Here is a 101491-nt window from a genome sequence, read left to right as displayed (position 1 = left end):
AAGGCTGCGGTATAGATGAAGTGAATTCAGGGACTTCCCTGGTGGTACAGTGGTTAAGAATCTGCCTTGCAATGCAGGGGATGTGGGTTCGATCCCTGGTCAGGGGACTAAAATCCCACTTGTCCTGGGACAACTAAGGCCCACACGCCTCAACTAGAAAGAAGACCGTGTATCACAGCTAAGACCGGATGCAGCCAAAAATAAATTTTTTAAAAAGGAGTTGATGCAAATCCAGGACTTAGAACGTTCTATGTGATTCGGACAGAGTAAGTTCTATGTGATCTACCTTCTTCGTTTGCGTTCCCTACAAGTAGATCATGGGACAAGGTTTGGCTTCAAGTAGTTTACTTGGGAAGTGGCTCCAAGAAGCACTGGTAAGAAGCGAGGGAAGCACAGGGAAGAAGAGGAAACCAAGGCAGAGAGTATTCACAAGCAGGTGATTGCTGTGGGCGGCTGGGGCTCCACTCCACGCAGAATCCTGGGAACCTGGGTGGCTTAGAGTTGCCCTCCTGAGGGGCAAGGGATCTGGGATATATAATCCTCAAATCTCCCTAAACCCAGAGGTGCTAGCTCCCCCCCCACACGTGGTGCAGAAGCCTGCAGAGTGCACAGGGATGTGAGTGGAGGGTGGACAAGGCACGGTCAGCATCTGTGCCCGTGTACCTCCATCACACTTATGATGTGCAGGGGACATGGCAGCAGAGGGGGCCCTGCCCACCTGCGGGAAAGGGAGTCCAGACTGGAGGAGACAATTTCCGGGAGAGCTCTGAAGCATGAGGAGGAGTTTTCCAGGCAGAGGAGGAGGCAGGCCTCGTGTGGGGTGGGTGCACAATAAATGTTTAAATGATGCCAAATAAGTGGAGAGCGATTCAAATGCTTAAACTTGTGGGATTAACTAGATGCTGGAGGGCTGTGGGCAGCCAGAGAAGGAGGTGATGCAGTCAGGTCTGTGGGCATCAGGAAAGGCTGGATCAAGGCTTGAGGCTCTGGGCTGATTTCTGGTCACCAGATGAAAAGGAGAGAGAGTAGACCAGGTGGAATAACCTTGAGAGCTAAAGCAAAGAAGTGAGGATGATCAAGGGTAGAAAAGAGCATTAAAGAGAAGGATGGTAGTGGAAAGGAAGGGAGGGAAAGGGAAGAGAGAGGAAAGGGAGAGAAGGCAAGGAAAGGAAAAGGAAGGGAAAATAGCAGAGAGGAAGAAAGTGAAAGTGAAAGTCACTCTGTCTGACTCTTTGCAACCCCTTGGACTATACAGTCCATGGAATTCTCTAGGCCAGAATACTGGAGTGGGTAGCCTTTCCCTTCTCCAGGGGATCGTCCCAACCCAGGGATCAAATCCAGGTCTCCTGCCTTGCAGACAGATTCTTTACCAGCTGAGTCACAAGGGAAGCCCAGAGGGGAAGACGATGAGTCAAACTTGGGAGACAAGGAAAAGAAAAATAGAAACTTCAATCACAGGTGTCTAGGGAGAACCACAGAGGCTTGCATCACAAAGGTCAATTCAATAGAGAGCACACAGTTCTGAAGAGCTGAGTCCCACCCAGAGTGAAGGTATGAGCCATCCCAGAAGACTTCCCAGAGGAGGTGAGTCCCTAAACCAGTTAGAAGCTGCTGTCAGCCTAAGAACATGGGTTTCACGGGAAGAAAGCTGCAGGGGCCCTGAGAGTGAGAGTGAGCTGAGGGTAAGGCACTGCCAGGAAGTCAGGAGAAAGAGTGGTTCTAGTGGTTATTACTGGAGCTGCACAAATATTGTTGTTTTGACTGGTAGTGAGAATCGGGTTTATTTTTTCACAGGAACCACAAGTGTGATGCGCAGGTTCCTTTTAGAACATGACACCACGGAAAGAGCAACAATCTCTGGCCTCGACATTCCCGCTTTTCCTGGTGAGACACACATGTGCACAACGGGTCCTAAAAAATAACCCAAAGCACAGATGTTTAATCCACCAACACCAAAGGTCTGCTAGAAATATCTCACTTTCTACAATGGTAAGAACATCGCACTTTTTAAAATAAGTAAAGAAAAAAAGAAAAGAAAAAAACTCCTTGAATGTCTTTACTATTATTTGGAGGCTGAATAGCTCAGCAGCTACGAGCATGGACACAGCCGCCACGTCATTTGTGTTCAGAGATCAGCTTCACTGCTTATTGGCTGTGAGACCGCGGGCAACATGCTTAACCTTTCTGTGCTTTCATTTCGCCATCTAACACAGGGTTAATAATAGTGCCTTGCTCACGGAATCCAGTACTCTTGCCTGGAAAATCCCATGGACCGAGGAGCCTGGTAGGCTGCAGTCCATGGGGTCGCTAAGAGTCGGACACGACTGAGCGACTTCCCTTTCACTTTTCACTTTCACGCATTGGAGAAGGAAATGGCAACCCACTCCAGTGTTCTTGCCTGGAGAATCCTAGGGACTGGGGGGGGCCTGGTGGGCTTCCGTCTATGGGGTCGCACAGAGTCGGACACGACTGAAGCGACTTAGCAGCAGTAGCTTAGTAGCACGGAATTGTGAGGATTAAATGAGTTCATGCACATGAATAGATTAGAAAATGGCCTGGCTCAGAGTAAATGCTACAGATGTGATAGTCGTAAAAAGACCATCATCATCACCTTCTGCCCTGGAGGGAACCAGAAATGACCAAAGTCCCTGAAGCTTTCACCATAGATTCCCATTCCCCTCCTCCCTGCTGAAAACCAGCCGTACCTTGGACAGTAGTGCCCAAGGACTTAGAGAGAGGGAGAGACAGACAGAGAGACAGAGAGGACACTTGTGATCTCATTCATAGAGTATACGTCAGATACCTAAAGACGACCCCAAGGTGGTGTAAACTTCCCCTCTTCACCCCAAAACTTCATCCAGGGGCTGAGCCACAGCTACTTCCCTCTCCATCACCCCTTTTATGAGTCTCCTGGGGAGAAGACAAAGCCATCTCCCCACCCCAAGTTGACTCTGCCTGCACCAATTAAGTCAAGTTCCAGTCCTGGGGCTGGTAGGTGAACTGCAGCCTGGAGCTGGTCAGGGTTGAATCTTTCTTGGTGGTTGGGTTTGTCTGGAGAGGGAGGAGGTGAGGATCCCTGCACACCATTTTCAGGTTTGCCTTGGAGCAATCGGAAACCACTTGGAAAATTCTCAGCATTGAGTTTACATCCCTTTTGCCAAGAAGGCTAGACAGGTTGCTGGCCCCACCTCCTGAGTATGTGACTTCTAGGACAATTTGCTTTTCCAAGTTCTTAGGCTGAGGCTGCTGGTCCAGCAAGCACACTTTAAGAACCAAGCATAGGTTTAGGAGCTTGAGTCTAGACAGACATGTGTCTGAATCCTAGTTCCACTCCTAGGGCCTGTGTGACCTTGGCCAGGTTACAACTTCTTGGGCTGCGGTCTTCCCACTTCTAAAACTGGGACTCTAATGCCTAGTCTCAGGATGACTGTGAGGTTCCATAAGGACTTGGAGGCAAAGCCACCAGCACAACATCTGGCCCCACTAAGTAGACTGTGTGTTGACTATTATTATTCCTCCAGTGGGTGGGACGGGTGAGTTGCCTCCAGGATCTTCTCTTCCTCAAGGATGCACCTCCAGTCATTAACTAAGCACAGGGCTGCCCAGAATAAAAACCACATTTTCCAGGCTCCCTTGAAACAGAGTGGCTTTGTGATAAGTGTGTCTAATGGACATTAAAGGGATATTGATTTGCTACTGAAATAAGAGATGCAAAATAGTGGTGAATAATGGTAAATATATGGTAAAAATAGTGGTAAATAATGGAGGAATGTATTTATTTCTCATATAAATACCTGGTATGTGGTCTATGGGCTAGAGAATTGAGAATTAACTATACTGCTAGCCCCTGGAGAAGGAAATGGCAACCCACTCCCCCCACTCCAGTATTCTTGCCTGGAGAATCCCCTGGACAGAGGAGCCTGGCGGGCTACAGTCCATGGGGTTGCAAGAGTTGGACACGACTTAGCGACTAAAGAGAGAGGTGGTCTATGGCCCTTCCATCTTATTATTCTATCATTCTCAATAGAAGACCTTCATCTCATCATATAGGATGGCTCCTGCCATCACATCCACATCCCAGTCAGTGGAAAGGGGAGAAAAGGGAAAGGGAGATCAAACTTCTTCCCTTTAAGGTGACAGCTAGTCGGTGTATCATTTCTACTCACAGTCTATTGGCCAGAAATTAGTCACATGCGCACATCTACCTGCGTGGGAGGCTGGGAAATGTTGTCTTCAGGGAAGCAGCTGAAGGATCCATCAAGAATGCTATTACTATGTAAGGAGGGGAGAATGGCTTCTGTGTTTGCAACAGGATAGAGTCAGAAATTGTGTGTACAACTGTCCTTGAAAAAGGGGAGTATTCCCTTTCTCAGCCTTCTTTCTTTCTGTTTTGGAAGGTAGCACTTCCAACAGCCCTCTTAGACTGTGAGGTAAAAAAGCTGCATTAAGGTAGGAAATTCACTTTATAGGAAGGTGTTGACTAAAAAATATAATCACAACCTGAAAATATTTTATTTTGTTTTAAAATTTTATTTTATTTTAAAATAAAAATATTTTATTTTAATAAAAGAGTTATTTTATTTAGTGGGAATGTTTAAGACCCCAAGCCCAGGAGACAGCTTCTCAGTAGCTCTGAGAAAACCGCTCCAAGGGGGCAGGAGGGGGGAGTCAGACTATATATAAGTTTGCAACAAAGGGAGCAGGTAGTCTGAACACCAAAGATTATTGTGAGGTACGAGAAACCAGATATCAAGTTAAGGAGTTTAGCCTTCTATGTATGGGAAGATGCAAGTCTCTGGACCTGCTGAATTCATTAATTTCATATGCACCTCAGCTCGCCGGGGTCAGATCTTGTTTGCTTGTTCATCTTAAGGTGTGGTTCATGTGGCAGATGGCGGCTTCTTGCTGGACTGTAAATGCTCTGTTCCATTTTGGGAGCCCTCATTCCCATTTGGAGGCCAGAAATAGCTGATGGCTGTGACATTTCTTGTTTATTGACATTGTAGGAGATATTTCATTTCACAAGGTCATGTGTTCCTATCAATTGAAGTGCTGTCATACCAGCCTTGATCTGCTTCCCGCTAGATTTTTTTTACATGAGAGAAGTATCCACCTCATTCAGCACACTGTTACTTGGGATTTCTGCCACTGGCAAGCTGAACCTACTCTTAACTGATAGTGTTCTTCCTGGCTAACTGAATTATCTCCCTAGCTCTTGCAGTGTGTCATGCTCAGTTGCTCCATCATGTCTGACTCTTTGTGACCCTACGGATTGTAGCCCGCCAGGCTCCTCTGTTCATGAAATTCTCCAGGCAAAAATACCGGAATGGGTTGCCATTTTCTCCTCCAGGGGATCTGCCAGACCCAAGGATCAAAGCTGTGTCTCGTGGATCTCCGGCATTGGCAGGTAGATTCTTTATCATTGGGCCGCCTGGGAAACCCCCTAGCTCAGAGTCCCCTGGCTATCAGTGATCACATGGTTGGTGAAATGGGAGGGAAGGGGGAACTCTGAGAAGTTCTAATGTTTTACAGAGCTTTTAGCTGTGTTCCCCTGGCCCTGTGTTGCTTGCTGTATGACCTAGAAAATACTCCAAACTCTTCATTTCGTCCCTGTCATGTGACTTCACAGAGACTTCTATGGACTATGAACAGCATAATGGAGTTACTTATGTCACAGGCTTTGTTTTTTTCTTTTTCTTTAGTTGCCCAACCAGGGACTGAACCCACAGCCTTGGCAATGAAAGCCTAACCCCAGACTGCCAGAAAATTGCTTTACAGAATCTAAAATGAAGCCAGGGCACCATTGAGAAAGTAGAACTTACACCTGTTCACTCTTGAATGCAAAATAAACTTTCAACCCAATGATCCTGAGACCGCCTGGAACTTGTCCTCTTTACTGCCTAGAGAACGCAGTTCAGCAACGAATCTGCTCCCCACAAGTGACCAGATGCCTGTAGGCACCAACCCTTAGTTCTGCAAAGATAACATATATAACTTCTCTGGAATGCCTTTGTGTATGACCTTTATAAACCCCTGCCATATCTATTTTCCTCAGAGCACATTTTAGTTGCTACTTGAATCAATGCCTCCCACATTGCTAAGAGCCAAAATCAACTCTTTTTCTTCTTTGCCACTTTCTGCATCCCTTTGTCCATAACTTATGACTATACACGTTTGGTCATCTGACTTTCTTTGGCCAATGGAATGTTAGTGAATGAGATACCAGTTCACTTCAGTTCAGTCACTCAGTCGTGTCCGACTCTTTCTGACCCCATGAATCACAGCACGCCAGGCCTCCTTGTCCATCACCAACTGCCGGAGTCTACCCAAACCCATGTCCGTTGAGTCGGTGATGCCATCCAACCATCTCATCCTCTGTCATCCCCTTCTCCTCCTGCCCTCAATCTTTCCCAGCATCAGGGTCTTTTCAAATGAGTCAGCTCTTTGCATCAGGTGGCCAAAGAATTGGAGTTTCAGCTTCAATATCAGTCCTTCCAATGAACACCCAGGATTGATCTGCTTTAGGATGGACTGGTTGGATCTCCTTGCAGTCCAAGGGACTTACAAGAGTCTTCTCCAACACCACAGTTCAAAAGCATCAATTCTTCAGCACTCAGCTTTCTTTATAGTCCAACTCACACATCCATACATGACCACTGGAAAAACCAAAGCCTTGACTAGACAGACCTTTGTGGACAAAGTAGTCTCTGCTTTTGAATACACTGTCTAGGTTAGTCATAACTTTCCTTCCAAGGAGTAAGCATCTTTCAATTTCGTGGCTGCAATCACCATCTGCAGTGATTTTGGAGCCCCCCAAAATAAAGTCAGCCAGTGTTTCTACTGTTTCCCCATCTATTTGCCATGAAGTGATGAGACCAGATGCCATGATCTTAGTTTTGTGAATGTTGAGCTTTAAGCCAACTTTTCACTCTCTTCTTTCACTTTCATCACGAGGCTCTTTAGCTCTTCTTCGCTTTCTGCCCTAAGGGTGCTGTCATCTGCATATCTGAGGTTATTGATATTTCTCCTGGCAATCTTGATTCCAGCTTGTGTTTCTTCCAGCCCAGCATTTCTCATGATGTACTCTGCATATAAGTTAAATAAGCAGGGTGACAATATACAGCCTTGATGTGCTCCTTTCCCTATTTGGAACCAGTCTGTTGTTCCATGTCCAATTCTAACTGTTGCTTCCTGTCCTGTATACAGGTTTCTCAAGAGGCAGGTCAGGTGGTCTGGTATTCCCATCTCCTTCAGAATTTTCCACCAACTAAGGCTCAAAAGTGCTTATGAGTTGACTTGTTCTCTCTCTGTCTCTCTTCCTCATGTTTTCCATGAGAACATTTCTGTACTAACCTGCTGGAGGAAGAAGAGACATACACAGAGACAGGCATTTCATTTCAGAAACAATAACCAAGCTCAGAGACCGTGAACTGCCCGTGGGCACTCTTAGCAGAAAATGAGGAGGGGCTTTCCTGGTGGTCCAGTGGTTAAGACTCTGCCTTGCAATGCAGGGGACACAGTTCAACCCCTGATCAAAGAACTAAGATCCCATATGCTGCAGGGCAACTAAGGCCATGGCTGCAGCTAGAGAGCCCACACAAGGAAGAGAAAGATCCCACATGATGCAATGAAGCTCTTGTGTGCCACAACTAAGGCCTGACTCAGCCTAAATAAATATTTTTAGAAAAGAAAATGGGGAAAGAAATGAAACTACAGCTTCCTCGCCGCTTACTATGTGTTGATGTATTCATTCATTCTGTGAGGTGGTACTGCTGGGGCTAGGGTTCAAACCAGCCTTCAGCCTGACTTCAAGACCCTGGTGTTCACACCACCCCACACTACCTCCAAAGACACACCCTGACTGAGCTTCCTCACTTGGCCGCATCCTTCCCCCAACTCCAGTGAAGAATCAGACCCCAGAGTGTCTCTCTGTGAGGATGGATGTCCATGTTATTAAGTCCAGGTGTCTCTGGCAGCTATATATATTTAAAAAAAAATATGCCATGGACTGGTGACTTATAAATGACAGAAATTAATTTCTCACAATTCTGAAGGCTAGAAAGTCTGAGATGAGCTTTTAGTGTCTGGTGGGTGCCCACTTCCTGGTTCCTATCTAGCCACCTTCTGTGTCCTCATAGGGTGGAAGGGGAGAGGGAGCGTTCTCCCTGATAAGGGCACTAATCCCATTCAGATGGGCTCTACCCTCATAACTATGCACCTCCCAAAACCCTCACCACCTAAGCCCATCACTTTGGGGATTAAGATTTCAACCCCCCTTCAATATAAATTTTGAAGGGACCCAGACTTTTTCCACGGCACCAGCTACATTGTCCAGTCTTATCTGACTTGCCCATCTCAGAGACTCGGCATTTGTGTCCCTGCACTTTCTCCTGGATGCCCACCTGGCTGCATCTTTCAGATGTAGCAGGATGGTCTGTCTGTCTGTATTTTTTTCCTTCTTTTATTCTTTCCTTCCTTCTTTCTTTTCTGAAATGGAGGACAACTGACCTTCTCTGTGAGACAAAGGGTCAGTCCTGGAGAACACTTAGTTACTCAAAAGTAGAACAGTTGGGCATCCATTGTTCTGGGTTTAAGGGAGCAGGTGGGTCAATTTGTGTAAGTTCTTAGATATTTTCAGGAAGAGGAATGTGTTGCACCAGTTCACAGCAGTGGCCTGTGGCCATGAGATTTATGGGCAGATCAGACTAAAAGGCTACAGTTCTCTCCCAGGCAATGCTTTAGCCTCAGGACTTAGCCTACTGGGACCTCGAGAGTCTGGTTAATATGGGCATTCCAGAGGGAGACAATGGAGTTGCAATAGCAGAGCTGGTGGAGACTGAAGCCTTTAACCAGAGTCAGGTCTGCCACTCCATGACCATCTGTAAACCTGAAACTGTGTACCCATGAAACAAGGACTCTCTACCCTCTCCTCCCCCGTAGCCCCTGGCAACCACCCTCCTACTTTCTATCTCCATGATTGGACTACTCTAGTGAAATTAGACTTTTCACTTTCATGCATTGGAGAAGGAAATGGCAAGCCACTCCAGTATTCTTGCCTGGAGAATCCCAGGGACGGGGAAGCCTGGTGGGCTGCCGTCTATGGGGTCCCACAGAGTTGGACACGACTGAAGCAACTTAGCAGTAGCAGCAGTGAAATTAGAAGGCAATGGCACCCCACTCCAGTACTCTTTCCTGGAAAATGCCATGGATGGAGGAGCCTGGTGGGCTGCAGTCCATGGGGTCGCTAAGGGTCGGACACAACTGAGCGACTTCACTTTCACTTTTCACCTTCATGCATTGGAGAAGGAAATGGCAACCCACTCCAGTGTTCTTGCCTGGAGAATCCCAGGGATGGGGGAGCCTGGTGGGCTGCCGTCTATGGGGTCGCACAGAGTCAGACACGATTGAAGTGACTTAGCAGCAGCAGTGAAATTATACAGTATTTGTCTTTTTGTGACTGGCTTATTTCAGTTAGCATAATGTCCTCAAGTTTATCCATATAGTAGCAATATTGCAGAGTTTCCTTCCTTCTGAAAGCTGAAAGATATTCCATGGTATGTATTTACTACATGTTGCTTATCCAGTCATCCTTCAATGGACACTTGGGTCACTTCCACATTTTAGCTATTGTGAATAATGCTGTTATGAACACGGGTGTACAAACATCTCTTTGAGACCTTGCTTTCAATTATTTGGGGTATGTATCCAGAAGTGGAATTGCTAGATCACATGGCAATTCTATTTTTAATTTTTAAAGGGACCATCACAGGTTTTCACAATGACTGCATCATTTTATATTCCCATCAACAGGGCACAAGGGTTCCAATTTCTCCACATCCTTATCAACTCTGTTGTTTCCTGGGGTTTAGACAGTAGTCATCCTAATGGGTGTGAGGTGATATCTCATTCTTGTTTTCACTTGCATTTCCCTAATGACAAAGGCCCTTGGACTGCAAGGAGATCCAGCCAGTCCATTCTAAAGATCAGTCCTGCGTGTTCTTTGGAAGGAATGATGCTAAAGCTGAAACTCCAATACTTTGGTTGCCTCATGCGAAGAGTTGACTCATTGGAAAAGACTCTGATGCTGGGAGGGATTGGGGGCAGGAGGAGAAGGGGACGACAGAGGATGAGATGGCTGGGTGGCATCACCGGCTCAATGGATGTGAGTTTGAGTGGACTCCGGGAGTTGGTGATGGACAGGGAGGCCTGGAGTGCTGCAATTCATGGGGTCACAAAGAGTCGGATACGACTGAGCGACTGAACTGGAATGACAAGTAATGTTGCCCATCTTTTCATGTACCTCTTGGCCTACCTAGAAAAATATCTATTTGGGCCCTTTGCCAATTTTTCGATTGGGTTATTTGTCTCTTTGTTATTACGTGGTATGAGTAGATCCTAAGATTTCTCATCACAAGGAAAAACACTGTTTTTCTTTTTTTGGAAGGGCAGGGAGTAGCTATGTAAGATGATGGATGTTAACTTATCTTGGTAATCATTTCACAATATATGTACGTCATTGTGCTGTAAGCCTCAAACTTACTACCCAGTGTTGTAGGTTCATTATATCTCAAAAAAGTGAAATAAATTTAAAAAATTTTTTATTTATTTATATTTGTCTGCTCTGGGTCTTCAGTGCTGTGCATGGGCTTTCTCCAGTTGTGGTGAATGGAGGCTACTCTAGTCATGATGCATGGGCTTCTCGTCCCATGGCTCTTTTGTTGTGGAGCATGGGCTCTGGGGGGCTTCCCAGGTGGTGTGAATGGTAAAGAACCCACCTGCCAATGCAGGAGATGTTAAGAGACGTGAGTTCAATCCCTGGGTCGGAAAGACTCCCCTGGACATAGGGGAGCAGGAAGCAGCAGCTCCCTGGCTCTCATAGCTCCTCCTCCTAGGGGTTTGCCCAGGCTCTGGCAGGCAGCACCCCCATAGCATCTGCCAGGAGCTGCCATGTCCCATGTGGGTTCCTACCAAGTGGTCAGGCCCAGGGGCGTGACAAGGCCTCCTGGGACCAGACATGGTAGATACCACCACTGTCCATGGATTCATCAACATCCTTAGTCCAAGTGTGTGATCCTTCTTCAGCCTCTTCAGGGAGCAGAGCCAAGCAGCTCTCCAGGAGGAGGAACCGCAGTGCCCTGCATCCAGGGCCGCAGCTCCCTGACACTTCCCCGACCCTGCTTGCACCCTCAGGGGGCCAAGAGACCCCTGACCTCCAACTGTGACACCTGGGTAGTGGGAGGCAGGAAGGATGGAGCAGCTTCTTGCACAGCTGAAGCTGGGTGGTAAGTCTGCACTGGGACTAAGTCTGAGGCTGCCTGAGCCCCTGCGCCACTTGCTCTGGGCTCCCACCGCTGTCCTCAAGGGGCCCAGGGCTGCAAAGCCAAAGGATAAATGGGCCCCCAAGTCTCCTGCAACATCCATTTGACTTCAAAGAACATGAGGAAGATAACGGACATTTTGTATTAAAGACAGCTGTGATGGAATAGAATGTAACATTTACCTGTGGGTTTTAGATAGAAGACTTGAGATCCTGCCAAGGCATTGAGGGGGCTATTTTGAGCCAAAGCCCTGGGGCGGAGGAGGAGATCTGGCCCTTTGGGGTGTCATTTTGGCAGGAAAGTTTGAGAAGGATCAACGTTGTCTAACACCCACGACCCCAAGGACAGGCTCTGCCACCCGTAGCTGCTGGGGTCACCTGGGTGAGCTGCTGCCAGGGCCGACAACAGGGATGGTGGAAATGCTGGCTGACATTCGTCTCCTGGGGCCAGCCGGTGACCAGCAAGCCATTCCCACTATGGACGTGACACCAGCCATTTCTCTGTGACCCAAGGCTCCTACTGAGGACGGAGCCAGAGGCACCCAGAGTGCCTTCACTCAGCCGTCAGCAGGAGGGGTGAGAGGCAGACACCCAGACCTCACCCCGTCAGCCTGGACTCTGGTGTCACCACACTGCCCAAGTGTGCCACCTTTGCTCTCTGGTCAATGAATAGCAGAGTGGCTCTCGAATGGAACAGGGGACCAAAGGGCAGGGTGGGGGCGGAAATGTTGCGGTCTGAGTGGGAGAAGGGAAAGGAGAGAGGAGGCAGGAACGCAGGAGAGAGACGAGAGATTTCATGTCTGGGCATTTTCCTCTGATGTGAGAAGAATCCCGGGAGAGGACACCAAATACCTAGTCTGTTCCAAACAGTGGGTCCAACTATACCTCTGAGAGGGCACCCAGTGACCCGCGGCTACAGGGCATTGGTACAGAAAATGAGAGCTGGACGCTCCTCTTGGGAAGACCCTGATGGAAGGGGGAGATACGGCCTCAGGGAGCCCCAGTCTGAGGGGAGACACAGCCCTGCCTCAGGGAGCCCCCAGTCTGAGGGGAGATAGAGCCTTGTCTCCAGGAAGCCAGGGTCTGACAGGGAGACCCTGACTGTGCCCTCGGAGACCCCAGTCCAAGAGGGGTATCTCCTTAGAGCCCGGAGGCCCTTGCCCACCTCACCACAGGTATGTCTGTGGCATGCCTCTCAATTTCTGTAAACAGAATTGGGAAATCCCAGAAACTACAACACGTTTAATCACCCTTGTTTATTGCTCTTCCCAGCGTGACTCAGCAGTAGGAAAATCACTGCTAAGTGAACCCGGAATGAAATCCGAAAGGGAGAGTGATGAGAGAGGCTGCCGGGAGCTCAGCTCCTGCAGCTCCCGCCTCCTCCACGCTGGGCCTGCTCTCAGCTGGTCCCCAGCAGCCCCTGAAGCTACCAACAGGGCCAACTGGGGGGCTGAGAGGAGGACGGCCAGCCCCTGGGGAGCCCCCATAGCAGGGCTGAGCCCTGGGTCAGGGCAGGGCCAAGTATACAAGCAGGGGCAGTCCAGGGGGTCTAGGGGAAGAGGTCACTTGTAGCCCAGGGCTTCTGACTTCTGCCATTTCAGACACACATCAAGTCCCCTCAGCTGGAATACTTGCCCCTTCCCCTCAGGGTGCCACATCCTGCTCTCCTTCAGCCCCTCCTAGGCCCTCAGACCTCCCACAACACATTCTGTCTGGGTACCCTTGCTGTCTGTCACCTGGCTAATATGGGGTAGGTGGGCGTTTGCATCTTTTCTTTCTTTTTTTTTTAACTTTTATTTTTTTTGCTGTAGACCATTTTTGAAGTCTTTATTGAATCTGTTACAATATCCCGTCTGTTTTACATTTTGATTTTTTGGGCATGAGGCGTGTGGGATCTTAGCTCTCTGACCAGGGACTGAAGCTGCACACGTTGCATTGGAGATGAAGTCTTCACCTCTGGACTGCCAGGGAAGTCCCCCTTTTCTTCTTATCTTAGATCCTCAAGCCTTGAGAAGAGGTGTTTTATCTGCAGCAGGATGGGCTCAGTCCTTAGGAAAACATGAACAAATAAACAAATGACAGAAACTAGAACTCAGACTGTTTTCATGGCAGAGTAAGAGTTCAGAGAGTGCCCAGCCCCCCCTGCCTTTCCTTGGGAAGGGAGGAGGGAGACATCTCCCTGAACTGATGGGACCTTGGAAATTTCCTGAAACTGAGGTCCTGCAAGGGGAAGGGCACCAGGATCCACTGTCTCTCTCCCTCTGCCTGACTTTCCAGCCTTGTCCTGGTCCCGGGGCTCTGGGCCAGGCTGACACCCAGAGGGAGACACACTGTTCCGTTCTCACTCCGGTGGGTAGGGCGGTGTATGCATGGCAGTGGCTGACAGGCTCCACCCAGGGTTGGTACATTTCATCACCTAGAAAGCCTGGCCAAGTCTTACAGTTTCTGAGGCCCAGAGAATGATTTACTTTGTACACACCAAGCCACTTGGTCCCCATCCCAGATTTTATGCAAGCACCCAGGACATTCCAGCCCCAGCCGGCAGCAAGGGCAGGGCTGCCCGGGTGCTCCTCACCTGCCAAGGCAGCCTTTGGACTCACTCTAGGCTGGGGGTCCTGGTGTAGGCTGCTCTGAAGGACCCCTGCCCAGTTTTTCCTCCTGACCCCCAAAGGCAACAGTGGAGATGATCATAAAAATTGCCATTCTAATATTGAAGTAATATTGGAGTTAACATAGTGATGCAGGTTAATTATATTTCAAAATAAGCTCATAGAATTCTCTGGAGGTCCAGAGGTCAGGACTCCAGGCTTTCACTGCAGAGGGCATGGGTTTGAGAACTAAGATCCTGCAAGCCCGTGGCACAGCCAAAAAAAAAACTCATAGAAAACGAGATCCAGTGAAGGGAGGAGAAGTGGGCTGAGGGCAGTCAAAATTTACAGGCTTCCAGTTATAAGATAAATAAGTACGTGTACGTAATGTACAACATGATGAATATACTTAACACTAGTAGGAGTAGGAGTAGTCACTCAGTCATGTCCAGCTCTTTGCAACCCCATGGATTGTAGCCCACTAGTACTCTTGCCTGGCAAATCCCATGGACGGAGGAGCCTGGAAGGCTGCAGTCCATGGGGTCTGCTAAGAGTCGGACACGACTGAGCGACTTCACTTTCACTTTTCACTTTCATGCTTTGGAGAAGGAAATGGCAGCCCACTCCAGTGTTCTTGCCTGGAGAATCCCAGTCTATGGGGTTGCACAGAGTCGGACACAACTGAAGTGACTTAGCAGTAGCAGGCTCCTCTATCTTTGCATGGAATTCTCCAGGCAAGAATACTGGAGTGGGTAGCTATTCCCATCTCCAGTGGATCTTTCTGACCCAAGGATCAAACCTGGGTCTCCTAAGTTGCAGACAGATTCTTTACCATCTGAGCCACCAGGGAAGCCCTGTAATTGACGCTTCTATATGTTATGTATGAAAGTTGTTAAGAGAGAAAATCCTAAGAGTTTTCATCAGAATAAAAAATTGTTTTCTATTTCTTTAATCTTGTATCTGTATGAGGTGGATGTTCATTAAACACTGCAATAAGTACACCTTAAACTTAAATGATGCTGTTGTGTATGTCAATTATACCAGGAAGAAGTTCTCAATAAATCTGGAAGAAGAAAAAAAAATGACTAGTCTAATTTACTCTGCCCATCCTGTGACATATATTTCCTCACCTAAGTCTCTTTAGCAGTTCAGTGAGGGGACTCCCCTGGTGGTCCAGTGGCTGAGACTCCACACTCCCAGTGCAGGGGGCCTGGGTTTGATCCCTGGTCAGGGAACTAGATTCTACGTGTTGCCATGAAGATTGAAGATCCCACATGCCACAGCTAAGACCCAGCCCAGCCAAATAAATTAATACATATTTTTTAAAAACTCAATGAGGTAGCAATCTTATTATGTTATTACCTCTACTTTATAGGACGAGAGCACTGGGGTTACAAGAGACATAGTTACATGTCCAGGTGGCATAGCTAGCCGGTAAGTGGTTGAGCTGGGAATGCCAGTTCCAAATACTTTCTTTAAAAAAAAAAAATTGTATTTATTCTATTGATTTATTTTTGACTGTGCGGGGTGTTCATCGTTGCCAGGGCTTTTCTCTGGTTGCAGTGCTCAGGCTTGTCTTTGCAGTGGCTTCTTTTGTTTTAGAGCACAGGCTGTAGGGCGCACAGGCTCCAGTAACTGGGGCACGTGGGCTCAGTAGTCTCAGCGCCTAGGCTCCAGAGCGCAAGCTCAGTAGTTGCTGTGCCCAGGCTTAGTTGTTACACTTAGCATTTACTCTTAACAACTTTCATATATAACATACAGTAGCATCAATTATAGGGCTTCCCTTGTGGTTCAACTGGTAACAAATCTGCCTGCAATGCGGGAGACCAGGGTTCGATCCCTGGGTGGGGAAGATCCCCTGGAGAAGGGAAAGGCTACCGACTCTAGTATTCAGGCCTGGAGAATTCCATGGACTATACAGTCTATGGGGCTGCAAAGGGTCAGACAGGACTGAGTGACTTTTTCTTTAGTTGTTACACAACGTTTGGGATCTTCCCTGATCAGGGATCAAACGCTTGTGTCCTGCACTGGCAGGCAGATTCTTTACCACTGAGCCACCAGGGAAGCCTCAAATTCTTGCTCTTTATCAGCATGCTGCCAGTGACCCAGCTTCTGCAGCACCCTTGCAAACCTCTCAAACTTCTCCCTAGGAGAAGGGCACCCAGAACCCTGAGAGAAGGAAATAGACTCTGTGGATAAATTACAAAGTGGCTGCTGGTGCTGGGGAAGTGTGTGTGTGTGTGTGTGGCGGGGGGCGGGGGGGGGGGGCGGGGGGGTGGCCCTCTGCCTTGCCATCAGAGAGGTGTGTGCTGTGTGTACTGGAAACCAATTTGCACTGTCCCCTTTGCCCACCTCCACCTGCTAAGAAGGTGGAAGCAGGAACAAGCCTTGGAGATCAGTGAAGTACCAGCCCTGGGTCAGGCACTTGTCAGATGATATTTGCAATATCATCTTGATACTTGTAAGGTGATATTTGGCCCAGGGCAGTGCAGGTAATTTCAAAATTCTTTGGTGTTTGAACCAACTGTACTTGTAGGACTGGTGCCCTGAGGATGACAGCCGCTATAGAAGGGGTCCAGGGCTCTGCCCTTAGATCTTCCTGCCTGGTGCTGTCATTAGACCCTGCCCACCGCCCACCTGCTGAGTTTCTAGAGAGGGTCATGGAAGGGGGAGGAGGTAGTTGCTAATGAATATTGTGGAAAACAGAATTCAGAGGGCATTCTTATTACCAGAAGCTTGGCTTCTCTGTATACTGGTGCCAAATCAAATCCTGGAGGCAGATTTTCGGGGGAAGTAGTAAAGGATAGCTTTATTGTTTTGCCAGGTGAAGGGACACACACCAATCTTCAAAAAACTGTGGCTCGACCCCAAAGGATCTGGTGAGGGTTTTCATAAGAATGGGCTTCCCTGGTGGCTCAGATGGTAAAGAATCCACTTGCAATGCAGGAGACCTGGGTTTGATCCCAGGGTTGGGAAGATCTCCTGGAGATGGGAATGGGTACCCACTCCAGTGTTCTTGCCTAGAGAATTCCATGGACAGAGGAGCCTGGTGGGCTACAGCCCATGGGGTCCCAAAGAGTTAGACACGACTGAACGACTAACATTTTCACTTTTATAACAGTGAGTCAAATGTGAGGTCTCTGCAGGATTTGCAGTCCTTAGTCTCAGCTGGTCCAGTAGTTTCTCTGGTCCCTTTAATCTTGCCTCAGATGGTTAGTAGTAATGAACAGATGTGAGAGGTGGACCATAAAGAAGGCTTGATCACTGAAGAACTGATGCTTTCCAATTGTGGTGCTAGAGAAGACTCTTGAGAGTCCCTTGGGCTGCAAGGAGATCAAACCAGTCAATCCTAAAGGAAATCAACCCTGAATATTCATTGGAAGGACTGCTGCTGAAGCTGAAGCTCCAATACTTAGAGCACCTGATGCGAAGAGTCAACTCATGGAAAAGATCCTAATGCTGGGAACGATTGAAGGTAGAAGGAGAAGATAATGGTGACCTCCTTCAAAAGGTCCCATGCATACATTGTCACACTCAGTGCCCCCGACTCTGCAGCAGGCCATCACCAACCCAGGCCTCTGCCAGAGACTCCTGGACACTCACAGGCAAGTCTGGGTCAGTCTCTTGTGGGGTCATTGCTCCTTTCTCCTGGATTCCGGTGCACACAAGGTTTTGTTTGTGCCCTCTGGAGTCTGTTTACCCAGTTCTGTGTAAGTTCTGTAATCAGATCCCACTGGCCTCCAAAGTCAAATTCCCTGGGAGTTCTTAGTCCCTTTGCCAGATCCCTAGGTTGGGAAATCTGTTGTAAGTCCTAGGACTTTCTTCACAGTGTGAGAATTTCTGTGGTATAATTGTTCTGCAGTTTGTGGGTCATCTGCTCGGCAGCTCTATGGTGAGGTTAATGGTGACCTCCTCCAAGATGGCTTATGCCACAGGCTGTGTGACCAGGTCTCCTGAACCCAGAGCCCCTGCCCCTGCAGCAGGCCACTGCTGACCCGTACTTCCTCAGGAGACACTCAAACACAGTTTTGGCTCAGTCTCTGTGGGGTCTCTGGGGCCTGGTGTGCACAAGATTTTGTTTGAACCCTTCAAGCATCTCTGGCAGGTATGGGGTTTGATTCTAAACACAATTTTGCCCCTCCTACCATCTTTCTAGGACTTCTCCTTTGCCCTTGGACTTGGGGTATCTTTTTTTGATGGGATCCAACATTCTCCTGTCAATGGTTGTTCAGCAGTGAGTTGTAATTTTGGAGTTCTTGAAGGAGAAGAGGACCATACATCCTTCTACCCCACCATCTTGAGATCAAATATATGGTTGGATGGCACCACCAACTCTATGGACATGAGTCTGAGTAAACTCCAGGAGTTGGTGATGGACAAAGAAGCCTGGTGTGCTGCAGTCCATGGGGTCACAAAGAGTCAGACATGACTGAGTGACTGAACTGAAGTGAGAAGGAGAAGGGGGCGGCAGAGGATGGATAGTTGGATAGCATCATCGACTCAATGGACGTGAGTTTGAGCAAACTCAGGGACATAGTGAAGGACAGGAAGCCTGGTGTGCTGCAGTGCATGGCGTCCCAAAGAGTCAGGCATAACTGAACAACAGCAGGTGTTCTCTTGGCTGCCCCACCCTTGATTAGCAGCTGTTGGAATCCACCCTTTGGAACGCACGGAAGGTCATGACGGAGGCTGGAGTCTTGCCTACAAGATATGGGGGAAAGAAAGACATCCACATCTGGGATCCCCACAGGGCCCTGCTCAGTTTCAGTCTCCCCCGTGAATGATGACTTGGTGTCATTCAATTTTCTAGAACAGCCACTAGAGACTGTGTGCAAAGCCCTAAGGAACCAAAGGGACAATGAGGGATCACTGCCCTTGGTGCAGGTAGGGGATTGAGTGGAGTGACAGGAGCCAATGCCAGACTCAGAGGCTGCCCAGCCCCCCACTCCCATCTCCATGGAATGATTAGCCTGGGGGTGGGGGTGGGGAGAAGGGTTTTCTGGGGATGGGCTTATCTGAACTCAACTTTGAAAGGCAAATCAGAAAATAGGGCTTCCTGCCCAGATAGGATTAGTGTGACAATCAAAAGATATAATGGATGGGGAATAACCACAGGATTAGTGTGAAAATAAAACAAGACAATGGAGGGGGAAAGTATCTTGTGACCTGATTTTTAAAAAGACAGTTTCGAGGTCCTGTTATGACAAGTGAGGAAACAGGCTCCAGGAGGGCATGACTTGCTCATGGTGAGCCAATAATTTAAAGGCCAACACAAGACTTGAATCCAGATCTTCTGATTCTAGAATTAGGTTTTGGGTCTTCTACACTGACTTCTGCTTCACTGACTATGCTAAAGCCACAACAAATTGTGGGAAATTCTTAAAGAGATGGGAGTACCAGACTACCTTACCTGTCTCCTGAGAAACCTGTATGCAGGTCAAGAAGCAAGTGTTAGAACCAGACATGGAACAACAGACCGGTTCAAATTTTGGAAAGGAGTATGACAAGGCTGTATATTGTTACCTTGCTTATTTAATTTCTATGCAGAGTACATCATGTGAAATGTTGGACTGGATGAAGCACAAGCTGGAATCAAGATTGCAGGAAGAAATAGCAACAACCTCAGATATGTAGATGATATCATTCTGATATAACTCAGAAAGTGAATAGGAACTAAACAGCCTCTTGATGAGAGTGAAAGAAGAGCATGAAAAAGCTGGCTTGAAACTCAACATTCAAAAAACTAAGATCATGGTATCCAGTCACATGACTTCACGGCAAATAGAAGGGGGAAAAGTTAGAAGCAGTGACAGATTTATCTTCTTGGGCTCCAAAAATCACTGTGGACAGTGATTGCAGCCATGAAGTTAAAAGACACTTGCTCCTTGGAAGGAAAGCTTCCTTTCCAATGACAAACCTAGATAGCATTTAAAAAACAGAGACAGCACTTTGCTGACAGACTTCTGTATAGTCATTTTCCCAGTAGTCATGTACAGATGTGAGAGTTGGACCATAAAGAAGTCTGAGCACTGAAGAATTGATGCTTTTGAATCATGATTCTGGAGATGACTCTTGAAAGTCTCTCGGACCAAAAGGATATCAAACCAGTAAATCCTAAAGGAAATCAAGCCTGTATATTCATTGGAAGGACTGAAGCTGAAGCTGAAGCTGAAGCTTCAATACTATGGCCAGGATGCGAAGAGTCAACTCATTGGAAAAGACTCTGATGCTGGGAAAGACCGAAGGCAAAAAGAGAAGGGGGCAGCAGAGGATGAGATAGTTAGATAGCATCACCAACTCAATGGGCATGATTTGAGTAAACTCCAGGAGATAGTGGAGGACAGAGGAGCCTGGCATGCTGCAGTCTGTGGGGTTGCAGTCAGACACAACTTAGAAACTGTACAACAACAACATACTGACTTCTCCAGAGAGTGAATTCCATTGTAAAATTGCTTTTCTTAGAATCTTGTTTTACGAACTCTAATACATAGTAGGAGTCTTTTACACTATAGTAAAAATTAGTGGTCAGCACACTTTGCAAAGAGATAGCAAAGAATAGGACAGTGAAGGAAATGTAAAAGTGGAGAGGGAGATTGGGAATGAAAAGGGACAATTTGGGAATATGTAAGGCTTGGGTCCAGGAGGGTTTTAAAGAGCCTAGACAGGGAAGGACAAGAAAGTATGTCTAGAAGTAAAGAGATAACTCAGGAAAGAGAGTGAGAATGCCAAACACACACTTTGTCAGGTTATCAAAGGGCTTGGTGCCCAGGCTCTTCCTCTTCAGAATGACAAGCTGAGCCTGGTATTAGATTGTAGAGATCTCTCTCCATAGATCCTCTCTGAGCCTCTGACTCATCGCAGAGCTGCTCTAGGGACAATCAGGACCTCCGCTTCCACTTCCCTTCCTTGTGTCAAAGGGAAGAATAAATGAGAATCTGAGATGATCATTCAGGCTTCCTGGAGCATCCTTACTCCCATCCCGAATGGGGTGTAAAGAGCTTGGGTGGATTTCTTTCACTTGTTTGCTACAAACCATAAGCTGACAGTAGATTCTCGGTCATGCCGTGAAAATGCTGAGTCTAGAACCTCATCTTCAAGTTAAGTAGATCCTGAGGATAATACATTTTTTAAAACTCCTTGTTGACGTCCACCCTCCACTACCTACACCCTCCATCTACCTACATCAGCACCATCTGTGGAGAACAAATTCAGAAGAAACAAAAAAGTATAAAAAATAAAATTAAAATCACCCATGATCCCACTCCCTAAGTGAAAAAACAATGGTTGACACTTACGTATTTCCTTGCAGTCTTTTTAAAAATTATTTATTTTTTAATTGAAGGATAATTGCTTTACAGAATCCTTTCAGTCTTTACTTCATATGTACATGTGGAGTATTCCACAGAGCCCCAGACCACATAAAGGCCTTCTTTATATGCAACCTCCTGCCTCCTAGGAGGAAAAACCAACAGTCTCCATTTTTTTGTTGTTGTTCTTTTTTTTTTTTTTAAGGCACCAACGTTCTTTTTTATTTTACTTTATGGTTTATTTTTTGGCCACAGCCCCTGGCATGTGGGAACAGTCTCCTTTCTAAAAAGCCCTGGGTACCCACAGAAATGTAGATCTGTGAATCTTCCTGGTGGATCCAGCTACCAAGTCATTTGTATGTATTGATCCTTCAGGCTGATGTACATGAGCATCCCTGGGACATTGACTAAACCCTAATCCTGTAAATACAGAGGTTATTCCATCTCCCATACTCCACACCAAGCTCTGCCTTTGGCTGGAAACTTGAAGATTCCCACTGCACTTCACTCTTCCAGTTTGTCCCTGGCTCCCAAGGAGCTTGGCTCAGCTCATGTCCGTGTTTGCTGTGGCCTCAAAGTTTGAATGCTCTCTTATTCTCAAAATGAATGGTCTCTGTCTCGACTTAGGTTTCCCACGTGGTGCTAGTGGTAAAGAACCTGCCTGCCAATGCAGATGTGGGTTCTATCCTCGAGTTGGGAAGATCCCCTGGAGGAGGGTATGGCAACCCACTCTAGTATTCTTGCCTGGAGAATTCCATGGGCAGAAAAGTCTATGGTCCATAGGGTCACAGAGAATTGGACATGGCTGAAGTGACTTGGCACTGGCATTGTCTTGACTTGGTCCTTGCAAAGCAGTTAGGCCACTCACGACCTTGTGGCATTCATGCCTATCAACTCCATCTTTGAAAAGGCTTTGATGGGCAGGACTCCCCTGGCAGTCTAATAGTTAAGACTCTGCAATTCCACTGCAGGAAGCACTGGTTTTGATCCCGAGTCAGGGACTAAGATCCCACACACTGAGTGGCATGGCCAAATAGTAAAAAAAGGTTTTGATGGGCATTAGTTGATGATAATAGTAGCTGCCACTCCATGCTAGGCTAAACACTGTGGTGGGCTCTTTATATTGTGATCTGATCTAATCCCCACAGTCCCCATAACCAGACATTCCTAGATCCCACTTTACTGATGGGGAAACTGAGTCTCAGAGAGGTAGGATGATTCGCCTGAGGATACCTGGTGCGACAGTCCAAAGCCATTGACCTTCCCACTGCTCTCCTCTGCTCCCATTATGCCCAGTGAAAAACATGTTTATATACAGGTGCCAATGGGAATTATTGCTTACCCAAGATAAGCCGATGTTGCCACACCGCTCTGATATCATTCCCACCAAAAGCAAAAAGTTTGGGTCCTTTTGTGAACCTGAGTGGCCTTGTTTCCTCTAAAAGCATAGATTTCAGGAGAACATTTAAACTGTGGAAACAGCTCTGCCACCTTCATGACTACCTACAGGGTGCCAAGGCCAGCATATCTAGTCACTGGACTCCCACCAGGCGTTCAGACCCTTGGGGATCGCCTCACCGTTCAGTCAGTCCTTGTGATTTATGCCAGGCACTAGGTCCAAGACGGGGCGTGAGTTCTCCCAGGGGCATCAGTTTTTTGCTTTGTAATCTGGATGCACCTGCTCATCAGGTCAGGTTCACCAGGAAGCAGCTGCTGAGATGAAGATAGGCATGGGAAAGGGTCCCTGGGGAGTCACTGCCGTGAAAGGAAACAGGATTGGGCAGATCTGCCAATTCTCCACAAGCCTGATGTGCAACTCCCAAGCAAAGATAGCCAGCCCATGGGAGGAGCCAGGCCTGAGCTGGGCAGAGATGACTGGGACCTAGGACCACAGCTGTGCTCAGCCCCCATTGGCCCTCAAGTGCCAGGATGAGAGAGAGGTGAGCGAGGTGCACAAAATAAAAGGAGGTGTTTGGATGACCCTGGGAGCCAGCTCCACCTCACATTGTGTGTGCTGGGCACCTCGCTCTCCTCAGCCTAGTCCCAGCCCTGGGGACCAGGGAGAGGCTAAGAACTGGACCCGTCAGCTCACCACACTCCTGGCAGCAAATAGCAAGTCCTTTCTTGGAGGGAGGTCTGCAAACACACCTCCATGTCTGCTGTATTCTTCTTCTCAACAAATATTTACTGATTGCCAGGCTTTGGGGCTCTTCAATGAGACCAGACTCTGCCTTGGAGACCTTCCAGTCTAGCCCATCTCTCTGCACAAACCTGAGTATGTACCCTGATATCTTGTATCAAGGTCAGGGTGACCACCTGCCCGCATCAGAGTGTACCTACAGCTTAGCACCCAAGAGGTATAGGCACCGATGCACAATCAAGGGGTTCCAGAAGGGTGGGGAAGATTTTCAAAGAAGCTGCATCTTGGGGAGAAAGGTGAAGGAAGCCAAGAGGAAGGAAGGGGCTGCTGGGCAAGAGGCCTGACAGATGAGCAGAAAATCCTGGGTGGGAGAAAGGGAAATTGAGTCAAAAGCCAGGCCCCATGGTGGGACTTCCCTGGTGGCTCAGATGGTAAAGCATCTGTCCACAATGCGGGAGACCCGGGTTCAATCCCTGGGTTGGGAAGATCCCCTGAAGAAGGAAATGGCAATCCACTCCAGTACTATTGCCTAGAAAATCCCATGGAGGGAGGAGCCTGGTAGGCTACAGTCCATGGGGTTGCAAAGAGTCGGACACGGACACGACCGAGCGACTTCACTTCTATGGCAGGTGGGGCATTTCCCTGCAGGAATGAGTAAGGAGCAGGTGACTCGGAGAGGGACTCATGCAATCCTTGGCTGAAAGCTGGGCTCAGGGCCAGAAAGGAAAAATTTTTGCTTCCTTAAGAGCTGGAGGGTGGAGGGAGGGAAAAGGAGCCTGAAAGATATCCACAGACTAAGAACCAGGTCTGAGCCCTTGAGAGCCAGCAGAGCCTGCGGCCAGGCCACTTGTCATTTCTATCAGTCATCACTGAAGAGGAGCCACAGGCAAACAGTACATTTGAATAAGTGGAAGTAACACTTGAGTGTGTGTTGGTTGCTATAGCCCACCAGGCTCCTCTGCCCATGGAATTCTCCAAGCCAGAATACTGACATGAGTTGCCATTCCCTTTTCCAGGGGATCTTCCTGGGATTGAACCCGGTCGCCTGCATTGCAAGCATATGCTTTTAGTCTGAGCCACCAGGCAGGCCCGGTGTAGCATTTACATAACACTTGTGTAGCATCTACATAATGTCCCTCTCCCCATATTGAGCCTGTTTTCCAGGCCAGAGACCTGGGAGTCATGCTATGCTCTTCTCTCTCCTTCACCCATCCTTGGTCCCCAAGACCAGTCTCCCTTTATTTATTTATTTGGTCATACCAACTAGCTTATGGGATCTTAGTTCCCTGACCAGGGACCAAACCCATGTCCCCTGCAGTGGAAGACTAAGTCCTAACCACTGGATCGCCAGGGAAGTCCAGTCTCCCTTCAGAAGACTCTGTGAGTCCTGCTGTTTCCTGCCCCCATGGCCTCTGCCCTCGCCTAGACCACCCTCCGCTCCATCACCTGGTGTTAACAGTCTCTTACCTGCCTGGCTCCCCTCTCCCTGCCTTCTCAGATCTGTTCATTTTGCCACAAAATTTATCACAGCATTGTCCTGCCTGAACTCCACTGTCCTTAAAACAAAGCCCCACATTCTTTTTTTTTTAACCGTTTATTTTATATTGTAATGCAGCCAATTAATAATGTTGTGATAGTTTCAGATGAACAGCGAAGGGACTCAGCCATACATATACTTGTGTCCATTCTCCCCCAAACTCCCTTCCCTTCCAGGCCGCCCCATGACATTATGATATGAGCAGAGTTCCCTGTCAAAGCCACATATTCTTAATTTGGCCTTCAAGTATGATCCCTACTCTGCAGCCATCCCTGCTCCCCTTTTACAACTCTACCTCGTAGCTCTGTCCTCTTCAAACTCACTCCTGCCCCCAAGCCATGCACAAACACCTCCCCCCAACCCCAGCCAGGGCTCTCTTTCCTCTGGGCCTCTCCAGTGTTGTTTCCTCTGCCTGGAACAAACCTGCCCTGACTAGCCCCTACCATGTACTGCTCACTCCAGGAAGCCTTCCTCCCCACCCACCCCAAGGTAAGGTGTTTTGGCCCCCATCCCCTGCTGTGGCACTTGCCAAGATTGCTGGTTAACTATAATGATTCAAGACGGTCAATCCCCATCTTGCCTATGTTATATCGCAGGTACAGCACAGTACCCTTGTCATCAACACATCATCAATGCATATTTTTGGGGCATCTACCTAATGTCATGTACCAACCATGAACCCTGGGGAAATGATGGGGAATTAGCAAAGTTCTTGTTTTTACGGAGCTCACACTCTCAGTTTTTGCATATTTCAAAGTTATTTTAGGGAAGGTTATTTTAAGTTATTTTAGGTACTGGTTTTCTAAAGGCAGAAGAAAAAGTGAAAAAACAAAGCGAGGAGGGGAGAGAGGGAGGGAGAGGGTCAGGAAGGAAGGGAGAAAAAGAAAGAAAGGAAGGAAGGAAGGAAGGGAAAGTTTGACTCCCAAGTGAGATAAACCAAGCTGGTCACAGTTCGGGGTCCTGTCCTGCCCATTTCTTGCCTCACTTCCTTTCCCTTCCCTGCATAAACTTTTTGCTCCAGAGAAAATGCAGTTGCCCAAAGCTCATGGGCTTTCCCAACCCTGATCCTCTGACTCTGCTGGCCCTCCGCTGGCCCTGGGGCTCCTGTTCCTTCTCCTGTGTCAGCTCCTCAGCCTGAGAGATGCCTCCTCCTCAGGGCTCCTGTGGCACGGGCCCACACCTCCCTCCCTGGTGGCTCTCACTGTGTTGCACTCAAGCTGTTCATCCAGACGCCACATTTTCCTCCCACCAAACTGCGAGCCCCGTGAGAGCTGAGAGCAGGTCTCACTCCTCTCGTATCCTAGAGAACCAACCCAGGCTGTGTAAAAGTCTTTGGACTCAATTCCTGAATTTGATTTAGCAAGCACATTAGCCTTCCCAGCCCTGCTCCAGCCAACAGGCTGCTCAGGCCAGTTTGTGGGGCTGATCGTCCAGCTCACTCGGTCCCTGTGGGGCTCCCCACGCTTCTCATACATGATGACTTCCCTCCGCCAGTTTGTCCCTCATCCCCATTTTCATGTTGTTCTTCTACCTTGGGGCACCACAGGCCCTGGACAGGCCCAGGGGGGATTCAGGATTTTGAGCCCAGGAGAACACAGACAACACTTCAGAAACCCCCATCACCGCTTTCTCTCCCTTCATTGGTCACCATAACCTGACACCAAGCACTGTAGATTCATGGTTGTTGCATTACATCTTTGCACAAAGAGTTCCATATGCCCCTTGTGAATCTGGCTTTCTCAGCACATTCCTGGGACACACCCAGTCATGGGTTCATTTTCATCACTGTTTGCTAGCTCATTAGAGAGACATTTTGTAACTTATTTATCCATTCTGCCTTCCATGAGTTGTTGGATGTTTCCAATGGTTGACTCTTAGACCTGATGCTGTGATGAACATTTTTGAATAGTCTCATGGTGAGCAGAGGCATGCATCTCTGTCAGAAAGAAACCTAGAAAAGAAACTGTTTGGTTATAGGATATGCCAGTGGTCAGTTTTCAAGATACCGCCAAACAGTTTTCAAAAGTGGTTGCACAACCTTTATTTTTTAAATACAAGAGAAAGTCTAAGCTCATATAACCAGCTGCATTCTCACCACCACCATTTCCTACATTGTGTGGTGGGAGGAAGGTGCTGGCAATAGTGTTTGAGGGGAAGGAGGGGAACTGGGTGTTTGGAGGACAGGGCTGAGGGAGACAGATGTCACTCAGCACTCCTTACACCCAGTGGTAAAGAACTTGCCTGCCAATGCAGGAGATGTAAGAGGCGTGGGTTTGATCCCTGGGTCAGGAAGATCCCCTGGAGGAGTGCATGGCGACCCACTCCAGTGTTCTTGCCTGGAGAATCCCATGCACAGAGGAACCTGGCAGGCAGGGAAGGAGATGGGGGGCAGCTCCCCACAGTCCACATATATTCACCACTGCCTCCCTCCATGTGCTTTTGGGTGGTACTTCCCTTCTTCCCTTCCCTTCTGTCACCCTGCCCTTCCCACCCTTCCTAACTAACAAGTCTTTTCCACATAATCTCCAGGGAATCTGGAATGTGATTTAATCTGCGTTTGTTCCTTCGCTCCTGTTCTGTCTCCTCTGATCCCTCCAAGGCTCTGTATTCCCTGCTCCCCATGTCGTGCTGGGGGCTCCTTCCTGGTGGGACTGGTGCCTCCCTCCTCAGACTAGGGGCTCTCTGCTCCCTGATAACTGTTGGCATTTAGGTAAAAGCTAAGAGCAGAGTGTTGTGTGGGGAGTGTCACTCTCAGACAGGGATCTAAGTTGAGCAGAAAGAAAGGGCTGTTAAAAAACCCTGAGAAGGTGTCTGTAGAGCACGTGGGCTTCCCACTTCTCTTTTAATGAAGAAGAGTGGTTCTCGATTACACTTTACTTGCGTGCTAAGCTGCTTCAGTCCTGTCCGACTCTTTGCGACCCCATGGACAGTAGCCCGCCAGGTTCCTCTGTCCATGGAATTCTCCAGGCGAGAATACTGGAGTGGGTTGCCATTCCCTTCTCCAGGGGATCTTCCTGACCCAGGGATCAAACCCAGGTTTCCTGCATTGCAGGCAGATTCTTTACCATCTGAGCCACCAGGGAAGCCCATTGTATAGTAGATTATTTAAATCAGAACTATGTTTAGTGGGTCACTATATCATGCCCCCTTTAATATAAATAAGGGTCGTGGTCCCGACACGGGTTGGAAAAGAATTTTCAGACGTGAGAGCCCTGCTTTTCGGGGCCCAGGCTCGCTGGGAGGCTGACGTTGTTCTGCAGAACTTGTGACTAAAGATGGTCCCCTGGCTCGATGTGATTTTAGACGTGGCGGGAAGATCCCCTCCCACAAGCGGGTCTTTTGCCTGAGCTGGCCTCAAACCTCACAGTTATTGAAGCTTAACTGTAGATCCGCAGTGGGTTGTGGGACCGGAAGCCCCAGTGTGGGAGGGAGCTCTCTCAGAAAGAGAATTCAAAAGACAATTTTTACAAAAATATGCGACCCTGGGGACACCACGCCGGGGTCCATCGCAGTCTGGGAAGGACCTGTTGTAAACCGGGGCAGATGCTGAAGCCGCAGCTTCTTGAGCTTTGCGGTAAACCCAGCTCACTGCTTCTTAGAAATGCAGAAATGAACGAAAGCGCTGATCCTCCAGATGAGGCTCTTAGGAAGGCGCTGGGCACTGAGGAACTGCTTTCTAACAGGTCAGGAGAGGGCCCGGGAGGGGCGTGGCCTCGAGAAGATGGCAGGAAGGGGCGGTGCCTGAGGCTCCCGCCACACCTGGCTGACCTTCCCTCCCCCGCCCTCTCCCGCACCCCCACGGGCTCAGCGCTCAAAGAATCTGCCTCTGCCCTTGTAGCTAGAGGCAGCCTCTCTTCCCCTTTCCCAGCAGTCAGGGAGGCTTGCTCTATGCAGAAATACGGCCCAGTTTGAGCTTACCCTCACCAGGGGGTGCCTTGAGAAGAGAAAGCAGTGCCCCCTGAGGGAAAGCGGGTGGGCTGGTTCTACACCAACCCTGACTGGACTTTTCCCTCTCTGGGTCTCAGCCTTCACGCTGATTCAATGAAGAGATTGGGATAAATCCGTTTGTACCAACCAAAGGCTTGTGAGAGCCCAAGGTCTCCCAGAGTCTTCTTTGTTGCTGTCGTTCAGTGTCTTAGTCTTGTCCGACTCTTTGTGACCCCCATGGACTGCAGCACAACCAGGCTTCCCTGTCCTTCATTATCTCCCAGAGTGACGTCTTCCTAGCCGGGGACTTTTAAAGGAGATGATGGTGTCTAGTCCCATTCTATTTCATGCAGTTTTACTAAATTAAATAATCATTTTCCTCACCCTTTCTAATTAGAAGGCCTTTCTAATTAGGACACAAACCCAGAAGTCGTAAAAATAGAAGCTTGATAAATTCCACTCCAAAAAAATATACATATATATTTCAAAATTTTCTGCATGACAGAAACTATGATAACAAAACTAAAGGATAAACAACAAACTTGAAAAAGTATTTGTGGTTAATGTCATAAACATACAGCTAATTTTCCCTCATAAATAGTTGGTTGCTCAGTCGTGTCTGACTCTTTGTGATCCCACAGACTGTAGCCTGCCAGGCTCCTCCATCCATGGTATTTTCCAGGCAAGAATACTGAAGTGGGTTGCCATTTTCTTCTCCAGATCATAAATAAGGAGCTCTTCCAAATCAATTAAAAAAAAAAAAAAAAAACACCAAAATCTACAAACCTCAATAGAAAAAAATGAACGAGGGATATCAACAGACAATCTGCAGGCAGAAAAAAATTCAAATGACTCAAACATTTGCAAAGATGCCAATCTCACCTGCAATAAGAGAACTGCATATTTAAACTAGCACTAACATACCACTTTCACCTATCAGATTAGCCAAGATCAAACATTCATCAGTACCCTGAGTTGGCAAAGATGTGTAGAAACAGCACTCAGATCTTTCTGCTGAGCATGTAAATTGGAACAAACCCTCTGGAGAACAGTCTGGCAGCAGCTATTGAAATTATAAATGCATGTTGAATTCAACCCCGTAATTCCACTTTGCTGTTGTAGTTTTTACATTTAAAACCAGCTAACCCTATTAACTGCTTAAAAATAAATTAGAACAAATTAAAAAGCTTCCCCCAGAGCAATGGGAGTACTTACGGAGTGAGCAAGTAGTTCTTGTGACTGGCCTCTCCAGGGCACAGCTTCTTACTCAGCAGCACATGATAGTCGATGTGTATTTTTTGACCATTAAACAACTTTAAATAGTTTTTCAATACCGTCATTTATCATTTTATGTCTAACCACAATGGCTGGTTGGTTAGTAAGGAGAAAGAGAAAAAATATTGATGCTGAAGCATAGCAACTTCACGAGGAATCTTGCAATTTGCCTCAAAGTGTTCATCGCCAGGTTTATAATTTGCATTCATCTTTGATTGAAATTATTGGGTTGGCCAAAAAGGTTGTTCGGTTCTAAGTGAAAATACAAGACGTATTTTTCATTCTCACCAAGAACTTTATTGAGCAACATGTTCACCAACGAAAAAGAACTTTTTGGCCAACCCAGTATTTAAAACACAACAAGACATCTTGGGTTCTTCCAAAAAAAAGCAAATGCTGATTTCTTCCAATTTGGCTTTGCTTTTATTGGAAATGGAGACTGTATAGTGTTAAATACGGAGACATGCTTAGAAAAACCAGCCTGAAAGTTTCTCTCCCACTGAGTAGAAACCATGCTTAAAATGTATGGCAGGGAACCTGCTGATTATTCATGATGGAAAATGCAAGAATTCCATGCACCACATCCTGAAATTGTTGATGTTCTAACATATAAAATGGTATCAATCCATTTTTAAATACATTCAATCCCTACCTAAACATGATATAACTTATCATTTTGAAGTTATCCAACAAATCATGTTCTTGCTTAGATAGTAAGTGGCAGTTACACTGGAAAAACTCAGCATTAGTCTTTATACATTATGTGGCTCAAACAGTAAAGAATCTGCCTGCAATGTGGGAGACCTGGGTTTGATCCCAGGGTTGGGAAGATCCCCTGGAGAAGAGAATGGATACCCACTCCAGCATTCTTGCCTGGAAAATTCCATGGACAGAGGAGCCTGGTGAGCTACAATCCATTGGGTTCACAAAGAGTTGGACATGACAGAGTGACTAACACACACACTTTAGTTAAAATGAACTCTACTATAAAACTTTAATAATACATCTCTAATATATACATATATATATTACTGAAAAACACTTAAATTTTAAAAAGTGCTGAAATGCCCTTTAAAACTTTTCTTTTGGCAATTCTCAATACATATTAGTGTTGAAAATGTCAGAAACTTTTAAATAAGTAAGAAATGCTATCCAACTTATGACATTCTTGGCTTCTAGGACTTCACCGCTGGACATATGATTCCTTAGCATTTGGTACCACAGCTACACAAATGCTGATAAAAGAAGTCAAGTGAGAGTTAAACTTTTTTTTTCTCGTGGATCATTCCTATTTTCAGCAACTTAAAAATACTCATGATCTTGCTTCAGATTCGCAAAACTTCTGTGTGTTAGTCGCTCAGTCATATTGAGACAAACAAAAAAACTTCTAGTATCTATGTATCTAGGTTTTTGCACTTTATAGATGAGGACACTGAGACCCAGAGAGATTGACATCACTTGCCTAAGATGTGGAAAGCCAGATCTCCAGCTCCTTGACCTGTCACTCAGATGTGGCTGTGACTATAACAACCCCAGCCTCCCCGCCTCCCTGCCCTGGCCTTCTCCTCCCATTCTCCTTGTAATCTGGAGACAAGCCTGGTGCTTTGGTGATAAAGTAACTCGGAACAATGGTGCCTGGGGTCTGGGAGGTAGGCCAAGGCTGAAGGGCTGTCGAGTGGCAAGGGCCTTAGTGGGGACCTTTGTAGGGTGTGGGGGGCATTAAGTCAGCATCAGCAATTCTGCTCCGTGGACCGCTCAGTGACGCTCAGTGCTCAGCAGTGCCTGACGGGGCCAAAGCCCCTGGAAAACTGCCTGACCAGGCTTTGGTAAATGTTTAAGCACTGGGGGTGGGGTGGTGGTGGTAAGCAGTAAGACTTGGGACTGAGGGGGTAAGGGGAGGGTGTTCAAGTGCAAGAAGCACAGAAACAGAGACTGTACCCCCAGGGGTGGTTGCCCTCACCTCCATCCTGCTCCTCCAAGGCCAGGAAGGGCCAGGAAAGGGCGGCAGGGTCAGCTGGCAAGGCCCCAGCTCAGAAGTCCTGCTCTGAGCCGTTCCTAGCAAGGAACTCATTTTCCCACTCATGTCCCAATCAAGATCGGCTAAGCTGGGACCGGGCACTGCATTAGAGTTTGGCTGATTCTTTTCTGGGGTCAGATTCTTTGGGGGTATGCAGCTATCTGGCTTCTCTACTCCCATCCCTTTGCCATCTCCTGACTGGGCCAGTTCATGGGCCTCTGCCTTCCCAGGACCTTAGACTTCTCCCAGGCACGGAGCCACTGACCCATGAAAGTCCCCTGGCCCAGGCAAGTGGAAAATAGTAAGAGTTAGTGTAGCTGAGTCATAGAAGAGAGAATGCGAGCTGGACCGGTGAACAAGGCCTGCTCTCCTTTGGCAGAGGCCACTGGGCTTCCCCAGTGGACTTGCCGCCAGCCAGGAGCACTTGCCTTAAACAGCCAACTCTTCTCCTTCACCATCAGGTTGGTCATCACCACCATTCGACGACTAGGCAGAGTATTTATTGCACAACTGGAGTTTCATTCCACATATTGCGTCTGCCCTGGATTGGAATGAGTTCCTTTGGGGCCAGAAGATCACTTAGGCCTGTGTTGAGGCTGTTGGTTCCCATTTCTCCTAAATGGGCCAGGGTTCCCCTAAATCGTCCATTTGGTGTTTGTAGTTTCTTTATAAAACACAACCACTGCAAATAAAGAAAAGTGGCTGTTTATACAAACATGTCCTAGCTCCTTCCTAAGGCCTAGAAGTAATGACACCCCAGTAACAGCAGCCCAGGAAGCCCCCAGATCACAGTTTCTAAACACCACCCTCCACTAAAACAAACCAGGGCTCCTGTAGCAATGGCTGATTCCAGGGCCAGAGCAGGGAAAGTACAAATGAGCTTGGGACATTTGCTTGTGCCAGAATATAACAAAATGCTCAGAGAATTATGTGTGTGTGTGTGTGTAAGTCACTCAGTCATATCTGACTCTTTACAACACCATGGACTATAGCCCATCAGCCTCCTCTGTCCATGGAATTCTCCAGGCAAGAATACTGGAGTGGGTGGCCATTTCCTTCTCCAGGGGATCTTCCTGACCCAGGGATCGAACCTGGGTCTCCTGAATTGCAGGCGGATGCTTTACCGTCTGGGCTATTAAAGTCTGTCGTAAATATATGGTTAAACAAATAATGCTTTAATTGTTAATAAATTTTATTTACTTATTTATTTTTGGCTGTACTGGGTCTTCATTGCTGCAAGGGATTTTCTCTAGTTGTGGCGAGCAGGGGCTACTCACTAGTACACGAGCTTCTCGTTTTGGTGGCTTCTCTTGTTGCAGAGTACAGGTTCTCGGGCACTCAGGCTTCAGTAGGTGTGGCATGTCAGCTCAGCAGTTGCTTCTCACGGGCTCGAGACACAGAGTTCAGTAGGTGTGGTGCACAGGCCCTGCAGTACGTGGAGTCTTCCGGGATCAGGGATTTAAACTGTGTCTCCTGCATTGGCAGGCAGATTCCTTACCAGTGAGCCAACAGGGAAGCCCTAATGGGTGTCTATTAAAAGACAGGTGGGACTTCCCTGATGATACGGGGGTTAAGAATCTGCTTTCCACAGCAGGAGACAGGGGTTCGATCCCTGGTCAGGAAACTAAGATCCCACATGCAACAGAGCAACTGAGTTTTGCACACTGCAACTATTGGGCCCACAGGAAAAGATCCCACATGATGCAAATAAGACCTAGATGCAGCCAAATAAATAATTAAATTAAATATGTTAAAAAGAGAGAAGGTGACAAAGCAAATGTGGAGAAATGTTGAAGAATCTGGATAAAAGGGACAAGGGCGTTCTTAGCACTGTCCTTGCAGAGTTTCTGTAAAGTTGAAATGATCTTGAAATATTTAAGATATGTAAAAATGAAGTGTATCCAAATGCTTTGCAAACTGCAGGGAAGCTAAGGAGGGGACTATTGTTATGTAACACGTTAGAATGTGTGATTATTCTCAGGAGGTATGCTGTGCGTGTAAGAGGGTGGGTGGCAGTGTTGCCAAGGAGTGTGTGCTTATTTATTTTACATCCCCCAGATTAACCCCTTCTCTTCTAGGGCAACAGGTGATGCAATCCGAGCTGTGGCAAGAGAAGGACCACACCTGAGCAAACATGGAGCCCGGGCTCAGCTGGGATGAAGGTTGTGCCAAAGTGTTTATGACTCTTCATGCCTTATCATCCCTTCCTGTCACAACGGAGTGTTTCCCTGCCATCTGTTTATACAGACATGTGTAAAACAACATGGCCTCCTGCCTTGCTTGCTCAGAACCTTGGGAATATCGATACAGTGATGCTGGCTCAAAAAACTTGCTTCCTGCTTCCTGGGCTGAGTTTTCCCACCCCATGTAGTCTTCTGTCTCCGATTGGAGAGGGGACCCAGAACAAGGAGTAGGGAATTTCCACCTTCGAGTCACTCAGCAAGATCAGGTGGGGTGGGGTCAACTGCGATTCAATGCACTCGATGTTTTGTGGTTGTTGTTGTTTAGTCAGTAAGTTGTGTCTGAGTCTTTGTGACCCCCATGGACTGTATGTAGCCTGCCAGGCTCCTCTGTCCATGGGATTTCCCAGGCGAGAACACTGGAGTGGGTTGCCCTCCAGGGGATCTTCCCAACCCAGGGATCAAACCTGCATCTCCTGCCTTGGCAGGTGGATTCTTTACCGCTGAGCCACCAGGGAAGCCCTGCTGTAGATGTTTACTCTGAGCCTAAAATGGACAAGGCCTAACTTCAGGCAGTGAACAGGCATTTCTTTAAACTGTTCAATCAGGCAGAGAGAGGCACAAGGAAGGAAAGACACCATTATCACCACTACCATCACCATCCTCATCTTCTCCAAAAACGTTGAAACCCTGCTACTCAGAATGTGACCTTACTTGGAAATAGAGTCTTTACAGATGGTCAGAGAAGATGAGGTCATTAGGGTGGGCCCTAATGCAATGTGACTGGTGTCTTTATAAAAAGGGGGAATTTGGACATAGACACACACACTAGGAGAACGCCATATGAAAGCAGAGATCGGGGTAAGGGGTCTTCAAGTCAAAGAATGCCAACGCTTGCCATCCAGCCTAGGAGAGAGGCACAGAACAGATGCTCCCTCACACTCTCAGGAGGGACCACTCCTGCCAACACCTTGACCTCAGACTTGCATGTGCTGTGCGACAGTAAAGAACAGTGAGACAGGGAATTCCCTGTCGGTCCAGTGGTTAGAACTCCAAGCTTCTTGCCATTCTGAGCACTTTACTTCTCTAATCCTTACTACAGCCCTATGAGGTGGGTCCTATATTACTATCCCCACTTTCCAGAGAATATGCAACTGAAGCTCAGAGAGGTTAAATCATCTTCCCAAGGCCACACAGCCAGAAGGCGTCTGTGCATTGGCCTCAACGTTCCTCCGGGACTACTCCTTTCCTCTCGCTCGTACATATGGCACTCTGTGCATGCTCAATCGTGTCCAACTCTTTGCAACCACATGGGCTGTACCCCCCCAGATCTCCATGGAATGTCCCAGGCAAGAATGCTGGAACAAGTTGCCATTTCCTTCTCCAGAGGATCCTCCTCACTCAGGGATGTAACCTGCATCTCTTCTGTCTCTTGCACTGGCTCGTGTGTTTTTTTGTTTTTTTAACCAGCTGAGCCACCAGGGACAGCCGTCTTTCTCCCCAGCTGTCAGCTGGTGTGTCTATGCTCCAAGCCCATCATCTCCTCCCAGAAGCCTGCTTTAATCAAGCAAATGCTTCAGCCTCATTCCCATGCTTCTCCAGAACCTAGGGACACAGGAGCATGCAGGGATCATGTACTGGGGTGATGCCTTGCGTGGAGTCCTGGCCCCAGTCCTGGTCCATTCTTTGCCCTTAGATTACCTGTGTTCCCACAGGCAAGGTTGTCCCAGCCCCAGTGCCAGCAGCCATTGGCAGAGGTGTCAATCACCTTTGCATCCAGTATTCAAGTGGATTGTGATATGCTTTTATTGCTCTAGTTGGTAACCAGGGCATTAGCCAGGTACACAGTAATCATGACTCAGAAGGAAACCAGGCTGCGTGCAGGTATTCCCAAGGGCTATCAGGAAGGGCCCAGGGGGCGTCTGAATTTCCAAGATCAGTGAGAGCACATAGCTCTCCACATTTCTCACTGTACCTGGCACTGTTCTCAGCACAACCAAATGTTTGTTGAATTATGTGGGCACATTTTCAACCCAACCAGAGCCCCTAACTGTTTTTTATCAAATTTACTTGCCCTTCTCCCATCCTTTCCCATCTTTATTCTGATAAGTATTTCCTGTTTAAAGGGATGATCAGTTTCAAAAGCTCTAATAGCGTTCTCGGGTTTGCGCCTGTGATTGATACTTTTAGCCTATTGTCTAACTGTTTGCAGAACCTATAGCTGTTTGCAGAATCTGCAGGCACTTGTAGACTGCAGATGTTCACAGAGCTTGTCTCCTTTTGCAAAGCCTGTAGCTCTTCACACATCTCACAGCTGGCACAGCTGTTTGCGGCGCCTACCCCTATTTGCAGAGCCTCTGGTCTATAAATTTTTCACTGATTTTTTTGTTTGTTTGTTTGGTTTGGTGGGGAGGGGCCTGCACTGGGTCTTCACTGCTGCGCGTGGGCTTTCTCTAGTTGTAGTGAGTGGGAACTTCTCTCTGGTTACCGTGCGCGGGCTTCTCGTTGCGCTGGCTTCTCTCGTTGCAGAGCACAGGCTCTAGGCGCACAGGTCTCAGTAGTTGCAGCAGGTGGGCTCAGTGGTTCTGGAGCACACACTTAGTTTCTTCAAGACATGTGGGATCTTCCCAGACTGGGGATTGAACCCATGTGCACTGCATTGGCAGGCAGATTCTTAACCACTGGACCACAAGGGAAATCCTGTTAAGTGTTTTTTCAATTTCAAATCACAGTTTTGAAGAGTAATTGCTTTGAAATGTATAGCTGTCTGCTGAACTTGAAGGTGTCTGCAGAGCCTAGCGCTGCAGAGCCTGGAGACTACAGCTGTTGGTGGAGCTCTTTCTTATACGCAGATGCTATGAAAAGTGAAAGTTAAGTTGCTCAGTTGTGTCTGAGTCTTTGCGACCCTGTGGACTGTAGCCCACCAGGCTCCTCCGTCCATGGGATTCTCCCCAGGGGATCTTCCCCACCCAGGGATCGAACCCAGGTCTCCCGCGTTAGAGGCAGACATTAACCTCTGAACCACCAGGGAATATAGGATGTTTGTTAAAGACATTATAAGCTTAGAGTGAATAGGTGTGTGCAAAATCTGTTGAAAGTGATTACTATACATTCTGGATGCTTGGTTTCTGGCTGGGCTTTTCTCTTCCAGCTAACAATGGGCCCTTCTTAGGAAAGAGACTGTCCGGTGTGATGCCAAGAGATTCAGAGTTCACTGTCAGTATAAGGAAAGGCTGCTGGAAGAAGAGGCTTTCTATAATGTTGAGGAACAATCATGGACCATTCGTGGACCACTCAGAACAGTCCACAAAGGCACAGGAAGGAGGTGAGCTACTCAGAGGATCAGCTCTACTGGTCCCCACACACATCTGGAATAGCACAGTTGCACTTCCTGCAGACCCCGCCCCGCCTCATGCCCACAGCTGTCAAGCCGCACCACCCAACCCTCTCCCACTCCATGCATTACAACAAATTGCACGACGACCTCTGTCCTTTCCTTCTCCCTCGTTAATATTCCTTTCTCTCAGAGTGCTGGTCCTAGCAACCCCTCCAGGAGAAAAGAGAACTGAGAAGTAAATTCGCAACAAGTTCTTAGCCTCTGGGATGTGCTACCCTAATGGGACATTTGCATTTTGAAATAAGATCTTTGGAGGCTGTCATGCCTTCTCCCCAGTGGCACACCCCCTGATGGTGAGATCGGGGCACGGTGACAGACAGCAGGCCTGAACAGGGTACGAGGCAACCTGGCTGCCCAAGGAGAAGGCTTGTCCTGCAGGCACACCCCACTTTTTGGCCACAGCTGTAGTCGAATTGAATCTTGGTTAATCGAATCCTCTTTTCCCAGTGACTCATAGGCCCATTTCAGAGCAAGGACGTGCTAGGAATGAGAAGTGGTTCCCGTCCGGGCATGAGCTGAAAGACAATTCAGTTGATCTTAGGTAGTGGTTGTTACTGAGTAGAAAGAGCTGCCTCTCCATGTCCCTGTGTGCTTGTTTTCTTAAACTTCAGCTTGGACTCTGACTCAGTACATGTAATTGATGGCTGTTTTGGTTCTGGTCCTCAGTTCAGAGGCTGAACCAGTTCTCCCCAGTTTCTGTCTCACCCCTGGGATCAGTTTGCATCCTTGTCTCAGTGAAGCGTCCTCTTCCTCTCCAAGAGCTCTGAAGCAAGCCTCAGCTGCCAACATTTTGGTTTTCCAGCCCGAGATCAGGAGCGGGGCAGTTTGATCCACTGGGGAGAAGGCAGTTGCCAACAAACACCATCTGGGTGCTGTGACCCCCGAATCTGGTTCTTCAGATTCCTGAACTCCTGGTCTTTCATCCTCACTGCTATCTGGGCCTCTTCTTCCAGGTGTGCCAAGAGCATCTTACCTGTAAAAAGCCCAAGGTCAGCTCATTATCTCTCCCCCTCCACTGGACTCTCTCTGCAATCTCTGCAGTTGTCCAGGCTAAATGAATTCCTTCTCTCTCAGTCCTGAGAGTCCTACCTCTAAGAGGTCCCATATTCTCCAACTTCAGCAGACCGTGCATCATTCCCCTCTCATCCTTATCCAGGCAAAACAACAGCCTCCTTCCTGCTGTCAGCGGCTCCGATCTCTAATCCAGACCCCAAGGATCAGCATTTGGTCAGTCAGTAATAATGACTGAGCACCTGAAGGAAATGGCAACCCGCTCCAATATTCTTGCCTGGAAAATCCCATGAGGAGCCTGGTGGGCTACAGTCCGTGTGGTTGCAAAGAGTTGGACATGACTGAAGTGACTAAACCACAACAATATGCCCATTGCAAGGGATATCACAGAGAACAAGACAGAAACAGTCATGCTTCAAGGAGTTTGTAGACAATAGAGTTTTTCTTTTAGCACTATCTGGAAAAAATGTTTCTCTGCTGTTTGGTTTTTATATTTTTAAGACACAAGACACAGGTGGTCATTGAGATAGATTTTGAAAATGCACTTAAGTATAACCAGGAAACTAAATATCACTCTCTTTTTTTGTTGTTGAGACAGTTGACGTATAACACTGAGCAAGTCTAAGGTAAACAACACATTGATTTAATACGTTTGTGTATTGCAATGTAATTACCACCATAGCGTTAGCTAACAGCCTCCCTCAATCACATAATTATCATTACTTTTTTTGTGGTGAGGACATTTAGCTTAAGATCTAGTTTCTTAGCAACTTCGTAAAATTCACTCTTCAACTTACCACTCTTTCTAAACTCCTACTATCCTCCCCTAACCCCCTCCCCACCCCCTAAAAATATGGTTAGCCTTTTGGTGTATTTCTCTTCAGACATTTTTCTTTCTCTTATTTGATGGGTTTAAAACACCACTGGTATCCCTTCCCACCTCGGATGTATTTATCTACTCAGCAAATGTTTATTACTAAGCATCCAGCACAGGACTGGGTGCCTGGATCACAGAGACAGACAGCCTAGTGGGGGAGACAACAAAGAAGCACACGATTGGACTTCCCTGGTGGTCCAGCAGTTAAGCATTCACCTGACAATGTAGGGGACATGGGTTCAATCCCTGGTCCAGGGAGATTCCACACGCTGCGGGGCAACTCAGCCCTCACATCGCAACTACTGGGCCCTCGCTCTAGAGCCTGTGCTCCACAAGAAGGGAAGCCACCGCGATGAAAAGCCCGCGCACGGCAAACAAGAGTAACCCCTGCTCTCAGCAAGTAGGAAAGCCTGTGAGCTGCAACAAAGACCCAGCGCAACCAAAAAATAAAAGAACAGCGCGCATTAATACATGATTCTCTAACTGTGATGCTGCTCGTGAAGCCAGGGGGTGGGGAAGCAAGAGTACGTGTGATGGGGCCGTGAGCTCATCATGAGGACTTGGGGTGGTCAGAGAAGTCTTCTCCAATGAACAGTGAAAGTGAAGTCGCTCAGTCGTGTCCGACTCTTTGCGACCCCATGGACAGTAGCCTGCACCAGGCTCCTCCGTCCATGGGATTTTCTAGGCAAGAGTACTGGAGTGGGTTGCCATTTCCTTCTCCAGGGAATCTTCCCGACCCAGGGATCGAACCCAGGTGTCCCGCATTGTAGGCAGACGCTTTACCATCTGAGCCACCAGGGAAGTCCATGGAAGGCCAGCAAGGAAGAGTAGGGCTCACCAAGATGGAAGTGGTGGGGGAAGAATGTTTGGGGAGGTAGAGACTGAATTTGTGAAAAGGCTGATAGCCATCATGGATACGCTGTCAGGGACCCACCACACTGAAAGGAGCTCATGCAAATATTTTAATTTCTTTTAAAATCAGAAGAAAAGAAATGGACTTTGGGTTGAAGAAAACGTTTTAAGTGTAAATATTCATGCATTGTTCTTCATATTAATACATTTATAAAATGTAATGTATGGAAGAAGGGGCCCCAACAAAGACAGAAATGCCCTTGAAACTCACCATGTGGTCCTGGCATGAAGGCCGCATGGCTGAGTCAGAGACAGTGGCCCGAGATGGTGGTGGGAGAGATGACCAGAGGGGCAGGCAGGGGATGGATCCAGAGGTCATGGTAGGTATGCAGGACTTTATCCTCAAGCAACAGAAAACCAGAGAAGTGACAAGATTCTTTGAATGTTTGATTTAATCTCTAAAACGAAAAATTTCTTTTTTTTTTTTTTTTTAAGGCCAAGCTGCATGTGGGATCTTAGTTCACAGACCAGGGATGGAACCCACCCCCCTGCAACAGAAGTGTGGAGTCTTTACCACTGGGCTGCCAGGGAAGTCCAAGAATGTCTTTTTCTAAAACCACAATGCCAACAGTTCAGTTCAGTTCAGTCGCTCAGTCCTGTCTGACTCTTTGCGATCCCATGAATCACAGCCCGCCAGGCCTCCCTGTCCATCACCAACTCCAGGAGTTCACTCAGACTCATGTCCATCGAGTCGGTGATGCCATCCAGCCATCTCATCCTCTGTCGTCCCCTTCTCCTCCTGCCCCCAATCCCTCCCAGCATCAGGGTCTTTTCCAATGAGTCAACTCTTCTCATGAGGTGGCCAAAGTACTGGAGTTTCAGCTTTAGCATCATTCCTTCCAAAGATATCCCAGGGCTGATCTCCTTTAGAATGGACTGGTTGGATCTCCTTGTAGTCCAAGGGACTCTCAAGAGTCTTCTCCAACACCACAGTTCAAAAGCATCAATTCTTCACCACCATGCTTTCTTCATAGTCCAACTCTCACATCCATGCATGACTACTGGAAAAACCATAGCCTCGACTAGACGGACCTTTGTTGGCAAAGTAATGTCTCTGCTTTTGAATATGCTATCTAGGTTGGTCATAACTTTCCTTCCAAGAAGTAAGCGTCTTTTAATTTCATGGCCACAGTCACCATCTACAGTGATTTTAGAGCCCCAAAAATAAAGTCTGACTCTGTTTCCGCTCTTTCCCCATCTATTTGCAATGAAGTGATGGGACCAGATGCCATGATCTTAGTTTTCTGAATGTTGAGCTTTAAGCCAACTTTTTCACTCTCCACTTTCACTTTCCTCAAGAGGCTTTTTACTTCCTCTTCACTTTCTGCCATAAGGGTGGTGTCATCTGCATATCTGAGGTTATTGATATTTCTCCCGGTAATCTTGATTCCATCTTGTGCTTCTTCCAGCCCAGCGTTTCTCATGATGTACTCTGCATATAAGTTAAATAAACAGGGTGACAATATACAGCCTTGACGTACTCCTTTTCCTATTTGGAAACAGTCTGTTGTTCCATGTCCAGTTCTAACTGTTGCTTCCTGACCTGCATATAGATTTCTCAAGAGGCAGGTCAGGTGGTCTGGTATTCCCATCTCCTTCAGAATTTTGCTCAGTTTATTGTGATCCACACAGTCAAAGGCTCTGGCATAGTCAATGAAGCAGAAATAGATGTTTTTCTGGAACTCTCTTGCTTTTTCCATGATCCAGCGGATGTTGGCAATTTGATCTCTGGTTCCTCTGCCTTTTCTAAAACCAGCTTGAACATCAGGAAATTTATGGTTCACGTATTGCTGAAGCCTGGCTTGGAGAATTTTGAGCATTACTTTACTAGCGTGTGAGATGAGTGCAATTGTGTGGTAGTTTGAGCATTCTTTGGCATTGCCTTTCTTTGGGATTGGAATGAAAACTGACCTTTTCTAGTCCTGTGGCCACTGCTGAGTTTTCCAAATTTGCTGGCATATTGAGTGCAGCACTTTCACAGCATCATCTTTCAGGATTTGAAATAGCTCAACTGGGATTGCATCACCTCCACTAGCTTTGTTTGTAGTGTTGCTTTCTAAGGCCCACTTGACTTCACATTCCAGGATGTCTGGCTCCAGGTGAGCGATCACATCATCGTGATTATCTGGGTCGTGAAGATCTTTTTTGTACAGTTCTGTGTATTCTTGCCATCTCTTCTTAATATCCTCTGCTTCTGTGAGGTCCATATCATTTCTGTCCTTTATCGAGCCACCTTTGTATGAAATGTTCCCTTGGTATCTCTAATTTTCTTGAAGAGATCTCTAGTCTTTCCCATTCTGTTGTTTTCCTCTATTTCTTTGCAGATTGCTGAGGAAGGCTTTCTTTATCTCTTCTTGCTATTCTTTGGAACTCTGCATTCAGATGCTTATATCTTTCCTTTTCTCCTTTGGTTTTCGCTTCTCTTCTTTTCACAGCTATTTGTAAGGCCTCCCCAGACAGCCATTTTGCTTTTTTGCATTTCTTTTCCATGGGGATGGTCTTGATCCCTGTCTCCTGTACAATGTCACGAACCTCCTTCCATAGTTCATCAGGCACTCTATCTATCAGATCTAATCCCCTAAATCTATTTCTCACTTCCACTGTATAATCATAAGGGATTTTATCTGGGAATGAATAGGGTGATGGTCTAATAACATTGGGAATGTACTTAAGACCACTGAATTATAAGCTTAAATATGATTAAAGTAGTAAATTTTGTTACTATATTTTGTCACAATAAAAAAAAAAAAATAGGTATCAGATGGCCAGTGGTCCAGCAAAAAATTAACCAAAATTCCTTAATATCATCAAAAGTCCATTTGATGATGTTCACTTTCCCAATTGTCTCTTTAAAAAAAAAAATTTTTTAATTGAAGTATAGTTGATGTACAATATTATGTTAGTTACAGGTGTATGGTATAGTGATTCACAATTTTTAAAGGTTATACTCCACTTATAGTTGTTACAAACTTTTGGCTATAATTCCTGTGTTATACAATACATCCTTGTAGCTTATTTTATACAGAATAGCTCTAATTATTTCTTAAAAGTTAGAAATTGGTAAGCTCTTTTATTTTTATTACTGTTAGAGTCAAGAACCAAATGAAGTCTCTACATGTAATTGCTCTCTTTAAAGTCCCTTGAAATCTGTAGATCTCTGCTGAATCTTTCTCCCTGCCTCTCTGTTTTTCTTTTTTTTCCCCCTGTGACTTATTTGTTAAAGAAAGCAAGTCATTTGACTTGGATTTTATCAATTAAACCCCTGTGGTTTAGTTTAACACATTCCTCTGTCCCCTGTAGTCCCTAGGAATGTAGTTGTAGCTAGAGACTTCATCAGATTCAAGTTCAGTTTAGGGCAAGTCTATTTCAGGGTGGTGTTGGGTACTTCCCATGGGGGTACCACTTTGTCTCCCTTCTGGGGAGGTTGACAGCCACTGACACTCACTGCCTAGGACACCAGTCCTTCAGGAATGGCCCCCTGGCGTCAGGCAGGGAGGGGAGAGCAGGTTGGAGGCCGAGGTGGCTTGCAGTCTCTCCCTGTCCCTCTGGGAAGGGCTTGCTGGAAAGAAGGGGCAGCTGTGGTCCCTGGACATTTTTGTCTCCACTACCTCTGAGCACCAATAATTTTCACCCTAGGTAGGGAAGCTTTCCTGTGTAGGTACCGCCTCTTGGCAAATGAAGAGACCCTCAGCTGGGCTTTCCTTGTGCCTTAGGTGTTCAGCTTCGAAATCAGTAGCAGGGCCAGCACTGCTGTGCCCCAGTAGGTAAAACTCTGACTTTGCAGGGATATGGGACTGGATGCTGGAGGCACAAAACTCACTAGTGTCCCACCTTGTCTAAGTACTCAGAGGTCTCTGCCACCAGACCAACCTGGGTCCCCATCCTGACTTCCTCACCCACCAGACTGGGTGAGTTACTTCCCCTCCCTGAATCACAGTTTCCTCGCAGGTAAAAGGCAAATAATTACCAGGCTCACCTTAGAGGGTCTTTGCGAGGTTAGACGCAGTGACGTGTTTCAGCGCTGATCTGATTGCAGTGCCTGACATGTGAGAAGCACTCAGTGCCCGTGACTCCTATCACAGCGTGGCTTAGACTAGCCCCCTCTGTCCCCTGACAGTACGGTGGTAAAGAGTAAAGGGGCTGGACTGTGCACCCAACATGTTCACCTTCAGTAAGGTTCCAACCAAAGGCTTTTCCAGATCAGGTCAGCTTGGGTCGCCGACACAAGGATAGGAGAAGGTTTGGGTAGCTGGTTTGAGGACTGAGGTGCTTTGTGACCAGGGCAGAGATTCCAGCCCCTTACGATATTAAATGAATAGCCCCTTATGTGTTATGAATCCCATAATAAGGTGTGGGGCTCTGAGCCTCTGCAGCCCCAGTGCCTGGTGAGCCATCGCCCAGATACTCAAGTCTCAGGTCCCCAAGGCCAAAGTCCTGTGTGCAGCTAAGTTCTGGTTATTGCCCGGCTTGCTCTTGGGTGTTGGCTCAGGAGGCAGAAATTCCAGGAATCCCAATTCCTCCTTCCCCTTGGCATCGTCCTCCTCCACCTCCCCCTCCCCTCCCCTCCCCGCCCCCTTCTCCACCAATCCCCAGGCACCTCTCCCATCTGGGGGACAAGTGGCCAATTGTCTCTGAGATCTTTATGTCTCTTGGGTACAGCGGTGGTGGGGCCAGATGGGGCTGTCGCAGGCATGAGACAGTAGGTTTGAAGGAAGGCTTCCAGGGTGGCTTAGAGCAGCCAGGGGGTGAGGGAGGCAGGGAAGAGGCTCCTGTGTGAGCCAAGGACTCGGGCAGTGGGGGATGGGAGGCAGTATATCCTGGGTGCCAGACTCCAGAACATTCTACTGTTCTTCCACTCCCCACTGTCTCCCCTCTGGACTGTGGCCATCCCCTCCTAAAGGACACGGCTGCCTGGGTGAGCTCTTGAATATACTACAGGGATCAGGACATTTGCTGCTTAAAGCACTCCCAGGCACAGTGCTTAAACTTACTTTTGTTTCGTACACTCCTCTGTCTGGTGAAGCCCGTGGACTTCTTCCTAGTAAAATGTTTTTCAATGCCTAAAATAAAATGTGCCGTGTCCCAAAGGCAACCAATTATATCAAAACGCCATTATCAAAATAGTTCTTAAAAATAAAGTTTGTGTATAGTAATATATATGGTTTTGAAATAACATGTAGTATTACAAGGCATATCAGTGGGTCTAATAACTGACATCTTTTTGTTTGTGACAATGTTTTGAAATATCTGCCACTCTCTCCTTGTGATAGCCAAAGAACCATGCTGTCTGTGGGTGACCAAGTCTCAGGGGCTGTTAGCACGACTGCAGTTTGCCCTTGAAGAGGATGCTAAAGTTCAGGTAGAGGTTAGTTCAAATAAAGGTATAAAATGTTTTTGCGTTCAAGTTCGTGGCGTCCAACTTGTGTCTTTGCCTTCTGCGTTCATGATTGATTTTCTTCCCCGCCCAGTGCACCTAGCGAACTCTTACCTAGAGTCCAAAGTGAATGTCAAGGCCACCCTCTCTTTGAAGTTACTTGACTCTACCAGATAGAATTGACCCTCTCCTTTATGCTTCCTACTCCCAACCCTGGATAGACTTTTCCTGCTGCTTTGTCTCCTGGTCATGTGAAGGCCCTCTGGGACAAGGGCAGTGCCATACTGTGCTATATTCCCCGTGTCGGGTACAGAGTCAGGCATGAAGTAGTTGCTCAAAAACAAACAAATAAACAAAAAAAATCAAAGGAATGAATGAGTGAATACATGAATGTATGAATATGAAGCACTGCGAGCAGTCACCTGACCACTCTGGTAGGGTCAATATGGTACCATCATCCTACAGGCAAAGAGCAATTCTTCCATTGACCATCCACTCTTCTTATCTCTAAAGCTCCTATCTGTGTTAAGTGTGACCCAAAGGGAGCAGGCTGGAAGGGACCAGTGGGGACAGGCCACCATCTCCAAAAGAGGAAGGCTACAGAGGAAGTTGCTCACTGAAAGACAGAGACAACAGAGGTATCCCCACAGGGCCGCCAGGCCCTCCCGTCATTCTCGGTCAGCCCCACAGTGCATAGGGGACCTGAGCCAGCAGGGTGAGGATTTTCAGCCCAGAAGGAAAAACCAGGAGGCTGCAGGGAAGGTGAAGGAGGCCATGGGACAGCAGGTGGTGACAGCACCTGCCTAGGTCGCAAGGAAAGCCACACCCTGTGGGCTCAGACCACCCTGAGCAAGGAACCTGGACAAAGTTACTTCACTTCCCTGAACCTCAGCGTCCCTCACATGTAAGATGGGCCAATAATCCCCATGGTGTCACTGCAACCATCAAATGAGTAAATAATGACTAAGTGCTTTATTGATCTGTATTATCTCATTGAGTGTTTATTGCATTTCTAGTACATAGTGAACACTTAAAAGCACCTAATTGGTATTGCTACAGGCAAATTTAAAAACACAAATTGGCTCCCTGGGCCCACCATCCTCTCCACTCACCTTTTCTTCTTCTTTTTTTCACTTGCCAGTTTTATTCATTTACTTTTTCATTGGAGTATACTTGCTTTACAATGTTGTGTCAGCTTCTGCTGTACAGCAATGTGAATCAGCCATGTGTATACACATTTCTCCTCCCTCTTGAGCCTCCCTCCTAGCCCCATTCAGTCACCCCAGGGTTCCCTGCCCAAGGTGCTTACAGAGTCACCCAGCCAGGAACAACTTTGGCGGGTGGTCAGGGTAGGGTGTTCCTGTGAACCATCAGAATTTGTAAAAAATTTTTCAGTTTTTGCATGAGTGCATTTTTTTTCTGAGAAAATGTCCATAAATGCTCAAAGCAAACAGACAAAAAAAAGGCTAAGATGCACAGAGTCTTAATGCCCTACTCCTTCCCTGAGTTTCAAAAGAGATCTTAGAGGGAAGGACAATGTTTAACACAAAGGGATGACTCTCAAATGGTAGAATTTCAAGGGTCAATGATAGTTGGAGAGAAAAGTTTGGAGGTAGGTCCCATAACTCACGCCCTGCTGTGTTACTCTAAAAATGACCCCATCTAAGGAAAAGCTTCAGGTGATGTCTAAACTGGTTGGAGTGGGGGCCTCTCTTGTTACGGAGTTGTTTTGGGGGCAGTAGAAATTTCAGATGTTGCCACACAGCAATGAAATTCTAATATTATCATGTTCCCTTTCAAAGGAAAAGACATTGGGAATTCCCTGGTGGTCCAGTGTTTAGGACTCTGTGCTTTCACTGCCAAGGCTCTGGGTTTAATCCCTGGTTGGGGAACTAAGATCCCACACGCCAAATATCGTAGCAATACATATAAATATACACATATACATAAAAGAAGATACATTAAAAGGGCGATGGAGACCTATCAGAAATCTTCAAATATAAATAATTCAAAATCCATGCTCAAGCTCAACCCTTAATTTATGAGGACTCGTTTCTCCATAGCTTAACTGGCTCTCAGCAAAGGACAAGTAGCTTTGGTGTATATTTGGCAAAACTAATACAATTTGTAAAGCTTAAAAATAAAATAAAATTAAAAACAAACAAACAAACAAAAAAAAAAGAGTGATGGAAACCCTGATAAGGCAACACTTATGTTATTTTATTATGATTACTTAGCCATATCTCTTTTCTCAATGCCCAGCTAATTCTTGTCCCTTCAAACAGCTAACACTGGATTTACAAGTCTAATTTTCACTACTTTTTTTAAAACTGTGTTTTTACCTTGAGCTATACATAACATAAAATTTTTCATCTTAACCCCTTTGAGGTGGACAGCACAGTAGAGTTAACCATATGTATCTCATTAGACATCAGATCTCTAAACTTCTTTCTCTCACAAAACTGAAACTCTATATGCGCAGTGAATAATTCTTTTCTCCCTCTCCTCAGCCCTGGAAATGACTGTTTCAATTTCTGTTCCCAAGAGTTTGACCAATTTGGATACCTCATGTAAGTGGAAGCCTGCAGTACCTGTCTTTTATGAAACTGGATTATTTCAGTTACCATTATGTCCTCAAGATTCATCCATGTTGTAGCATATGACAAGTCTTCCTTCTCTTTTAAGGCCAAATAATATTCTATTATCTGTGTATACCATTTTCACTACTTTTTTTTATTGGTACAACTATATTGCTCTGAAATTTCATTTTGTGCTGTGATTTTATTTTGTGTTTCCTGGTATAAAACATAAAGATAGTCTTATCATGTACCTTGAATTTACTACTCAGAAACCTTTCTAATTGAATAAACAGAGGCTTTGTAGATGTGAAAATTTAACAGATACTTTCCCCAGGTTTCCAAATGATCCATTAGAAACAAAGCAAGTTTATAAATTAACTGATAGTCTTTCACAGTGCAAGCTATTTTATAAGCATTTGTAACTGTCTCTCTTCCAAGTAATATGACAAGAACAAAAATAAAAATAAAACCTTTTGAGTTGAGAGCTATAGTTTTTTGTTTGTTTGTTTAAGGATACAAGGTCTTCAGGTGATGTTGAACAACTTTTTATTCTTTCAATGGTGTTTTATATGCCTCTTTAGATCAGTCATGAATTTCAGAGGAGGATTATTCCCTCTGAAATTCCTAAACAAAATACAAACAGAAATAATCCTAAGCAGAAATAAAACAGTAAATATCTTAACATTATTAAAGGATCATCAAACCATTCATTCACCAAGAGGATAAACCCTTCATCTAATTGAACCGAGGAAGAAATGACAAAGGTGAGTTGGGATCATCTTGCGGCCAGGGTTTGGGAGCATGGCCTTGGAGAAAACAACTCATCTGCTCTACCAGTTTCTGCTGGGACCCAGCTGACTCGAGTGAAGGGCTAGTCTAGTACCAAAGTGAAATTCAATCATTCTCAAAGCTGATTGCCTTGCAAAGAATAGCAATCCAAAGCAATTACCACCCATAAGCATAATAATAACGCCATTGGAATGTATTTTTATTAGTGGTATAAGAAAATACACCTCCTCCCCCCATATACCTACTTTTTCCTTTTCTGTCCCTGAGGCTCCAGCCGTCCAGACATTCACAGGTTTCAGTACAGTTTCTATTTCCCAAAGCCCCACTGTCTGTTGTGCAGAGAATGGGCACAGCTCCTGATCTCCATCAGAAATTGCTGATCCAAATGTGTGGATGGGGCCAGGGAGAGGGCGGAGGAGGGGAGGAGAGCGTTCAACGTAGGATGGAGCCAAAGGAAAGAGGGAGAGGCTGGAGCAGGGAGAACGGAGGGCTGGGTTAAGGGGGTTGGGGAAATGCAGGAAGGTAAGGAAGGGGGCCCGCAGGAAGAGAGGGTGAGGAGAGAATGAAAGTGACATAGAGGGGGCGAGAAAGAGGAAGGGGTCAGGGAATGGAGAAATAGCCTGGAAAGTAGAAATGATTAGAAAAAAAAAATCTTCAAATAAAAGCCAATTCACCCCAAACTCTTCTGCAGTGTTTTTGTGAGACAGGGAGACTGAAATAGGAAGAGGCCCTTTATTTTCTTAGGAAGAGAACGCAGACCGGAGGTGGGAAAGGAATGGGAGAGAACTTTCCAAACAAAGAGAGAGCCTGTGGCCTCCCCAACTGCCCCGACCCCACGCTGGGTAAACTGTTCACACTGCAGTCCCCGACATTATCCAGAGAGAGGGGTCTGCTCTCCCTCCAGGCTGAGCCCTGGAGCGTCGATGTGCAGGGTGAGAGCGGGGCAGGGGTTAAGAAAGAGGCGTCTGTCTGGAGTGGGTAAGGGGCTCTGGATGGAGAGTAGGTGGTCTCCAGAGGGGGCCACCCCAAGGCCTTTGTTGAGGGGATAAGGCTCCCGAAGTCTTCAAGAACGCAGAACCTGGGGTTTCCCAGCTTCCTGTCTCAACCTGCAGGGGACACACACACGGTTCCACAAAGGAGAAATGGAAACATGCACAAACCCAGGGCGTTCCTTCAAACCTGCATCCCTAGTCCCTGGGCTCCAGTCTGACTTGAAGATATCACTTTATCATCTTCCAGCCCCCAAGGAAGAACTACGCTAACTTTTGACCCTTTGAGCAAAGGCCCCTCTCCCCCAGTGTGAAAGAAAAAAAGGCTTTGGCTAGGGGTCAGTGTGCAGCCCGCTGCAATGCCTGCCCCCATAGAGGGGCCGGGTCAGGGCTAGCTCTCTTACAGAGTGCTGGAGGGAGTGTGCCCCCTCCCTAACTTCTGACTTTGAACAAACTAACCCACACAGGCTTCAGTTTCCTCACTGCAAAGTGGGTGTAATGACAGGCCCTGATGAAGATGCCTGGAAAGAATATAGTGCAGCCTGAGGCTTATGTTATTTATTATTAGGCTGTGCTCAGTCATGTCCAACTTTTTGTAACCCCATGGACTGCAGCCTGCCAGGCTCCTCTTTCCAGGGAATTCTCCAGGAAGAATACTGGAATGGGTTGCTGTTTCCTCCTCCAGGGGATCTTCCTGACCCAGGGATCAAACCAGCATCTCCCGCATTTCCTGAATTGGCAGGTGGATTCTTAACCCCTAAGCCACCACTTGGTAAATATTAGCAAGCTGAATGAGAAAAAAACCTGGGTAAGTGTTTTTGTTTTGTTTTTTTTAATATTTATTCATTTATTTGGCTGCACCAGGTCTTAGTTGCAGCATGTGGGGTCTAGTTCCCCGACCAGGGATCGAACCTGGGCCCCCTGCTTTGGGAGCTCAGAGAGTTAACCACTGGACCAGCAGGGAAGTCCCGTGTTTTTTGTTTTTGTTGTTCTGTTTTGTTTGTTCTTTTAAAAAATAAATTTGGTTCATTAAAAAAATTCAGGGATAATTGAAATATAACATTAATTTCAGATGTATTATATTGCTGCTAAGTCGCTTCAGTCATGTCTGACTCTGTGCGACCCCAGAGATGGCAGCCCACCAGGCTCCCCCGTCCTGGGGATTCTCCAGGCAAGAACACTGGAGTGGGTTTCCATTTCCTTCTCCAATGCATGAAAGTGAAAAGTGAAAGTGAAGTCGCTCAGTCGTGTCCGACTCCTAGCGACCCCATGGACTGCAGCCTACCAGGGTCCTCCATCCATGGGATTTTCCAGGCAAAAGTACTGGAGTGGGGTGCCATTGCCTCCTCCGATGTATTATATTAGGTTGTTGCAAAAGTAATTGCGTTCTTTGCATTGTTGAAATTTGCCATTTGCTATTGGAATACATTCTTAAATAAATGTGTTTATACATCATTTTCCTGGAGGAGGGCATGGCAACTCACTCCAGTACTCTTGCCTGGAGAATCCCCGTGGACAGAGGAGCCTGGCAGGCTATAGTCCACGGGGTCACAAAGAGTCGGACACAACTGAGTGACTAAGTAAATACACATATACATCATTTTAACACACATTTCTCAATTTGTGATTTGTGCTAATGATGTTACTTGCTGTTTACTTTATATTTATTTTAGACTATAGAAATGATGTTAGACAAAAAGCACATTCAATTGCTTTTTTGAGTTCAAAATGGGTTGTAAATTAGTAGAAATAACTGTCAACATCAACAACACATTTGGCCCAGGAACTGCTAATGAACGTACAGTGTGGTGGTGGTTCAAGAAGTTTTGCAAAGGAGATGAGAGCCTTGAAGATGAGCAGTGTAGTGGCCAGCCACTAGAAGGTGACAACAACCAACTGAGAGAATCATCAAAGCTGACTCTACATGAGAAGTTGCCCAAGAATTCAATGTTGGCCATTCTATGGTTGTGTGGCATTTGAAGCAAGTTGGAAAGGTGAACAAGTCTGATAAGTGGGTGCCTCATGAGCTGACTGAATATCAAAAGATCACTGTTTTGAAGTGTCATCTTCTCTTACTGTACACAACAACAAATCATTTCTCAATCTGATCATGACATGCGATGAAAAGTAGATTTTATACGACAGCCAGCAATGATCAGCTCAGTGGTTGGACCAAGATGAAGCTCCAAAGCACTTCTCACAGCCAAACTTGCACCAAAAAAAAAAAAAAGATCATGGTCACCGTTTGGTGGTCTGCTGCCCGTCTTATCCACTGCAGCTTTCTGAATCCTGGTAAAACCATTACATCTGAGAAGTATGCTCAGCAAATCGATGAGATGCATGGAAAACTGCAACGCCTGCAGCCAGCATTGGTCAACAGAAAGGGCCCAGTCCTTCCCCATGACAATGCCTGACTGCAGGTAACACAACCAGTGATTCAAAAGTTGAACAAATTGGGCTACAAAGTTTTGCCTCGTCCACCACATTCATCTGACCTCTTGCCAACCAACTACCACTTCTTCAAACATCTCAACAGCTTTTTGCAGGGAAAATGCTTCCACAACCAACAGGAGGCAGAAAATGCTTTCCAAGAGTTTATTGAATCCCAAAGCATGGATTTTTATGCTACAGGAATAAACAATCTTATTTCTCATTGGCAAAAGTGTGTTGACTGTAATTTTTCCTATTTTGATTAATAAATATGTGTTCGAACCTAGTTATAATGATTTAAAATTCACAGTCTGAAACTGCAATTACTTTTTCACTAACCTAACACAATATAACGGAGAAGGCAATGGCACCCCACTCCAGTACTCTTGCCTGGAAAATCCCATGGATGGAGGACCCTGGTAGGCTGCAGTCCGTGGGGTTGCTAAGAGTCAGACACGACTGAGCGACTTCCCTTTCACTTTTCACTTTCATGCATTGGAGAAGGAAATGGCAACCCACTCCAGTGTTCTTGCCTGGAGAATCCCAGGGACAGAGGAGCCTGGTGGGCTGCCGTCTGTAGGGTGGCACAGAGTCGGACACGACTGAAGTGACTTAGCAGCAGCAGCAACACAATATAATGATTTGATATTTGTATATGTTGCAAAATGATCACCACAGTAAGTCTAGTTAACATGTGTCATACACAGTTACAATTTTTTCCTTGTGATGAAGACTTTTAAGATTTACTCTCTTCAGTTCAGTTCAGTTCAGTTGCTCAGTCGTGTCCAACTCTTTGCAATCCCATAAATCGCAGCACGCCAGGCCTCCCTGTCCATCACCAACTCCCGGAGTTCAGACTCACGTCCATCAAGTCAGGGATGCCATCCAGCCATCTCATCCTCTGTCGTCCCCTTCTACTCCTGCCCCCAATCCATCCCAGCAACTGAGTCTTTTCCAATGAGTCAACTCTTCCCATGAGGTGGCCAAAGTACTGGAGTTTCAGCTTTAGCATCATTCCTTCCAAAAAAATCCCAGGGCTGATCTCCTTCAGAATGGACTGGTTGGATCTCTTTGCAGTCCAAGTGACTTTCAAGAGTCTTCTCCAACACCACAGTTCAAAAGCATCAATTCTTCGGCGCTCAACTTTCTTCACAATCCAACTCTCACATCCATACATGGCCACAGGAAAAACCATAGCCTTGACTAGACGGACCTTTGTTAGCAAAGTAATGTCTCTGCTTTTGAATATGCTATCTAGGTTGGTCATAACTTTCCTTCCAAGGAGTAAGCATCTTTTAATTTCATGGCTGCAGTCACCATCTGCAGTGATTTTGGAGCCCCCAAAGATAAAGTCTGACACTGTTTCCACTGTTTCCCCATCTATTTCCCATGAAGTGATGGGACCAGATGCCATGATCTTCGTTTTCTGAATGTTGAGCTTTAAGCCAACTTTTTCACTCTCCAGTTTCACCTTCATCAAGAGGCTTTTTAGTTCCTCTTCACTTTCTGCCATAAGGGTGGTGTCACCTGCATATCTGAGGTTATTGATATTTCTCCCGGCAATCTTGATTCCAGCTTATGTTTCTTCCAGTCCAGCGTTTCTCATGATGTACTCTGCATATAAGTTAAATAAGCAGGGTGACAATATACAGCCTTGACATACTCCTTTTCCTATTTGGAACCAGTCTGTTGTTCCATGTCCAGTTCTAACTGTTGCTTCCTGACCCACATACAGATTTCTCAAGAGGCAGGTCAGGTAGTCTGGTATTCCCATCTCTTTCAGGATTTTCCACAGTTTATTGTGATCCACACAGTCAAAGGCTTTGACATAGTCAATAAAGCAGACATAGATGTTTTTCTGGAACTCTCTTGCTTTTTCCATGATCCAGCAGATGTTGGCAATTTGATCTCTGGTTCCTCTGCCTTTTCTAAAACCAGCTTGAACATCAGGAAGTTCATGGTTCACATACTGCTGAAGCCTGGCTTGGGAGAATTTTGAGCATTACTTTACTAGTATGTGAGACGAATGCAATTGTGTGGTAGTTTGAGCATTCTTTGGCATTGCCTTTCTTTGGGATTGGAATGAAAACTGACCTTTTCCAGTCCTGTGGCCACTGCTGAGTTTTCCAAATTTGCTGGCATATTGAGTGCAGCACTTTCACAGCATCATCTTTCAGGATTTGAAAGCACTCAACTGGAATTCCATCACCTCCACTAGCTTCATTTGTAGTGATGCTTTCTAAGGCCGACTTGACTTCACATTCTAGTATGTCTGGCTCTAGGTCAGTGATCACATCATCGTGATTATCTGGGTCATGAAGATCTTTTTTTACTCTCTTAGCAACTTTCAAATATGCAATACAGTATTATTTAATTATAGTCACCATGCTGTCTGTACATTACATCCCCATATCTTATTTTATAGTTGTAAGTTTATACATTCTAACACCCTATACCCAACCTCCAACCCACCAATCTGTTCTCTGTATTTATGAATTTATTATGTGTTTTTTATTCTCCATATAAGTAAGATCATGCAGCATTTGTCTTCCATGTCTGACTCATTTCACTTAACATAATGCCCTTAAAGTTCATCCATATTGTTGCAAATAGCAAGGTTTCTTTCTTTTCTATGTATTTCTTTCTCATTTATGTATTCTTTTTTAGTATTCCAGTCAGTTCAGTTCAGTTGCTCAGTCGTGTCTGACTCTTTGCAACCCCATGGACTGCAGCACTCCAGGCTTACCAACTCCCATAGCTTGTTCAAACTTATGTCCATTGAGTCAGTGATGCCATCCCACCGTCTCACCTTCTGTCATCCCTTTCTCCTCCTGCCTTCAATCTCCCAACATCAGGGTCTTTTCCAAGGAGTCAGTTCTTCGCATCAGGTGGCCAAAGTATTGGAGTTTCAGCTTCAGCAACAGTCTTTCCAATGAATATTCAGGACTGATTTCCTTTAGAATTGACTGGTTTGATCCTGCAGTCCAAGGGACTTCAAGAGTTTTCTCCAATACCATAGTTTAAAAGCACTAATTCTTCAGCGCTCAGCTTTCTTTATTGTCCAACTCTCACATCCATACATTATTACTGGAAAAACCATAGCTTTGACTAGACAGACCTTTGTTGGCAGAGTAATGTCTCTGCTTTTTAATATGCTGTCTAGGTTGGTCATAGCTTTTCTTCCAAGGAACAAGTGTCTTTTAATTTCATGGCTCCGGTCACCATCTACAGTGATTTTGGAACCCCCCAAAATAAAGTCTCTCACTGTTTCCATTGTTTCGTCATCTATTTGCCATGAAGTGATGGGACCAGATGCCATGATCTTTGTTTTTTGAATGTTGAGTTTTAAGCCAGCCTTTTCACTCTCCTCTTTCACCTTTATCAAGAGGCTCTTTAGTTCCTCTTCACTTTCTGCCATAAGGGTGGTGTCATTTGCACATCTGAGGTTATTGATATTTCTCCTGGCAATCTTGATTCCAACTTGTGCTTCATCCAGCCCAGCATTTCACCTGATGTACTCTGCATATAAGTTGAATAAGCAAGGTGACAATATACAACCTTAACGTACTCCTTTCCCAATTTGATACGCACCACAGTTTCTTTGTCCATTCATCCATCAGTGGACACTTATGTTGTCTCCATGTCTTGGTTATTGTAAATAATACTGCAGTGAACATAGGGGTGCATGTAGCTTTTCAAGTTAGTGTTTTCATTTTCTTCGGATACATACTCAGAAGTGGAATTGCTAGATCATATAGTGGTCTATTTTTAACTTTTTGAGGAACATTCATACTCTCTTCCATAGTGGCTACATCAATTTACATTCCTACCAACAGTGCTGGCAGATACTGTGAACTCTTTTCTCCACATCCTGGCAAACACTTGTTATTTGTTGTCTTTTTGATGATAGCCATTCTGACAGGTGTGAGGTGATGTCTCACGGTGGTTTTGATTTGTATTTCTCTAATGATTCATGATGTCGAGCATCTTTTCATGTACCAGTTGGCCATTTGTATGTCTTCTTTAGAACAGTGTCTATTCTTCTGTCTACTTTTTAATTGAATTGTTTATTTCTGATAATATTGAGTTATATGGATTCTTTATACATTTGGGATATTAATTCCTTATCAGATACATGATTTGCAAATATTTCCTCCTATTCAAAATGTTGCCCTTTCACTGTTGATAATCTTCTTTGCTGGGTAGAAATTTTAATTCCGTGTAGTCCCACTTGTTTAGTTTTGCTTTTGCTGTCTTAGCTTTTGGAGTCAGATCCAAAAAATTATGGCCTGATGTCAAGGAATTTACCACTTATGTTTTCTTCTTGGAGCTCTATGGTTTCAGGTCTTACATTCAAATCTTTAATCCGTTTTGAGTTCATCTTTATGGGTGGTATAAGATAGTAGTCTAGTTTCTTTTTTTGCATGTGACTGTCCAGTTTTCCCAACACTTTTATTTGAAGAGACTATCCTTTCCCCAATGTGTATTCTTGACTCCTTTGTTGTAAGCTAATTGACCACATTGTGGGTTTATTTCTGGGTTGTCCTTTCTGTCCATTGATCCATGAGTTGTTTTTAATGCCAATATCTTACTGTTTTGACTACTGTTGCTTTGGAATATAGGTTGAAATCAGGAAGTGTGTTGCCTCCAGCTATTTTCTTCTTTCTTAAGATTGCGCCAACTATTCTGGATCTTTTGTGATTACATACAAATTTTAGGATTGTTCTATTTCTGTGAAAAATGTCATTGCAATTTCAATGGGGGTTGCATTGAGTCTGGAGATTGCTTTGGTGACTATGGACATTTTAACAATAGTAATTCTTCCAATCCATGAGCACAGGTTATCCCTCCATTCCATTTATTTGTGTCTTTTTTAATTTCTTTCACCAATGTCCTACAGTTTTCAGTGTACAGATCCTTCACCCTCTTAGTTAGATTTATTCATAGATATTTTATTCTTTTTGATGTCATTATAAACAGAACTGCTTTTATGTCTCTTAGTGATAGCTCATTATTAGTGTATGGAAACACAACATATTTTTTATCCTGCAACCTTACTAAATTCATTGATTAGTTCTAGCAGTTTTTTTTTTTGGTAGAATCTTTGGGGCTTTCTATGTATAACAACACATCATCTGAAAACACTGACAATTTCACTTTTTTCCCCCCAATTTGGATGCCTTTTTTTTTTTAATTCAAGACCCATTTGTTCGCTAATTTTGCCAACATGGGAACATCCTTCCACGCAAGATCTTGCAGCTTATCCAACTACCCGGCTGGAGGATTTTAGGATGAGGACCCCAAGGGGTGCCTGCTGGGCTGTTGTCACTGGAGATAGGACTCCTGCTACCACCACCACTCCCCCTCCCCAATTCTGTCCTCTCCACTAGACTTTCCATCATCTTTAGTTTCCCTGGAGTTTTTCAGATTCCAAATGGTCTTTACTCATACTCCTGTACGTGCCTGCTCCCTCAGCCCTGTTGATCCACACCAAAGGGGTAGAAGTGCAGGCGTGCCTAGAACACACACAACTATTTTTCAGCACACCAACATTCCACACAAAACTATCTTATAACCCTTCAGATTCTTCATCAGAGGACATTCCCAAGGCCACGACTTTCCCTAGCTCTGCACTACCCTTGCGGGCAGACTAGACATTTGTGGTCCCCAGGCCATGTGAGTCGGGCAGCGCCCCCAGATAACTGAGGATGGTACCCTGAAGCTCCTCAGCAGGGTCCCCATCTTGGGTTGGAGGCCTTATGACAGCAGCACAGTTCTGGAATGTTCTGTCCTGAAGCGAGTCCTGGAGTGACCAGAGCCACACCTACAGGTCTTACTCTCGCTGACCAGCCGCACAGGACCAAGTTGGGCCAAAGGATCTTGATCTAGATCTGGATGCCTTTTATTTCTTTTTCTTGCCTAAGTGCTCTGGCTTTGGGTGTGTGCTTTCGACAAATTCATAAATTCATTCACTCCATTTCACAAATGTTTGAATGTTTGCTATGTAACACACACTGGGGTTATGTCAGCAAACAGTCCAGACTCCACAGCTGTCATCATTTTAGTGTTTTATATCAGAAGGAATTTAGTGCCAGGAAGAAAATAAGACCAACAAGGGGGATAAGGAGTGTGTGAGTGTGTGTGTTTATGCGTCTGTGTGTATGTGGGAGGGGGTGTTTGCCATTTTAAATATGTTTGGGAGTATGAAACAGGTCAAGTGTTTCCTGTAGAGTCACAGCGTGTTTGCCCGGAGGGGTATGCACAGGGTTGCCTCTTACTGCTCTTTCCTTGGTATGGAGGGGTGGGGGTGGGTTGGAGGGGCGCTCTCACCAGGGCAGGTGAGACTGAAATGAGAGGGAGGAGCCATGCACGCCTTATTGACTGGTTTAGTTCCTGATACCTTCTGACTCTCTACAGCCTCCCCAGTCCCTTTCTAATGGCCTTTCCCCTGTCTTACAGGAAGGTGTGTGAGACAGAGACAGAATCAGGTGTTCTTGGCAGAAACATGAGCAAATGAAAATTGGCTTATAAGGAAAATAGCAGTAGTAATAACTTCCTGACCCCAGTCATTTGGCACACACTCATTTTAGTTCATACACCAGCACTAGTAAGAAACGTGAGGCCATGAGACCACAACCTCTGCGGGCAGACGGGGCACGCAGCGGACCCTGGCTGTGGCCGGGGGCTGGGGGTAAAGAGCGCACGGGGTCGGGAGCTGGTTCCAGCGCGCACCTAGCGGTGACTCTGAGGCCCGCCGCCAGCCCTGCGCGGGGCGGGGCCTGCACGGGGGCGGGCCCTCGGCGGCCCCTCCTCCCGGGCCGAGAGCTGCAGGCCCGTGTAAAAGAGACTCCCGGAGGCGGGCGCGGTGCACACTGCTGTTAAGCGCGGAGTGGTGCACGTGGCTCCGGGATCTCTGCCCCGGGTTCCCTCAGCTCCTTTCCCTCCCGCGATCCGGGGACCCTCTCCCGGCCCCTTTTGTGTCCGCCCACCCCTGGCGCGAGTGAGAAGGGTCCGCACAGTTCCCCCGCGCTCAGTGGACCAACTTGGAGCCGCAACTTTGTTCGTGGAGCCGAGCCGGGTTGAACGGAGCACTGCGCATGCGGAGCTCCAAATTCAAACAGCTGTTTCCAGGGGCTGGAGGGCGGGTGGGACTGGGAGTCGCTGGGGCTAGGGGAGGCTTTCTCCAGGAGGCGGCCTCTCGGGAGCCATGGTGGACCGGGGCCCTCTGCTTACCTCGGCCATTATCTTCTACCTGGCCATCGGGGCGGCGATCTTCGAGGTACTAGAGGAGCCGCATTGGAAAGAGGCCAAGACAAACTACTATACCCAGAAAGTGCATCTGCTCAAGGAGTTCCCGTGCCTGGGCCAGGATGGTCTGGACAAGATCCTGCAGGTGAGCTGGAGGTTTAGGAGTGCTGAAGGGGAGCCCCTCGCAGCTTTGGATGACCCTCACTCTCTGTGGGTGGTCCTGGGGGGTGATCGGTGAGGATGTCTCACCGTGAGTCTGACCACTGGAATCCGTCGTTCACCCATGGACACAGGAATCAACGCACGCGCGCGGAGACTCTTTGGAACCCAGTTTGTGCCGAAAGAGAACTTAGGCTTGACCCGCGGGTGAACCAGGCCCCGAGGTGGCTCGGTGTGGGTGCGCGGGTACCTCCCTGGTTGGAGGAGGCTGTGGGGCGGATAAGGGCGTTTATCTTCCCTTGGAGACGCTCCCGGAGTTCGGGCCACCCGCCGGGTGCCACCCCCTCGCGTCTCCACCTCCCAGCTCCCGGGCCAGAGCGGCACCCCGCCGGCTCTTTTTCGGCCTTTCTTCACCAGCCCGGGGGAATGGCGCGAGGCTCCCTCGCCCCTCGCAGGGCTCGGGATGGGGGGGGGCGCGGTCCGGGGCTTTGTCGGGCCTGACCCCTCCGGGATGCGGGCCGGTGGCTGGAACGCTGGAGACTCGCGCAGGCTTCCGGGAAGGCTTATCTCGTGGAGACATCCCCGAAGGGCTTGGAGTTCAACTTTGTGAAAGTAACCAGTGGAACAAAAGGACAGCACCCGGGGCGTCCCTTTTCGAGGGTGGGGGAAGGGAGGAGAGGTTGTGCAGAATGGGAGGTGGTGGGAGTTTCTCCTCCGCGTTGGTAGATTCGTATGTACTATAGTTGACATTAATCTCACTGGGATAAACTGCGGGACTTGTTTGGGGACCGAAGGCCTGTACCCTTGTTTCTCGAAGGTTCTTAACTTCAGCCGTTCACCCTCCTTGGCCTACCGTGATGGCCTCCCTTCAGTAGAACCACCAGACCTGGATAAGAGCCGATGAAGGCTCTAGGTGGTGAGGTGGAGTACAGATATTGTCCAAGGTGTGACATTTCTCTTGGGGTAAAAGAGGTCAGAAAGGAACTTTAATGAGTAACAGTGTTTAATCTACTTTGCCTCCCCAATCCTCTATGGCTGGGTATTTGTCTCTCATTTTTCCCGAAGCAATGTCCCTGTATGTAAAATGGGAACGAACCCGTCTTCATCTGTCTTTCCAGCTCTGGTCTGTTGGAAGGTTGAAAGCATTAGAAAGCATGACAGTGTCTTGCCTGTGGATTCCCCTTTTTGTCCCCAAATTGATGGACACCTAAATACCCCTGGTGAGCTTATAGGTGCCTACTGGCAGCTGGTCAAATAGATTTGTCCTCTTAGGAGCCAGTGAAAGGTTTAGATTAGAAGGTTGGGTGTTGGATTTTAGTGGAGAGTCTCCTGTCTGGGAGCAGTTTCCAGGGCTGGGGGCTGTTGGGAGATGTGTTTGGTGGCAGGATGCGCTTCAGGAGGGAGCTGGGTGATGTCGCTCCTAAAAGCAGGAGATCTGGGTGGCTGCGCCTTCCTTGGAATGGGTGTCTGCCCTGTGTGTGCGTGTTGGGGAGGGGGGGGGTCACTTTATAATTTCCCTTGAGGAAACAATTCCTCTGGAGAAGAGTTGTTGTTTACTTTGCTCCAGGGCTTTGTTTAGAGGGGGAGGAAGGCAGGCGGGGATGATAAAGAATCGAGCTGCCCTCGAAGTGTTTCCCTCTCTGCTGCTCCTCCGCCACTGCAGGGGAAGGAAGGAAAGAATTCAAGGCTGAATGTGGGAAAATAAACTTCAAAACACGAGGAGTAGGGGAAGGGGGGGTAGTGGTGGTCTGGGCGAGGCACCCGGGTGCAGCTGGTGGTTATAGCTTTGGAGGTTAGACAGCTTTCTTAAGGTGTTGGAGCAAGCAAGAAGCCTGACATTTTTGAGGTCCTTTTAAACCCGCCAGCAATTAGCATCCCCCTGTCCCCCTCCCCCAAATCCAGCAGGTAACTTTAGGAAAAAGATTTGGGCCTCAGGCTAGTTTGACTGGGACATGCTTATAGACAGGCCAGCCTCTCAAGCCATATCCAACATGGCAAGTCCCCGCCCTTCATAGGAAAAACCCCAGAAATGAGAATGGACCAGTGGAAGCGTTAACTCAGCATTGCTTTCTGTCCACAGAAACCTGCCTGGCATTGCTCTCTGATCTGGGACTTGGGGCACTGCTTCAGGTCTCAGGAAATTGCTTTAAGGAAAAGGAAAACTCAAAAATCTTCTTACCCGTCTAGCTGCTCCGGCATTTTCCACCTGAGTTCTGTGTTTTTTATCAAGTTCAGAATAATCACCTTTGTAATCCTAACAGAGTCCCTGGTTAAGAATTCCTGGGGTGGGAGCCAACCCCCTGCCCCAAGGGGGCTGTTGGAAGGGAGGGGGTGGTGCAACCTGGTTTGATGTTTCTCTTAGAGTGGAAATTTTGTGTATTCTTTCAAAGAGAGAAAGGGAGTTAAGGCCCCCTTCTTTAGATCTTTGGAAATAGTACCCCGAGTTGTCAGTTGCTTCCTCCCTCTGCATGCTGTGGTTGAACTGACGTGGAGGAGGCTGACTTTCAAACGCTCTGTGCCACACTGGCCCCAGGCCACGTGGTCGCCCTCCTTCCAGCCTTCGGAACCATCTTGAACCCTTGCTCTCAAGCCTGCTCCTCCAGCTGCTGGGTGACCCGTTCCCCCAGCCTCTTCCTAAATTGCAGAGGCTCCCACAAGAGGAGTTGGCATTGGCTGAGCACCTGGCATGTTGGGCGTTGTGGGCGGCAATCAGCATTTTACGAGAGAGGCCCTAAGCTGGTTTTGCCATCTGGCTTGGCCATTTACCCATCAAACCATTTGACTTGGCCTCTCTTTCCTCATCTGCAAAGTGAGGTTTGAGTAAGGTTTGAATCTGGCGAGGGTCTAATAAGTGGAAGCATCAGGCATTGGGTGTGTACAGGTGTAAGTGAAAACACCGAGCCTTGCACCGCTGCACACACTAGAGGACACTGACCGGGGCAACCTGCTCGGCCCTTTACCTGCCTTAGTCAGGTACTCTTTACAGCACCCTTGCGTGTTCAGATAAGGAAGCTGAAGCTCAAGGGAATGACCAGGAGGGCACACACGGACTTGGCTAAGACCTGGACATCTGCCACCAGAGCCTGCTCCTTGTCCATACACCCTCGCCCTCCCCCTTAGGCATGTGAAGCTGCTGGTCTGTCGGTGAGCTTAATAAATTGGTTCTGCTGGACTCTGGTCGGCTGGGAAATTCTATTTTCTATTTCCCCTCGAACAGGCATGGGCACGCAGGCGTCTCCTGTGTTGTGCCTGGCTGAGTCGGCACCTCCTCCCTTACAGCAGCCATCCACCCCACCCCACTTCTCCTTGAGAAGCACGGGAAAACCAGAGGGTTGGGATGCCGGGCAGGAATGAACCTTTCTCAACCTTCACCTCTGCAGCGATCCTAAACAGGAAGGTTTTCCAGGGCTGACTGTGTGCCAGGACTCTGAATAAGCACTTTACCTACGCTCTGATTTTAATCTAGTCTTCCCTTTTCAATCAAGATGAAGACTTGAAAAGATGATGTAATTTGCCCAGGTTCTTACAGTACAGGGTCAGGTTTCAAACTGAAGTGAAACTGAAGTATATTGCAGAGTATATGGGAATTAGCCAACAAGTGTTTATTAAGCGCCTGCTGCGTGTGCGGCAGTGGGCAAAGCACTGGGAATGCAAGGATGAATTAGACACAGCCAGGCTCAGACTGGCCTGCTTTGGAGAAGGATGGAAAAATCCACCTTGACAAGACAGTGCGCCAGGGCCCCCAGGTCCAGCCTGACTTTAGGGGGCACTCTCAGGAGGAGATGCCCTCCAGCCAGAGTGGGATCTTGATCATTATATGGTTTTGTTTTCTGGCAGCGCCTTACCCCACAGCCTGGAGTAGGAAATGGCAATCCACCCAGGTATTCTTGCCTGGAAAATCCCATGGACAGGGAAGCCTGATGGGCTGCAGCCTGTGGGGTCCCAAAGAGTGGGACCCAACTGAGTGACTGAGAACACCCCACGGCATGCAGGATCTTAGTTCCCCAACCAGGGATCAAACCCGTTCCCCCTGCAGTGGAAGCACAGAATCCTAACCCCTGGGCCACCAGGGAATTCCCAAGAGTGGGAACTGGGAATTTATGAGGGTGTCAGAGAAGAGAGCATCAGGATGAGATTGGTGGACAGTATCACCGATGCAATGAACATGAACTTGGGCAAACTTCAGGAGATGGTGAGGGACAGGGAGGCCTGGCGTGCTGCAGTCCATGGGGTCGCAGAGAGTCGGACACGACTGGGTGACTGAACATCAACAACAAAGCAGGAGAAGAGCTGGAAGAGGAACCTAGCAGAGGGCCAGGAGGGAGACCACAGGCTTCACGATGTGGTTCTTGGGGATCCTTTGTTTCCTGGGGGTGCAGGGGTCACCCCAGGCCCTGCCCTCTGCTGGGGCCCCATCCCTAACCAGGTTTTCTTGGACTGCTCACAGAGCTGACCCATTCCTGGAAGGCTCTTGGATCCCACCGACCTCCTTACCTGCCTTGTCCTCTTCTGAGGTTTTCTGTCTGTGCCCAGTCGCTCTCCTTTTATCTTCTGGGCCCTTCACACTCCCCCACACATATTCTGGTCCATAGAGTAAGGCTGATTCCAACATTGAGGTTCTGACACCAATCCTCCTCCTAAAAGTTTTAAAAAATTTAACTACGAATCATGTAAAATTACATCTGACCGAATGCTCAGACTGGGCACATGACTTGAATTTGGTGGTGGGGGGCGGGGGGGAACCTAGGGTTAACATGAAAGCCTCTTTTGTTTCAAGCCTTGCTGGAAATTGTAAAGCGCACTGGTCCACTTAACTGCCTTTGTAAGTAAAGAGCGCACAATCGATCTTTTGATTATCCAGGATCGCAGAAGCCTCCGGGTCATTCATTCGAAACAACTCTCACCGTCTAGGAGTGCAGAAGTGGGAAGTGGAGAGGTTGGTTTTTTTGGAGAGGAAACAGAAGAGGTTCTTTCCTAAAGGCTCTCGTTTTCTTATTTTTGTTCAGCTCAACGTCGGGGGCAGCCAAAACCAAAAAAAATTCTCAGATTGATAAATCTGCTTTCGTTAACTACTCTGGTTAGAATTTTAACAGTTAAGGTGAATTTTTATTGAATCGTTTTGAGAGTTTTACTAGAGCCCTTAGGATGACTACAGATGGCATAGTAATAGAGGCTTATTGAAGGCAGAGATTAGCAAGTGTTGAAAGGTTCTCGTGGGGGTTGGGGGAGTCCTATAGGAGGGGGGCACAAGGGAGGTGATGACTGCGGCTTCTAAGTGTTTTCCTGGGGTTTTCCCCTATTTATAGTCTGGCGTTTAAAAGAAACACAGTCCTCCGATTTTGGAGGCGTGCTTGGCTGGCTCTGACCTCAGGCCAAGAGCTTTCATCTTGAACTTGGTTGTTTGCTGTTAGATTGGCCTCAGCCTGTGTGTGGTGAGGGGGCGGAGGAAGCAGGGGACAGGGAAGTACAAGGCTTTGGGGAACAGGGAAGCCAGGCTCCTGAGACGGAACCCCAAGGAGAGTCTTTGTACAAATTGAGATGCTAGAGTCAGAGAGAACGGAGTGGCCTCTATCGCTGGGGTGATAGAGAGAGGCCCGGTGAGGCCGGTGATTGTAGGAGAGCATGAAATAGCATGTGAACACCTCCAGATGTTCCTTTGGGGGAGTGGAGAAGATAGAGGCGAATCCCTTTGGAGATTTTTGCTGAGAGTCCGTCCGGACCCCTGGAATAAGTGGAGGAGCCCTGACCTCCTCGTTCTCCCCAAGGGTGCGTTGACACGGATAAGAGGACCTGCTGCTCTCAGGCAGGCGTCTTTGTCCCCGTGCCACTTGGCTTATCGGTGTGGGCCCCTTACTGTTGCTGAAAGAGTCACCATCCAAGCTGTGTGTCTGTTGGTGACGGGTGGCCTCTGAATGCATGGCACTATATCACCTTCACAGGTTGCTTATTGGAAACAGTGCTTGACACACAGGAAAGCTCATTAAGTATTAGCTGCTGCTGCCACTGAGCTTCTAAATGCCACTTCTACGCGATGCCCCTTCCATACCCCAGTGTAGAGGGCACGGAGTCAGGTCTTCCTAGAGCAGAAGAAAGGGCAACTGACTTTCTTTTCTTTTAATTATAGTGAAAAACACATATCAAAGTATACACTTTTTACCTTTTTTTTTTGAGTGCTGTACAGTAGTGTTACGTGTATTCATGTTACCATGAAACATCTCCAAAATTTTTTCATGTGGCAAAACTGAAACGCTAGACCTGTTAAACAGCTCTCCTTCCCCCCACCCACCCAGGGCTGTGTGACTACCATTTTACTTTCTGTTTCTGTGAATTTGGCTACTCTAGATACCTTACAAGTGGAATTGTATAGTGTTTGTATTTTGGTGTAAAATGGGGCAACCGCTATGGGAGACAGTATAGAGATTCCTCAAGAAATTAAAAATAGACTGCCAAGTGTGTGTCTGTGCTTCTTGCTCAGTCGTGTCTATTTCTTTGCAACTCAATGGACCAAGGCTTGCCAGGCTCCCCCAGGCAAGAATACTGGAGTGGGTTGTCATAACTTCTTCCAGGGGATTTCCAGACCCAGGGATCGAACCTGGCTTTCCTGCATTGCAGGCAAATGCTTTACCGTCTGAGCCACCAGGGAAGCTCACATGACCCAGTAATTCCACTTCTGGGTGAACCACCTTTGTATTTATTTATTTGAAGATTTTTTGGGGGAGGGGGGATGTGGACCATTCGTCTTTATTGACTTTGTTCCAATATCGCTTCTGTTTTATGTTTGTTTTTTTTGTTTTGTTTTGTTTTTTTTGGCTAGGAGGCCTGTAGGGTCTTAGCTCCCCAACTAGGGATTGAACTCGCTGTCCCTGCATTGGAAGTCGAAGTCTTAACCACTGGATGGCCAGGGAAGTCCTTCCGCCACCCTTGTAAAAAAGCTAGAGAGAGGGTAGGATGGAGCATCCATTTTCATTGCAGCCCTCCTCGGGGAGGTGTGAAACTGCCTGATGGTTCTGGGCTGCAGCCACTGGACAGAGGGGTGAGGGTCAGATGACCAGGCTGTCTGGGTTGAGCCAAAGAATTTGAACTCACCAAATTTTTGCAATTTTCCAGTAAGGGAGTAAACAGCATTTCAGAAAGATTCCTCTTCCTTCAACAGCTGTTTGCAACTTAAAAGAAGTGGAGCATTCTATTCTAAACTAACGTTTCTGTGGGCGGATCCTTTTACCCCCTTGTTGTTCTGATAAAGATGTCTCCTCCCTCTCTCCTGATGTGAGGGAGTGTGGTTTTCTCTACCAAAGCCCACAGAGCTCCCAGCCCCATAAAAGAGCCCACCCACACTCCCTTACCCAGCTTGCAGTTAGGGCACCGCTCTCCCTCCTTGTTGGTCCACGTCTGGGTCCTCTCCACTGATGACGTTCCCAGTTCCCAGAGGGCGCCTTAGTTGCTTCTTTTGGTAATCGTGGGGGGTGGGGTGCTCCAGCTCTGTATAGCTGCCTGAGGTGTCTCGCCTTTTTGTGAGCAATTCATCTGACACCCCAAACCTCAGAGACCTGGGCAGAGTTGGGGGATCACAGGGGGACCCCTGCCTGCCAGCTGTCACTTTGGTGTGACAGAAACCTAACTTCAAAGCCCCAGAAACCAGATGGGGGCTTAGCCCTCTGGAGCTCCGTCTAGCTGGGGAGAGAAACAGGGCTGTGGTGGTGAAATGAGGGGAAATATAGTCCTGGTGCCAAGTGATGGGTTGCAGATGGTGAGGCTGGAAAGATGGACGAGGGTCAGGGGGCCTCGGAGGAGTCAGTTCCTGTTTCCTGAGGGCTGCCTGTAGAGCACTGTGGCCTGTGGTGGGGAAGGATCTGGCTCTGAGCACAATGTTGTGCCTGCCCTCAGGGAGCCCCTACTCTAGAGAAAGACAGGTAAAGAGCTTGTTACCTGAGTGGTGTTCATAGGTGCAGCTGGAGGTTCCAGGCGTGTACTCTTGAGAGGTGAATTTCTGCTCTTGAACTTAAAGTGGAGGGGAGAGCATTGAGGTGGGCAGAAGCGATGAGTGGAGTGGGCTGCAGCCCCCGTGGACTTTCTGCCAAATACCTCCCAGGTGCCAGGCTGGTTCTTACCTGATCTCATTGAACCTGTCCTGTGGGTTAGGTGTTAATGCTCTGCTGAGGTCAGGGGATTTGCCCAGGATGGCATGGTTAGCTAGAGGCTGAGAGTTACCCTGCCTTGCTGATTTCAGAGCCTTGGATCTGAAGGGAGGTAGAGTCAGGAGGTGGAAGTGATGAGAGTGAGCAGGGATTGGGGCCCCGGGTGCAGTTACTGAGCACTTGCTTCACCACTGGCAGTGGGAATGGTTTGTGTGCATCATCTCGTAGTCCTGGGGCAACCCTCTGCTGGAGGGTTAGCAACCCCACCTTAGGGCAAGAGCAGCAGAGTGGCTCCTACAACTTCACTCTTTTGCCTGAGACTGTACAGCTAGGAGGTGGAAGAAAATGGATTTGAGCCCAGAGCCCACACTATGAAACATACAAAAACAAGGAGCAAAGGCACGGAGGTGGGAAAGTACAGGGTGTGTGTGGTGGCTGCAGAACCCTAGGGTGCATCGGGAGGTTCTCTGTGTAATTGGCTGAATACTTAGCCATGTGACTTTGAGCAAGTCAGTCTCCTAATCTGTGAAAGGGGACTACAGTATAGCATTGCCCTCATTCCTGCAGAATCCATGTAAACACACTTGAGCAGCCCAAGCAACTGGTGATTTCCTCTGTTAGCTGCTGCTCTTGTTACCCAAAGCTTGGCCTGTCTGTACACCAGTCCTGAATCAAATCCCAGAGACAGTTTTGGCTGAAGTAGAAAAGGATAGCTTTATTGTGTTTTGCCAGGCAAAGGGAAACACACTGAGCCTCTGCCTCGAAAAAAATAGGTGTCTCTCGAAAAAATAGGTGTCTCCCATCAAAGAACTTGATAAAGGTTTAGAATAGTGAGTCGAAAGTGGGGTCTCTTTGATGGGATTAGGGTGTGCAGAGTTTCGGGTGGTCAACTCCTAATATTGATAAGTTTCTCTGGTCCCTTTAATCTTGCCTCAGGTTGTTCCTTGGCTGCTCCTTCCCTGATTAGCCGCTGTTCCAAATCTGCCCTTTGGAACTCGGGGAAGGTCATGGAGGCTGGAGTCTTGCCTACAAGAAATGGGGGACAGAAAGACGTCCAAGCCTGGGAGTCCCACAGGGCCGTACTTGGTTTCACTCTGGCACCTCCATCTCTGGGCTAGGGGCTGTTCCCGATGCCTACTTCAGGCCCCACCATCTATTGAGCTCCCAATCTGGGGATGGAGACACGGATGATAAAGCCCACCAGAACTCCTGGTGGAGTCACCCACCATTTTTCATTTCCTGCAGACTCACCCACCTCCCAGGAGAAAAGGAAGGTGTATCGCCTCTTGCCTTCCAGCAGAGCCCTGCCTCCTCCTCTGGAGAAAGGGGACGAGTCCTGGCTTATCCCAGGCCTGGGTTAAACCTCTTCCCTTCTGGAGGATCCTGGGTCCAGATGACCTCACGGGTGACATCCCTGGAGGGTTGGTCACACCGGATGTGGGGTCTAAGTTGTGCCCTCCTTGGGGTCAGACACCACCCACCTCCCCTCTCCATGGGTCCTTGATAGCCAGGTCCCGTTGATTGGCTTTGAAGTGTACATTCTGTTTTTCCCCTTCTCTCTAAATATTTGGGTTTCCTGCTGAAATATTTAGGCAGGATTGTGTACTTCTGGCTGTTGTCACCTCCCATGGCACTCTGTAATCAGGCTGCCTAGCTGGCCCCTCCTGTTAGGAAGAGGCTTGCCCCCAAGCTCTGTGAGAAGAGGCAGGGAGGGGCTGACCTGGGGGCAGGGTCAGCCTGGCTCTTCCTGTAGCCTAGTGGCTGGTCCTGTGGGTTGCCTGGGGACTGGTAGGCCACAGCAGCTGGTGAGGACTCAGTGGAGCCCCTTCCTCTGCGTGTGTGCCCAGTGCTTGGGGCCAGAGCTGGGGCTGGGAAGCCCTTGTCTGAACCACTGTGCAGGGAATAGCTGGTGCTAACTCGAGTTCTGATTCTCCCTGCAGTACTGGTTTGTGCTTTGTGACCTGGTCAGATTTCGCCTCTCTGGACTCCACTTCCCTGGACTCTGTGTGTGTGGTAGTTGCTTAGTCGTGTCCAACTCTTTGCAACCCCATGGACTATAGCCTGCCGGGCTCCTCTGTCCATGGGATTCTCCAGACTAGAATACTGGAGTGGGTGGCCATTTTCCTTCTCCAGGGGATCTTACTGATCCAGGGATCGAACCTGGGTCTCCTGCATTTGCAGGCAGATTCTTTACTATCTGAGCTATAGGGAAGTCCCACTTCCTTGGAGTAAGTTCATCCATTCATTCAAGAAGGCTTAGCAGGCCTCTTAAATTAGGCCTAGCTAGACTGCATACTTCTCTGCTAGATTGCACACTTCCCTGGTGGCTCAGACAGTAAGGAATCTGCCTGCAATGCAGGAGACCCCGGTTCGATCCCCATGAAGTCACAATGAGTCGGACACAGATGAGTGACTAGCACACACATACCCAGCATAGACCACAGGAGCTCCATGTGGGCATGCCCCACACCCTGGAACAGGAGCCTCCCTACCTGGGTTCTAGCCTGGTAAGCGACTTGCTTGGAATCTGTCTGTGGGACCCCTGGGTGCCCAAGCAATGTACCTGGCTCTGGTTGGGAGGCAGACAGCTGTGTGGGCCTTTGGGTTGGAAGTCTAGTCACAAGGGACCCAACCTCCTACAAACTCAATGGCTATGAGTTTGAGCAAACTCTGGCAGATAGTGAAGGACAGGGAAGCCTGTCGTGCTTCAAGTGCATGGGGTCGCAAAGAGTTGGATATGACTTAGCCATTGAACAACAACAAGCCTCCTGTAAGGTCAAGGTGGTTACCTGGGTAAACTGAGCCAGGACAGGTTCTGGCCCCAGGGAGCAGAAGGGAGGCGGCTTTATCAAAATTAAGCTGCATGAGGTGGGGCCACGTTGCCTGGTGGTCAAGCATAGGCTTTCAAGTCACACAGCCTTCGAAAGCTGGACCCCGAGCCTCTGGCTTCATCAGAAAGTGATGGTTCCCATCTCGCTGGGCACAGAGACCACCCAAGGACTCATGTGGAAGGTGCACTCCGACCTTTTCTCCTTTGAGGGACTTTACAAGACCAACAGCTCTGCCTCTCTGGGTCTGTTTATCTCCAGGAGTCCCCTTACTCCTTTCCCCTGGGATTAGCAAGACCCCTCGTAGTGAGCAGGTGTAGCAGGCCTGTCCTCCCCACGGGGGGTGATTTCTGCTTTCAAGGAACTTGAGACAGAGTGGAGACCCATTCCTTCGTCCGTGCGGATGTTTACCCAGTGTGTGTGCAGGCCTGGTGGAAACCTACCACAAAGAGGATGAGCAGGTCCTCCCGCCTGTCGGGGAATGTCCCCAGACCACATGCCCTGGAAACCATGGGGGCACGCGGACGTGCAGGGGGGCGGGGGGAGAGGCAGGGAGGAAGGAGGAAGGCAGGGCTGTTGCTGGCCCTTTGGCATGACTGCAGCCTGCCCTGGGCCTTTTCCACCCCTCGGCCCTCCCGGGGCTGAGCTGACTGGGATGTCGGCCCCAGGGGATGGAGCAGGACTGTTGCACAGTGTTGCCTGCAGCACCTGGGTGACCTAGGGTTTGCACCCCCTGCCCCCCTCGGGTTCCCACCCTTGGCCTTACTACAGGCTTCTGCACAGCCAGTCCTCTGAGGTGCCTTCCTGTGACCTCTCTGAGGTCTGACTGGGGAATGTCATCCCATTTGCTTGATGGGAAAACTGAGGCCTGGTGAGAAGCGTTTATTCACTTATTTATTTTGGCTGTGGTGGGTTTTCTTTGCCTCATGCAGGCTTTCTGTAGTTGTGATGAGTGGGGTCTCCTCTTCATTGCGGTGCCCAGGTTTCTCATTGCAGTGGCTTCTCGTGCAGCTCAGGTTCTAGGCTCACAGGCTTCAGTAGTTGTGGTGCACGGGCTTAATTGCTCCACGGCATGTGGGATCTTCCCTGACCAGGATTGAACCTGTGTCCCCTGCATTGCAAGGCACATTCTTAACCATTGGACCACAGCCTTTAAATCAAAGCCCTGAACAGCCTTTAAATCAAAAATCTTCATGTGTGTTGGATTGCAGAGCCTTTATTTCACTTACACTAACCTGGCCTGATTTCCTAACCTGCCCCACCCCAGCACACCCTTTCCTGGAGCACCAGTTTCCCTACCCACTAGTGAGTTTTTCTGGAATAAGAGGCAGAGGTTGAAATTGTGGTCAACCCCCTCACCACACAGGGTTTGGGGGGCCATCCAGAGCCTGGGGCAGAAATGACCTGATGCCTCACTGGTCCTTCACAGGACCCTGCTCCCCAAGGGTTTGAGCCTAAGGAGGTGTTGTTGGCTGGTTTCTTGGAGGCTGGCAGGGATGGGGGAGGAGGAGGGCCTGGCTCTGGGTGCTCCTCCTGGCAGCAAGTCATAAAATGTGAAGCTGTAGGGAGCTTAGTGGTTATCTAACTAGCCTCCCTTTACAGTCCTGGAGCCAAGGCCTTAGGAGGTTATGTAACTTTTCCAAGGTTACTGTGCTTTCCAGGGTGGGGCAGGTACAATAAAGGAGTAGGTATTGCTAAGTGAGGCAGTTGGGGAAGGCTTCTTGGAGGCAATGGCCTCAGAAAGTGGGAGGTGATCACTGCTGCAGCAGTTAGGGATTCTGATAGAGTTGCATCAGGACCACCGATTCAGAAAACCTGTCATGGTTTCCCCCGCAGACTTAGACCACACGGGGAGAGCAGAGTCCAGAGCACATGGGCCACTGCACAGACCTAGGCTCTGAGTCCGATCCTTGCCAAGAGCCAGGGTCCTTGCAGCGGCCCCAAAAGATCTAGACTCTGCTCCCCGTGGGGTCTTGCTTCTGTCTGGATCCCTATGCTTGATCCCTGCTGCAGACTGGAGGCCATGCCCCTAGGGTGAGGGGGCTGTCTAAAACCCTGCACGCCCACAGCACGTCTCAACCTTTACCAGGAACTCAGGACTGTGTCCGCTGATGATGTAAGTCACCTTGCAGTTGGTGGCAGAGAGAGGCGTTCCAGCCGTCACTCGACAGCAGGGACCGCAGCTGGCACCTGGTGAAGGAAGGGCAGGTGGGAGCCGCCCCACACTGCAGGGACTCCCGACGGGGACCATAGGCACTGTGCAAATTCATGTGCAGATAAGACAACTGAGGCAGAGGATTAAATAAGTCTTTCCGGGTCACGCAAAAGCTAGTTAGTCGGCCTGAACCCAAGCCTCTGGGTTCAGAGCCTGGGAGAGTTGCCCCGTTTAGACTCCGTGGTGTCCTAAATCAGGGCCTCTTTTACCAGCTGTGCTGGGCCACCAGCCCCTCCTAGAGACTGGCTTTCTCCTTGGACCCTGTTGGCTCTGGCCGCCCCCTCCCCGCCCCCTCCGCCCCGAAGCACACCGGGCTTGCTCACTGGGCACCGCTGGGCACCGCTATCTTCAGCCTTTGTGGGTCCTGACATCGCTGTTTCCTGACCTGGTTCAGGTCTGTTCACCATTTGCAGTGTGAAAGGTTTGAAAGCAGGAGAAACCTGGGTTAGGTAAGTAGGTGCCACAGTTCAGGGCAGGTGCCGTCAGCTCCATCCCTGCCCCCCAGCCCGCTCCCCTGGCCTCCTTATGGACCTGTCAGGCCCTGACCCTGCAGGATTTGTGGGTCAGGGCAGCCAGAGTCCAAGCTTTCAAGAAAAAAAATCAAAGACCTGGAAGGGGAAAGTACAGCTTGCCTCTTGGCCATGGGGTTCCTGTCTGAATCTCCCCAGCAGCTACAGCCACACTTGTGACTCGTCCCCCACTTGGCTTCCCCAGGGCTAACCCCTCGTGGGACTGTGGTCTCCCCCTGGGGAGGGGACAGCTCTTGCCTTGCCTTTCCCGCCACCCGCTCAGATCTGTCTGCACGACTGGGGTCAGGCTGGCTATTTTACGGCGAGCAGAGGACCCCCAGGGTGGGTGAGCCCTTGGCTTGGGTGCCCCTTGTGTCTCATTCAAGGTTCTTGCTCCCCCCATGCCTCTGGCTGCAGGACGGCACCTGTTCAGACTCTCCGGAGGAGAAAGAACAGCAGCCCCGTGCCCTCCCCGTAGCTCCTGTTCAAATAAAACTCTCTCGCCTGCCTCCCGGGTCGAGGAATGCATCCTGACAGTGTTAGCTTTGGATGTGTGCCCTGTACCGCCCACCCCCACCCCCAGCATCCCTTTGGAGCAGCGGGTGGAAGGGCTGCCTCTGGCCAAGGGAGAGTGCTGAGTGGGCTGAGCTCGCTGGTGCAGTAATGTCTTGTCAGCACCCCCCGGGGAGCAGGAAAAGGGAGGGTGTCCTGGTTATCAGCTTTTCAACACCCTACCTCCCCAGCCCCCGGGGACTCGAAGACAGCCGGGTCCTGGGCCTGGCTGAGCGGACTTGCTGTGTGACTAGGCAGGATCCCCGCCTCTCTCTGAGCCAAAGGATTTCTTCACTAAGGCCAATTAGAGTCTCACTGAACGCCAGCACTTTGCCCAGTGCTAGTTCAAGGTTTGTGGGAATTATGAGCCATATTTAGACATTAGCCTTGCCTTTGAGGTTGGGCCAGGCCTGATGGCTCAGCTGGTAGAATCTGCTTGCAATGCGGTAAACTCAGGTTCGATCCCTGGGTCAGGAAGATCCCCTGGAGAAGGAAATGGCAACCCACTCCTGGAGTATTCATGCCTGGAGAATTCCATGGACAGAGGAGTCTGGTGGGCTACAGTCCATGAGGTCACAAGAGCTGTACGTGACTTACCTACCTACCTACCTAAGGCCCTGCGATGTATATGAAGGATTATGCAGGTGCAGCAGCCTTTCATATGCTCCGAGGTAGAAATGTTGCTGTAGGTGGGGGTTGGGGGGAGATGCCAGGGAGGGCTCCCCTGACCTCGAGGGTTGCCTTCTATTGAGCCCCCTCATTTTCTGAGCACCTCCTTGCCCCCACATTAGAGCACATTGCTCTGGGGTTGTGCCTTGTCTGCACCCCTTCCCCCCTCCCATCAGGCCCTCGACTGTGCCCCACCGGATCTGAACTCTCGCTGTGTGAGAGGGTAATGATTAATGGACATCCGAGCCACGATGCCATATCTCCCTCTCCTTTGGCCTCTGTCTCCCAGTCCCCACATCGCAAAGGTAGGACCGTCAGAGCCCACCTCCAATCTGGAAAACTCCTGTCATTCCAGAGGGGGCCGTGCCTGGCCAGATGCTACCCCGACCCCACAAGAACTCTGGGACGGCCCCCTACCCCCACCCCACCCTGCTGCTGTGCACAATGCACCTGAGCCGGGCACTCTGTCCTCTGTTGGGGTAGGTCCATAGGTTGCCTGGAGAAGTGCGTCAGTCCCCCTCCCCCACGCCCTGCCCCCTCCGCACCCCAGGTGTGCGTGTCTGGACCCAGAGCTGGCTCCCCAGGCCCGCGCCAGGGCAACTTCCAAGTCATGTGGGGAGGCTAGAGGGGGCACTTTTGAGTCCTGCTCTAGACAGTGCCCGCCTCCACCAAGCCAGGGGTTCAGAGTTCACAGGTTTCAGTGAACGGGCACGCCTGCTCTTTTTGGAATGCCCCAGAGCCTAGAGCTGCCTGATCCCCTGTCTCTCCTACTTGCTCTGTGTTGGAGTCATTGTGTACAAGTCTGAAAATTTTCCCTTCCCGAAGCTGGTTTCTATCTGTGCACACACTCTCCACTCCCCACCCCCACAGCACCCCGCCACGCTTCCCTGCCCCACCCCACTGCTCTGCTTATAGTTGGATCCCTGCTTATTGAGCAACCCGGTGGGCTCTGACCTGGGGACTGGAAGACCCTCAGACAGACCAGCAGGGGCATCTGCTGGGGGCCTGGAATAGGGGGGTGGGGGTTTCCAGGGCTTCAATTTGGTGTTCTCGGTGGGGCTGAGCCATGAGCCAGACTGGAAGTGAGACAGAAACGAGATGGGGGTGAGGGCAGCCCAGACTCGTTTTCGGAGTTGGTGCCGAGTTAGGGTTGAATCACTGAAACTCGATGTGAAATCAGAAGGCGAGCAGCGCTGAATTGGAGGCAGGGTTATTGATGCCTTTTCTTTCTCTGCCTCCCTAATTTTCTGAAATGCTGTTGTATTGCAATTGTACTGTGAGAAATTGGATTTTCTGAAAGGGTAAGATGCATCAGCCGCTTCTACCCTGGCTATTTTTAATGCGTGAGGTACACAAAGCACAAATAAACATGGGTTTAACCACGGCGCACACTCTGAAAACCAGTATCACTTCTGAAATTGCTAAACAATGTGTGATTGTTTTTCAGTTTAGCTGCCAGAGGGCTGACTTCCTGGGCAGCAGGGCTGTTGACCACTTTGAAGAGAAGGGTCTCAAAGACTGGGGAAACCAGGCGGGCTTTCAGTGTGCAGACCAAGAAGTCTGAGATTGGACACAGTCTGGTAGTCACCAAGAAGAGAGAATGGTTCCCCAGGAGAAGGCTTGCAGAGCTGGGGGAGTCCCAGGAGCTGTCCCCTGTGTTGGGGTCAATGTCTCCTACAAGGAAAGGGGTGCTCCAGAGACCAAGGCCTCAGTGTATATTCAGCTCTTACAATTCCCACTGGGGCCCAGGAAGACTTTGCCTCCTTGCCTTTTGGGATGGACCGTTCCCCCCAACCCCACCACCACCACCACCAAAAAAAATATACCACAGGCAAAGGAAAGATTTGGGACAGCCCACGACCACACATGTCATTCAGAGTCAAGAGTACGCTACAGACCGTGATCCAAGGCTTGGGTGAGCCCTGGGGGTCCGGGGGAAAGCAGGCCCTCCCTGCCTAAGTAGATGTTCTGTGTCTGACTGCATCAGTATGGTAATCACCACTCACAGGCCACAAATCGGTTTTAACATGATGTTACTAACTATTGTACCTGTTTAGTTTTTAATTAAAATTAATAAAATTTAGAGACTTCCCTGGCAGCTAAGACTGTGCTTCCGGTGCAGGATGGGGTGTGGGTTCGATCCCTGGTCAGGGAGCTAAGATTCCACATGCCGCACAGCATGGCCCCCAAATTAAAAAAAAATAGAATTAATAAAATTTGAACTTAGTTCCTCCATCACACTGCCCACGGTCCGAGGGCTCAGTAGCCACAGGGTTCCCTCAGCACAGAAAGTCCTACTGGGCAGTGCTAGAATGCTAGTGGAGTCTGTTGAGGTTCCTAAGGGCACATTGGCTTCTCTTGATGTCTCGTTAGATTCCGTCCTGCTCTGGGGTGGGTGAGGGCAGAGCTGGCCGGCAGCCTTGGAGTGGGGAGGGTGATGTGCTGAGAACCCATAGATGGAGCAGGTTGCCCCGTCCCCCTCGGCGGGACACTTGCAAGCTCCTCGGAGGTGAGCATCCCCCAGACTGGTTGATGGAAAGCGTGGGTTTGCCAGGGTCTGTTGACTGTCCTGCCCACTCCGTCCCTCCAGACTCAGGTGAGTGTGTTTGGCAGGGACTGTCCCGGCCTCGCCTTGGCTTGCCTGCTGCTCCCTCCTGCTGTCTTCCCATGTCGTGTAACGCCTCCCATCTGCCTGTCTGTCCTTAGATGCGAGGTCCAACTGGGAGGGGCCTGTGTATTATTGTCTCTTCTTTTGTGCTCAGCAAGTACTTAAGGAGTCAATCGACCTGAGCTGCGTAGACCTGAGCTGCGTAGTGCGAGGAAAGATTGCCTGGGACTCTGGTCGCATCCCTCCTTGGGTTAGCTTAGGTTGGGTGGTTGGTTCTGTACGGGCACTGGGGGCTGGTGTCTGGTCAGCTGTGGCGTGTGTACTGGGAGTGTGTGAATGACAGGGAAGCCTGGCGTGCTGTAGTCTGTAGGGTCGAGAAGAGTCGGATGTAACTTAGTGACTGAACCACAACCTAGGGGTGGGAACAACTCCAGAAAGGGGAATGGCTCAGGGCCTCCTAGTGGGAGGAACGGTGAAAGGAGCCCCATTCCATCTGGTCCTCACATCACCCTGCTGTTTCTGGGAGGTGACCCATGGGGCAGAGGGCAGGCTGTGTCTTGGAAGCCCACTGCTAGGTCTCTAGCTTAGACCTAAGCGGCCCAGATGAGACTGCCATCTTCAGCAGACCTGGAGGTAAACGGACCTCCCTGGACAGACCTGAGAAGTCGCCATGCCAGCTGCCACTCAAAGTATTTCATGAGAAACTTGGTTCTGCAGGGGGGCAGGATGTAGCCACTTGAGGAGCAGGTCTCGCTCCCCCGCTGACCCTTTCGTGACTTGGAAATCTGCTGGCATTTGCCTTCCTGTCTTTGAGCCTCCCCTGGCCACACACAATGCACCGGGAGGCTGGGAGAAAGCCTTACCGCCGACAGCAGCAGGCATTTAGAAACTAGGAGTTCCAAGTCGGGGGCGTCTTCAGCTTTATTGGCGCACCTGCTTCATGCTCATCACGTTCATGTCTATTGAGCCTTTCGACCCATAACCCTGTGAATTGATGGGGGAGGCGAGGGGGCAGCACTGTCTTCCATCAGATCAGTCAAGAAACTGAAGTCATGATGAGGAGGGCCAGGAAACAGCTGATACTGTGCAGGCCTGGGTTTCAAAAGTTCCTGCACGATCCTAGGAAGGTTAAGGGCTGCCAGAGCCTGGGTGGGTGTTAGGGGGGTTAAGCAGGCTTGGAAAAGGCCCTGGCTTAAAATCACAGCCCTGGTGAAGGAGAACGAGAGAACGTGTGGCCTGGTCTTGGTCCTTCTTGCCTCCCGGTGTCTCACCATGGGGCTGTCTCAGAGTCTGGGTTCTCCCACTGCACCACTGGGGGAGTTTCCATTTCCTGTGTCCTCGCCTGTCCCTGGTCCTGGGCCCCAGGTCAGAGGACGGGAGGTTTTCCTAACCCCCACCACAACCCCTCCCCTCAGCTCAGCCTCTAGAGGTGTGAAGAGGGTTGGCTGTACTTTTCCATACCTTCGTACAAAACAGTTCTGTGTTGCTTTACCCTGGTCATGCCCCAGTCAGCCCACGATGGGGCGGCGGAAGTGGGGTGGCCTTCTGTCCCCCAGGGTGGAAAAAGCAGAGGTAGCTGCGCCTTTGTGCTTTATGCTGGGCAGCAAAGGCAGGGGTGGTGGAGTGGCCGGGGTCGGGGGCACGGGTTGCGTGTATCGGGCTCTGTTCCTTCCCCCCTATTTGGGGGTCTCTTTCATTTCTCATCCCTGTGATCTCCAGATAGGGCCCTTGGTGGCTGGAGCCCTGATTCACCTGGTGTGGTGCCATATCTGTGTCCGGCCGCCCGGCCGGGGGCTTGAGGAGTCTGCACCTCAGGGCATCCGGCCCAGGGATGCTCACAGTTGTCAGCAGCGTGGTCTTGGCCCTGGTCTCTCATTGTGTCTTCTGGCGGTGAGAGCCATCGAGGCAGAAGGCTCCCCACCCTGCAGAGAGTACCACTCACCCCAAGACGCTTGTGCCAGCACGCTGGTGGTTCCTTGTGCGATTTATTCCAGAGACGATGGAGACCAGCTGTTGTCCGTCTCCAGCTGGAGACTGAACCAAAGGAAATGGGCTTGGACTGCAGCCGGTGGGGGGATTTAGGTTGGAGGCAGACAATAAGGAAGGGTTTTGTGGCAGGTGGCTGGCTCTCGGGGCTCCTGCAGGGGGCTTTGTGGAGAGGGAAGAGGGTCAGGTCAGGTCATGCGTGGAGGCAGTAAGGCCAGGCTGGGGCGGACAGGGGTGGTTTGTAATAAACCGACAGGGAGGGTGACCTCATAGGTATGGAGCGGCTCTGCTGCTACTCCTCATGCAGGGCTAATACCACCGCCTAGTATCTTTCTGGCTTTTTCTTGTTTTCATTAGTGAAGAGGTTTACAGTTTAACCACCTGGTCATCTTAAACAAATGATGATAAATGGGTAGACTTAATAATCCCTTATCATCAGAACCCTAAACTTCAAGGATGGGCAGTTACTTATTACCCGGAGCTGCGGTCACAGCGAAGGGACCGGGAAAGAAAGAGAGGCAGATGGAGAGACCGCTCTCAGGGCCCCTGGGTGGGGACAGTTTGCTGGGGGTCTGGGGTGTGGTCCTCTGAGGGCCAGAGGTGAGGGTGTCAGCCACATCCTTCTCCCAAGGGCACGGGCATACCCGGGTGGCATGAATGTGGGGTTGGTGGGGGCAGCTTTCATCTCCTGGAGAGGGGGATCCGGGGGTGTTGGTTGCGGGGGAGCCTTGTCCTCAGGATCCCAGGAAGAACAGAGCTTCATTTTTTTCCCCCTCCCCTGCCTCCAGGCCCCCACCCTTCATCACCCACCCGCCTCTTCCCTCCGGAATCCTGATGGTTCCAAAGTCTGCTGTGCAGCTGAGTCACCAGGGCTGGGACCTCTTGGGGCTCCAGACTTGCAGACAGGTGGGGTGGGGTGGGGTGACAGGCACACTGGGCAGAGAAACACAAAGCCATCACCCTGGGCCGGCCATCTCTGCCAGGACTGCCCATCTCATCCAGCCGGAACCTGTGTTAAATAACAGAATCAGCACCCACCTCCGTGCCCTGGAAGGTGTATGTCTCGGAGACTGAGTCCCTCGTTTGGCCAATACTGAGTACCTGCCAGTGCCAGGTTCTGGGAATGAGGAATGAGCGAAACCTCTTTCTCTGAAAGCCTTCAGAGCTTGTGGTCTACCAACCAGACAGCAGATCCTAATAGAGCATCCTGGGGTGTGGGGCGATAAGTGCTGTCCCAAGCTCTGATCTTCCTTCCAGGTAGTGGCCGCCAGGAAGGGGGGGCGTTCCTGGTGACCCCTGCCCAGCTCTGTGTCTACAGCTCTGGAGGCCCTGTGCCCTGGGCACAAACCCCAGGAATGGAGAGGACCTCACCAGCCCCCTGTTCTTCCCAGTTTACTTCTCTGCCCAGCACACGCCCTGTATGCCCAGCACCACTACACATCATTTCACGTAATCTGCATCCCAACCCAAGAGAGTCTTGGTGCCCCCGCTTTCCAGAGGTGGAAGGGGAGGCTCAGATTGGTGAGAGGGCATGCCCCAGGTGACCCGCTGGTGGGCCATGGAGCCAGGGCTTGAAGCCACGTGTGTCTGCGCCAAAGTCCAGTCTTAGCTCCTCTGCCCCGGGGCTGCCTGCAGAGGGTCCCGACTTGACGGGTGTGGTTTCCCAGTGGGTTAGCTGTCCCAGCGTGTGTCGTCCAGGCTGCTGTGAAGACAGGGAAGGGAAGCTGGCACAGGGAGGGGGCTGCTGATGAGCCCAATCTCCGTCAGGTCGTCAGCCCAGGACTGGGACACGGCGGATCAGCAATTCCTGTGACCTCCTTTGTGGCCTGCTTGAGCGCGGTTTTTAGAAACCTCGAGGGGCTGGTGGCTTCCCTTGCTTGCTCCTTGTCTCTGGGGAGGAGGCGGGCGACACAAGCAAACACTCATCTGGTAGAATCGCAGGCTTAAACCTTACACCCTTTTATAGCTCTCCGTCACCCGTGTCTGCCCCTCTCCTGTCACTCACCTTCCTTGCTCCACTTTGGTTGGCATTTCTGAGCCTCACCCCAGGTGGGGGGCGAGATGGATAGTCAGCTTGTTTGGTGGAGAGGGCCCTCCACTGAGAGTCAGGGGGCTTTCGGCTGGTTCTGCTCTGTCCTTTGTCGTGAGCTTGCTGTGTGACCTCTTCTGTGTCACTAACCCTCTCTGATCAGTTTCCTCAGCTACGAAATGGAAATACAGTGTCCACGTTGCTTGCTTAGCCTACAGGGTCTTGAGTCTCGAATGAAATTAGGGCCAGAAGAGTTGCTGGTAGGAAAGATACCTGATGAAGGAGGGAGATGCTGGCTCTTCCTCCAGAGCCTTATTACAAAGGAGCTGAATGGGGCCCAGAAAGGTTTGTCAGCTTGGAAAGAATAAGCCAGGAGCCAAATCTGCCGCAGGGACCTCTCGCTCCCTGGCAACCCACACCCCTATGGGAAAGGAGGGCCTGTTGGAGGGGTCCTGGCTGATTAATTTCCTGCCTTTGAGTTGTTGGCCCAGAAGTTGGGAGATGTCTCTTGGTATCCATCAAAGTAGAAAGACATCCACATCCCCAGGATCTAGATTCTGGGGCCAGGGAAGGGGCCTGGTCATGAATCCAGGCCAAGCATCCCAGACAGGGCAGAGATGCCAGCATAAGGCCATAAACCAGGTCACAGCCACCCCGGAGCACGGCAGTGGTTGTGATTTGGGGATCAGGAAGCTGCAGGTGGGTGAAGGGTGTCCTTCTTGTCACTTAAGCCTCACTGGACGTGCCACCTGCCCCGAGTCCTTCAGAAAATGAGGCAGGGAGTGGAGTCTGAGAACACGGCTCTGCGGGTCATCTGGTGTCTCTGTTTGGGTGGGCGGGGGTTCTTTGCTACTCCCCCGGGTCGCTCTCGGGCAGCACAGCTGTGGCACCAGAACTGGCCCTGGAGGTCCCCTGTGTCCGCTCACACCGGGATTTCCAGCGTCACTCGTCAGCTCGGCCCTCCAGGTGCCTGAGAACACTTGCTGACATCCCATCCTGAGCTCCGGCCCCTCCAGCCCTAGTCTGTTTGCTTTAGCCAAACCCACAGCCTTCCAGTGGGGCAGCCGATCCCTGCAGGGCTCTGCCCTGGCCTCCGCTCTCACGGAGAGGCGCCCAGCTGCCCCAGGGGAGGAGGAGGCGTGTTACCGACCCAGCCTGAGAACAATGGGGGCAGGGTCACCTGCCTTGTTTTCATTGTCCCTCCTGAGAGCAGACAGGCTCCCGGGCCTGAGAAAGTCGGAAACCCAGGTTTCTGCTGAAAACGCGCTTACCTCTGGCCCGGGCTTTCCCCACGACCGTGAGACCTCTCCGTGCCTCTGGGCTCCGCAAGCTGCTGAGAGATGGCCCTGGAGGGGAAACCCGAAGGCAGATGGGAGGACAGCCATCCATCGCTGGCTGCCGTGCTGACCCCTGGGGCGGGCTGGACTGGGCCTTCCCCGTAACTAGAAGAGAGGATGGTTTGGGTCTGGGACGGTGGTTTTGAAATGGGCTGCACATGATATTAGTTATCTGGGACAGCTTTTCAGCAACTTGGTTCCCAGTCCACACCCCAGACCATTTCTGTCTGAATCTCCCAGGGTAGCACCCAGGCAGGAGTATTTCCCCAAGCTGCCCCCAACCCCTGGTGGTCTCCACCTGCAGCCTGGTTAAGAAGCAGTACTGGTGACCCCTCCCCTTGGGAGATGTGTTGTGGGTGGGGTGGGGTGCCTCTTTCCACCTTGCCTGATGAGGATGTGTGGGTTTCTGGGGTTGGGGAGGGATTGTATTTTGTACCCCAGGGCATCCTCCGGTTGCTGTTTCCTCCCTGGGCTGAGGGAGGGCAGCCTGGCTGGCACCAGGCACAGTCCTTTAGGGACCAAGGCACAGTGAGGCGCCTTCCTCATCCTGCAGTGGGGTCTGGGGGGATCGAGGAAGGAAGTGGGGTGAAGAATAAGACTCGCTTCTGACTCAAGCAGCCTGGCTTGCTGGGGCCTCGGGAAGAGCTGGAGCTGGTGGCCAGTAGGCTGAATCCTGAGAATGAAAATGTATTTTCTCAAATGGGCTGTGGATTTTTTTTTGCGGGGGAGACAGGGAGAATGGAGCTTGGGAGGTGCTGAACTAGGCTCAGAAGTTATAGTTCTGGACAAAGGAAAATATGAATTATACAAAAGTGTCACCTGCTTAGACAGGGGGACCCCTGTGGTCCTAAGCCAACTTTGGTTCCTGGAGAAACTCAGTAAGTGACCTGAACTGAACCAAGGTCTTCAGACCCTACCTTAACTTCCTAGTGTACCAACCAAGTCTCCAGCAATTTGTCTTTCCTTCTTGGCTCCCCTGGTGGCTCAGATGGCAGAGAATCTGCCTGCTGTGCCAGGGACCTGGGTTTGATCCCCAAGTCATGAAGATCCCCTGGAGAAGGGAATGGCTTCCCACTCCTGTTATTACTTACCTGGAGAATTTCATGGACAGAGGAGCCTGGCAGGCTACAGTCCACGGGGTCACAAAGAGTCAGACATGACTGAGCGGCTAACACTTTCTTTCTACTGAAAACGTAATAGGTATTCGGGTAGACACTGGAGCGGGCTTCCCTGGTGACTCAGTGGTAAAGAATCTGCCTTCCAATGCAGGAGACTCAGGCTCAACCCCTGGTCTGGGAAGATCCCCTGGAGTAGGAAATAGCAAGCCACTCCAGTATTCTTGCCTGGGAAATCCCATGGATGGAGGAGCCTAGCAGGCTGCCGTCCATGGGGTCGCAAGGAGTGGGACACGACTGAGCGACTAAACAACAGGCGTCGGAGCAAAACCGAAAAAGCAGATAAGCAGGATTGGAGCAAAAGTGAAAATGCAGATAAGCAAAACACAAGTCTACAAAGTCCACACTGCAAGGGCCCGGGTCAAGTCTTAACAGAGACAAGATGGGGCCCTGCCCCCACGTCCCTGCACCTGCCCCACAGACACCTGCTGTCCGCCTGGGAGAGTCAGGGCCGGGGGAGCCGGGCCCACAGCTGGGAGGCATGTGTCAGGGTGGTGCCGTTGGGCCCCGGCCAATGCCCGGCTCCTAAACCAGTCCTGCCCTCCGAGCCACACCTGGTCACCTGGGCTGCGGGGAGCGGGGCGGGGGAATACCGAGGATCCTGCGCATCTTGCCTCCTGGCTGGGGAGCTGGAAGGCTGAGCCCCGCACCCACGTCACCCCCACTTAGCAGATGAAGGGACGAATCACCCGTGAAGCTTGTTAACTGCTTGCTGGGCACCTAGGTCAACCCCAGGGAATACCTGTGAGTGAGGTCCAGGTGTTGTGTTTATTTAAACTCCCAGGTGGTTCCACTGGGTGGGGGGAGAGCCCCTGCCCAGGGGCTGGGTGGCATCCACTGTCTCTGAAGACTAGCCCAGTGCCCCTCTCCCACCCCGTTGGGGTAGATACTTTTGATGCTTTTGAACCATGGTGTTGAAGACACTCGGGAGTCCCTTGGACTCCAAGGAGATCCAACCAGTCCATCCTAAAGGAGATCAGTCCTGAGTGTTCATTGGAAGGACTGATGCTGAAACTGAAACTCCAATACTTTGGCCACCTGATGCTAAGAACTGACTCATTGGAAAAGACCCTGATGCTGGGAGGGATTGAAGGCAGGAGGAGAAGGGAACGACAGAGGAGGAGATAGTTGGATGGCATCACTGACTCGATGGAGATGAGTTTGAGTAAACTCCGGGAGTTGGTAATAGACAGGGAGGCCTGGCGTGCTGCAGTCCATGGGGTTGCAAAGAGTCGGACACGACTGGGCGACTGAACTGAACTGAGGAGCTGAGTCAGCCTGAGCCCAGCAAGTGAGAGGAGTGGAGATAATGGAGGGCTCAGATAATCGTCTTCACACCTCTGATTTGTCCTGGGAATAAGAGGTTAACAGGTGCTCACCTTCTCGCCAAGATACTGATAGTGTAGGTCTGCCGGCAGTCCCTGAAAGACCTCAGAGGGAGGGCTGGCCACACAGCTGGACGGCGAGCTCTACCCACTGCGCCCCCCCAACCCCGGCCTCTCCCCCTCCTCACGCTGCTGCAGGGCGCCCCAGTGCATGGGCTCCGGGGTCCCCCCCTGCTCTCCTCTATCCGCTCATCAGTTTGCAGTGTTAAAGAACGTGAGAAGCATTGCTCTGAACAAGCCCAACTTGTTCAGCATCTATTTGCCTGAAAAGTGCCTATGATAGGTTTACTTATCCCCACTTTTGTCTGTTAAGACTCTCCCCGCCCCGACCCACTGCCGCAAACTCCCTGTGGGGTTGTGACCCCACCCCAGCCCCCTTCCTTGAGGATGGATGTACAGACAGACGTGGATATACAGGAAGAGCCCAGCCCAGAGACCAGCGGGTGGATGGGCATTGGGCTGACAGTGAAGCCGGGGGATGTCTTAACTGGGGCTTTAAGACTAGGGTTCAGAGAAGCCCTCATGCCTGGCCTCCGCCCCACCATAGCGGGCACAGGGTGGGGGATCAGCATGTGTCCTTACTCCGCTGTGCAGGCAGCCGGCCAGGGTGGCTGGGAGCCCCTAGAGGGCAGAGGTCTGGAGAGATGGGCTGTCTGAGGGCTGTGGTGGTGCTTCCTGGGTGTGCCTCTGTTTCCCTGCCTCTGCTTCCTGGGGGGAGCCTGGACACACACCCGACCCTCAGGCCTCCTGACTCCAGGGGCCCCTACCTGCTGATCTCATCCGGGCCTGGCCTCCAGGTGCAGAGACCTAAATTCCACGCCCTTTGATTTGTCTTTGTGGGCCCGCAGTCCCCTGCCGGGGTGTCAGGTCACTGCTGGGGCTGGTTTCCTGAAGGCCACGTGTACCGTGTGGTTGCAACCCTGACTGCAGTTACCTTTATTCAGGGCTTCCGGGGTGTGTTCAAGAGTGGGTGCCGTTTTTGACCGATGGAGAAATTAAGGCTGATAGTGTATGATTTACACAGGAACTTGGTGCCAGCACTTGAGAGAGGACTCCCTGCCCACTAAGTAACCCCCAGGTCCGCCTCACATGTCCATGAGCCTCTGCCCAGGGTGGGGGCACGGATCTGGTTGGAGAACCCTATCTCCTTCTTTTATAGCCCTCTTCCTGTTCTCCGCACACCCACTGCCCCGCAGAAGAGTTTCGGAGGGGGCAGGCCCCTTCTTCCGGCAGGAAGGACGGTCCCTCTAGTCACTCCAGGGACTCTCCTGGCCCCACTGCCACTCGCTCTGCCATCTTGGGCAAGGGGGCTTTTGTTTGCCCCCCTTACCTGACCCCTTTCCAAACCCCTGACCTCCAGGGTCTGCCCTCTGTTCTCACAACCTGGTGACTGCCCCCATCCCTCCTCCCCTGGATGCTGGTGGTCCCAGCAGCTCTATGTCCCTCCCCTGACCCCGCCAGCCCCACTCATACTGGGGTTTGACTCTGCTTCCCACCCTCTTGCCAGATAAAGCTGTGTGCCTTCTTGCTGATGAACAATATAATCCACAGGGTGGTTTATGAGATCCACCTGCAGAATAACCCTGAGAAGGAATTGAAGGAAGGATATGGGAGAGGGAGTCAGTCAAGGTCAGGGAAGATGCCCTCATTCATTCATTCACTCACTCACTTAATAAATGTGTGCACCGCAGATAAAAGCCCTGCCCTCACGGAGCTTACCTTCTAGGGAAGCCAGTCTCTACATTCCTGTGGCTATTTCCCTTGCATTTGCCTGGCTGTGTTCTAGAAACCTGGGTTCACTGCTGTAGCCGAGAAGCCTATACCCGTCACCCCCGTCTGTGGACAGAAGAGGGGTTGAGAGCCAGACGGCCTGGGTCCACGCTCTGGCTCCACCACTGCCTCGCAGGTTACTCAGCCTCTGTGCCTTGTTTGCCTCAGCTGTAAATGGAGGGAAGAGAACCTCCTTTACAAGGTTATAAACACTCAATGAGCTGATTTAAAATGCTTTGATTGGTGGTTGTCATAAAACAAGTGCTCAAATATCAGCTACTATTCAAATATGAATTATCATAATCTATGAAATAAGGAGTAATAAACCATGCCCTACCTACCTCCCAAGGTGGCTGGGGGAGCCAGGAGGGCCGGTGAGAGACAGTAAATGTTCTTCCTACTCTTCCACACACTGTGAACACATGACCATTGGCCTCGTTCTCTTTGCAGGCCAGAGGAACCAAGTGAGTGGAGGTGAAATGGGTTAGGGACGGATGCAGCCAGGGATGGTGAGGGACGACCACTTGGGTGCCTCTGACACGTGGGTCCAGTGGAGGCTGGCATCCTCGAGGCTGATTCTGTGTGGCCAGGAAGGGACTCTGTGCTCCCAGTGTGAGGCCTGACATGGAGCTGGAGGCAGGGTGGGGAGCGGCCCTGTGGGGGCCCCGTAGCTGGCATCCACAGGCTGGCTGCCACCCGAAAGTGTTCTCTTATGGCCTGATGAAGGAAAGGCTGGACCTCAGCCCCGCTGCCTGTGTCCGCAGGTGGGCAGGACGGGCCCTTTCTGGAACTCTGCAGAGTGCGTCTCCTGGATGGGGGTGCCTGGCAGCTACCTCTGCACAGGAAACTCCGGATCCCTGGGGGATGAGGTGCCATAGGGAACCCAGACTTCATGGACAGCGAGATTCTGGGAGGGTGGAGTCAGGGTAGCATGTTGCTTGAAGCCTAGGCAGAGGCGTGAATGTCTCCTCCCTGAGAACTCTGTCTGAGTGGATGGGCTGGTTTTAGGGCACTGTTTTTCCAGGTGGTGTGAAGGGGTGGAGGTATGCACCAGCCTCCTTCCTGCAGCCAGAACCCAGATCCTGGCTGGCTCCCCAGCCCACCCCGCTTCCTCGATTTTAGCATCCCTTAGTCAATGGCACCCCACTCCAGTACTCTTGCCTGGAGAATCCCAGGGACGGCAGAGCCTGGTGGGCTGCTGTCTGTGGGGTCGCACAGAGTTGGACACGACTGAAGCAACTTAGCAGCAGCAGGTTACTTACTTAACCTCTCAGCCTCAGGTCCTCGTTTGCAAAATGAAAAAAATTACGGTGACTTCCCAGCAGGATTCTTTGCTCATTAAATGAGCTGGAGGCACATAAAGTGCTCAGCATAACGTTTAGTGCATGGTAACCACCAACTCCTCACCAGTAAATCACAGCCACTTCTTTGCAAGGATGACAGGCGGGGGAGGGGGTGGAGCTCCATTCTGTTCTCAAACCAGAGCCAGGCCCAGGCTGTCTGCAGGATCCCCCTCTCCCATCGTTCTCTAGGGTGATGTAGAAAATGAAAATATTGTCTTGTGTGAATTTGGAAGCCAAGTTAAATCATCTTGTGCGTGAACAAGGTCCACCTTCTCCCAAGAAAGCAACTTCCCTAACCCTGGAGGACTAGACGATGTGTCTAATGGCTCCCCTCACCCAGGGATGACCTCAATCCTGGGTCAGCCTCTCTGTTCTGGGGGAGAGGGTCCCACCAGCCTGAGGGACCCTGCCCCTGACCTTAATCAGTGAGATGTTCCAACTGGAGCCACAGTGACCCATAGTGGGAACAGGGAGCAGGCTGCCCAAGTTCACATCCAGAACTTTGCTCCCTGAGCCTCGCTTTCCTCACCTGTCAGGTGATGCCTGGCAGATTCGGGGACGAGCCAGTCAGGGAATATGTATAAAAGCCCCAGCAAGAGGCATCTGACACACAGCAGCACTGAAATCCCGCTCTCTCCCCCAGCATGGGGATGGAGCCAAGCTGATCCCCAGGCCAGCTGCTTGGAAACCCTGGGCAGAGAAGCTTGGGGCGTCCAGGAGCAGAGAGAACAGGGAAGAGAGGGAGGTGAGGAGCCCAGCTGACTTGCAAGAGAAAGCCTAGAACCTGGCCCAGTTCTGCCAGTTAAGCGCTCAGCCTCTGTCTCCTGACCTGATCTGTGGGCGTAACTGCCGCCACTGGACTGTTGTAAGGGTGAGTGGCGCTTCTGGCCCTGGGGGCTTAGGGCTCTTTGGAATGCCCCCATTTGTCCGCCCCTCTCTGGGTGACCGTGGAAAGATAATGGGGGTGAAGGGGACAGTGCACAGGGCTGTGACTCCCTGATAACCCAGGACGGAGGCCCCAAAGGACACACCATCGGTGGGGTGAAGGGCAAGAAGCCAGCGTTTCTGCTGCAAAGCTCCCAACAATAACGCCGTCTTCGGTTACCCTGTTTTGCCAGCTCTTACGTGTGATGTCTGCTTGCTATTGTTGTTTGGTCGCTCGGTCGTGTCCAGCTCTTTTGCAACTCCATGGACTATAGCCCACCAGGCTCCTCTGTCCATGGGATTTCCCAGACAAGAATACTGGAGTGGGTTGCCATTTCCTTCTCCAGGGGAATCTTCCCGACCCAGGGATCGAATCTGTGTCTCCTGCAGGTGAATTCTTTACCACTGAGTCACCAGCACTTAACTAAATGGTTCCGGAGTCACATGTGGGCATGGCGGGTGGGGCTGTCCTGAGCATCCCAGGCTGTCTTACCTCTCTGGTCCCTGCCCACTTCATGCCAGCAGCATGGGACGGACAGGGATACTGTCCTCTCTTGAAGCTCTCCCCCTGGTGCCCAAACAGTGAGTGCCCAGCACATAGGAGGCTCCCACTCAGGCAGCACTGGCAAACATTCCCAGAGGGTGCTGCCTCCCCACCTGAGAACCCCTGTTGCAGTCACACCTTCAGTATCCCTGAAGTGTACTGGTCTTCCTGGGCCTAAGCTTCCCATGATCAGAAATGGATGCCTAACCAAGGGCAGTCCATTCTGGTGGAACTCATTATCCGACACATTCACAGCTGTCCCCTCCAGGACCTTGGCCCCTAGGTTAGCATGTCATGAAGTCTAACAGCCAAGAGTGGAGCAGAGTGCAGAGGAACTGACCTGCAGAGGACAGTGGGCTGGTTGCCTCCCAGCCCTGAAGAGATAAGGTGTTAACACTGCCCGAGATTGTATTTACCTCTCTTTGTTTTGGCAACCACCCTAATGTTTGTTGGTTTGGGGTCAGCTAAAACCCAAGGCCTTTTCCCTTTGACCCTTTGGGTCAGTCTCTTCTAACCCAAAGTATAAGACATGAAAAATTTAAAAGACAGCCGTATCTTGTTAGTTTGGCCCCCCCCCCCTTTTTTTTTTAAAGCTAGATCTCAACTCAAAAAAAATTGATTATTTATTTATTTTGGCTCTGCTGGACCTTCTATCTCTGTGCGGCCTTGTCTCGAGTTCCGGTGAGCAAGGGCGACTCTCTAGATGCGGTGCACGGGCTTCTCCTTGCAGTAACTTCTCTCGTTGAGGAGCGTGAGCTCTAGAGCTCTTGGGCTTCAGTAGCTGGGGCACGTGGGCTCAGTAGTTGGGGGTCCCGGGCTCTCGATCACAGGCTCAGTAGTTGTGGTACAAGGGCTTCATTGATCCGTGACACGTGGGATCATCCCAGACCAGGGACTGAACCCGTGTCTCCTGCGTAGGTAGGCGGATTCTTCACCACTGAGCCAGCGGAGGAGCCCTGGGCCCATTTTTCCAGTCCAGATGGTGCCATTGCAGTGTCAGCTGTCTTCCCACCCCAGCCTTGTTTCCAGGTTCGCATCTTTTGTAGATTAAACTGGTCAGCCATCTATGTCTTTGCTGTGCTATGGATTAAAAGATTCAAGGGGCCTGGCCTTTGGCATGATGATGGAGACCTCGATCCAGACTGATAATCATCAGTACTTCTTGGGGTTGTTTATCTGCCTTTATGTGGACCCGGATTAATCCCAGTCCCTCCCTGCAATTTCTCTGTCTTCTCCACACGAATATCTTTGCACCCATCTGTTCAGCTGCCTGGCTGCTATCTGGATTGACTGCATTCCACCGAACTTCAAGGCTTTGCAGTCTCTTTGGAGTGGGAGATGCACTTAGCTGAGCATGACTTGCTCTGGTGAACCTGTGCTAGCAGCTTCCAGTGCCCACTGCTTCCTCTTTGAATCCGCCAAGTGCTCTGCTGTCTCCAGAGAGGAGTCAGCGAGAGTTCAGTTTGGAGTTTCTAGAGTCCACCCTTTCCTTTTGTGTGAGAAGGAGGTGGGGAGGCAACTTCTGACATCTCTCCTGTTCCTCCGAGACTCCACGGGGTTGACCAGGGGTGGGGTTCCAATGCTGTGATTTCCCGGTCAGTGTCGGCCATCTCGGGCTGTGTTTCCTGAGGACGGTGCTGCTCTCCTCACCCCCCACCCCCATAAGATGGGTATCTCAGATAGCAAAGACTGCAGCCAAAGGCGGCTGAGTGATCCTGCTTTTCCTTGCCATCTGTTTACACCCCGGGCCCTGGGACATTTCATTCTCCTGCTTAGAACATAGATGCCATGGCTTAGGAAACCTTTTGAGTTGACCTACAACCGGATGGACCAGTTGGCCTCTTTCCTATCTGAACGTCCTGGCGTAAAGCACCCAGCCAGCTCCGCGGCACCCTGTTTCTACTTTGCAGAGAAATGAGCAGGAAATAGCAGGGTGGGTGGGGAGGGGGTAGGCAAGGCAGTGAGCCGTGTGGTTTGACAGCCTGTCAGATGAGAGTGTCATCATGGAAAATTCTTGACAAAGTCTGCAGATCCACTTACACTGGCTTCTGCCGCTGCAAACGGCACACTCCTTCAGGACAACCCACCCTTCCCTCTCTTCTCATGCCATGGGTAGAACTCCAGTTTTTCTGTCTCCTTCCTACTCCCATGCTTGTCTCTGTCTTTCCTCGGTCCTAGGCTTGATTTCTAGGGGGAATTTGTCACGTTCCTGGTTTCTGGGCTGGATGGTCCATCCCGGGCCTCTCCCTGGGGGCAGGGCCAGGACCCCAGATCTTGGCACTTTCTTGGAGCCGCCTCATGAGGTCCCGGCCCCCACTGATGGTGGGTGGAGTGAATGGAGGCAACCCTCAAGGATGGGGTGGAGGCCAGGTGGACAGGTTTGGCAGCTGTCTGTGTTCCTGGAATAGATAATAAAGGCCTCTCCCTGGGCCTCCCAGTGGACCTCCCCAGGCGACTTCTCACCTGCTCTCCAAAGTGGCCAGGAGCTTCTTGGGAACTCATATGATGATTTTGAGTCAGCCTGAAAAGTACACACCACCTTGATGACCAGGCCAGCTGGTGGGTCCACCCCCGGAAGATGGGTCCGCAAGCTTCTGAGCTGACCTTAGCCAGTGCCCTGACAATAGGGGGCGGGGTGTGAAGGGCCAATCCCAAAGTCGAGCACTTCTCTGGAGGTCCTTCTGTCTTTTCTATATCATGTCTGCCTTCTTTCAGAGGCATAAAGTCTGGCGCGGTTCTCAAAGTGTGGTCCTGGGGCCATAACGTCAGCATCACCTGGAAACTTGTTAGAAAGGCACGTTCTCTTGACATCTTCCAGATCTACTGAATTCAGTTTACCGGGATTCATAGTCTTCCCAGCTGTGTGTCCTTGGGCAAATCACTTGACCTCTCTGATCCTGTATAAAATATTTCATCTCCTATAAATTGAAGACAATAATTGCCACTTTCTTATTGTGATGATTTAATAAGAATACTTATAAGGAGGTTCATAAAGTGTGACCTCCTCTCTGATCTTCACTGTATATCTCCTTTTAGATAGTATCTGATGCTGCAGGACAGGGCGTGGCCATCACAGGGAACCAGACCTTCAACAACTGGAACTGGCCCAACGCAATGATTTTTGCAGCCACAGTCATCACCACCATCGGTAAGCCTTCTGAGATCTTCAGGATACCCTCTTCCATGCCCCAGCTCTGGTCACATGACCTCGTCGGGGTTAAAATCGGGCCAGTTGCACGCTGTCCTTTTGACACACCCCTGGAGATTCAGTAAGTGCTTGGTGACTGGCCATGCGTGGGAGACTGTTTTCTTCCAGAAGTCCTGACCTGGGCTCTTGGAGTAGAAACAACACAGCAGAGCCAGAGCCAGAGCCATGCGGGAGGTCAAGCAGGTTTAGTCACTGCATAAGCCCCAGCCCCTGCTTTCTCACCGATCTGGGTGTCTGCTCTAGTTATCTATGACTGATAACCAACCATCCCAGAAGTTAGAGGTTTAGAATATAACTTATTCCCTGGTGGCTCAGACAGTAAAGCATCTGCCTGCAATGCTGGAAACCTGGGTTGGGATCCCTGGAGAAGGGAACGGAACGGCTCCTCCAGTATTTTGGCCTGGAGAATTCTGTGGACAGAGAAGCCGGGCGGGCTACAGTCCATGTGGTCTCAGAGAGTCGGACACAATTGAGTGACTTTCACTTTCACTTTCTTGCTATGGTTCAATCCCTGGTCAGGGAAGATCCCACATGCCCCGGGGCAGCTAAGCCCATGCATCACAACTACTGAGCCTGTGCTCCACAAAAAGAGAAACCATCGCAATGAGAAGCCTGCGCACCGCACCTAGAGAGTAGCCCCTGCTCTCCGCAACTAGAGAAAGCCCGTGCACAGCAACAAAGACCCAGCACAGTCAAAAATAAAATAAATAATTTTTTTAAAGAAAAGAAATGAATGGCCATCTTCGGAGACCATCTACTACGGTGCTTCTGGAGTGTCTACCCAGGGAAGCTGTTGATTTGTGCCTTCTAATTTGCACAAGGGTACCATGCAGACTAGGACAGGACTTACTAACAGGGGAGGCTTAGTCCGCCTTCAGGGAGCTCCCAGGCTGGTGGAGAAGGCGTAGCCCATACCGTCATTTGCTGTGGATGATCAAGATCATAGCATGGTCAAGGAAAATTTCATTTCTTAGGTATTGATATTAGATCAGTGTCAAGTGATCTTTGAGAACGGGCTTTCCTCCAGCTGTGTGTGTGGGGGTGGGGTGGGGTGGAGGTGGGGGCCACCCTGAGTCTGGGTCCATCCTGTGGGCCTGTTGGCCTCACTCTCTTCTTCTTCCTCAGGTTACGGCAACGTGGCCCCCAAGACTCCCGCCGGGCGCCTCTTCTGTGTCTTCTACGGCCTCTTTGGGGTGCCGCTCTGTCTGACATGGATCAGTGCCCTGGGCAAGTTCTTCGGGGGACGCGCCAAGAGGTTGGGCCAGTTCCTCACCAAGAGAGGCGTGAGCCTGGTATGTCCCCATCCCTGGGTCCTGGGCAGAGGTGGGAAGGACCCTGGCAAGTGACTGTGGCTAGGGTGGGAAGGATCCCTGGGTCCCGATACGGAAGTGTCGGGACAGATGGCAAGCGAGCCGTTTCAGAGCCCCCTGCCCTCCCAGGTGAGGCTGGGAATGCCACTAACCCCCCTCCTTCCTTGGCAGTGAGCCTCCTCGCAGGCCCAGCGCCCAGCTGGCCTCCCTTCTGGTTACCTCCTCGGTGCACTCTGGGTGCTCTGCTGGGTTCCCCTGGTCTCCCCACTGCACGTTGTCTGACTTGGTCTCCCTGCCCATCCCTCAGCGCAAGGCGCAGATCACGTGCACAGCCATCTTCATCCTGTGGGGAGTGCTGGTCCACCTGGTGATCCCGCCCTTCGTGTTCATGGTGACGGAGGAGTGGGACTACATCGAGGGCCTCTACTACTCCTTCATCACCATCTCCACCATCGGCTTCGGCGACTTCGTGGCCGGTGAGTCCTGCCCCTTGCCTCTGCCTCCCTGCCCTCTCTTCCTCTGCTTCTCCTCCAGTTTCAGCTCAGCTGACCATGACCGGGGGCCCTGGTAGGCGTCCAGTGTCCTGGGTCTCCATCCAGTGGGGTCCTGACCCAGCCCTGCCGCTTATAGGAGGAAACCAAGACAGAGAATCATTGCAGGCATTTTCCCTTTTCCTTTCTTGCATGTGTGCTGAGTTGCTTCAGTCTTATCTGACTCTGTGACCCTGTGGACTGTAGCACGCCTGGCTCCCTCTGTCCATGGGATTCTCCAGGCAAGAATACTGGAGTGGGTTGCCATGCCCTCCTCCAGGGGATCTTCCCGACCCAGGGATGGAACCCAAGTCTTATGTCTCCTGCACTGGCAGGCGGGTTCTTTACCACTAGCGCCACTTGGGAAGGCCCTTTGCTTTCTTAGAAGGTGGCTTTTCTCTCCTCTCTTTGTGTTTTGCTTCTGGTCTCTTCCTTTCTTCTCCCCCGTTGTCTGAACTTAGAGGCTTAGGTGCACTATGGGCTAGAGACAGGACCTGGGGGCTGAGTCAGGGGCTGCTCCACATCACAGCTACCTCCTTCCATCGCTCACAGGTGATGAGGGCGCTGTTGGACACTTGACTCAGAGGCCAGAAACTTGGCTCTTGCCACGGGCAGCTTAAAAGACAAGAAAGGCCTCCTCCCAAGCTGCCCCGCTCCCTCTGGCCCGGACTCTCCCTCCCACCCCTCCCCTCCTTAATCCAGGCGACGATAAGATTCTTTGGCCCCTTTGTCAGCCACTTATGTCCTTGTGCCTGTGGGCTGCACAACATCTTGATTCTTAATCTTCCTGAAAAAGCCCCGTTCGCCTTTACTGAGTCCGTATTTGCTTGCCCTTGCTTGCCCGGTGCCTGCTGCCCTGGCCGCTGACCCCTACCTCTGACCCAGGACCTCTGATCTCTCCCTGCCCCCTTCCTTGGAAGTAGGGACAGGTCACTGCCCTCCCGCCCCATTGTAAATGGAGACTTGGAATGCTGGGACTGGGTGGCTGAGTGGGTGTGAGAAGCAAGGAAGGCCTGAACGCTGCACTGACACCAGCAGATCTGAGCCTGCTGCCCTGGGAGATAAATTTAGACGGAGGCACAATCTTGTCTTTGTCTGGCTGATGCGGCCCAGAGCAGGCTAAGGAGAAGCCTTTGCATTAGGGAAGCACAGAAAAATGTTTTAATTATACTTTCTTAGCTCCAGCAAGATGCCAGACCCCTGCCTCAGTTTCCCTATCTGTAAAATTGGTTTTAAAAAAAAAAAGGAATAGCGCCCACCAATCACAGGGTGTTAAACAATCAGATGAGTTGCTCTGCACGTGTGTAGAGGGTAGGGCCCTGGTTATCATCATAACCTGCTTATGACTAGAGCCCTAAGCAAGATCAACAGCACCTCCTGTCTGCTGGGGAGATAGCCCCTTGCCTTCAGACCCCCTCCAGTCTGATGTGGGGCTTATAGTCCTTGCCCTAAGGGAGCCCCATTCTAGAAATGGCCCCCTTCCTGCAGTTAACTTGTACAAGTTACTCCCAGTCTCAGGGCGGGAAGGGGGACATAGGATAGATAATAATACGGATCAACATGCCTGGAAATGTAAGGTGAGATCTCCACGATCCTGGAGGGTAGGGGAGTGGCCAGAGCTGTGCGGGGTAACCCGGGAGGGCTCCCTGGGGCAGGTGTCTGGAGCCTGGCCTCGAAGGAGAGGGCACGGAGAGGGCAGAGCCCTACAGGCCACAGGAGGAGGAGGGTAGAAACAGGAAGCCAGGAGGCCAACCAGACATCAGCGGAAGGACAGTCAAGACTGTCCAGAATATTCTTGCCAGGACCTGTGCTCTTGGACATCCCAGGCCGCTCCACCAGCCTCACTTATGCTAAATGAGTGAGTCCATGCCCAGCGGGAGGATGCCAGCTGCCCTCTCACTTAATTCCTATCTAGGTTTTAATGGAACTGTAACACATACACCCAAAGAGTACACAAAACAGTGTTGTGAATCAGTGTGTTGGTGAATCGTTGCAAGGCCAAGGTTCATGGCTTAGTTCCTGAGCTGGGTGCTGGCTTGTCTCCACCCTCCACCCAAGCCCCTCCCCCTAGAGCCTCCCGCACCCCAGGGAGCCACTCTCCTGACTTCGGGTCTGGGACAGGCACACGGTGGCCAGGCCAAGGTCCTTCGGGGTGACGGGGTGTTGGTGTCCCGCACAGGCATCCTTTCTTTTTCCTGGTGTGTCCCCATCCCTACTCTGTGTTCTCGAGCCGCGTCCGCTCTCGGGTGACACGGCTTTGGCCCCCTGTGTGTCTCCGGGTCCCCGCTGGCCCTCTCCTGATCCTCTGGGCTTCCTGACCCGCCCGTAGGTGTGAACCCCAGCGCCAACTACCACGCCTTGTACCGCTACTTCGTGGAGCTCTGGATCTACCTGGGACTGGCCTGGCTGTCGCTGTTTGTCAACTGGAAGGTGAGCATGTTCGTGGAGGTGCATAAGGCCATTAAGAAGCGGCGTCGGCGGCGAAAAGAGTCCTTCGAGAGCTCCCCACACTCCAGGAAGGCCCTGCAGGTGGCGAGCGGTGCGGCGTCCAAGGACGTCAACATCTTCAGCTTCCTGTCCAAAAAGGAGGAGACTTACAATGACCTCATCAAGCAGATCGGGAAGAAGGCTATGAAGACAGGCGGCGGTGGGGAGCGGGGCCCGGGGCCGGGGCCCCCCAGGGCTGGGCTGCCAGCCCTGCCCGCCTCCCTGACCCCCCTGGTGGTCTACTCCAAGAGCCAGGTGCCCAGCTTGGAAGAAGTGTCCCAGACGCTGCGGAGCAAAGGACACGTGTCGCGGCCCAGTGGAGAGGAGGCTGGGGCTGGACCCCCCGAGGAGGGCTCCCCCACCTCCGAGGTGTTCATTAACCAGCTGGACCGCATCAGCGAGGAGGGCGAGCCATGGGATGCCCAGGACTACCACCCACTGATCTTCCAGAATGCCGACATCACTTTTGCGAATGAGGAGGCTGGCCTGTTGGACGAGGACACCTCCAAGTCCTCGCTGGAGGACAACCTGGCCGGCGAGGAGAGGCCCCAGGAGGGGGCCACAGCCGAGGCGCCCCTGAACCTGGGCGAGTTCCCCTCCTCGGACGAGTCCACCTTCACCAGCACAGAGTCGGAGCTCTCCGTGCCTTACGAACAGCTGATGAACGAATATAATAAGGCAAAGTGCCCCGAAGGCACGTGAGGTGGGGCCGGCTCCCCACCCCGCTTCCAAGGCTTCTATTCTCAACCTGGGGCATTCTGCCATGGCTGGGACCCTGGCCCCTGGTGGGGGGGCGCAGCCCTGGAACTGGGAGTGGGGGGCCAGGGGCCGCCCTCACCTTCATCCCCTGCAGCTAGATGCCACAGGTCAGACATGGCGCCCAGGACAGGCCTCTGTTACCCAGCAGAATGGGTGCCCTGGTAGCAGGAGGCATCTGTCCCGAGCGTGGCTGGCATATCTGATGGTTCACAGACACGTGGGCTGGCAGGGCCGCTCCTGGCAAGGCTTGCATCCACGGGGGTCATCGTCCTGTCATTCGGTTAAGACTGTCGCACGGCTCTCTTAGGTCGGGGGCCTTGGCCATGTGAATTCACCAGTATTAACGGGCTCCTGTGTGCCTGGCACCGAGATAGTGAGAGTGGTGTGAGAACCTGGGGTGGGGGGCTGGGCACTTTAGCACCTCAGGGCCCTGCCTGGGGTTCATGTTTAACCGTCCCCCAGTCCCACCTCGTCAGCCTGGCTGGCACCCCCTGCTGCAAACCTCAGGAGGGAAGAGTCTTCCTAGGGAAGGGGGTGGGGAGCTAACAAGGCAGATGCTGAAACACTCCTGATAACAGGGCAAGTCCCAAGCATGGCCCACGGTCCCACTTGTGGACTTAGTGGGACGGAGCCCAGCCCAGTGCCCTGTTCCCTCAGTCACCCTTTGGCCAAGCAACAGCAGGCAGCCGAAAGCAGTAAAGAGAGGCTGGGGCTCCAGGAGTTGCAGGAGTGGGCTTATTCTGCCCCGGCCCCTGCCCCGCCGGCTCCTCATTCCCTGTTCCCTGAGAAGAAGGGCCTCGCCTCTCCCCGGATCGCTCTTGGCTCGCAAGTGGGGAACGGCTAGATATGTGAATCCAGCTCCTCCCTCCAGCTGCTGCGTGTGTGTGCATGCATGTGCGTGCATGTGTGTGTGAGAGAAAGAAAAGGATTTGCGATGGGGGGAGCAAAACGATAATGTGAAACTGTATACAGACTGTTTCTGGCGAGGGACTGGCAGCATTCTTGGTTCTCCAAGATACGCACCCTAGAGCCGGCCGCCTCTGCCCTGCATGTTTCATTTTGTTCTTTTGTTAAATGAACTGCTGTTTTTTTAATACCTGACATCTCTTGTTGGCTTCACAGCCAGAGCAGCAAGGAAAGGTGAAAGAGTGGGGTCCCAAAGATCGGGATGTCTGGTGTTCGCTCTCCTACCCTTCAACCCAACCGGACCTTTCTCGGTGACCTCAGCCAAGGTCATGGTGTCAGAATAGGGGGAGGGCATCGGTCGCAGGCGACTGCATGCTGGGTGTCACCCGAACACCCCCTCTGCCCCTCAGGCCCCTCTCCAGTGGTGTGGGGCCAGAGAGGGCCGGAACCCTGCCCACCCGCAGCAGTGAAGGTGATGGGCGTGGGTATCCACACCCAACTCGCCCCTCGCCCAGGGGTGTGCTGGCCTGGCATTGGGGTGGGAAGGAGCGGCCTTCTGTCTTTCTGTGAAATGTTTTAACGAGTTCGTCTTAGTGTCCTGACCCCACTTGGCTGGGGTGTCACTGGCTGTCCTGGAATCACACACACTGTATACATACTGGAAATGATGTAAAATGTAATTTATTTTAACATTTTTACAATAAAATGTGAGATGGACAAGCCAGCCTGGTGTGTGCTGCGGGGACAAGGTGGGGGGCAGTCCGGGAGGGACCGGGACAGGGGGCACTAAGGGCAGCCTGGAGGTCAAGGGGAGAACTGGAGTAGTCAGGAAGGGAGCAAACTAATCAAAGAGGTGGGGAGGTGGAGAAGGGGCAGGCCTCGTGGAGGAGGTGACAGCTGACAGGTCCAAATGAGGACGGGGAAGAGCCTCTCAGAAGGGGTCCACGAACCAGGAAGGAGTCAGGAACCAGGGGAGAGGAATAGGGGGACTGTGGCTGGCTGGTGTCACGGGTCTGCCAGGCCCTGCTCTACACACTTTACACAACAGTCCCGTGAGGTAGGGATTACATCCCCATTTTACAGGCAAGGAAATGGGCCCAGGAGGTGACTTGGGCAAACCTGCATAGATGGTGAGCCTGGGTTCAAACCCATGCAGCCCCCAGGACCAGAAGAGAGCAATCACCTGCTTTGTCATTGCTTGTCTGGCGTCCCCTGAAAGGGTGTCCAGGTAGGGAAACTCAGGAAGGACCCTGGAGACCAGGCCTTCTGAGGTCACAAGGACAGGCTCAGCTGGGCCCATCTGCATCCTTTAAGACAGGGGTCCCCACCCTCTGGAATCTGATGTCTGATGATCTGAGTTGATGTAAGAATAATAATAGAAATAAAGTGCGCGATATATGTAATACACTTGAATCATCCCCAAACCATCCCCCCTCCCCCGGGTCCATGGAAAAATTGTCTCCCATGCTCATGGTGTCAACAAGGTTAGAGACCGCTGCTTTAAGGAGGAGGATTTGCAGACTTTGTGGTCTCAGTGGTTTTGAGACTGGTCCCCTTCCCACACTGCACAGGACATTCATTAGAAGTTTGAATCTGTTGGGAAAAATGGAAAGTTCTGTGATTTCAGGAGTGAAGTGCATTTTTCATGAGGGTGTGACTGTGTTTATAGAGGATCATGTGTCTTTAAAATATCAGCGGGTTCTGCAAGGACTTGATACCATCCATCCCTTTGCCAAAGCATCTCTCCACCTCCCTGCCTCCCTCCCTCTCCCTCCCTCTCTCTCTCTCTCACAGGCGCACACACACACCCACCCAAACTTCTCTGGTTTGCTATAGGCCCTTACAGCCTCAACATATTGGAAAAACCCAAACAAACTTTCTGGCCAACCCAATGACAGTTTTATTTACTACCTTAGCACGTGGCCATCTCACAAAGCTCCCCCACCCGCAACCCAAGTGGCTCCAAGCACTCCCATTGCACAGGGCTTTTAGCCCCCTTTGCAGTGAAGGACACAAAGGCTCTCAGAGTATGACTTGACCCATCACAGTTTTTACAGTTGCTCACAGATAGAAGGAGCGGAGTTCTGGTCTCGGGCCACTGTGACTTGTCGAGATGAGTCAAGAGCTTTCTGAGTGGAGCTTTCTAGCAACAGGAAGTGGGGGACAGCAGCTGGAGCCGAGGGTGGGGCCCAGGAGGGATTCCTGAAGCATCAAGGGCCGAGGAGGGGT

The 101491-nt window shown here is 50.0% G+C and overlaps 1 protein-coding gene, 2 long non-coding RNA genes and 1 other non-coding gene across 5 annotated transcripts; 3 read left to right on the top strand and 1 right to left on the bottom strand.

The window, feature by feature from the left end:
• The first annotated feature begins 623 nt into the window (after positions 1–623).
• Positions 624–5871, top strand: LOC132343607 (uncharacterized). Its single transcript, XR_009492524.1, has 3 exons — positions 624–1584; positions 1795–1989; positions 5703–5871. It is a non-coding gene; the product is annotated as an uncharacterized lncRNA (long non-coding RNA).
• Positions 5872–13128: 7257 nt separating this feature from the next.
• On the bottom strand, positions 13129–30098 carry LOC132343606 (uncharacterized). Its single transcript, XR_009492523.1, has 2 exons — positions 30032–30098; positions 13129–13365 (listed from the first exon to the last, which is right to left on the bottom strand). It is a non-coding gene; the product is annotated as an uncharacterized lncRNA (long non-coding RNA).
• Positions 30099–59537: 29439 nt separating this feature from the next.
• On the top strand, positions 59538–99982 carry KCNK5 (potassium two pore domain channel subfamily K member 5). 2 transcript variants are annotated; one of them, NM_001191144.1, is made up of 5 exons: positions 59538–60039; positions 93099–93210; positions 94396–94562; positions 94888–95056; positions 97440–99982. In NM_001191144.1, exons 1-5 carry the CDS (start codon positions 59854–59856, stop codon positions 98297–98299), a joined length of 1494 nt encoding a protein of 497 aa, NP_001178073.1. In that variant the 5' UTR covers positions 59538–59853; the 3' UTR covers positions 98300–99982. The 2 variants fall into 2 exon arrangements, with proteins under 2 accessions (NP_001178073.1, XP_015315269.1); XM_015459783.3 differs by lacking the exon at positions 59538–60039 and adding an exon at positions 60046–60665.
• MIR2377 (microRNA mir-2377) lies at positions 72852–72920 on the top strand. The gene has a single exon (NR_031297.1). It is a non-coding gene; the product is annotated as a microRNA mir-2377 (primary transcript).
• Positions 99983–101491: the final 1509 nt, after the last annotated feature.

This window comes from Bos taurus, chromosome 23, assembly GCF_002263795.3.
Source record: "Bos taurus isolate L1 Dominette 01449 registration number 42190680 breed Hereford chromosome 23, ARS-UCD2.0, whole genome shotgun sequence".
In the NCBI taxonomy this organism is placed as follows: Eukaryota; Metazoa; Chordata; class Mammalia; order Artiodactyla; family Bovidae; genus Bos; species Bos taurus.
Note: the sequence above shows the minus strand (reverse complement) of the source record. Positions and strands in the feature narration are given on the sequence as shown.

Bases quoted from the DNA above. Each gene is read 5' to 3' on its own strand.
- KCNK5 (NM_001191144.1), top strand. From the start codon at position 59,854: ATGGTGGACCGGGGCCCTCTGCTTACCTCGGCCATTATCTTCTACCTG. The intron at 60,040-93,098 runs GTGAGCTGGAGG...ATCTCCTTTTAG, and splicing joins GTCTGGACAAGATCCTGCAG to ATAGTATCTGATGCTGCAGG. The intron at 94,563-94,887 runs GTATGTCCCCAT...CCCATCCCTCAG, and splicing joins CCAAGAGAGGCGTGAGCCTG to CGCAAGGCGCAGATCACGTG.